This window comes from Monodelphis domestica, chromosome 8, assembly GCF_027887165.1.
Source record: "Monodelphis domestica isolate mMonDom1 chromosome 8, mMonDom1.pri, whole genome shotgun sequence".
NCBI lineage: Eukaryota > Metazoa > Chordata > Mammalia > Didelphimorphia > Didelphidae > Monodelphis > Monodelphis domestica.
Genome location: NC_077234.1, coordinates 49220275 through 49364453, shown reverse-complemented (window position 1 = coordinate 49364453; position 144179 = coordinate 49220275). Strand labels below are relative to the sequence as shown.

The 144179-nt window shown below is 39.3% G+C and overlaps 1 protein-coding gene and 1 long non-coding RNA gene across 2 annotated transcripts; one reads left to right on the top strand and one right to left on the bottom strand.

Moving 5' to 3' along the window:
• Positions 1–62634: 62634 nt before the first annotated feature.
• Positions 62635–96037, bottom strand: LOC103098757 (uncharacterized). The gene is made up of 2 exons (XR_471939.2): positions 95906–96037; positions 62635–65234 (listed from the first exon to the last, which is right to left on the bottom strand). It is a non-coding gene; the product is annotated as an uncharacterized LOC103098757 (long non-coding RNA).
• Positions 96038–96092: 55 nt separating this feature from the next.
• On the top strand, positions 96093–143194 carry GYG1 (glycogenin 1). The gene is made up of 7 exons (XM_007502067.3): positions 96093–96231; positions 100435–100570; positions 105635–105809; positions 106368–106530; positions 127142–127268; positions 139143–139362; positions 142309–143194. Exons 1-7 carry the CDS (start codon positions 96225–96227, stop codon positions 142480–142482), a joined length of 1002 nt encoding a protein of 333 aa, XP_007502129.2. The 5' UTR covers positions 96093–96224; the 3' UTR covers positions 142483–143194.
• Positions 143195–144179: the final 985 nt, after the last annotated feature.

The following is a 144179-nucleotide window of genomic DNA, read 5'->3' as shown; positions in this document are numbered from 1 at the left end:
CAACAACATCACAAATTTTCTTAAATCAGGATTCCCTGTGGGTGATATAAGTAACAGAGGTCCCCAAAGAACACAGGTAGAAATAGGTAGATGTGGGAATTTGATGCTTATGGATAAGAATATCTCTCATTCAGTAAGCATGAATATTTATGCACTTTCCATTCATTTCAATAAGGATTTATTAAGTGAAAACTATATACCATGGATGGAGGATATAAAGAAGAGAAATACCCTCTAAAGGCTTTTATGTATAAATATAAATACATATAAATAAATATATATAAACATATAATATAGAAATGAATTCATATATATAGAAAAATATATATATGGAAACATAGTTATATGGAAATGTAGAAGAGATCCTTTCTTAGTAGGTATCTTCAGAAGAGGATTTTCCCAGGATGACACAGTGGGCTTCTTCTCAGCATTTCCTCTCAGCACCTTAGCAGGGACTTTTTGAGTAAGTCTATAACTGTGCCTATACGAAAAGCGAAGACAGAGGCTCAAGATGGCGGCTTGAGCCATGACCTGCAATTGAGAGTTTCCTCTGGAAAATCTACATCTTATTGTATTGAATAGAAATAGGAAGACTTGAGTTTGAGTTCTATCTATGAGGAATAAGGATATAGGTCTTACTACATAAAGAATCGTTCTATTCAATTCCCAGCTACAGTCCTTCCCAAGATAGAAACCTCTTTGTGGCTGGACTCTGTCTCCTCTCTTTTTGGTCTCCCAAATATAGAAGACAGAAAAGAAAACCAAGTGAGAAAGGCTTTTAATAGACCTCCCTCTCTCTCACTGACACAGAAGCTATATCCAAACAGGGAAAACTTCCAAAGGTAATAGAGATAGCTCCAGGTTTCTGAGTAAACCCTAAAAAAATGCTAATCTTTCCCAAGTTGGCCAATTGAAATCAGTCTGCTTTTATGGTGTGAGATTTAAAATGGTCGAGGTCTTAAACTGTAGTGATTAAAATAGTGGAAGATATAAATTGTGATAGATATAAGAGAGGGTGAGTAAATTTGACCACAGAAATATGTTTCACTACAGTGTCTTGGGTTTTAAAATCAAATATAAGGTGGTCGCCAGGGAAATATTCCCAATTATTCAAATACCCAAGTCAATTGGGTTTTATAGAGATTTTAATTAACAATACAATGAGTAATCAAAGAAAGAGAGAGAGAGAGAGTAAGAAAGGAATAAGTATGAAGGGCCTCAAGCCAATATGGCCTAGACCTGAGTCTTAAAAAAGAAATCAGTCAGTTTTTTAACACTCACCACAAGGTCTGACTAAACAAGGATACTAGTGACACCAGGCCAGCATCCTTCCTCAAAGAGTCTTCCAGCCAGAGATTGTTTCAAAGGGCCTCTCTCAAGAGCCTCCAGAGCTCCTACCCCAGAGGGACAGAGCCCCTCAGAAGAGCTCCTCAAGGAGCTCTCCTTCAGAATGAGATTTCCTCCAAGAGCACTTCTCCTCAAAGAGATCTCTCTCCAAGGAAAGAGCCCTCAAGCATCAGTCCTCAAGGAAATAAGTCTCTCAGAATGAGATCCTCCAGAATGAGAATCAAAAATCAAGATCCTTTAATGAGATCCAAGCTCTTATTTTTAAGGGCAAAATCTCCTCTGTCACCTCCCCTAAGTCCTTACATCCACCAATCACTGTAGATGTTTCTAAAGGACCGCCCATTTTGAATTCACAGCTGAGTAGTTTTAATCTCTTTAGTAAGTCAGGAAAAAAAATGCTGCTGTGTAGACAAATTTCATTAGAAAAAAACCTCTGAATAAGTTATCACCCTTTTAGGTTTAAGTAGTTTACAAGTTGCCCCACCTTTATAGGTACTTAGTATCCCATTGTATCAATTCTAAAACAGTCATGACTCAAAGAACTTCCTGTCCCTTCCATAAGCATGGATCAAAGTACTTTCACTGTTTAGCAAGCCGTTTTCTGTCCTAAAGCAGTCTTAAGTAGGGTGGAGCAGGGACACTCCCATAGCTAGGAGCCCCCACAATCAAGTAGAGTTCTCACCATCTGCTAGGGAATTTTTTTAAGTAGAAGATTCCCCAATGGGGGAAACCCCTAACATTCATAAGTCTGAGAAATTTTGAGGTTTACAATGGATATACCCAATCTCCTAGGTTGTGGCTATGCTTGTAGTTTCATTTCTCAGAACCAGAACAGAACTAAGACATAAGAATGCTGGTAAGACAGAAGTACATGTCTCCTTTTACATGTGGAGAGGGTTGCACCCATAGTTTGTACACCATTTTATTCCCAGTCGTGAGATTAGAAGCCTCAATCACAGTTTATCATAGTTTCCTCAAACACTCTCTACCATTTTATCCCAAGGTTTTTTGTTGTTTCTGTTCAGTCAGTTAAGTCACATCTGACTGTGTATTTTCCTGACAAAGGCACTGGAATGGCTTGTCATTTCCTTCTCCAACTCCTTTTAGAGATGAAGAACTAAAGCAAATGGGGTTAAGTGACTTGTCCAGGGTCACCCAGCTAATAAGCGTCTGAAGCCTGATTTGAACACAAAAACATGAGCCCTCCTGACTCCCTGCCTGGGTAGTTAGTTGGTGCAGTAAATAGAGTCTATCTACTAAGGTTTTCCCAAGGTCCCTTTTCCACTAAGTTAAATGTTTCCTTTAAATTAGTATTAATGCAGCTAGCTGAGGACAGAGGACATACAGCCTCCACTTTAAGCTAACAGATTGGCATTCTTATCAATGCATTTTTTCCTAGGGATTTCTTTAGCATAAATTGGTTAGAGTTCAATCACCCCTGATCAGGAAAAAAGGAGTGATTGCATTGAGACATTTGCTTCAAAAGATCCTAAGTGATTCACAAAACCTCAGAGAGAAAGAAGGAACCACCAGGATGCTGCTGTGGTCCATGCTGCCTCTGGGATCTGTTTGGGGCATTGTTAGATTTATGGTTTGACTGAATATTTAATTGGTAATCAGGGACTTAATTTCTAAATCCCAAAATGAATTACTAAAGTAAAATGGAATTCATGGTAGTTTATTTTACAATAGAGGGAAGATATTAAGGAAGAGAGAAAAGGAGGGAGAGAGAGAGAGAGAGAGAGAGAGAGAGAGAGAGAGAGAGAGAGAGAGAGAGAGAGAGAGAGAGAGAGAGAGAGAGAGAGAGAGAGAGAGAGAGAGAGAGAGAGAGAGAGAGAGAGAGAGAGAGAGAGCTTCCTCTGAACCAGGTAGAAATTCTATGGCACCAGTCAGGGGAAAGGAGTTTCAAGATGATGGGTCTTTCTCAGAGGTTCACACCTCCAGAAAGGACAAGATAGGAAGTCAGCCTTTACACTCACCACCTTGTCAGTTCAATCAGCAGATTCTTTTATCAGCCTCAACTCCAGCAGGCTTCACTTCAAGTGTCTGTCTTCACTCCAAGTACAAGTGGCTATATCCTTCTGTCTTCCTCAAGTGTCTGTCTTCACTATTTAAAGACCTTTTTCTCTTGTGTAACTTCTACTAAATTTTACATATACCAATTACAGCCGACATTCCTCTCCAGGACTGCCCACTCTTTCACACATGGGTCACAGACCCCCCACTCAATGATGAAATGAATGTTCACACCTTTTTGTGATTAAAATCCAAAATGGGTAGATCTACTTTAAGTATTGTGTTTACACTTTGAGGATTAAAATCTAAAAATAGACAGGGGATTACAATTTAATCTTCACAATCAAGGAAGAGCTAAGTACCTTCATTGTTACAATCAGGAGAGAGCCAAATATAATCTTCACAGTATGGTGGTTACTCCTTCAGCAAATAGACACACTAAAAATTTTGAGACCCATTTAAGGATCCTGAGGTTCCTCATTCCAGATCCTAAGTAGACAGGCACCTGTCTTTCTGAAGGAGGCAGGTTTCAGGTACAAGGAAAGGGGAAGGGAATAAAAATTTATATAACACCTACTATGTTCCAGCAATTGCACTTAAGAGCTTTTTCACAAAAGTCTCATTTGAGTTGATGTACAAAAACCATGAGATAAAAATACAAATGAACTTCCTCCAAATGTGACCGAGATATCCTAGGTAATGCCTGTCAAAGAGAATAGTACATTTTTGGTCTTTTTTTCCCCTCTTAAATACTATTATATCTCATGATTAGGATGTCTAACCATTTTTCTATAATGAATCATAATAATGTCTTAGAAATTTCAGTGGCGTATAGGTGACTGTCAGAATCTCCTTCAATGGAGTTTTTTGGAAACTACTGTGCATTTGCCTGTCACAGAATCCATTACAACAGGACAGATCTCAGCCCTGCCTGAGTCAGTGAGCTTTCTGAAGGTGATAATTTTGTCATAAAAATGTGCTCTCACATGAACTTAGCATAAAAGGTCTCCGTCCAGAAAGTAGGCATCGAAATGGAGACATTATCATTCGAGCTGCTTTTTGCGCACTTATCATTCAATCACAAGCCCTAAGTTCACTGGTGTCAAAAGAGGTTCAGCCAGAAAAAAAATGTAAAACAATTTCTGAAATACGCTAAGAAAATCTGACACCTTAACATGCTCCAAATGAACCATTATTGGTGCTGGGTCTTTAGAGTATACCAAGGATATCTCTCCCATTGAAGCAATAAGCTTTACAAATGATTTATTCATCAAACCAAAGAGACAAATTACAAAAGAAAAAATTCACAAGGTATTCTCTGCAAACAACAAGCACTAATACAACTTATTAGAAAGCTTTACCTCCGACAGCCTCCCATATACCAGGAGTGTTCAACCCCCCACCTCCTCACCCCAAAAAAGCCTGCCTTGCAAAGCTTATATTGTTAGCTAGAGGCTGGATAACCCTCTGGTTGTCAGGTATGTTGCAGTAGAGATTCCTACATGGATGGAGTTGGATTTGATGGATGCTTAGGTTCTTACAACTTCTAAAAATCTAGGATTTTGTGAGCTGAGGAGTTCAATGAGGGGAAAGGATAATAATGAGGAGGAGGGTAGAAATATTAGGTGAAATTGGTCATTAGGGGTCTTGGAATAGGGAAAAGAGGAAGTTCTAGGAAAAGTACTGGGGTTTGAAAACTGTAAGTACCATAATCATACATTCTCAGATTCACAGGAATTCATTATCTCTCACCTTTGTGGATTTCAAGACCAGTTGTGGTATTGGTTCCTGAACCTGGTTCTGTTTAACATCATATTGACCAGAGGGTGGAAAAATAAATAACAGAAATGCAACAAGTTCTCTTATCTGGAAACAGAAGTCATTATATAATTATAAATTTATATAATTTTTTAAAGTATTATCTGTGACTAAAAGATTACCATTGATCGTTCAGGGTAAGAAATCTATCCCTGAGAACAATCTTCTTCTTGACTAATTGGAGTGAATGTCCCAGAGAGGAAGATATCTGAAATTACCTTGTCCAATTTCCACTCTCTTGGCCCTGGTCACCACTGAATAGTCTCTAGAGACAGTCTACTCACCTTGACTCTCTTTATATAGCATGAAAGACCTTGGTTTCCCTTAGTTCACACACATGAAGATTTAACATTGCAGTGCAGTAGAGAAAGTCATGAAATTTCCCATTGAATTGGAGTCCACCTTGAAATTCCAGCGTTGTACTTACCTTGGGGAAAGTTACTTCATCTTTTCAGGCTTCAGTTCCCTTATCCAGAAAATGAAGGAGTATGACTACACTATCATAGATGGAGATCGTCTCTAAGGTTTCTGTGACCTCTATTGTTATATATTTCTGTGCCCTATTTCAGGGGTAAGAGTTAATTGAGTCGATCAATCCATGGCCGCACCTCCCTTTGCAGACTTATCTTTTATCAAGTTGAGACCATATCATGATTGAATTGTTGAATCAGAGATATGAATCTGGTTTAAAAAAAAAAAAAAGCTTAGACATCAGAACTGAACAGCAACATGGAAAATTCATAAATTTGATCCTAGCTGAAATAGATTCCATGTAGCTGTTGTTCAGACATTCAATTGTGCCAGACTCTTTGTGACCCCATAAACCATAGACTGCACTATGGCATTCATATCCTCCACAATCTCCCAAAGTCTGTCTAAGCTCTTGTTCATTGTTTCCATTGCTATCTCATCCTCTGTTGTCCCTATCTCCATTTGCTTTAGATCTTTCCCAATATCAGAGGTCTTTTTTCCCAATGAGTCCTCTCTTCTGATTGTGTATCCAAAGTATTTAAGCTTCAGCTTCAGTATTTGACCTTCCCATAGTCCAGATTAAATTCTTAAAATATGGACTGATTTGAGAGTCCAAAGAACTCTCAAAAGTCTTCTTCAGTACCATAATTTCAAAGCATCAGTTCTGTGGCACTCAGCTTTCCTTACAAATCAACTCTCCCAGCCATACATTATTACTGAAAAATCATAGCTTTGTCTACAAGGACCTTTGTCAGAAGTTGATGTCGATGCTCTTTGGAATGCTGTCCAGATTTGCCATGGTTTTCCTTCCAAGGAGCAGGCAGCTTTTTATTTCATGACTACAATCACCATCTACAGTCATCTTTAAGAACAAGAATATACAAACTGGAAGCTTCCATTTCTTCTTCCTCTATTTGCTAGGAAATGGATGGGACCAGTTGTCACGACCTTAGTTTTGTTTTTGTTTTTTTTGCTGGGCTTTAAACCAGTTTCAACACTCTTTGCTTTCACCCTCATAAATGGACTTCTCAATTATTCTTCACTTTCTGTCTTCAGAATGGTGTAATTTACATATCTGGTCTTATTGACATATCTCCTCCCTACTTGAATTTCAGCTTTTGATTTGCTCAACCTGGCATTTTGCCCATATACTCTGCATATAAATTAGATAAATAAAGGGACAATATACAGCTTTGTGTACTCCTTTCCTAATCTTAAATCAGATATTTGTTCCAAGTTCAATTCTAATTGTTGCATCTTGACTCATATACAGGCTCCTCTGGAGATCTGGTGCTCTCCTCTCTTGGAGGACTTGCCACATTTCCAAGGCTTTTTGAGAAGGTAGTCAATGAAGCAAAAGGAGATATTTCTGGGACTCCCTTTCTTTCTCTATAATCCAGTAAATGTTGACAATTTGGTCTTTAGTTCCTCTAGCCTGCATTTCTATTAATTCTCAGTTCACTTATTGCTGAAGCCTAGCTTATAGAATCTTAATCTAAGCTTGCTGACATATGAGATGAGGGCAATTGTTCAGTGATTGAAACATTCCTTGGCATTGCCCTTCTTTAGGATTGGCACATCCATCAACTGATTGCTTCTGATCCAGTGACCATGGTTGAGTTTTCTGGAATTCCATCACCATTGCTAGCTTTATTGGTAGCAATGCTTCCTCATCCATCCCCACTTGATTTCATTCTTCAGGACTTTGGACTCTAGATCAGTAACCACCCCATCTTGATTGAGGCAAAGCTCTGTCTATGGTTCTTCAAGCACTGTATCTACCAGGTCCAATCCCTTAAATCTATTCATCACTTCCACTTGATATTCATAAGGGATGTTATGATATAGGTCCTAACTATGCAATCTGATGCTTTTCCCTACTTTCTCCAATTTAAGTCTGAATTTTGCAATAAGAAGTTCATGATGTGGGCCAGTCAGTGCCAGGTTTTCACTTTCTCCATCTTTGTGGCTACAAATGATGTCATCAATCTGAAAATTTTCAATTTTGACTATCTGGTGAGTACTATGTGTAGAGCTACCTTTTGGGGTGTTGAAAGACTGTTTCCTGTGATCAGTAAGTAATTTTGACAAAATTCTATTAGTTTCTGCCCTTCATTTGTACTCTAAGACCAAATTTGTCTATTGTTCCAATTATCTTTTATTCAAAGCTTTATCTTCTATCTTAGAATCAACATTGTATGTTAGTTCCAAGGCAGAAGAGTGGTAGGGGCTAGGCAATGGGAATTAAATGAATTGCCCAAGGTCACACTGCTAGGAAGTTTCTGAGGTCAGATTTGAACCCAAGATCTCTAGTCTCTAGGACTGGCTTTCAATCCACCAAACCCTGCCCCTTCTAATAATTGTCTTTTGATTTACTGCTTTAGCATTGTAATCCCCTATGAGGAATGTGATTTTTTTTTATGTTATTTCTAAAAGATGTTGTGGGTCTTCATAAAACTGAGCAACCTTGGTCTCTTCAGCATCAGGAACTGGAGCATAGATTTGTATTATTGGGGTGTTGAATGGTTTACCTTGGATTTAAACAGACTCTGCTCTTTTCTTTTTGAGATTATGACCAGTACAGCTTTTCTCACCTTTTATTCTTTACTAAGAAGGTTATTCCATTTCTTCAAAGGGATTCTTGCCCTTGGTAGAATATGTAATGATTCCTTGAATTAAATTCACCCATTCCCATCCATTTAAGTTTATTGGCACTTGAGATATCAATGTTTAAACTTTCTATCTATTTGACCACATCCTGCTTTCTTCAGTTCATAGACCTGGCATTCCAGATTCCTATATAGTATTGATCTTCACAGCATCAGACTTTCCTTTCATCATCAGACACACCTACAACTGAACTTCCTTCAGGTTTACCCAGCCACGTCATTATTTCTGGAGCTACTTGTCATTGTCCTCTGCTGTTCCCTAGTAGGACGTTGGATGCCTTCCCATACTATTGGGGGCGGGGGGTTCTTGGCAAAGATGCTGGAGACATTTGCCATTAACTTCTCCAGTGGATCACCTTTCATCAGAGGTACCCAAATACTTAACCTGCCGGGCCAGAAATGAATGTTGCATCAAAAGACAATTCAGGAATCTACTTAAAGCAAGATCAAACTTATAAAGTTTCTATAACTTCTGCCTGTAGTCATTGGACAGCACAGTATAAAGAGCACAGCAGCTTGAGTAAGAAGATAAGAATTCAAATCCAGCCACAGACACTAACTAGCTCTGTAACCCTGGGTAAATCACTTAATCTCAATCTGTCTAAGTTTCCTTATCAACAAAATAAATATAACAACACTGAATTTCCAAAGTTACTGCAAGGAACAAATGAGAAAATATTTGTAAAGTCCTTTGTAAACTTTAAATCACTATATAAATGCTTGCTATTATTATTACTTTAACTCAATCAGTCAATAAGCATTTACTGAATATTTACTATGTGCCTAATGTGTGTTTTGGGAATTTGTACCCCAGGGACCTCATTTCCCATCATGCTTTGCTTTTCCTGTGGTTCCCTTTTCTTGTGTCCCTGTATTATATCCTGGCATGGATTGGCCTATACATTTTCTGATCCCATGCTGGGAGGAGCTTTTTGTTTAGGGCTTTGACTTAAGTGTATGAGGCTACTAGGGCTCTGGCTCTTTCCTCTGCTCACACCCCTTTCTCTCTTACATTTTTGGCGACCACGAAGAGACTTGAACCCACTAGAAAAGTCCTTCTTTGAAATCTTATCAAAGGGAATGACTCTGGGCTCTTAAAGTATTTGCCACCAGAGCACCAGCTTTTACAGGACCCATCAAACTTATAAAATCACAGAATTTTGGAGCTAAAAGGAATCCAGTGGCCATACAGCCCATACCATACCAAAAAAAACAAAGAAAGAAAAAGAAATTATCCTAACTATAGGATATCTGTCAAGGAGTCATTTAACAGCTAAGTGGTACAGTGGATAGAGTGTTGGGTACAGAGTTGAGAGGTCCTGAATTCAAATCCAGACTCAGATACTTAATAGTTGGGTGACTCTGGGCTGATTTTCTCAGTTTCCTTATTGGTAAAATGAGCTAGAGAAGGAAATGACAAGCCATGCCAGTGCTTTGCCCAGAAAACCCTAAGTGGGGTCATTAAGAGTTAGCTCAGTGGATTGAGAGCCAGGCCTAGAGACAGGAGATCCTAGGTTCAAATCTGGCCTCAGACACTTCCCAGCTATGTGACCCTGGGCAAGTCACTTGGCCCCCATTGCCTAGCCCTTACCACTCTTCTGCCTTGCAGCCAATACACAGTATTGACTCCAAAACAGAAGGTGAGGGTTTTTTTAAAAAAAGAGTTAGATGCAACTGAAAATAACTAAACAAAACTCATTTAACCTTTGCAGAAGTTCTAATGAAAAGGATCCATTTTGGCAACCCAATACTCTTTAGCATGACTCTAATTTTTAGGGAGTTTTTCTTGAATAGTAAATCTAAATATTCTTCTACATTTCCCAACCATTATTGTTCTGTGGCCCTCCAGAACATGAGTAATTTCCCTCCTACTTTCCAGCCACATGACCAAATAGAAAACCCTTTAATTATAGATTCATTGGTAATGGGTGATACTATGTCATCTGAGCGATAACCTAGCAAAATTCAAGGAGCTTCCATCAATGAAAGGTTAGACCCAGAGAAAGGGACATATTTTGCCTCAGCCAATGGGTCCACTAAAAGAAACTGGATAGAGCATTGGGCCCAAAGTAAAAAAGACATGAGTTCAAATCCAGTCTCAGAAATGTAATAGCTATGAGAACACACAAATGATTTATCCAGTCTCTGCTTTGGTTTCCCCAAATGTAAAATAAAATCAACATCAAATGAGATAATATTTGTAAAGTGCTTAACATAGTTCTTGGCACATAGTAAATGCTTAATAAATTCTTATTTCCTTCCTTCTTTCATTCCTGAGACTTAAAGGTGTTTCAATATGTATCCAAGGAGGCAGGCCTCCCACTAATGAAATCACAAATCCTTGAAATAAGCACCGGCTGAGAAAACAAAAATATTTCCTACACTAAGTCTACACTAAACTAACCCATTTTCATCTGGTCCTAGTCCCTGGATTGGGTATTAAACCGAGGATAAAAAATGAAATAAAAATAAAAATAAACAAGAAAAAGACAGTTTGATGAGGTTTCCTTGTGGTTAGCATGAATTTTGTATTTTAAATGTAATTCAACAGGCATTTAAGTGTAGTGCTCAACAACAGCATCTCAGCACCGATAGCTTATCAAAAGCTCTCAGCAAATGCTGAAAATACAGCAATAAAAACTTATTCCAGGCTGCAACTAGAAATACGAAGTTAGAAGTGATGAAGTCATTATCATCTTCTAGATTAAAAACACTTAGTCTCAATAACAACTCATACTCAGCACAGAGTAACAGCTTCAGTCTATCAGAGTAAATATTTTATGTGCCAAAATATGTTGAATACACAAGCTGTACCAAATTATGTGTTTAATTAGATGCATTTCATCAGATGCCTTTATACTTGGGGGAAGTGCTCAATGTGACATTTTTTCCAACTATTCTTTAGAAAGTGAACAGATTATTCACTGAAAACACTGCATTTAGAAAACAAGATGTCAATTCTGTCTTCAAAATCCACCGGTTCGAATCTCAACATTTCACCCTTAGTCTTCCTATTCAAACCAACACATACAAAGAGAAGATCTTGTTCAGTTTAAGTGGGAAAGAAACAGAATATCGTTGCAGGTGTCAGAAATTGTAAGATACATAGTTTTGACTATGATACTCGCAAAGGTTCTTGGCACATTTTTCCAAAGATCTGAAAGTCTTGGAAGACTTTCAAAAGGCTTCCAGTGAATACAATGAAATGTGTCCTGCAAGAGAACTGATCCCACGCCTTGGTCCTAGAGGAAAAATGATTGAGATGCACTTTTTTCCTTTGGAACTATTGACAGTCTGTCATGTGCAGTCCATTGGTTTCTTAGGGAGTATACGATATTGGGGGGAGGAATAACAAAAAAAATCAGCGTGGTATAAAGGACAACATTTGATAAAACTTTAAGAAAATGAGAAAACTGGTCTCGTCACTGATATCCAGAGATAGCCCTCTTAATCTGAACTCTACATCTTTTATCATGAAACTCTCTCAGGTAGAAATGCCCTCTTAGCAACTCCAGAAATCCAAATCCTAGCTTTTCTTCAGGACCCAGTTCAAATCCCACCTCTTCCAAAAGATGCTACAACCCACACTGGCTTTCTCCTTCTCAGAACTGCTTTTACCCATCTTGCATCTTCCTTGTCTGGACACATAATGAGACAGTGAGGTGGGACGGTAACTAAAGCAGTAATTGTTGCTAGTTAGTCATCGCCAGTCATTGTGCTTCATGATCCCATTTGGGGTTTTCTTGGAAGAAATACTGGACTGGTTTGCCATTTCCTTTTTCAGCTCATTTGACAGATAAGGAAACAGGAGGCAGAGTTAAGTAACTTCTCCCCACATAGCTGTGTCTGAAAATGGATTTGAACTCATAAAGATGAGTCTTTCTGAGTCCATACCTGGCACTCTATCTACAGCAACACCTAGACGTCCCCAATTAACTTGCCCAAAATCACAATTAGTGTCTGAGGCTGGATTTGAACTCAGATCTTCTTGACTCCAAACCTAGCATTCTACTCACTGCACCACTGAGTTTAAACCCAGTCTCAGATACTGACTAGATATGTGAACCTCTTAGCCCCAATTTGCTTCAGTTTTCTCATCTGTAAAATGGAGATGATAATAATAACGCCTACTTCCTAGGCTTGTTGTAAAGATGAAATGAGCTACATTTACTAAATGCTTTCCAAGCATCAAAGCACTATAGGAATGAGAGCTGCTATTAATAATAATTCTTAACTCTTTGATTACAGTCTTGCCCCCTCACAAGTTCCTAGAGGGCAGCGTCTGTGTCTTCTGCTTTATAACTCCAAGTCACCTGTTTGCCTGCTCCTGCACATCTAGCACAAGTCTGTGTATTCTATTTTACATGCTCTTATAGAAGTCAACAGATCTGGAATTCTGCCTGCGATGGTGTCTCTAGTCTTGTGGAATTGCCAGGATCTGGTCCTCGGTTTTACAGGCTTTGATATTCACTTTATCAGTTTGCTCAAGTTCTAAACATTTGCCAGCACACCAAAGGAGATGCTAACCAAACAAACTCAGAGGAAACTCAAATAAATCAAAATATCCATTAATAAATATATAATAAAGGAATATTTTCCAGTGTCTAGAATGTGTGTTTCCTCTATGGCGCAGTTCATTTGTGTCTTTAAGCTATCATAGTATCCAAGAGAAGCAAACAATAGCATCAAATCCTGCAGAGAGGTCAAGAAGGATGAAGATGGATTAGGAAAGGGAACAAACATTTCTTTAGTTCCTTCTATATGCCAGATGCTCTGTTGAATACTTTACAAATATCTCATTTGAGCCTCACAACAATCCTGGGAGGTAGGTGCTATTATTATAAATATTTTATAGTTGATGAAACTGAGGCAGAAGTTAAATAACTTGCCCAAGGTCACACAGTTAGGAACTATCTGTGGCTGACTTTGAATTTAGGTCTTCCTGACTCCAAGCACAGTGTTCTATCTACTGTATTAACTATTAGGATTTTTTGGTTGGTTGGTTGGTTTTTTAAGAAATCACTGATAACTGGAGTGAGCAATTTCAGTTGAACAATATGTTTGGAAATAGTTTGCAAAGGGTTTAGAAAAAAGGAAAGGAAAGGAAATAGAGGCACTAAATAACTGAGTAGATGACTTTCTCTAGGAATTTAGGCATGGGGGAAAGAGAGTTATCAGCTAATAGTGTGTATGGTAGAATCAAATGAAGGTTTTAAAGGGTGGGAGATACATGGATGGGCACATTGCAATCAATAGAGAAGGAATCAGTAAACAGTGAGAAACTGAAGATGAGAGACAGAGAAGAGAAGAGAAGAGAAGAGAAGAGAAGAGAAGAGAAGAGAAGAGAAGAGAAGAGAAGAGAAGAGAAGAGAAGAGAAGAGAAGAGAAGAGAAGAGAAGAGAAGAGAAGAGAAGAGAAGAGAAGAGAAGAGAAGAGAAGAGAAGAGAAGAGAAGAGAAGAGAAGAGAAGAGAAGAGAAGAGAAGAGAAGAGAAGAGAAGGACAGGACAGGACAGGACAGGACAGGACAGGACAGGACAGGACAGGACAGGAGAGGACAGGACAGGACAGGAGAGGAGAGGAGAAGACAGGAGAGGACAGGAGAGGACAGGAGAGGACAGAAGAGGAGAGGACAGGAGAGGACAGGAGAGGAGAGGACAGGAGAGGACAGGACAGGAGAGGAGAGGACGGGACAGGACAGGAGAGGAGAGGACAGGAGAGGACAGGACAGGAGAGGAGAGGACGGGACAGGACAGGACAGGAGAGGAGAGGAGAGGAGAGATGGGTATGGGTAACTTGATGGAGAAGAAGGAAGGGAAAGGAATTAAGAGGGCATGTTGAGGTATTTGTCTACTCTTTATCCAAGACTAGAGGGAAGAAGGAATTATTATCCCACAAGAGTATGATGAGACCAACTTAGTCTAGCCTCTTCATTTTAAAGATAAAGAAACTAAGATCCAGAGAGATTAAATAAGCAACTGAAAATCAAATAATGTGTTACTGGGAGATCCAGAACTGGCTCATGTCACCCAATTCTTAACCCAGTGTTCTTCATACCATGCTATGCTATTATCCAAATGTGCCAACTTCTTTTTCAGAAGGTTTTGGGATGACCAATCAATCCAAGAATATCCTTCAAGAGGTATTTTGTATTTTATTATATTGATGTGTTATTTGGAATATGATTTTATTTGTTGTTCAGTCATTCAAGTCATGTTCAACTCTTCCTGACCCCCATGGGCCATAGCTATAAATAGGTTTTTCTTGGCAAAGATACTGGAGAGTGGTTTATCATTTACTTTTCCACTGAATCACTGGATCATTTTGTCAGGCAATCAGAGGCTAGATGACTTGCCCAGGATCACACAGAAGGAAGTGCCTGTGACAGAATTTGAACTCACGTTTTCCTAACTCCAGACCCAGCACTCTATCCACCAAACCACCTAGTTGTTTTCCATTAGAATTGTAGTAAATTAATGACACCTTAGAGGAGTGTTTCCTTATTTATTTAAAACTGGGTAGACTCTTAGAAATCCTCTAGTCCATACCCTTCATTTAATAGATGAAGAAAATGGAGCCCACAGAGATTAATGGCTTACCTACTGTCACATTAGTAGTAGAAAGAAGCATCAAGATTCAAACTCAAGTCCTCTAATCCCAAATCTAGGGCTCTTTCCTCTAGTGCATTTTACCATTCTCTGTTCAATCACAATATAGAGTTTATGGTGCTGGCAATCTAGGTTCTGCAGATACCACCAAGGTGTAAAAACATCAGACTTAGGTCTAGTAATATATGACCATCCAAGGACTAATCTAGTGAAATTCACACAGTCTCATCACCTTAAAATGATGAATTTTGTTCAATTATTTTTCAGTCATCTCTAATTCCTTGTGACCCCATTTAGCAATTTCTTGGCAAAGATACTTGCATGCTTTATCGTTTCCTTATCCAGCTCAATTTACAGATGAGGAAACTGAGGCAAAGAGGGTGAAATGGGCTTCCCAGGGTCACACAGCTAATAAGTGCTCGAGGCCAGATTTGGGTTCAAGTAGTCGAGTCTTCCTGACTCCATATCTGGCATTCTAACCACTCCACCACTTATTTGATGAATTTTGAGGCCACCTCAATTTACAAAACTATGACATGGAGGAATCACATAGATGATTTGATGTGTTAAAAGAGTTAACCTAAAAAGATTTTTAGATTTCCTCTCCAAAACACTCACCAAGTATTCAGCTGGATTTTGTTTGAAGACCTCTAATGAGAAGAAATCTATTATTTCCTAAAGCTTTCCAGATGTTAGAATAATTCTAATTATTAAGACATAGAAATTTGCCTCTGCAAATTTATGAGGCTGCTAGGAGACACAGTGCATACACCTCTGGACTAGGAATCAATAACAGTCCATTTCAAATCCCAAATCCAACCTCAGACACTTGCTCTGTGACCCTGGGCAAGTCATTTAACCTCTACCTCAATTTCTTCATCTGTAAAATGGGGACAATCCTAGTACCTGCTTCACAGAATTATTATAAGGATTAAGTGGGATGATAGTAGAAAAGCATTTTGGGAACCTTGAAGCACTCTATAAATGCTAGCTGTCATTATTGCAATTTCCTCTTCAAGCTCCTAATTCTTCATCTAAGACCAAAAATAACAAGTCTAACCCCTTTTCTAGCATCACAGCCTTTCAAAGATTTGAAGACATTTGCCATGTTTCTCTTGACTATTCTCTCCTCCAGAGTATATATCTTCAGTTCCTTTAGCTAACACTCAAGCTTTTCCTAATCTCCCCTCTGATTCATAGAATCCCTTGCTTCTTTCAAAGCTCTGCTCAAGCAACACCTCCTCCAGGAAGCCTATCTGGAACCCTCCGGTTACTAATACAGTCTAGACCTCAGAGATTTTGGAGAACCAAAGGTCAAAAACACCTAGACTAAAGCATAGCTGTGCTTGCAATATCCAAATTTTCTAAAGCTTCTGGAGTGTTTTTCCTTGAGAGGAGACTTCAACCAAGTAGCCATATGATGAACTAGAGAAGTGTACTGGACTGCAATGACCTCCAAGTTCTTCCTGCTGTGCTAGCAGGGAATAGCTGATGGGTTACTGCCCCCTGGAACCAAAAACAGGAAAAATGAGCAGAGCTGAGAAGTCATGGCAAAGCACAGATGGAGGCAGAGAAAGCAAAAGCCAAGAGTAGACATGGGTTTGGGCATGGACTAGGAGACCGAGCTGCCAGCTAGCAAGGGAGAAAAGAATGGAAGCCCAATCTACATATCCTTTCCTCTTTCCAAGAATTGAACACTGGGAAAATGTCCATTCAGGATTTAAATCCCAGTCCAGACTTTCAACTCATCACACTGGCTGGGAGGAGAGAGGAGACGGAAAGACAAGCCCAGCTGCAAGTCCTATCAAAGCCTTCTAGCGTCATCATGGATGTCTTGTCTTCCCCAATTAGAACGTCAAAGGCTGTCTGTCTTGTATCCTCAGAACTTAGCACAATTTAATCAGTGCTCTATCATACATTCATCCATTAATTTGTAACCTGAACATTTATCCACATATTTGATATTGTATATAAATTACTTGACCATCAACACTGATTTTGTCTAAGCCTCCCTCTAAATTACAGTGTGACATGAAAATGGATACACAGCCAATGATAGAAAAGATTTCTCCGGGAGGTGGGGGAGAAGCAAGAAACAAACCAAGAAGAGAAAATATGTCGACATTTTTGGTAATCTTCAATATATCCCAAAGCACGCACATTAGACTACCTTTGAATCCAGACAGTTTAAGAAGGAGACAAGCTTATGACCTAAATGGAGGGGAATATGGTTTTAATGCAGCGCACTTGTTGGTACTTCTGGCATCTAGACTTTCCTGGAACTACACATCTCTCTGAAAAATCTCTACATCCCATTCTTATTCTTATTATTATTATAGTGACTTCCTATTAGAAATTAGAAATTCTTTTGTATGCATATATAATTATATATGTACTCAAAATATATGGTATATTTGTGTTTTATGTGTATTTAGAATGTATGTAGATGTACATATATGTGTATTTTTACATATTTGCAAATTTTATATACATATATACATTTACATATGTTTTATGACCATATGCCTATACAACACATTTCAATGTTGCTTTTTCACATCCAAGGAGCAAGGAGAGGTATCATTTCAGATCTTTTCTTTTTTAGATCAAGCTTGATGGTTAAAATTTAACAGCAATGAGTTTTGATTGTTTCATCATTGTTCTTTCTATTTACATTGGGGTCATAGAATATATATAGTTTTTGCAGTTATGTTTAACTTCACTTTGTATCAGTCCTTATAAGACTTTCTACCCTTTCATTCATCATGTTCACCACTTTTCATAGCATAGTAATATGCCATGTACGAAATTGCATTCGTGTACTATAATTTATTTAGCCATTCTATTAGCGACAGGGATTTTAATGGAAGAGAGAGAGAGAGAGAGAGAGAGAGAGAGAGAGAGAGAGAGAGAGAGAGAGAGAGAGAGAGAGAGAGAGAGAGAAAGGAAAGAAGAAAGGAAGAAAGGAAGGAAGGAAGGAAGGAAGGAAGGAAGGAAGGAAGGAAGGAAGGAAGGAAGGAAGGAAGGAAGGAAGGAAGGAAGGAAGGAAGGAAGGAAGGAAGGAAGGAAGGAAGGAAGGAAGGAAGGAAGGAAGGAAGGAAGGAAGGAAGGAAGGAAGGAAGGAAGGAAGGAAGGAAGGAAGGAAGGAAGGAAGGAAGGAAGGAAGGAAGGAAGGAGAAGGAGGAGGAGGAGGAGGAGGAGGAGGAGGAGGAGGAGGAGGAGAAGGAGAAGGAGAAGGAGAAGGAGAAGGAGAAGGAGAAGGAGAAGGAGAAGGAGAAGGAGAAGGAGAAGGAGAAGGAGAAGGAGAAGGAGAAGGAGAAGGAGCAGGAGCAGGAGCAGGAGCAAGAGCAGGAGGAGGAGGAGGAGGAGGAGGAGGAGGAGGAGGAGGAGGAGGAGGAGGAGGAGGAGGAGGAGAAGGAGGAGGAGGAGGAGGAGGAGGAGGAGGAGAAGGGAGGGAGGGAGGGAAAGAGAGAAGGAGGAAGAGAGGAAAGGATTCAACACAACCAACCAATACATTAACACCATCTGAGAATATTCCATCCCCATAATCTCTCGTCTCTACAATGAAGAGAGAGGTAAGTCTTCTCAAATCTCTCTGGAGTTACACTTGTCTGTTATGAGGTATTGTGATCTTTTTTTGCTATTTGGTGGCTTACTTGCTAGTTGATAAATAGTATAACTCATAAGAGCTGTTTTAAGTATGAATTTTGGCTCTTTTTTTAAGCAAACATTTCAGGAAAATCTTTCTTCCTCTTTTTGAATTGCTAAATAATTAGAACTCCAGTAGAGAGGGACTCTTACTGAATTCTCTCTCTCTCTGTCTTATAATGCTTGGGTGTTTATGATCCTAGATGATGCTGACAGGAGCTGATGGGATGGGACATCTGTGGCAGGTCTAAATCTCATAGTAATATAGAAAATATGGATGCTACCATTGTTTCCCAGACCTTCATTCTCAATTGCTATTTGTTGCCAGCTTATAAAATTCTCTTTCCACCAGCCTCCAGAAGCAAATACTGATTTGTTTCCTAATTCCTTCTCTGCCAACTCTTCATTTGATAGCATGCCACTGCTCAAGTAGTTGTGTTGTCAAGGAGCCAGTGCTTCTGATGTAGACCAGAGAGGAACAGAAACTTTGAAATGCAAACACAGAAGATGAGAAAAACCTAGAAGGGTAGGAATACATGGAATGAATTCCATCATGACAAAGTGCTTCCATTCTAATAGAGAGGAAAAAGTCAAGTGTTCCATCAGAATCCCACTTCTTCTGAGGGTCACAGAGGGAGTTCAGCTAGGATCCAAACACAGGACTGGGTATATGTTCTGTTAGGTTGAAGACGGGGAAAAAAATGGAGTCAAAAAGGGAAATATAATAGGGATTGATGAAGGAAGAGAAGGAGCTTAACTACTTTAATAACCCCTTTCTTCCATCTTAGAATCAATATTTTGTATTGGTGCCAAAGCAGAAGAAAGGTAAGGGCTAGGCAATAAAGGTTATGTGACTTGCTCAAGGTCACAGATCTAAGAGTGTCTGAGTCCAGATTTGAACCCAGGAACTCCCATCTGCCTAGCTATCAATCCACTGAGCCACTCTGCTGCTCCCAAACTTAACTGTTTCATATAATTTTAGCCTGATAATAAAGAAGAATTTTTAAAAGGGCTGGGAAGAGCCAGCAGCTCATGAACTTTGCTCATATCTGAACTGTACAAAGGAGGTCTGAAAACAGAGATATACTCTTTTTTTTTTACAAGAATTGTAATTTCTCTAGTCTAAGGAATTTCTCATAATAGAAAACATTTACTCCAATGCAGATGCTCGAACTTTGGAACTGGATTTCTTCATCATTAGATTTAGGTCTTTTGATCATCATGTTAGTTTATGCTAGTTTATGATAAACATTCCTCTTGTCTCCTCATTTTAATCTCTGAATTAACTATTCCTCAAATGGGAAAGTAGCAGGGGATTTGGAGTTGAGAAACTGGGGGACCCTGAACCCCAGAACCTTTGGAGGTTCTGTTGAGAGATGTCTACTAGGCTACATGACACATGTACATCTACATGCTACTAGACTACATATGTCACAGGATTCTAGCTAGGAGACATATAAATCCAAACCCAAAGCATGACATTTATCCCAAAGCATAATTTATTCTTTGGCTATGAAAAAAAGAAAGTATTAAAACCAGAAAGCAGTTGCCAGTATTCTGAGAAAACAACGATCAGGATTTCTTTCTTTCCTATGCAAGCACTCAGTAGCACTACATGTGTGTGGAGATCAAATTTAATCTAGCAACCTAATTTAGAATTGCTCATACATTCATTGGGAAGAAATACTTTCCTGCTTCCAGCACAACTTGATTCTTGATGAATTGTGTTTCTGGGGTCTGAAATCCAGCCTAGCTGAGCTGGGAAAAGCTCGTCCCCAGAAGGCTGGCTACCAGGTGATGAATTTTTCAGTCATGGCAACTCATAAAGATAATCCATTAAGGTATTGAGGACCCATGAAGGGAAAGCCTAGAATGATAAATTCACTTATGCTTGAGATTTTAAAGTATTTTATTAGAAAATGAAGACTATTTTTATTCCACTAAAAAAATAAAATACTTTAAATGTCATAAGGAACAACAAAGATATAGACTATTATTTCATCGATTTCATTCATAGGGAACTCTTGGAAGAGAAAATCCTTCTAGCAATGCCTCTGAGACTTCTCACAAGCACTCACAGTCTTCAAGAGCTTCCCAAAGCACAGATACAATAAGTTATATGCCCAGGCTCACACAGTCAGAAGCAGAGCAAGAATCTAAATCTTCCCTTTTGCCTCAGTTTCCTCATCTGTAAAATGGGAATAACAGCACCTACCTCCCAGGGTTGTTGTGAAAATCAAATAAGATCATACATGGAAAGCACTTAGAACAATGCCTGGCACATATTAGGTGTTATATGTGTTAGCTCTTGTTATTATTCCTATTATCATTATTATTATTATTATTCCTAGTTTCTAGGCTAACTTTCTGTCCACTGGATAATAATAGAAACTATTGCTTGGCCCCAAAATAGTTAAGTTTAGTGGAATAATGAACTCAGTGCAATAAAACATAAACCTACATGGTAAGAAGACAAACTAGACAATATCTTTGCACATGACCTGTCAGCATTTCTATTAATAATGGAATACATCAATCATTCAATATATATTTAATAAACACCTACCATATGCAAAATATTTTACTACATACTTGAGAAAAGAGAAAATATAATAAAATTAAGTCCTTGTCCTGTCCTCAAGATTCTTATCATCTTGTTTGTATTAATCATCCTATTATTCGTCTCGAAAGTCATTGCTCCCATTTTTTTTCAGATGCACCAGTATTCCTAAGAAATAAATAAATTTTGGGCACATTAAATAAAAGCGTCAATTACCCACTGACGTATTTCTTCCAAAATATTTGTTGAAAAAGTGATAAATCTGTATCTTTGCTCCCAGGTGTGATTGACCTGAGTGTAGCAGTAACAAGAGGACATAGCCCAGGAGCTCCTGCCATCTAGTGGCAATCATACGATTTAAGACTAGGATTTTTTAAGTACCAGCAGGAAGGACTTAAGTTCTTAGGAAAACATTCTTGACCCTTTTCTTGTGTGGTAGATAATAGAGCATCACACAAATAACTTTAGAGCTAAAAGGAGCCCTCCAAAATAATGAAGGGCTCTCAAGCACTGTCTGCTCAATAAAGTTGCAGAGCATCAAAGTAATCCAGTAGAAAGAACTCTTTCTATAAATAATCAGAAGACTTGAATTTGAATGTCAGCTCTGCTCCTTAGAACCTGTGTGGCATTGGACAAATCATTCAATGTCTGTTTCCTTGTCTGTAAAACAAGAAATTTAAAAAGTGATATTTAATTCCTTTCCAACTCTATATCAATGAGCTAGAGGAAAACTGAACAGTTTTCTTAATTATCCATAATCAATCAATGAGCATTTATTAATTGCTTACTACTATGTGTCAGATACTATGCTAAGTATTGAAGATGCCCATAAAAATAAAAAAGAAAACCTACCTTCAGGGACTTATGTTCTAATACAACAAAATGTACATTTATAAGTATATACAAGATACCTATAGAGAAGCTACCCTTAGAAGGAAAGATATTTCCAGTCTTTGGGTCCATTAAAGGGACCAGTAAAGATTTGCAAAAAGTGGCATTTTAGCTGAGTCTGGAAACAAAAAAGGTATTCTGAGAGTGAAAGAAGAAGAGGAAGAATAGTCCATGTACAGAGGACAGCCAAGAGAAAAGCACAGAGACAGGAAATGGAGCATCGCGTATAAGGAAAGACAGCAAGTCATTCAATATGGCTGGCTGGACCAAAGAGTATATGGAGTGCAATAATGTACAACAAGACAAGGGATCAGATTGGTAAGAATTTTAAATGTCTAACAGAGAAGTTTACATTTGATCATGAATATCATGAACATGAAGACTACATTTACATTTGATCCAAGAGGTGATGCTAATAAGAGTTAGTACTTATTTTAAACTAACAAAGCTCTTTCTACATATTACCTCATGTGAGGGAGGTGCCATTATTACTTACACTTTACAGATGAGGAAACTGAGGCTATAAAATTAAGTAACTTGCTTAGAATCACACAACCAGTAAATGTCTATGACAAGATTTAAGCACTAATTCTTCTTGTCTCCAAGTCCATCTATTCAATATGCCAAGAAGTAACTATGAGTTGAGTAAAAGAGGTGACATGGTCAGATCTATGAATCAGGAAAATCTTCATAGAAGTTGTGTGAAGGATGGATTGAAGTGGATATCTGAAATTAAAATGGATTTTAGAAGGGTTTTGTTGTTGCTATTGTTGTTGAGTTATTTTTCATTCATATACAACTTTGTGACACCATTTGGATTTTCTTGGCAAAGAGACTGGATTGGTTTCCCATTCCTTCTCCAACTTTACAGATGAGGAACTAAGGCCAACAAGGTTAAATGACTTGCCCAAGATCACACAACTAGTAAATGTCTGAGGCCAGATATGAACTCAGGGAGATGAGTCTATCTAATGCATCACCTAGCCACCTACCCAGATATTTGATATGAGAATATTTTTAGTTACCATGGCTAATCTTTTAAACAATTTGATGTTTTGTAATGTAAGAAAATTATAATAATTATCTGCCACTAAGTAACAGGAGCAGGAAAAGTAAAATTTCTATCTAGTCTGTGATATTGTCCATCTCCAAAAAAAAATAAAATTTCCATGTTATCAGTTGAATTGTAGCTTATTTTCTTCAAGAATATCTTTTTTTCATGGAAATAATTACAAAACCATTCTATATGCTCAACTTTTTAACAGTTATAAATGGGTTTTGGAGAATCCTCAAGTAATTGGTTCCATGAAATGACAAATTGCTCCTTGTTTTGGTAAATCTTCCAGGTTTTATTCAAAAATATATATTCATGAAATTCAGCACCATGATATAGGATTGGCAGTTTACCTACCATCATATGTAGACCAAATATTTTGTGTGCATATCCATCTAGTAGGCATGATTGTGGTATAGTTCTGGCAGTGAGTAGGGAGCAAAATGTTTAACTAAGGAGGACAATTAGTCACTCCCTCTCCATTGGCATCCTTTTGCTCTTACTCCAACCCTCCAGGCTATGTCACCACCCCCTCAACTTTGTCCCTCAAGATGAGTTTCCTTTATGAATTTATTCAGAGGTAAAGAAGAAAACTCCCTAAGAAGTCACCTAATTTTCATTGACCTCTCTACCAGGCTGTGTCCAGGTTCAGATCCACTTGTTCTCTGTTTTCAAGAAGCTATATAAATTTTTTTGACTCTAGTCCCTAGCTAGTATTCTCAGAAATTAGAAGAGAATTTCCCTATGTGTATATGTGGACAATAATAGCCTTCTCTTCAGTTTCCTTTTAACCAATGAAATACAAAAAGACCATCAATACATTAATTAACACCAGTGATATATTAGTTAATTACAGTCATTTATTACTAAAAGCTTTTAGAAACTAAGTATACAGAAATCTTAAAAATAGACTTTAAAGAGACGGAGATGAGTTTTAGAATGGACATATGATCTTTCAGATGAAGAAAGGGAACAGAATCACTCTCTTAAAGAGGATCCTCTGGCAAATTCAGGAAGCAGGATTTGCCTAGATATTCCTCTTGGTCCTAGTTTCCATACTAGTTCCATCACTATAGTTATGCACTCAATTCCATGACAACTGCTTTTTTTGGTTCACGTTGGTCTTAGTTTCTTTATCCTCCAATCAGTCTCCAATGATGGTGTCTGGTGTCTGCTTTCATTTGTGTCTTTGCCTTCACTGACAATGGCAGAAGCCCAAGCATACCACAGTGCAGTGGTAGCAGCTGGCAATTTTACCTCATCACTGATATTGTCCATATTCTAAAACTTTCTAACATCATCAACCTAGAAGAGCATCCCCTGCACTTCCTCCCTTCATTAGGAATGGGAGGGGCTAAGCTTTGAGTCATGGTCTTGGGACTCTCCAAAGACTTAAGTAGATAAGTGCTGGTAAATTTCCAGTTGTGTACTTACCCAATTGTTGGATTGTTTTATGATGAGAGTATGTAGTATACTCATGTAGTATATTAAAAAGCTGACTTCAAAGCAAGGAAAACTTTGGTTCAAGTCAGAAATATACTGGCTATGGGACTCTGGGCAAGTCATCTAATTTCTCTGTGTTCTAGGTAACTCCAAGACAATAAGTTGAAGAAAAGGTACCAATCTGCATTGGGAGCTTCTTCACCTTAGAGTTCTCTACATTAATGAATCCCAGGTCCAGTGCCTCTCATGATTTCCTTCCTGTTGGTTGAATACTCTATCCATCAACCCAACAGTAATAACAGGACCAAAGTCAATGATTTGTTCCTGAAATTAATTATTCAGTCAGTCAGCCACCAAACATTTATTAAGTATGTACCAGGTATTGTACTAAATGTTAATGGCATAAAGGCAAAAACAAACAAAAACTGTCTGTTCTCAAGGTTCTCCCAGTGGAATGGAGGAGATATCATGAAAATAACTATATACAAACAAAAAAATTCAAGATAAATTGGTCAGGATGCATTAAAATGCATTTTTTTAAAACACTACATTCACTATATGCCAAGCATTTGGATTACAATTGAGGAAGTTCACATTCTAATTTGGGGAGAGGACAGATAGAAAAGGATTCAATTAAAAGTCAGATGGAACTTCTAGAGCAATTGGGAGCAAGGAGTATATCCATTCTCTTCTTGGCCCAGTGAATGGGGAGAAATAAAAGTGGTCACCACTGGAAAACATGGCTAGAAATGGAATGTTAGATTTCAGAAAAGTTTTTCTATTGATTGAAAATTTCAATGATATAGAATTAAGTGCAGTGAGTTTTGTTGATAGATCATCTGAATTAGAATGGCCTGGAGGGCTGAGGTGGGGAGGAGGTAGTAACTCAGAATGATCATAGTGGATAACCAGAATGGAAGAGTAACTCTAAGAGGAGGTAGACAAGTGAGTCAGCCTCTACAGGATTTCTTTTGGAGAGCAAGTATCTCAGGTTTAAAGGATAAGGAGAAGACTAACCTGCCCTTCCCCTAAGAGCTAATCCTTTCAGAGCAGTTTTAGGGATTGGAAGAGGACAGTAGAGTTCACTCCATGAATATGGATTGCTAGCTCAGTCAGCTAGACAGATATCAATGGTTGACACAAGTTAAGGAGGCAAGGAGTACTTACTGTCCATCTAGTGGTCCAGGTCACACAGGAAACACAAGACAGAGGAACTCTAAAGGGAGAAAGGAAACACTCTAAGCACAGCAGTGTACACCCAAAAGATATAAAATTATGATTACAGATGAAGATATTAAGGCCATGGGACTTGATATGGAACAATTCAAATTCTGTTTCTGATGATTACTCCTTAAGTAGTAAATTCCCTGTTCCATGAATTTTTACCACCTGTCCCTCCCCCTAATGGAGTTCTGTCCCTGTTTATATCTGCCTCCTGATTTCCTTGAATCTCTAGCTAAAATTCCACCTTCTAGAAGAAAGCTTTCAAAATTCCCTTTAATGCTAGTCTCTTTCCTTATTTTACTGCTGCCAATTTATCCTGAATGTATATTTCCTATGCATAGTTATTCCCTCCATTAGACTATGAGCTCCTGGAGTTCAGGGACTATTTTTCTGTCTTTCTTTTGTCTCTAACACTTAGTACAATCCCTGGCACATATTGGACCCTTAATAAATGCTTAATGATTTGACTTGTATGAATCTGAGGAAACAACTTAAACTCCTTATAGCCTCAGTTTCTCTCTGTAAAACAAGGAAGTTGTACTAGAGGGGCTCTGGGATTCCTTCCAGCTCTAGATCAATGACTCTTTGATACCATGATCAACCAATCAACAGATGATGTAGGAGAGAATACAATTTTACAAAAATGAAAATGTGATTATTCATTTATTCACTCCTTTTTGTTCCATATGGTTTAATTATCCTATTTTTCCTAGGATTGAGGAAAAGACTAGACTAGGAATATCTTCTAGTTTTACAACATTTTGTGGTCTAGGAACACACATAAAGTTTAATTCTGCTTTAATGTTTATCTTTGTTTTTCAAGTCAGAAAAAATATTGAAAAGGGTAGATAATTACTTCATCACAAGGAAATAGGAAAATAATTGTTTATCTCAGTCCACAAATGACTGTAGTTATGATCTGAACATTAAATATTCTTTTACCTTCGAGCTTTGGGATGGCAATAGATGTGATGTTCACTTCCTTAAATCCCCAAGAAAGCCAACCTATAAAGAAACTGTACTAATCATCTAATTTTTAGATGAAAGTGTTTTACAAATATGTTGGAGAGGGAGGGAAGGAGCTCATCTTTGGGGATGGGGGAAGAAAGTCACAGTACTGTAGATAAAGGAGATTTCCTTTTCTAATGACCAGAGGTGGATTTCTTTCCAAGACAAACATTTTCAAGCCAAAACATTTCCCAGAACAATAAAATTTACATACACATATGTGAACATATACATACACACCTTTCTCTTTAGGTATTTCTTCTGAAATTATTTTAGAAATGATGTGTAGCTGCAGTAGAATATTTCTGAGTATTTTTAGTGAGAGTGAGCTGAATGGACATTTTATAGATCTTCTGTATGTGTTGTTCTCCCATAACAGAATGTGACCACCCTCAGAGCAGGGACTGTCTTACCTTTTTTTTTAACTTCTTCAGAACTTATCATGGTACTTTGCATACAGTAATCATCTAATAAAGGCCTTATTTATTTATTCCTGGACCATTAGAATGCCACATCCTGAAAGGCAGGAAGAGTTTGATTGTTTTTGCATCCTCAGAACCTTAGCATAGTGCCCAGGACATAGTAAAGGCTTAATCAAAGTTTTTTAATTGATTGATTCTAGAGTAAACTAAAATATAAAGAACATATTGAAATTTACTATTTCACGCCATTTTCCCTAGGATCTCAATGAAGATTTCAAATTTTTCCCTATAAATATTTCTTCAAGTATTTTTCCCAGTTTTATGTCTTCACTAAAGCAATCATGCCTACCAAACACTTTCCAAAGATTTGGTGATCTTGACTATAAACTCATACTTGATGGATCTCCTCAAACAAAAAAGTGATGATTGACTAAAAATATAATAAGATTCTTTTTCTTCTTCTGTTACATAGAGTACTTTCATTCTTCTCAAGAAAGAGAGAGGAAGGATTTCTTTCAGTTGAATTAATTTGCAATCTTGTGTGATGTCTATTGGGATTCCCTGCCAGAGGCTTACCTACAATGTGATGAATTCCTGAAAAGAAATGACTCTCCAGCGAACAGCACTGACATTTTTTTTTCAAGAAGTAAAAGACTGATGGCCACCAACAGTTGTCATTAACCTCCCCATACTTCAAGATGGTAACACAAAGTCTCTTATGGAATCATAGATAGCTTTTTTTTTCTATTTGCAGTCTTTTCTGCCCAATTTTATTTCTATTTTCACATGGCAGTGGGAGAAGTGCTTTTTTCCATCTTCTTTATTAGAAAGTTGTTTAGGAAGACTGATCCATCGGTTGCCTATTTGTTCTGCCAAGTATCTATTAGACATTTGACCAAACTTGGACTTTGTCCATTTTATACATACTCTACCTAATCCAAAAACCCAAATTCCAGATCTGCTTGTGCAAAATGGGGAGAGAGGATGAAATTAAAGGATACAGTAAAGATAGTTGGGAGAAGATGGAGTGAGAAAAGAAGAAAGAAGGATAAGGAAAAGAAGGAAGAGAGAAGAAAGCAAAAGGGAGAACAAAAGAAAGATAATGGATGCCAGGACAACCAATCCAATAGGGCTCAAGGCAACCTTACCATTGGAGTCCTAGACACCTCAACTATAGGGCCATAGATTTAGAATTGGAAAGGAGACTCAGAGGCTTATAGTGTGGTCCCACTTCTCCATTTTATAATGAAGAACCTGAGACCATCAAATTAAGCATTTTGCTCAAATGTCACACTGGCATTAAGTAGACGTCCTTCTATAACTCTGAGTCAGGAAGGAAGTAACTCTAACTAAGCAAGTCCTCTGAGTTTTTGCCACCTTTCCATAAATGGAAGAAACCTAGAACAAGAAAAGGCTGATTTCTACTATAGTTAGCAGTACTTAGCAATAGGTACATAGATCCATGAATGGTACCCCTTCCCTTTTGTCTTTTATTCTTTCATTTCTATCATTTAATTCCCCATTTTATATTTAAAATACTATTAGCTATAATGCAAATTCCAACAACAGGGAAATGGGTTCGAGTCAAGAACACATATGATAACCAGTGGAATCATGCGTCGGCTATGGGAGAGGGAAAGGCCAGGGGGGGGGAGGGGAGGAAAAGAAAATGATCTTTGTTTCCAGTGAATAATGTATGAAAACGACCAAATAAAATAATGTTTAAAAAAAAAGAAAAAGAAAAAAAATACTATTAGCCACTTATCCCTATTGAGTGGATAATGTTAGCCAGTTGAATTGAAGTAAAGAAAGATATGTCTAGGTAGAAATAAGAAATATATCCCACTTGAGAGTAAGCCAAAGACAGGGGGCAAAGATACTGATTCCACTGGAGATCACAAATACACCAAAGGCTATTTACAGTGGCCCTACTAAGTCAAATCACATTGATTTGCAGAAGTGATTTTGAGGAGAGAAAAATGAATCTTCTAAAGTAAGTCAAAGGCTCTCTTTTATGAGCTATCTTCCTCCATTAGAATGTAAGCTCTTTAAGGATGAGTATCGTCTTGTTTGTATCTGTGTCATCAACACTTAGCCCAGTGCTGGCCCATTGCAAGCATTTAATAAATGCCTTTTCTCATATCTATCCCTCTATCAAAAAGTCCCCAGATATTGTAGAATATATTTGCAAGGCAACTAGATCCAGAATCAAGATCCAAAATCAATCTTTTGCCATTATATTTACTATTTACTTTGGCAACTGTTTCATGTCTCCTTTCTCTGTTATCAGCAGTAGTTAGAACATGAGGTATCAACCTCCATCAACAGCCTCCAGCTTAACTATAGGTAAGGATTTACCTAAAAAGGCACATGCATGACTTGCTTCATTCTATGGTGATCTTTGGGTTAACAGTAGAATTTTATCAATTATTTTTACTTTTTAAAAAACAGAGAAATTGTATTCCAGGTGTTTAGCTGGCCACCAATGTTGTGATTAATGTTGTGTTGTTGTTGTGATTAAATGTCAGATAAACCCAGAGGACCTGAGTGCTTCAAATCATTGTGACCATATCTTTAACATAACAAACATCCTTCCACAATTACCAAGGCCCAGGGAGGCCAGAAAGGGAGCAAAATTGGAGATAAAATGGCTGTGAAGGAGTTATTCTTCACACACACAAACACTCACAGGAGGAGAGACAGAGACAGAGAGAGACAGAAACAGAGAGAGAGAGACAGAGATGAGACAGAGAGAGACAGAAACAGAGAGAGAGAGACAGAGACAGAGAGAGACAGAGACAGAGAGACAGAGACAGAGAGACAGAGAAACAGAGACAGAGACAGAGAGAGACAGAGAGAGAGAAAGAGAGAGAGACAGAGAGAAACAGAGAGAGAGAGAGACAGAGACAGAGACAGAGAGACAGAGAGAAACAGAGACAGAGACAGAGAGAGACAGAGACAGAGAGACAGAGACAGAGACAGAGACAGAGAGACAGAGAGAAACAGAGACAGAGACAGAGAGAGACAGAGGCAGAGAGACAGAGACAGAGAGACAGAGACAGAGACAGAGACAGAGACAGACAGAGACAGAGAGAGAGACTCATAATATATGAGCAAGAGAAAAAGAAAAAGAAAGTACAGTAAATTGAACATTATCACCATCAGACAAAGCAGTAAGTGAAAGGCATAGAGGTGGAAAGGGAGAGAACTCAGCTGTACTTACACCCAAGGATATAGACCAATCCAAAATTTTATAAACCATAGTAGTTTGATTTACATACTTGGTATCAATCAACTAGGAAGTATTTTATTAAGCAACAAGTACTCCTTTGTGTTTTTTGCATATCTATGAGATGCAAAATACAATTAGGATCTGAAGGTTTGAAAATGGCTATCACAATGGGGGCACCAAAGTGGTTCAGTGGATTGAGAGCCAAGCCTAGAGATGGGAGGTCCTGGGTTCGCACACTTCCTAGCTCTGTGACCCTGGGCAAGTCCCTTAACCCCCATTGCCTAGCCCTTGTCACTCTTCTGTCTTGGAACCAAGGCACAGTCATGGTTTTAATATTTAAAAAAAGAAAATGGTTATCACACAGAAAGGTGCATTGTGAGTATGAACCAGCTATAACATATAACCAAAGAATAATTTCCAGGAATCTTAGGCTTTAAGAAGAAGAGGGAGAAAAGAATTATGTCAAAGGGCCCAGAATATCCAGCCCTGTTACCCTCTTCTTAATCCACAAAAAATCCCAGTCCCTAAAATTATGAATGATACCCATTCTTTATTCTTTCATTGGTATCATTTAATTCCCCCTTTTATATTAAAAAAAAAAGGTGTTATTTTTTCAATTCCTCCTGTAGTTAAATCAACCACTCTGGAATCTTTCCCATTCATATCTATGACTTTCTGAAAATCATTGATCTTTAATCCTTCACTGACCATTCTAATTGTGCTTCTAAACTTTCCCCCCCCCCAATATAGCAATGTTTTCTGGTTCAATAAAATAGCTTTTTCTAACTTTTAGGGGTCACTAAGAGTTTCAAGGGGATTTCCAGAAGTTCTTGAAATTTATTTCAGGAAACACTATCCAAATTCATTTGAATTTGACTTTCAGTCAAATAAATGTTCCCTTTTCTCCTCACTAAGAGTACACATTAGTTGAATTATACCTTTTGAACCAGGTCAGCATACTTTAAAATCAAAAATGACTTTCTCTTAGTGTAAGATGTCCAAAACAACATTTCTTTCCAAGAGATTCTCTCTAGGATTATTTGTTTAATATTTTATATTTCTGATTAAATCAGCCTTGGAAAATCACAAATGTTGAGATTTAGACCCCTGAAAGTAGCTGTGTATATTCATGACAGCTTTACTCTGTGCTCTTCTCACTCATTCCCATGAACCCACTCACGCTTGCTATCTTCTTGACTACTCTGAAAATCTGCTCTCTGGAAAGGGGTCTTATCAATTACTTTACACTAAAGTGATAATGACTGATTGTGTGGCCTCTCCAGGGGTATTTGTATTTAAAACAAAGAACTGGAAACCAAAGGAATAAAACTCTGAGAGAAACCAAACAGAGGAGTGTGGTTTGGTGAGGAGAACCTTCTCAATCCTCCTTGAAATTAGGCAAAATCAGCAGCTCCCTGGTTCATTTACTCAAAAAGCCTGCCATGATTCTTGAATTTCCCATTTGGTTTTCAGACTGCCTGAGAAGTAACAGAGTACTATGCAAACTAAAATACCATTAAAGCATTATTTTAACTTCTTAGAACTCCATTTGGGGATTTTGAGTTAGTCAAAGGAAAGTCTGTACATAAATTCTCCAATTCTTCTCAAACATTCTTCATCTTCAAGATTTCTTCCTTATAGCTTGAAGACCATTGTCTCTAAAAGTCTCCCCACTTCAGACCTTATGTCATATGGCCAATGTAGTCTTCCCCAACATGGCATGCTAATTTGATTGATGATTCTGGTTTAATGATAGGCACTGGACCTGGGATTCATTAATGGAGAGAACTCTAAGGTGAAGAAACTCCCAGTGAGCTACATATTGTTCTGTTACAAACTAGGATTCAACAATATTTTTAATGAAAAAACAATCTTAGAAATTATTTAATCCAGTGGAGAGGCAATCTAGCATAGTAGGTAGAGTCCTGAACATAGATAGCATCAAGGAGACTTGAATTCAAATCAAATGTCAAATACTAGAGACCAGTTTTATGACTATGGGCAAGTCACTTAAATTCATTGAGCCTCATCTGTAACATAATTATAATAATAATTCACATTTATATAGTACTTTGTTCTTTCAAACTATTTTAATTCACTTGAGCCTCTTAACAATCCTTTGAGGTTGGCACTTGCCCCCATTTTAAAATGAGGAAATATTCAGGGAGTAAGTGGTTTGCCCAGGATCTCACAGCTAGTCAGTGGCTGAGGTAGGATTTTGGTAAGGCTGGACTCAAGAAGAATGGGGTTCAAATCTTACCTCTGAAAATCAATACCCACATGATCTTGGGCAAGTGACTTAATTTCTTGTCCTCAGTTTTTCCTCTTCTATAAAATGTAGCAGTTGAACCAAATAATATGTAGGGTCCTTTCCAGCTCAAGATCCTTAATTCTAAAAAATTAAAAGATTTAAAAAAATATCCTTGATTCTACAGTCCCAATTCTAAGCTGAACACTCTGCCCCCTTCACTACCTTACCTCTTTACCTTTAGCACCTGCCTCAATGGGTTATTTCAAGGCTCAAATGACATAACATCTATAAAGTGTTGTAGAAATGGTCAATTATTATTATTTATCATTAATAAGTTCTTACAGAGCTAACAAATGGCAGAATCAGAAGTAGGACCCCCTTTTTCCTTGTCCTGGGCTATTTGTGTTTCTACCATGCCCTATCACAATATTAGACAGCCAGAAGGGGTTCATAGAATAATATAGCTAAAATTTATAATAGGGCTTTATAATTTTCAAAGCTTTATTTAGGTTATTTCTTTTGACCTTTGCAACAGTCTTGTGATTTAAATGCCATTATTTTCCCCATTTTACAGATGTGGAGATTGAGGTAGAGTACAATTAAGTGATTTGCTCAGAGTCATATAATTAATGAGTGACTGAGGTTGGATTAAAATTCAGATCTTCCTGACTCCAAACCCTGAACTCTATCCACTGTACCAGCTGCAGAGAAAGAAAAAGAGGCAGACAGACAAACAGACAGAGACAGAGAGAAACAGAGAGACAGAGACAGAGAGGAGAGACAGGGAGAGAGAGACAGGGAGAGAGAGAGAACTCATAATATCCCTCAGGCAAGGGGTGAGGGGCAAGTAAATACAAGAAACAACATCAGGAGAGTTTTAAGAACTAGAAATCTCCTATTCATATTCAGAAGAATTTTCCTTAAAAAGCTCATAGAGCTCTGTAAGTTCTTATTAGATTTTTAGCTCTATATATAGACCCTAACAAAGAAAAAGAAGAAAAAACTCATCTGTACAAAAATATTTACAATAGCTCTTGTTAAAGTAGCAAAAAATTGGAAACTGAGGGAATGCCCATCCATTGGGGAATGGCTGAACATGTAGTATCTGAAAAGTGCCATAATATTATTGTGCTGTAAGAAATGATGAAGGGGATGCTTTCAGAAAAAGACAGACAGGGAAGACTTGTATGAACTGATGCCAAATGAAGTGAGCAGAACCAGTGAACAATTTACACATCAAATTGTAAATAATCAATTGTGCAAGACTTAGCAACTCTGAAAAATACAATAATCTATGACATTTCTAAAGGACACTTGACGAAAATGCTATCTGCCTCCAGAGAAAGAACGATTGGATGTTGAGTGAAACTTTTTGTTTCTTTTTAACATGGCAAATATAGAAATGTTTTACATGACTACATTTATATAGTGGATATTGTTTTTCTTGCCTTCTAAATGGGAAAGGGAAGGGTAGAGAGAGGATGAGAATTTCGAACTGAAAACAAAGTAAAATTGAATAATTATTTTTCAAAAGCCCACAGAGAAACCAAATATTATTATAAGAGAATTGGATTTTTTCCAGATGAGTTCCTTTACCATTGCCTGTCTTTAGATAATAAGTATGCTTCTTCTAAGGAGGACAACCGTACTATAAGGTTACAGTAACTTCCTTTTGCCCACAATATCAAATATAAATTCTTCAGATAGTCTTCTAAGTCCTTCCTATCAAATGTCCATCTCCAAAATTTCGCCAACCTAATCTCTTGTTACTTTCAAACTCTCTCTCCCTTCCTCTCCCTCCCCCTCTCTCTCTGTCTCTGTGTCTCTGTGTCTCTGTGTCTCTGTCTCTGTGTCTCTCTCCCCCCTCTTCTCTTCTCTGTCTCTGTCTGTCTGTCTGCCTGTCTGTCTGTCTGTGTGCCTCTCTCTCTCTCTCTCTCTCTCTCTCTCTCTCTCTCTCTCTCTCTCTCTCTCTCTCTCTCCCATGAAAAGCCAGCTCCCAAACGCCTTCTTTAACCTTTCTGACCCCTAACCCCAGGAGTCCCTGTCCCTCCCTCTCCTGACATATGAACTGATAAGGACCCCAGCCCAGGAATACCTGTCACACACCTCTTCCAGGAACTGATAATGATCCTAACTGATAAGGACCCCAGCCCTAGGAGTTCCTGTTCACTTCCCCCATCCCAGGAATTCCTCTGCACTCCCTCTACCACAAAAGTGTATAAAAAGCCTGCAAGTCCCAGACTCGGGGCCAGCCATTTTTAGTTCTGTGCCCAAACTGCAGTTTGCTAATAAACTCCCTCTTGTGTGTTACATTGTTGGTCTTGGTTTCATACTTGGGATCATAACCAGGTACTTCACCCACCCCAGATGTCCATGATTCATGCCTTTTCTCCTGCCTTTATGCCCTCCCCAGTCATACCTACAATCCATAGTTTCTATTTTCTTCAGAACCTGGCTCTAAATTCACTTCCTGTTGGCAGCTTCCCCTAACTGATTCTACTCCATTGCTTTACCTCCCAAAGGTGAGAATAATCCATTAGATTTTAAGTTCCTTAAGGTTAGGGACTATCTTTTGCCTGTCTTTGTATCCCCAGCTCTTAGCACAGTGCCTTGCTCATAGTGGGCACATGAAGAATGTTATTTCTTTTGTTTTTAAGAATGTTATTTCATTGATTAAAAAGGATAATTTTTTTTCTATAGGATCATATCTTTCTGTATTCTCCAACATCTCCCTAACAATGGCAACAATTGCCTTTCTGATCTGTATCTAAACCTGGTATCCTTTGTTTACCATGGTTTACATTATTCATGATCAGTGAGCACTTAAAAACCTATGTTGTGCCAATCTTTATCCTTTTTTAGGGCATAGTTCTATTATTCAGCACACAAAAGTATCTCACTGGCTTTCTCAGAAATATTCCTTCATGGGGTGATAGTTAATTTTCTGCACCCCCCCCCCAATAGTTCAAAGAGGATGAAGCACTCTGTTGTGAATTTGTACCAGCACACATCAGCCATATGGCTGTCTGAGTGACAGAGTTCCTAGGAAACCAAACCATCCATGGCTCAGGAATTCTTCACTATGGATTCTAAAGAGCTGAGATAATGGGTGGGCAGTTAGTGATGACTTCAGCATACCTCTGATGTCTGCTGTCCTCTAATTAAGGGAAAGCATAGAGTGAAACCGCTCTACCAGTTGATGCATGGGAGAGGAGTCTGCCTTCCAAACCTTTGAGGGTATGATGAGTGGTTGGCTTGTAGGGGTCTAATTAATGTGGTCTACTCCATTCCTGCAATGGACCTTAGCATCCGAATCAAAGACTCTCCTCTCTCTCTAGTTAAAAGGCTCATCACCCCTTGCCAGAACTATGGAAATAGCCTCTTAATCAGCTTCCCAATTTTCAGTTTTCTCCCTTCTTTAATGTACATTCCCATAGTTAGTACTTGATAAATTCTTGTTAAATTGTTGAATAGATTGTTTTCATGTATGTGCATAGGTTGGACATGGGTTACCATCATAATATGGTAAACAATGAGCACATAGCTACCATAATCATCTTGTTAAGACACAAGTCTGACCATGTCCCTCCCTTCCTCAAGAATCTCCAAGGACTCCCCATTGCCTCTAGGATAAAGTACAAGCTGATTCATTTCTCATTTAAAGACTTGTGTCATCTCACTCTAGCTCCTTGTGGTAGTAGTGAAGGGAACACTTTGTTTTTTCTTTCTTAACATGAGTAATACCATTGTATAATAAGGTTCCATTTACATGTAAACAAGAAATTATGGCTAATCCCTATGATTTGCCTTTCTTTACCCCAGATTTTGTTCAAACCCAGTCAAAAAACAATCAGCTCTATCTCAGCCCCCAAATCTAACAAGAGAGTAACAGATTAGGAAATCTTGTCCCTTATTCTGAAACATAATAAACTGCCCCAAAGGCCAATAGCTGACTGGTTGTAAATCCAGCAAAACTGTTTTCTGTATACTTAAAATAATTTGGCAGGCAAATCACTTAGAAACCCCCTGACTTAGAGTCTCCCTTGTCTGAGTTTGCAACAAGAGATAATATAATGGTTGTTTTTGTTGTGGTGGTGGTTGTTTTTTGTTTTTTGCTGAATTGTACTGTAAGTTGTAAACCATATGTTTTCTTTCTATGATTCTATCTGTCTGAACGTTTTTTGTCTTTCTCCCATTGTGTATTCTGAGTCCAATCAAAATGGCTACATATCATTTCCCAAATTTAGCATTGGCGTTTCAGGGTCTTTCCATCGACTATTCGGCAGGCTTAGACCATACTCTCTCCTCACATCCTCTTATTAGAACTCTGAGCTGCCTTCGGTATAGGAAATCTTCCATGATTGCTTAATTATAAAAATTCTCTCTCTCTCTTGAAATAATTTTAATTCATTTTTCTATTTACAAGACTATTCCCTTGTAGAATGTTAAGTTCCTTGAAGGCAGAGGTTTCTGTTGACTTTTTCTTATGTATGTCTAGTTCTTACCTAGTTCAAAGCCTTACACATAGTAAGTATTTTATAAAATCTCATTAAATTGTTGAATGGATTGTTTTCATGTATGTGCATAGGTTTTGCATGTGTTATTATCACCATTTATGGTAACAATGAACATTTTTTAAATGAAAGGTGACCCCAAACAACATAATTTCACAACAATGTAGTTAATATATCATAATCAAACCCAATTAATGAGCCAAGAAGGAAGACAGAGAGTGAAGGAAAAAAGTAAGGTTTTGTTCAAGCCCAGTTCCCTATTGGGAAAGAAGAAGGAAGGAAGGAAGGAAGGAAGGAAGGAAGGAAGGAAGGAAGGAAGGAAGGAAGGAAGGAAGGAAGGAAGGAAGGAAGGAAGGAAGGAAGGAAGGAAGGAAGGAAGGAAGGAAGGAAGGAAGGAAGGAAGGAAGGAAGGAAGGAAGGAAGGAAGGAAGGAAGGAAGGAAGGAAGGAAGGAAGGAAGGAAGGGAGGGAGGGAGGGAGGAAGGGAGGGAGGGAGGGAGGGAGGGAGGGAGGGAGGGAGGGAGGGAGGAAGGGAGGAAGGGAGGAAGGGAGGGAGGACAATCAATCAAAATAAGTTCTCACAACAGTAACATCTTTGTAACATATTCTAAGAACATTGCCTAGTGATTTATGTAGGATTAAACAAAAATAGAACTTGAACCCAGGTATTCCTGATCCCTAGTCCAGATCTCAATTCAATTTGATACACTGCCTCCATTAAAATGGAAAGAAAGAAAAAACTAAATTAATGGATAATTGTAATGACCAAGACTGACCCAAGAAAAGAGATGAGAAAATGTACTCCCTTCCCTTCTTTGAATAGGCGGGGGAGTCTGTACATAGAATCTTGCATATACTATGTTATATGGTTGATGTATTTAGCTGGTTCTCTTGAATTTTCTTTTTCTCTTTTTTATTCTTTGCTAAGGGACTGGTTCATTGGGTAGGAGATGGAAAAGGGAACCCTTCAGAAATTAAGGATCAAAAAAAGATTTTTAACCACTGGGAATATATTTTTAATAATTGATTTTCAATTTTCAAAGCAATTCAAATGAATACAGAGAGCAAGAAATAGTGAGGATGAAGACAAATGGTAGAAAATGAATACCAGCTTGCCCAGATTTTTTGTTAATACTAACTTCCAAAGTGTGGGTGGGATTTTAGTGAACTGAAGAGAATGTGTTGTTTCCTCATAATGATTTTAAATGGAAATTAAATTCAATCACAAATAAAAGTAAATTGTAGACAGTAGAGTGAACAAATCTCTTTCGCTCCTATTCATGGTGATTACCAATTTAGCAGCTACTCACTCATTCGCCAGCAACAATTTTTTCTGCCTCTCTTGAAGCCCTAAATGATAGCAAAATTGTCCACACATCAAGAATGTGGTGCGAAACAGGAAAGGCAGAGAGAGTTTACCTCCTTTGCTGGTTTTTTCTTTCTTTTTCACTGTTTTCTTCTCCAATAAGATGAAAAATAAATAAAAATAATTCATGGTAGTATAATATAACATAATAAACAGCATAAGATATAATGTAACATAGTATTGAAAAATAATAATTTCTGGCATGCATATAATGCTTAGAGGTTTACAAAACACTATAAATTATATTATCTCATTTCATCTTCCCAACAACCCTGTGATATAAGTACTATTAGCAGCCCCATTTTACAGATGAACAGTGGCCCGATCATATCCACAGTGCTGTTGCCATGCACAGAATCTCCCTTCCTGAGAATGAGTGGTCCTACGTTGAATGAGCTGCCACTCAGGTACTAGTTTCCCTTTTCAATGAAGCTTTTCAAGCAAAGGTTGGATGACAGCCTGTTGGAAGATGATATTTTAGTAATTCATGGTGCAGTGGATGGAGTCAGATCCCCATAGTTCTACTCACTACTCCAGTAACCCTGATCAAATTCTGCACTTGACTTTTCCTGGCCCATTTTCCTCTTCTATAGAATGATGGGTTTAGACCAGATCATCTCTGAAGTCCCTTTTCAGATCTAACTGGTCGTCAAAGTGGTCTCCAAGATGCCTTGCAACTCTAAGATTTGGAGACTGAAATTAGAGAGCCTTGGTTCCTATCTCACCTCCAATGATTTTTACCCTTCTGACATTGGACAAGTTACTTAATCTCCATGAGCCTCTGTCTCCTCATCTTGGAGTAAATGACCTCTAAATCTATGAGATTATGAGATGACTTCTGAAATCTCTTCTAGTTCAAGATCTAGGACCTATGAATCTGGAACATGTTTCAGCTAAGCTTTTTTTAAGAGATAAGAACATATGTATTAGCTAAATGGTGAACTACTTAACCAGAATCTGAAATCACTCAGGATAAATCTCTGCTATTGTTCTATGAGATTATATAGGAGTTGTTTATATAGGAGATTTTCCAATAAATATGCTGAGATGAACAAGACAAAAATCAGATGTCTATAATTTGGTCCGGATTGTTACTCCCAGACTTAGAACAGAACCCAACACTGGTCTGATTTAGTGAACGGTTTCAGCAGAGAAAAATCCATCCTTTGATGATGAAGCTCCCTAAACATACTGAGATCAGCTGCCAGATAGGGCCCATAGAGTCATTCCATCATCATGCCAGAATTAGGAGCCTTTCCAACTTGGTTGAACCTTCTGGAGCTGGAACTCCATTGACATGGCTTTGGAAATCCAAAGATCAAACTCTTGGACAAGTTGATGCATCAGAGGAAGAAGTTGGCACTTCGGTGGAAGACAGAAGCATTTTATATTTCTTATTCAATCAAATTCCAGGCAAGGTCTTCTGAGTTGCTTTCTAAGAAACCCCAGACTGTGTGGATGCTACAGTGACAGTGTAAAATGGAGAGTGAAGCAGTGGGAATTAGACTAATATACTTCTAGCCAATCTGGATACTACCAGACTCCAAAACTCACATTCCTCCACAATTAGAAGGCAACATCCTGATTTATCCAGATTATAACTTTAATGTCAAACCTTTCTTTGCCTGTGAAGATAGACTTGCTGTCTTCAGTGTGTCATCCTCTTTCAATGCCCTCCTCAATACCATTTTCCCTTTGCCAAGTCAGATCACCATCTCTCCTTTTGTTGACAGCTGGGAGATGCGGACCAGGAAAGAATGGAAAGGAATGGGAGAGAGGACTCTGGGGAAAGGAGGCTTGGAAGATGAGGAGACAATGTAAATATGGCATCTGGAAGCTGATAGGTGCATCTTGAAGACATTACCTATAATCACAGGATCTGCACGGGCGTCTGAAAATGCATTTATCCATGTGATCACACGAAGAGGCTGGTCCCTGTGTCACATAAGCAAATGGCACACTTGGAAGAGGCTGCTGCCCGTGCACATGGATACTGAAGAAGGCAAGAAAAGACCACAGGAGTGGTTGCAGAATGGATATAAGTGCCAGGGAGACCAAATACCCCATAGCCTTTTATGGCTTGTATGGCAAAAAGCCATACAGAGGCTTTTTAGAAAGTACAGGTGGGGACATTTTCTTCTTCATGTTTATGTAACCAAAGCAATAAATATTTGATAGCTGTGGTTCTATTTATAAAGTGATGATCTCTGAATACTTTAACTGGACCAAGAATGACACCTAGTGGATGAGCTTTGCAGAGACACATTTTTTTAATGTAGAAGAGAAAAAACATTAAATAAATAACAAAAAAAACCATCAATATTTTTATAGGATTTTAAAGCATCACCAAAGGAAAAAAAAAGATGTCACTCCTTGCAAAATGCAGATCAAAGCATACTATTTTTCACTTTATTTTCTAGTTATTAGTTTTCACTTTAGTTTATCTGGGTTTTTATTTTGGTGTTTTGCTTTTATATGAGTATAGAATATATGGAAATATACTTTGAATGATACACATATTACCCAGATCAAATCGCTTACTATCGCTGGAAAGGGAGGGAGGGAGACAATTTGGATTTTATAACTTCAGAAAACTTATGTGGAAAACTGGTATTACATGTGAGTGGTAAAATAAAATATTTTTCTTTTTTTAAAAAAGGCACTCCTTGAAATCCTTCACAAGAGATGTAGTTATTCAACAATTGACAAGGCATCAATAGAAAAGAGAAAAAAATAAAGTGATACAAGAATTCACCAACAAAGGCAAGTATAGGAATGAAGAAAATGAGTGATTAGCAAAGAGTCATGGGTTGTTATTGTTGTTGTTTATTTCACTTAAATATATTTAATTTCTCAGGCATGATCCCTTAAAAATGGCTATAAAAATAGAGTCTGGGTGACCATGAGGTCCACGGTGAACTCAGGACACTAGTGAGATATCCAGATGTTGATCTCTCACAGGAAAATGGAAATAGGGACTGGGGTTCTAGGGGGAGATCAAGAGTCTGGATCAAGATTTGAGAATCATCTGAATAGAAGTGATTTATGAGATTCCTAAAGGACAGCGTTGTAAAGAAAGCTGAGGAAATGCTATGGGAAACACCTACATCTATAGGGTAGGAGGAGGAAAAGAAATTAGCTTGGAATGGAATACTTAAGGTAAGAGGAGACCCACTCTAGGGAAATGTCAATAAATTTATATGTGTGTGTGTATCTATATGTGTGTGTGTGTGTGTGTGTGTGTGTGTGTGTGTGTAGTGCAAGATACTAAGCTAGTCCCTAAAGATATAATCATAATAACAACGACTCCAAGCCCAGCATTTTATCACTCCACCTAATTTTTAAAATTAAAAATTATGCAGTCCCTTCCCTAAAAGGAGATTATGATGTGTATATAGATAAATGAAGAAGACACTAAGATGGGGACATAAACACTTAAGAAGGGAGAAAACATTAAGGGGAGTAGGGAAGAGAGGTGATGACCAAAGAAGGCTTTAAAATACAATGGAGGAACTAACCAATGAAGTCTGTCTTCAAATCCTGCACAGACATTGTCTTCCCATTGTCAATCCATTGTCAATCCCAATTGTCAATGAAAAATAAACACAAAAAGTGTTTTATACAAGAATTATGAGATCTTTAAATCTCATTTTAGGAAGTTTTTATTTCAACCTTTAGACCAGTGGTTCTCCAATGTTTTGGTCTCAGAACTACTTGACACTCTTAAAAATTATTGAGGGAGGACATAACTGAAGAAGAACTACTACCTTGTGTGGCGAAGGTTGGAGGAAAATCCTTAGTTTTGGCCTTGGATGTGTCTATCCAAATTGAATTAGGGAAAATAGGAAGTTTAACAGAAAACTAAGAGTACAGGAACCAAAAAAAAAAGGTTAGGGACACCTATAATACACTTAATGCTGGAAAAAACATATATTTCAGTATTACTAATTTTACTCATCAACATGGATAGAGCATAGATACAGATTTCAATTATGGAACTAGATATGCTATAGACAAATGTTGTACCAGGTATAGTCCCTATGATACTGTATCTTATAGCTGAGGTGGATTAAATCTCCTCCAAAGCAGAAACTTTTTATCCCTTTAAATCAAGGATTCTTAACTTGGATCATATTAATTTTTTCTGTAATATTTTGACAACTGACATATTAAATAACTAGTTCCCTTTATATTACTGTGTATATAATTTTAATCAAAATAAAATGTTATTCTAAGAAGGAAGGCATAGACTTCACTAGCTAGCTAAAGGGGTCCATGATATCAGAAGAGATTAAAAACCCCCATTCATTAAAATAAGCCATCCAGAGCCTGCTGGACTTCAAATGGGACAAGGTATCTGGACCTGCTCTATCCATTGTATAAAAGGTATTTACAGGATGCTTCCTATAACAGACTCCTATAAAACATGGACCAGGATCCTAGGATGGCTTAGACACAATTTCTTATTTATTCTTCCATTGAGAAAATACAAAGATAACCAATGACACTAGATGCTCCACCGTATGACTGAATTCACAGGTCCAGACTCTAGTCAGACCTATGTCTCTCACTCACTACAATCGAGCTTCGGTCTTTAACACCAAACTGTATTCTCTGGTAAGGTCCCCCAAGGCTCTTCTGAAAAAGTGACTGCCTAGTGCTCAAATCCTCCATGGTCCAATTAACCAACTCTTGTTTTATCTCATCATGTCTCCATTGGAGCCTCCTGTCTCTACCTCCTCCTGGCCATGATCATCACAGAGACAAATGTTAAAAGGAATCATTTTTCATTTTCAACTTTTAATGAAATTGAAATTTCATTAAATTGAAAATAAAACATTTCATTTCATTTCAAAAAAATTTCATTAAATTGAAAATAAAACACAATTGTTATAAAAATAATAATTATTTAACATTGGAGGGAAAGAACTTTTGTTTGTGTGAATTATATGTATCAATATCGGAAATTGAAACACTTAAATATCATGATGAAAATAGTTTTCGTCTCACAGATTCTTGGGGCCTTGTAGGAGTCCTTAGACTAGAGCTTTCTTAAAGTGGAATGTGCTGCTTCACTAGGGGATTTCAAAGGAATGATCCATACCTGGTATATTATAATGGGGATTTTTTTAGGTATTTGATTGAATCAATGGACTCCCAAAGTCCTTTCCAACTTTGTAAAATATCAATCATTTAATTTTAAAAATTATTGAGTGACACATGTAAAACCCAGTAGAATTGCTCATTGGCTATGGGAGGGGGTTAGGAGGAGGGGAGGGAAAGAACATGATTCATGTAGCCATGGGAAAATACTCTTAATTAATTAAATAAAATTTTTCGATTAAAAATAAAATGTTTCAAATTAAAAAAAATTATTGAGGACTCCCTTCCCAAAAAAGCTTTTGTTTATATGAATCATATCTATCAATATTTGCTTTATTATCAATTAAAACATTTAAGTATAATATCGTTTTGAGCCCACAAACCCCCTGAAAGGTTGTTAGGGGCTCCCAGGTGTCCTTGGATCACGCGTTGAGAACCACTACTATAGATAATAGGGATGCACTGGGTGGTTTTGAACATGGTTCAGCCAATTATTTCTGCAGCTGTGTGTTTAATGAATCTCTACAAACCTGCATTAGGTAGTACAGTTAATATTCTCATCTTATAGGTGAAGAAACTGAGGCTCAAAAATTACTTTCCTATTATCACACAATAAAAAGTTACTTTTCCTATTATCTCACAATAAAAGTTATAGAAGGACAAGGTTGAAAAGGACTCTTAGAGGCCATTGAGTTCAACCAATAAAAGAATAGCCATTATAACACACCAGATATGGGTCATCCATTTGTTGTTTGAAGCCCTCTAGTGAAGCAACACATTCCACTTTAGCTCTAATTATTAAGAAATTATACATGAAATCTGGTTTTAATATGCCTCTTTTACAACTTCCACTCACTGTTCCTCAAAGGGTTGTCTTGGGGTTGGGAATGGGGGTAAACAGGCTAGGATTATATCGATCCACTCCCTTAAATATTATTGGTCTAAAAGAAACAATTTCATGCTTTCTCTCTTTTAATGATCTCCATTTATCTTGTATATAGCTAGTTTGTACATAATTGTTTGCATCTTGTCCCCATTATAAGCTCTTTCAGAACAGGGACTCTCTTTTGCCTTTCTTTGACTAGTTCTCTTATGGCTCCAAGAAACTGTAGCATGCCCAGCAGCCATATCCCAGTAAAACCGTCTCAGCAGACGGGTTAAACCAGATTAAGCAGAATCATTAAACTTCAAAGTCATTGGCTGGTCAAGATGAATGTTTACCCCAAGCATGTGAAGACTTCCCCTGGCAGAAAGGGCAAATGACAACAATTTGTTCCAACAGCCATGAAGATGGCTAAAGCAGGCACTGGGGAGCACTTAGAGCTTGGTCAGACAGTGGAGATGCCAAGGTCATCCACAGCATCCCAGACCATCAGCATTTCTCTTGATTTTTGTCTTGCTACTGGACTTCAATGGTTCTGGAAGAGAGAGAGTGAGCCTGCATAGATTACAAAATGTCAGAAAACTATTATTGAAAATTGTACCAACATGGGGAAAAAAAATTTAAGAGAGAAAAAGAGAGAGAGAGGCTGACAACTTTGTACAGCTCTGCCTCACTTAAATTCAATTCATTAGCAAGTCAAGACATAACCCCACAGTGTCATTCGTCCTCTTCAAATTGAAGGATGGACCATCTCCAACACCTAGCACAAGTGCAAGGCATATAATAGGTGTTTAATAAATGCTTATTGATTGACTTCACCTTTCCCTCTAAAACAAGGTTTTTGCACTTGAGGTCTCACAAATTGTCTTTTTAATATTCTGATAGCTGTATTTTATTATAATTATCTTCCTTTGTGGTCTTGTTTTTATTTTATGCAATTGAAAATATTATTCTAAGAAGTGCCTAACTTCCTCAGTCTGCCAAATAAAGGTCATAAGATAAAAATAGCTTAAGTGCCTGTGCTCTAAATCCAGCTCTAAGTAAAATGATGAAAGTCAGAGGAATTTGTCAATTGAAATTCCTGCCTCTCTATCCTTTACCATTTTTCCTCTGGTGATAACCACTATCCTTCCACCCTGTATAAATTATCCCAAGGATTCCAGTGTTTCCCATCTTCCAACCAATAGCTACTTTCCTTCATTTACACTGAGATCATAGCATATTCTCATTCCTGTCAGATGTATTTGTATTTTAATAGGAATCAAAATCTAAACTAGAGCAATTGTGGGGTTAGGAAGGAGGGCGTTTCAAGTATCCCCAAATGGAACCCCAAAACAGCCCAGATTCCTTTGGATCCTACATTTAGTCCAGATCACTTATACTAGGCTCATTATGGGGTGGTTCAAGGAATTATCTGAATCCGGCTTGAGTCCCAAGCACTCCAAGCTCTATCAACAGACTAGAAACTATAAATCAAAGAGTCAAGCTTTTCACTGACTGTCCCACATTCCTGAAATGCTCTCCCTATTCATGTCAGACTTTTGACTTCTCTGGCTTCCTTCCAGGCCACTCAAATCCCACCTTCTGCAAAGAGCCTTTCTCAGTCCTTAATGCTAATGCCTTCTCTCTGTCATTATCACCAATTTATCCTTGTGCATTCTATCTCCATGAGACTGTGAGCTCTCTGAGGGCAGCCAACTATCGTTCCCCTTTCTTTGAGTCTACAGGATTTAGCAAAACAGTACCTGGAACCTAAGAAGGAGGTAATAAATATTTCCTGATTTGACCTCACCAGACCACTCTACTATTGCCCTAGTCTAGGGCTGTTTTGTGGAGTCTTCAGCTGTTTCATTATTTTGCACACAGTTACACAGAGCCAACACAAAAAAGAGCCAATCAGATTAAGATCTTTTTGTTTTCTACATACATGACCTACCTTAGTCCATCAATGTTCCTCCAGGATCACCCCATATTTAGGCTGGGATGAAGAAATTTCTTCCAACATCCTTCAAAAAGGGGCCGCTAGGTAGCACCATGGATAGAGTGCCAAGCCTGGAGTTGGCAGGACTCAGGTTCAAATTTGACCTCAGACACTTTCTAGTTGTCTGACCCTGAGCAAGTCACTTAACCTAGATTGCCTGGCACTTGCCATTCTTGTCTTTGAACTAAGATAAATGTGTTTTTTTTTTAATCCTTCACATCCATGATCACTAGTCCCAGAGCCATACAAGTGTCCCTGGAGCACCTATAATCCTGATGGATGTATCAACCACAGTGGTAAGAAAACAAAATATGTGGTCATTTTTGCCCTGTATTTCTATAATTCCCATCTACCATAGACCCCTCATTTTGTCTCATCTGTTTCTTGGCCAAGTTGCATAGTTAAAACTCAGTGTTGAGGAAAGTAAGATCTAGGGTTTCAATTCTAGGAGAGCTTTGCCTTCTTCTACAGCCATAGATGGTTGCCATTATCAAAGGAGTTACAAAGAGTCAGGTACAACTAAAAAAAATGATATTAAACTGCATAAAAATATATCATGTATAACTTGATTTGCTCATAACATAACATAAGCTATAGTCATCATTTGTCATTGTCATTTTTAGTCTTTGTGACACATCTTTTGAGGTTTTCTTGGCAGAGATACTAGAATGGTTTGCTATTTCCTTCTCCAGTTCATTTGAAAGATAAGGAAACTAAGGCAAACATGGTTAAATGACTTGCCTAAGATCACACAGCTTGTAAATGTCTAAGGCCAAATTTGAACTCAAGAAGATGAATCTTCCTAACTCCAGTTGGGGCACTCTATCCATTGTGCCATCTAGCTGCCCAAATACACTGTAGGAGATGTAAAAGTTATGGGTCAGCAGTAGAAAAAATCAAGAAATGGTTGCTTTAAGAAGGATAGAAAAGTGTAAGTAAGAAAGGCAGTCTGCTAAAATCCAATAAAGGGAAATTCAAGAAATGATGATATGCTGTGATGTATGGGGAAAGTGAACCTCCCCCTGCTTTGATCTCTATTCCTTTCCATTGAAGTCTCTTTCTGAAGTTATAGAGGCTAGGGAGGAACTCTGGGTAGGAAATTGAAGACATGGAGCACATGTGGGGACATTTTAATGAAATTTAGAGATTCCTATCTATTGGCTTTTTCCTTCTTCAAGACATTTCTGAGGTCTTCTGTCCATATCTACACTCTCTAAAGGAAGTCTTGAACCTCATCCTGTAGAGAGAAAAATCACTAGACCTAACTGAAGTCAAAGGATCTGAGTTTGCCTCCTGATTTTACCATTTATATGTAAAATCTTTGGAAAATCACTTAAAAATTGGGCCCCAGTTTCCTTCTCCATAAAGTGAGGAGATTCGAGTCGAGAGCCCACAAGTTTTCTTCCTGTCAAATATAACTGAAACCAGACTCATCACAGGAAGAAGCAATGTGAAATAGGAAAAAGAGCAATGGATTTGCTGACTTGACTCCTTTTCTACCTGTGTGAACCTGGGCAAGGTTCTTCCTCTTTCTGGCCCTCAGATTTCTCTTGTGTAAAATGAGGCAATCTCACCAGATGATCTCAAGGATTCCTTCCCTTCCTACAGTCTACTGTCCCATAATCCAATTAGATATTTGAACAATCATAAGATCCCAAGTGATTACTTGTTCTTCCTTGCACATGGATGACCTTCCATCTCCCAGCCTGGTGCTTTTCACTGGCTGCTCCCCATGCCCAGGATGATCTATCTCTTGGTGTCCCTGGTCAAAAGGCAGCTCAAATCCCACCTTCTACAAGAAGCCTTTCTGCTCTCCCTAATCTTACAGAAATTAACTTTCACTTAGATATGCCCATAATTATTTGCATGTTTCTCCCTCTATTCAAATGGCAGCTCCTTGAAGACAAGGATCATGATTTTTGCCTTCCTTCGGATGCCCCATGCTTAGCATAATGGCTGCCTGGCACATAGAAAACCCACAAAAGCTTGTTGGCTCTTTGGCCAAAGGACAGTCCAAGTAAATGAAGGAAGGAGGAGGAAACAGCAGAGGGCACTCATGCTACAACTTCAATACACCTGGCTATAGATTCAAAGAGTTTGCCCCTTGGTGAACCCAATGGAGAAGGAATTACATTCTTTCCTAGGTAGCTCACAACTATCTCAGCCAAGCAGCAAGGAAAGGAGAAAACATCCAGGGTGGGGGAAAAATATTTGAGAAGAAATGCCAGAGGCAATGACCATGCTCTCTTTTCAACTAAGGCCTCCAAACTTACAGAGCTAGCTGCTCCTTTGAGACTTCTCAAAAAGAGATGCCCAAAAAGATGCCCCTGCACCAAAATGGACATGGTAACAGTTTTGATGAAGGTAATTATGGAGAAGGAAAAGGAAGGAGAGGAAGAAGAGGAAGAAAAAGGAGGAAGGAAGAAGAGGAAAAAGAGAAAGGACTCAGTGCAAGTGGACAAGGCTTCAGATGTAGCATCAAGAAAAATCTAGGTCTGAATTGTTGCCTCTGACCCTTTGTGACCATAAGCAAATCATTTAGCTGTTCCTCAATTTCCCTAGTTACAAAATGGGATGGATTGGAAGGACTTACCTCCCAAGCTCGTTGGAAAAATAAATGTGCAAAGACTATTTTGTAAAACTTTAAACTCCATCTTTCCTAATGTAAGCTTCTCAAATCTGACCTCAGACAGTTCTTAGCTGTATGACCCTGGGCAAGTCACTTATCCCCCATTGTCTAGCCTCTTACCGCTGATCTTCTACCTTGGAATCAATTGATTCCAAGACTGGAGGTAAGGGTTTAAAAAAATAATAATATAAGCTCTTAGAATGCAGGGACCATTTTGTCTTTTTATGTTCAGCATCTTGGCATGGTGCCTGGCATATTGTAATTTTTTCAGTCATGCCCGACTCTTCATGATTCCATTTGGAGTTTTCTTGGCAGATATTGGAGTGGTTTATCATTTCCTTTTCCAGCTCATTTTACAGATGAGGAAATGGAGGCTGAGAAAGGTTAATTATTTGCTCAGGGTCACACAGCTAGGAAGTATCTGAGGTAAGTTTGAACTCAGGAAGATGTCTTCCTTTATTTATACCTGGCATTCTGTCCACTGTACCGCCTAGCTGATATATTGTAGGTACTTAATAAATGCTTGCCCGGGTAGATTACCAGTGATTGCTCACCTGGGGTAGGATGGTACCAAATGATTTTGCTCAATGCTCTCTCAAATGCATCTGTCCTTTTTAAGGGTGAGGAGGCTTAAGGCCTCTAGAAACATAGTTGCTTGAGTCTTAAAAATCCTAATGGGGGGGGGGGGCAGCTGGGTGGCTCAGTGGATTGAGAGTCAGACCCAGAGATGGGAGGTCCTGGGTTCAAATCTGGCCTTGGACACTTCCCAGCTGGGTGATCCTGGGTAAGTCACTTGACCCCCATTGCCTAGCCCTTACCACTCTTCTGCCTTGGAACCAATACACAATATTGATTCTAAGATGGAAGGTAAGGGGTTAAAAAAATCCTAATTTGTCTTACTCTCTTCCTCCTGAAGAAGAATCACTGATAATTACTGGACAGACAAAAAAGTTATTTTTTTTTCTTTCCCTTTTCAACATACTGTAACAATCCATCCCACATACAACCTTCCTCCCCTTCTCAATGTACTATACTAACATATTTTCCTTCTCAAACCACTGTAACAATAGACTATGCAGAGCCAGTCCAAGGCCAGCAAGGTAGATACATTGAGGTACAAGTTGTGCCCCAGTCTTTCTTCCAAAGTACTGCACTGTGGGAAACAGACACCCTGCACCTCCAAAGGCAATTGTCCAGTCATGCAGTCATGCCCTACTCTTTGTGACCCCATTTAAGATTTTCTTGGCAAAGATACTGGAAGGGGTTTGCCATTCCTTCTCCAATGAATGAAGGTAAACTGCAACACCTTGGCATGATGACTGACATATAGCCATTTTAGAGGTTAAGTGACTTGCCCAAGGTCACATAGTTAGTGAACATCTGAGGCCAGATTTGAACCCAGGTCTTCCTGACCTCAAATCCAGCAGTCTATGAACTAAGCCACTTCAAAGGCAAACTCCATTAGAAAAGATTTTATTGATGTGTAAGTTTATGGGCAAATTGAATCATTTCCAGCTTTATCTATTTGGAGAGACCCAAACTCAGATATAAGTCCTCCTTCCCATAACTATTCCCAGATTCTTAAAAGCTCTCATTATAATTCTAATACCCCATGATGTTCGCAGACCTGTGACCTCATCAATGCAGGTGAGTAAAGATGCAGTCCATCATTCTCTTTGCTTTATAAGTTAATGGTCAAAAATATAGTCAACAACCTGCCTACCAGGAATTAGCCTTTCTGACTTTATCAGGACTAGACTGGGACAGTAGTCATGCAATCCATCGCCAAGTCCCCCTGCTTTGCCTTCAGAAATTAAGGGTCTCTTCCAAGCCACAGTGTGGCACTAAATTTGGATCAGGGACCCCATTAGCCCATCCATTGTAATTTCTGGATATGTCCTGCCCTGGTCTCTTCTCCAAAGCAATGGGCTTCTCAAAGCCATGTACCATTTAAGACTTCCTTCACGTAAGGCCCCCAGATGCACCCTTAGCCTGTAATTGATTAATGGACCTGCACCCATGAAAGGTAGCTGCCATTCATTGTCTGGGAAGCTGACTCAGTCTTAAAAATGGTGAGATGGGAATCCCGGAATCTCAGACGGGGACAGTCCTAGGCTAAAGGCACATCTGGGACAGAGAGAGACTCTCCTCCTGCCTTCTCCCCTTCGGAATCCTTCTGTTCAACACTTTGCCACTGCTTCTGCCCACTCACAAACTTGAGAGGCTCAAATTAGAGCATTGTTTCTAGTTCTGGGTTCTAAAATTAAGAAGAGATCTAGAGGACTTAAGTCAGTTCATAGAAAAGCCACAGAAAGTGATTAGAAAGGTTGAAAAATAAGCTCTTGGAGAAAGGTTAAAGGAACTAAGATAATTCAGCCTAGAGAAGAGAAGGTTAAGGGGGTCACTTTATAATGGCTTTATATGCACAATATGTAATGGGCTCTTAGGCATCACGGGATGATAATGAGCTGTTCCCTATAGAGAACAGAACAAGACAAATGGGTCCAAATGCAGCATGGGGGAATTCCTGTAAAAGCAAGGAAGAATTTTCTGCCAGTATAGGCTGTTAACAGTAAAGAAATGAGGCACTGAAAGGGAGTGTTGAATTCCTCCAAAAAAAGTTTTTTGGTTGTTTGGGTTTTTTTTTTTAAGGATAATAGAATTTTAGGGAAGGACTTTAGAGAAGGAATTCAAAAAGAAGGGGACTGGGGCAGTTAAGTGGCTGCATGGATAGAACGCCAACCCTGGAGATGGGAGGTCCTGGGTTCAAATGTGGCCTCAGATTCTTCCTAGCTATGTGACCCTGGATATATCATTTAACCCCAATTGCCTAGCCCTTGTCACTCTTCTGATTTGGAACTGATCATTAGTATTCTAAGACAGAAAGTAAGGGTTTTAAAAAAAAGGAAGGGGCTTCAGAGCCCATCTAATTCAATCCCAGCATTTTACAGATTGGGAAAATGAGTCACAGAAAGGAGAAGAGACTCAAATTTTTGCATGGACAGACAGTAAATAACAGGGCTAGTATTTGAAATCGAGGTCTTTTGAATCCAAAGCTAGCCCTTTCTTATCTTGAATTATTGCAAAGTCACACTGCTTGAAGTGTACTTCCAGTTTCATAGTACTATTTAACAAGGCTGGGATTTTTCAGTTAGACAGGATGATGTAGTGAGGGCAGAAGTTTAAGAACTGTAGATTGGGGAGGACAGAGGAAACCCACCAAATTGGGTAAGGGCAGATTGGGTTCAACATAATACTGGCAGTGATGAAATACCTAAATGAGAATGTCAGAGGGTCTGTGGAAAGACAAAGTTTACTCATCTTGACTTGATAGAACCATGAATTTGTTCAAATGGTCAAGAATATGGTTTCAAACTAAAATTAAAAATCACTATTCGAATCCACGTTTGCAGAGATCTGGGTAGGGGGTCAAAAACAGAAAGGTGCTATTTACAAAAGTATTTTAGCAGCTCTTTTTTGATAGCAAAAACAAAAACAAAAAAGAAGAAAGAACAGTACAAGTACATCCTTTGTGCAAACTGGTACAAGAAAAATCAATTACACAGAATTCAAGAAAACTTGGAACAACTAGTAGGAATTGCAATAGATCAAAGTGAACTGAACCAAGAAAATAACTCACAGTGACTAAAACAAGGTGAAAGAAAGCAACATGAAGGTTAGCAGCCTTCTGAGGGATACTAGGTACAATTCTGACTCAGGAGGAATGAAGGGGGCACAAAGCAGAGGCTGTCAGCCAGCTACAAACTCAAAGTGAGTCCCACGTTTTCAGATGTGGTCGTTGTGCTGGTCTGTATGTTTTGCTTAACTATGTCTTTGTTACAAGGGAGCTTTCTGACATGGGATAGAAAAGACCTTTAAGACGTAGGGTGGGAGAGAGGGAGATTCTTGGGAAGTTTAATATAGCAAACAAATAAATAATTTTAGAGGATATTTATTTTTTAAAATGGACAATAAGAGGCAGTGTTGTATAGTGGAAAGACTGCTGATTTTAAAGGTAGAGAACAAGGGTTCAAATCCCATGTTATTTCCTGTTTTCTGTCCTCTGAACCTCAGTTTCTTCACGTGTAAAAGAAGGTTGGACTAACTGGCTTGCACAAATCTATTCTATATCTAAAACTATAAACCTAAGAGTCAGTTTGACTCTCTGGGCCTTAGTGTTTTAACCTGTAAAGTGGGGATAACAATATATGTATTACTTAATCATGATATGTTCTGAAGATCAAATAATAGCCTATAATGACACTATTTTAATCATAGTGATTATATTATATATACAAAAAAGATATATATGAGATAAATTACTATATGTCAGGCACCATCCTAAATGCTAGAAATATGAATATAACTCTCCCTATCTAAAAAGTGGAACAGTTGGGGGATTCAGTGCATAGAGCGCCCAGCTTGAAATCAGGAAGACCTGAGTTCAAATCAAACCTCAGACATTTAATACCTAGAGAAGTATCTTTGCCAAGAAAAAACCAATATTATATATAGATAAATAATATATTTTATATAAGTGAATACATACATACACAATGTCCCAAAAAAAATTTTTGTTGTGAAAAGCTTTAATCTGCACTAAAATTTGTTGGACCTTCTGTATATGATTCTTAGAGTACTCTCACTCATCACTTTGGTGTAAAGGTCCAAGTACCAGACTAACTCAATTTCAGATTATTCATCACCCAAAATTGAGATTTAACAACTAAAGGGGTAGCAATATGCAGCTGTTGTGTGAATATCTACAATTTCATGGCTACTTTAAGTATGGTTGTTATTTTACCAGAAAACTGTTGGAAATTCTCTTGGAGGACTATAACAATTTCTCTTTCTCTCCTTCTTCCTTCCTTTGTTCATTCCTTCCCTTCCTTCTTTTTTCTTCCTTTCTTTTATTTACCTCTCCCCTTCCTCGTCTTTCTTTTTATTCCTTTTTTCTTTCTTTTATTCTTTTTTCTTTCTTTTCCTTCCTTTCTTCCTTCCTTCCTTCTTTCCTTTCTTCTTCCTTCCCTTTTTCTCTTTCTTTTTCCTTCCTTTTTTCTTGCTTTTCTTATTTCTTTTTCTTCTTTCCTTCCTTTTTTTTTCACATAGGGCAAGGGACTTCGATCTGCATAGGGTACCTCTCGCAAAGTAAGGAAGTCTTCTACCTATGAAAAGCTGCTCCTTTTCAACAAGTTGCTGCCTAGAGAGTGCCAAGGGCACTGACAGGATGGCTTGCCTAGAGCACATATGTAGCCAGTATATAGCATAGATAGGAACAGAACTCTGGTCTTCCTGTCTGGGGAACCAGCTCCTTATCTATTATACCAAGCTGCCACTCATAAATCTTGCTTTTTATAAAGGTCAGGAGCTCATCATCTCTTAAACTTTGCTCAGTAACCTGATATCGTGAGACTTTATCTCTGGGGCTGACCTGAAGCAACACTGAGCAGAATATGGATTGAGATCCTGGCTCTGTTACAGATGGATCCTGCCTGCTTAGCTGCTGCTTTTGTCTGCCTCCCATCTTGGGACATTATCATAATTCTCAGTTGACATGAGTTCTCTTCCAGCTATTTGGAATAAAGAAGACAATAACTTGTTCTTCCTCACTGGGCTCCAGGCAGAACAATAAATCTAAGCCTCCTCTAAGGAGGTGGCTTTCTCTTCTTAAAATCCCAGAAGGCTGTGCCTCAAACGTCCCCTGGAAAGGAAGACAATCTGCTGGGCCTTACAGCTTGGAATGCTGAAGGCAAGATGTTGCTTCCAGTCATCAGGACAACTGAGGAGCAGACATAACAAGAAGGAGCACAAATAGGAGTTATAACCTGAATAAATCAGAAGCAGCACAGAACTTAAAGATGTCTTTTCTGAATGATCTGGTCTCTTCTTTTATTTGTCTCTATATATCTGGTAGGCAAAAAGCAGAACCTCTTGGCTCTTTTCTCTCCTCTTCTCTTTTCTCTTGGAAGATGGAGAGACCTGGATATTCACTCTCTCAGGGTAAATATCCCAGAGAGGTAGGGGAAGGAAGACTTCCCAAGGGATCCAGCAATAACAGATATTAAGGCAGCATGCCCTTGTTAGTACTTAGTCAGTGCATCAATGTGCATTTATTAGACACCGGCTATGTTCCAGACACTCTGCTAAGGATTAGAGTTACAAAGAAAATCAAAAGGCAGATCCTGCTCTCAAGGAGCTCAATCTAACTTGGGGGGGAGGGGAGGTAAGGGATGGCATCCATATGCAAAAAACTATGTACAAAAAAAAAAGATGTATACAAGAAAAATTGGTACTGCCCTAAGAGCTGGATATAAAAATAGAACTCTCCCTCCCTAGAAAATAGGACCACTGGGTGGTTCAGTGGAGAGCCTGGGTTCTAAAGTCAGGAAGACCTGGGTTCAAATGTGACCTCAGACACTTACTTATGTGAGCTTGGGCAAGCCATTTACCCATATTTGCTTCAGTTCCCTCAGCAGTAAAATGAGCTGGAGAAAGAAATACCAAACCACTCCAGTATCTTTACCAAGAAAATTCCAGATGAGGTCATAACAGTTGGAAATGATTGAAAAAATGACTAAATAATACCTAGAAAGCAAGAAGCAACCAGCAGTCTCTGATTCTGTCTCTGTCTCTGTCTCTGTCTGTCTGTCTCTCTCTCTCTCTCCATATTTTTACTAGAAGTTGGGAAGTCAGTGTGACCCAGATCCAGAATTAGAGAAGGGAATTAGCATTTTTACAGTGCTTACTACATGCCAAGCTAAGCATGTTTTACAAGTAGTATCTCATTTGATCCTTTCAACAATCTTGGGAGATACATACTATTGTTATCTCCATTTTACAAATGAGAAAACTGAGGCAGATTAAGGTTAAGTGACTTGCCCATAGTCTCAGGGGCTGGTGTCTAATGTCAGATTTGACGCTGGGTCTTCCTGACTCCATTCACCTTACTGCCAGCTGCTTCTGCAATAGGGTAAAGTATCCAGGACTTTGACTCAAGGTGAAAAATGTAGAGGACATCACCATCTTGGTAGTACTTCTTCCCCTACCTGCTCTATCCTCTGGAAACCATTACAAACTTGTTCCCCTGCCCACCCATGTGTGTTTCTTCCCCTGCCTGACCTGCCACTACTCTCCTCCACAGTACCCTCTCCTTATCCGTATCTTCTCAAAAGCAACAGCATGTTGATTCTCTTCAATAGCAATATTTTTAGCTGGGTAGAAATCATAAGTTTTCTCTCTACCCCAAACCTCCAGAGGAACTTACTACAATTTAGATGGATAGACAGGTAGATAGAACTGCACACGGGGGGGGGGGGGGGGGGGGGGAGAGAGAGAGAGAGAGAGAGAGAGAGAGAGAGAGAGAGAGAGAGAGAGAGAGAGAGAGAGAGAGAGAGAGAGAGAGAGAGAGAGAGAGAGAGAGAGAGAGAGAGAGAGAGAGAGAGAGAGAGAGAGAGAGAGAGAGAGAGAGAGAGAGAGAGAGACACCTCCCAGAAAGGAGCTTCCTACTAATTCAAATCAGCTCCTGTTCTGCAAACTGAGATTAAGGGGTTTCCTTAGGGGTCACACAACCAATAGATGCCAGAAATTCCACTTGATGCAGGTTTTCTTGACTCCAAGGCCATCTCTCTAGGCTCTCTTAGGCTCCCTCTCCTGATATTTATTAACTAAGTTCTTACTGATTAAACACATGGGAGAAATCCTCTTTCCCTCCCACTAACCCCCTGAATTGAGCTACTTACCCTTCTGACTCAATTCACTACTTCCTACACCTGAGGGACTTCTCTCAAGCCTTTGCTGGTAGACACTCCCCCACTCTTCCTTCACCCTAGATTTCCCTCAACCATCTCTCCACTGAAGGGGACACAGGTTTTCAACTTCCCTCCTTTTGGGTACCAGCACACCACCTTGCCTTAGATTTCCCAAAGCATCTTACTGTTATGAGTTCTAAGAAAATAGCCAGTAAAATTTGTGGTATAGGGGTTAATACATTGAGTCTTGGAATCAGAGAGACCTGGGTCAAATATTGCCTGGAATGCCCTTCTGCTGTGTGACTAGAGCAAAGTCACTTAATTTCCCAGTGTCTCCAATTGAATTGTGGAAAAAGATAACAAAAAAGGGAATCTTTAAGCCTTAGAAATCTAGAGGAGTTCATATAGGGCTAATGTAGAATCCATATGTTTGTTCCCTAATTCCCCACTCTCTTATTCTTATCTGATCTGCACAAAGCTTCCCATTTCTTTTGATTTCTTTCTCTCTGGATTCCTCCCCTTCTTTTTGTAAAGGAAACAGAATCAAATCCTCCCAAGGTTTCAAGGTATGCATTAAAAGACCCCCTGAGGTTTTCCAGAACCCATCAAAGATTCATTCACATCTCAGAGGATACTCCAGATAAATTCTTAAACTTTTATGTGTGCTGGTCCCTTTGGGCAATTGGAGAAAGCCTCTGGATGTCTCAGGATAATGTTTTTAATCCTCAAATCAAATACATGGGATTATGAAGGAAACCAATTATACTGAAATATTTTTAAATTTTTTTAAAGAACTCTAGTGACCACAGGTTAAGAATTTCTGTTTCTAGACTTTGAGCCTTTATCTTAGCTTCTTTCTTGTTGTTTCAAGGGTAATGGTCATCTACATCATTTTCTTCATACCCTCCATCCTTCTAATTGCTAACCCCTGGCCTGGAGCATAGTCAAACTCCTTTACAATTAGGGTCAACACCTGTTAGGGATTTATCTCTACAGCCCCAGGAAAGGGTGGGAGGGACCTGCCCATTCCAGAAATGACCTTTGGACCAGAAACTGTGCCCCACATTACTTGAGGTATGACAAGATTGTCTAGCAGTCACTAAAGAACTCTGGGAGCATTTTTCTATCCCAAGTTTGGGGCAATAGGACCAAAGGAGTCAGTTTGGAGTTTGTGGAATATTCTATTTGTTGAACCTAAAACCTATTCATGAATTGATGATTCCACCAAAACCCTTTAATAGAATCATATTCTAATAATTTCTAGCTGGTAGATAAAGTATTTATTAAGCACTTGCTACGTGCCAGGCGGTAATTATCTTCTTTGCAGTCCACTGGGTCACTGGCATCCCTTGCCTACCAGCAGCCTTAAAGAAAGTACTTTATCATAGGCATGCTATTTTAATTGTATGAGTCTAAAAATGGGAATTATTTATGCCAAGAAAAGTTTGAGCCCTAATTAAAAAATGGAAAAAGAATCCCATAAAAGTGTCCTTTTGGAAAACTAAAACTAAATAAATATTCACAAGAAGAAACAGTATAGTATTGTGGGAATTGTGTTCTACTTGGAGTCAGAAGACCTGGTTTTGAATTCCACCACTGACACTTAACCACTTGACCTTCTTGGGAAGTTCCTAGCTTCATGACTCTGGGCAGATCACTTAGTGTGCCTCAGTTTCCTCATCTGTAAAATGAGCTAGAGAAGCAAATGGCAAACCACTTCAATATTTACTTTAATATCTTTGCCAAGAAAATCCCAAATAGGGTAATGTGATATGGAAATCACTTTAAAAGACTGATATATATTAATTTAAGGTCGCCAAGGAATTCAGCTATGTGATTCCTAAATGAAAACTCAAGTCAGCTGTCAACCCTTTTATGGTGTTTTAATTACACACAGGAGGAAGAAAAGTATTAGAGGGGGAGAGAGAGAGAAGGAAAAGAGAGAGAAGGAAATAGGGCTTAAATACCCACTCTGCTTAGGCTGAGCCAAAGGCCCAAGGCCCTGGATAGCCGAGGCAAAAATATGTGGATTCCTTAGCCTCCCTAAGCCTCATTGTCCAGCACATCCAAAAACTGAACTCATTATCTTTCTCCCAAAATCCTCCTCTCCTCCTACTTTTCCTCTGACTGCTGAGGGCACTGTAAAAATTAAAATTATATCTCATAATAAAAATATCATATTTTAGGAGGTTTATTAAACGATCATTAGAAGTCAAGGAATAAAGAGGATACAAAATAAAAATCACGCGTCCATGGCTGAGTTAGCCATTTCAAAATCCCCACCCTACCACCATCACTGCTGGTTACAAAACAAAAGAGGAGCAGGACTGCCCGCTGGATATCTATTCCCTGTCTACGGGAAGTAAGTAATGACAAGAAGTCAGTGGGCTCTAGGGAAATGTAGTTCCCCTTTAGGGTAACAGATTTTCAATTATTCAGCACCACCATCTTCTCAGTCACCCAGTCCAGCCCCTGGACCTGTGCCATCTTTAACTCCTCACCATCTCTCACCTGCCATATTTGATCTCTAGCCAAGACATCTTGGTTCACCTCTGCCATATCTTTGAATGTGCCCCTTCTCTCCTCTAATACTGTCCCCACTCTGGTGCAAACCCTCCTTATCTCCCACCTCAACTATTTTCATAGCTTTTTGTGGTGTGGTTGACCTTGAGTCTCTCCCAATTCTAGTCTGTCCTCCCCTCAGCTGTCAAAATTATCTTTCTGAAGCAGGTCTAACCATGCCACCCCATACTCAATAAACTCAGTTGGTTCCCTATCACCTCTAGGATCAAATATAATCTGTTTGGTATTCAAAGCCTTTCAAAACCTGCCCTTACCTTTCCAGTCTTCTTATAGCTTACTCATGTACACATTCTCTGCAATCCAATGATCTTGGCCTCCTTGCCATTCCTCAGACAGAATACTTCAACTCTCAACTCCAGGCATTTTTGCTCATTTTTCCTAAGCCTGGAATGATGCCTACTCTTTCCTCTTAAATTCCCTGGTTTCCTTCAATTCCCAGCTAAAATATCACTTTCTGCTAGAAGCTTCTCTGAATCCTTCATAATTCTAGTGCCTCCCCTCTGTTGATTAATTCTAATTTTTATCTTGTTTATACATATCTGTTTTCATGTTGTCTCCCCCATTAAACTATGGGCTTCTCTGGGGCAAGAGTGGTCTTTTATCTTTCTTTGGAGTCCTTGCACTTAGCACAGTCACTGATGCATAACAGGTGCTTAACCCACTGATTTTCTTCATCTTTAAAAAAAGGGAAGACTAATTTTTTGTTTTTGTCATTGAAATGTAAGAGTTGAATATTAATACATTTCAGTTTAGTTCTGTAATGTAAGGAATTTTTAAAAAAAAATTAAAAGATGGACTGGAGCTTTTTCCTTGTGAATAGAAAAAAAAAGTACTCTGTACTCCAATTTAGAGAAAAGTTGTTAGAAAATCTGATGGTCTTGGATAATGTGAATTGCTGCTGTTATTATTAGAGAACTATTTGGTTCATAATAGTCAAGTGACTTCAATTTCTTCCAACCACCATTTCTTCATCAGAAAAAAAAAATGTGTGTTAAAATACCTGCACAGATAGTCCAAAAAGTACTATAGAATTATGAATTATTAATAGAAGAGTCTGAGGAAGAATTTCAACAAGATAGGTATATTCTTTATGGATATTCGTGTAAGGTCATAGATAAGAACTGCACAGCTTGAGAAGGAATAGAAAGGATGTCAACATCATCAACCCTTTATCAGAGAATGGAAACCATTGAGATCATAGTCTGGTCCTAGTAAAATAATTCTTCACCCAACAAAGAGCTCTGTGTATAATGTGTGTTGGAAAAATGTTTTCTGAATGAATGTTACTTGGCCTCTTAATTTGCCAAAAAGAAAGAAAATAAAGACATGTATGTACTATGGTAATTATAACCTCATAATCAGCCTTGCCTATGAGCAAAAGCATAAAGTACTGATAAGCCTGCGTGCCTGGAAAATCTTGAGTGGGTATCACTTGATTTGTGAAAAGCTGATGACAATGTACTCAAATACCAAGGTATACAATCTTTCCCAAAGACAAACATGAGGCCATAATGAGTTGCTGACAATCTTGCCCACTCGGCTAGTTTTTCTTTTTCCAAAGATCATGCCTTTATTCTCTAAGAACAGTAAGATATACTCATCTTCACTTAATCTGGGAAAAATGGCGCAATCTAAAATTGACTACGCCAACCAAGATCATAAATATACTCTTGATGGCACAAGGGATGGTTCTTTGAAAATGTAAAGTACATCAGGAATTGTTGATCCTTTCCCACTTCCCTTACACAAACAGTCAACATTGGGATCTGACAACCTCTCCTGTCTCACCCCCTACTACTCAGCCCTTTGCAATCTGGATTCCATCCACCCAGCACTCTAATGAAATTCCCTTTTCGGGAAGACAGGGCATGACATTCTTTTTTGCAGTCTCCATGTTCCTTGACATTTCTGCAGCATTGGACAACGTGCTTGATATTGCCTCAGATCCGGATTGCTGTGACACTGAATGCTTGTGATTCACTTCCTCTCTCTGTGATCACTTTTTTCTCTCTTTTGCTAACTTTGCTGACTTCTGTCTCCTTTGCTTTCTCCTCCGCCCCATCTCAAATGTGAATACTGCTCCCCTAAACCACCCTCTTAATAAGACTTTGTCCTCAACCCCTCTTCTCTTTTTCTAATTAAAGTGCTTTTGTATGAACAGAAATCTATTTTCTCTTCCTTCTCTCTATTCCATTTAAAAAAAAGAAAGAAAAAGAAAAACAAATTCATTGTAACAAATAGGTCTTAGTATCTTGGTAAATTAAGAGTTGCAGTGGATGTCAAGGCATGAGAAACAGAAGTTCAGTCCCATTTTTGATACTTTTTTTTTGGTTCGGCTATTCAGTAACATTCAGCTCTTTGTGACCCTTTGGATCATACTATTCATGGTGTTTTCTTGCCAAAGATCCTAGAAGAGTTTGCCATTCCCTTCTCCAGTGGATTAAGGTAAACAAAGGTTAAATGACTTGCCCAAGATCATATATGAATTATTACACACACATCACCCAACTTCTCTAAACCATAGTTTCCTCATCTAGGAAATGGGTATAATATCTGTAGAACCTACTCTATTGTTAAAAGTCAAAGAAGATAATATAGAACAAATCAGAAAATGCTACATAAACGTCAACCGTTCTAATTTCATCTCCAGAATGTAGCATAGTCTTGCACATAGTCAGTGTTTAATAAATGTGCATTGAAAAAATTTTAACTTTCTAGATATATCCTATGGAAATTAAAGATCATGGAATTTTATGATAACTTGAGATAATTCTGTTCTAGTCTATAACCCTTTACTATTTCTCTAACATTAAATTAGATCCCCAAATCTTTCTTTGAACCAAAGTAAGTCCATTCATTGCAACTGTAATAGCTATTTGTGTTAAAAATTGGACTCATAAATAGAATGGTTATTTCCTCCTAGTAGAAGAACAAAATACATTCCTAACCTCTGCTCACATAGGATGGTAAGCAACTCAGTTCAAATAGAATTTCTGAATTATGTCATGCCCCCACTAAGTGCTTACTACCCATTAATATATTTTCTCTTTTTAAGTGGACTATTAAGTCTATTAACATTTAATGAAACAATTTTAACTTTATCCTCAAAGAAATTCCACATTCTATGGGTGCCTTTCCATCAACTCTCTAAAGGCAAATGGAAACAAATTTAAAAGAAAAACAGCTCTGACACTTTATTGCTTCACCAAGTGGCAAAGATTTCTGCAAAACATATAACATTCAAAATTCCCACTTAAAAACAATTGTGCTTATTCTTTCCGATGGGCAATCGATCTGATCTGGCAGGCATTTCATTAAGCCCATTACCAAACATCACAACCTAGCAATGATTAGGTATTAATAATGTGGTTAATATCCATCCCAGTCTCTTCTTGAAATGTAAGTTTTTCAAATACATTAAATCTCTAATTTCATAAATTACACAATGATGCTATGTTTTATATATGTATTTGTACACATATGTATGTGTACATATTTATTTATATAAATGATATCATCTCCCCTCCTCTGCCAATAAAATATAAGTTGGGTAGGAAGTACTTTTCTTTTTGCCTGTTTCCCCAGGGTCCTGCATTTTGCACATAGTAGGTGCTTCAAAAATACTTGCTGAATGATGAATAAATAAATCAAGGATTATCACATGTCATAAAAATTCTATAGATTGTTTTTACCCCATTGTCCCCATTATACAAGGAAACAAGCACAGGTACCGTTAGAGACAAAGACAACTATTTTAGTTCTTAGTTTCTTTGGAGGGAGGTTAAGTACAGGACATAGCAATTAAGGATAATTCACAAATTACTGCAATTTTAAAGGTCTATTCATGGATTGAGAGATTTTTATTAAGGGTAGCTCAGTGAATCAAAGAGCCAGATCAAATGATGAGAGGTCCTGGGTTCAAATGTGGCCTTAGACACATCCCAGCTGTGTGACCCTGGACAAGTCACTTAATCCCAATTGCCTAGCCCTAACCACTCTTCTGCCTTGGAACTGATACTTAGTAATGATTCTAAAACAAAATGTAAAGATTTAAAGAAAGAAAGAAATATCTTTATTAAACCTCTGTTATGGCATGTTTTCCTATGAAAATGCTTTTTTTTTCTTTTTCCCAGATATAACTTCACCATAAATAATCCACAAATAGTAATGGTCAAGAATTCAAAACTACCTACTATACTAATTATAGTAATTAGGTAAAAATCGAACAGGCACAGGAAATATATATAGAAATATGTATATATAGCAATATATATAGCATATTTATAGAAGGCATTCACTCATCATGCTTCATCCTTCCCAACCTTCAAACCCTGGGGTTTGGTGAATTTATTTTAACTTTAGGTTTACTCGTGTTCTGGCCCTCAAATCTAAATTTGATCCTTTTTGAATTCTCCCTTTCTGAAAATTATTTTGGGATTCCTTCAGGGAAAAACAAGTAACCTTTCTTTGTCCTTGTTTAACTTTTTTTAAAACCACCAATAAATAAATAAATAAATAAATGAAAGGTATGCTTGCATTCATTAATGCCCAAGATCCAACACCTTGTGCAGTACTGTCAATTTACTGACACCATCTTCTCCTCCTTAATAATTGATTCCTCTGAACTCAGCAAATAAAAAAAACTAGAGATGCTCGAATTCAGGGCCATGTCCCTAGAAATTTTATTTAAGCATCTAATGAAAAAGTCATATATATTTCTTAAACACCTGTCTTGAGAAAACATCACCCAGCAGCTGCAGGGATTTGAATACCTTTGAGGGACTCGAACATCTAAAGGCTTGAGCTGGGTCGGTGCGGTTGAGAGAAGGCACATTTGACATGGCAGTTGTGGAAGCTGTAAATGTCCCACAGTAGGAAGCTGCTTTCTATAAACTTCAAAGCAAAAGGCAGTTAATTATCGTGCTTTCAGGAGAGGTCTGGACATACTTATGACAGCTGTTAGGCGAGGACACATGGGTATCTCAACAAGGAAACATCCAACTTCCCATCGTGTCATTGTTCTGTTCCAAACACATTGGGAAGAAATGTGGAGGGCCTCAGCTTGGTTCAATTCAAATTAATCTAAGAGTTTTCCCAGATGGTTTCTGAAACACCAGCTTATTTCTCACTCTGTAGCCTGGGAATCGCTAGGACCTTTGAGCTGGAGCTCACATGCTGTTTGCATATGCTTGAGTTCCATTTTGAATGCTGCGTGAAGGATGCCCATTTGTACCTTTTGCTTCCCGTCATGACTGCCAATCCAACCTAGAGGTCTGGCAACTTGGGGGCGGGAAGAGGGAGGGAATGAAGAATGGAGTTTTCCTTCCTCCTGAGTCCCTTTGAATATGCTTGCTGCTGATTTTTATTCACAGAAAACACTGACTGCTCTTGACAGGTGGGGTAGGAGGATGTTCTCCATGGCTGATCAAATACAGTGGGTTGGGCAGCCAATCAATTTCCATTCTTGATGTGAATCCAATTCCAGCTTTATCACCAGGAATTGGTTCTAGGCTGGCCTGGTCCAGAGTTTCCCCAGTTGAACCTATCTTGCCTGTATCAGACATTTTCCCCAGACAACATAGTTCAATCATGCAGAGAAAACTCAATTCATTTAGGCTCTCACTAGCAGCAGCAGTAGCAGCAAGAGCAGCAGCAACAGTCAGAGTTGAGGCCATAGCTTGAGTCCATCAGATCTTTCCCAGGGTTTTATGACTTCTCCAGGTCTCCTGCTATCCAAGGTCCTTTCCAACATTAAAATCGATGATCCTCTACAAGAAGGAGAAAGAGTAAGAGAGGCTTAATTGGGCATGCAGAGAGAAGAGTGTCTGAACAGGGAAAGCAATCAAAAAACAAAGTTCAATGTAATTCAACAATTCTTTAATAAACCAGCTATTAGAGAAGAGGGAAGAACAGTTACTAAGACCTAAGGAGTCCTCTGGCCTCCAGCAATTAACATCCAATGAATAGATGAATGAATGAATGAATGAATGAATGAATGAGAAATATGCTTACTTTGTACCAAGCACAATGTTCAGTGCCAGGGTTGTTGTTGTTCCATCATTTTTCAGTCATATCTGACTCTTTGTGACCCCATTTGGGGTTTTCTTGGAAAAGATGCTGTCATTTCCTTCTCCAGCTCTTTTTATAGATAAGTAAACTGAGGCAGAGTAAAATGACTTGCCCATGGTCATATAGCTGGTAAGTGTCTGAGGCCATATTTGAACTCATGAAGATGAGTCTTCCTGACCCCAGGCTGGATGTTCTACCCACTGTGCCATATAGGAGGATGTTTCTCTAGGGCAACAAAGCAGTTGACCAAGAAGAGCATGGGGAGGAGCAAAAACATTTTAAACCATTTAAAGAACCAAACTGTTTGATGTGACGTAATCCAACTGCAGGCATTTTTTAAAAAATAATACATTTTCTGGCATTAAATTCTGTAAGCTAGTGAACTCATGCACTTAAAATTGAAAAGCAAAAAAACACTTGAGCAAACACCACCCCCTCCAGCCCCAGTAATTTCTGACCTCTCACTGCCCTGAGTTTCCAGCTATTCACCTCAATCAGCCACATACTGTTTCCTGACATGTCCAGAGTTCTAAATGAAGTCTTCCTGATTTCAAGCAGTTGGTAACTATCTATGAGATATGCACAATCATCTTCTGGGTGAAGCTTCAAAATCCCAAATCTGTTCCTTTTTCCTTCCTCCCCCCTCATCTCAGCTAAGTGAATCCCCTATGAGGCTTTCATTTTTCTCAAGTGTACAAAATGTTCCCACACTGCCTGGAAAAATGGGTCACATGAATGATTTTGAGGGAAATATGTTAGGAATTTTTTTCATTTTCTTTAAGCAAGTTACTGGGCAGCTGACATGTCATTGACCAGTGGGTCATCATTTTCTTCCAAAAGGCTGAGCAGGAATTGGCAATATTTTTTTTGGCCACTGCATAGCTTGAGAACGATAAAACTTTAATGTCCTTGGCTTCTTTTAATGGCTTTGCTTTCTTCCTAAGGAGTCTGAATCCCTCAGTGGAGCAGACTGGGCAAATTTCCATGATGCCAGGCAACTGATGAGAGTACTCAGGGGACAGACCATCACTGTGCCCTCTCTAGCATAGAAAAGTACAAAAGGTGCAACTCAGCCACAGCCCACTGGGCAAATGTCTGGTTGCCCACTAGGTGGTTTGACCCAGGCTTCTATATAGATTCCTGGAAGCAAGATTTAAGAGTCATTCTATTAGTTCATTGGTTTGGACCTTTGACCTCATCTGTGCAGGGGAACTCCTAGTGTGGAAACTTCCTCCACTGAGCCATATTGGCAACTTATAGTCTGAGTTGCCTTATGAAATAGAAGGTTAAGCAATTTGCCCAGGGTCACTCAGCTAGTCGACATCAGAAATAGGAGATCCTTGATCATGTTGGAAAAGATAAGTGGCAAGAGGTTGTCAGGGATGTTATCATACCTGTGAAGAGGAGAGAAGAAAGAAAGAGGAGAGGAAAGAGGTCTTCAAAGAGTGCCAGAAGGCAAGATCTGATGAAGAAAAAAATGCAATGAGAAAAACTTCATTTTCAGAAGTTTCTAACTTCTGAGAGAGGAATAAGGTGCTTATGCAATTGATTCTACAGATATATTGGTTCCATTATCAGTCATGACAAGAGTAGGTCAGGCAGAGGCAAGTGTGCCTTGAAGTAAAACAAAACAAAAAAAAAAAAAAACCCTCCTGCCTTTTCCCTACCCAAAACAGATTAAAATGTACCAAAATGAAATCTTATCATTTACCTAAGATCAAAGGAAGATTAAATACAAAAGTAATAAGGGCAGGATGTGCTTGTGTACACATGAATAAAGTTGCCCTTTCCTCTTTCCTCATACCTAACAATTCATAATCCTTCTGCCTTCCTACCAGAAGGGAAGGAAACAAAAGGACTGACCAAGAAGTAGATCACTCCTTTTGTATGTAAACTCAGTTCTGTCTCAACAGCTCATGTGTTGTCATTTCTTCCAGCTCTTCAACTGACCAGAAAGAACTTCACCACCATATAGTACCAGGCCACTGATCACTCATTTTTAATATATTTTATTTTCCCAATTAATAACAATTTCCCACATACATTTTCTGAAATTGTAAGATCCAAATTGTCTTTCCCTCTCATTTCCCTCCCCCTTCCTGAAGATGGTAAGCAATGTGATCTGGATCATACATGTATTATCATGCAAAACATGTTTCCATATTATTTATCATTATAAGAGAATACTCTCATAAAACAAAAACCACAAAATAAAAACCCAAGTAAAAGAAAGTGAAAAATCATATGCTTTGATCTGCATTTCAATTCCAACAGTTCTTTCTCAGGAGGTGGATAGCATTCTTTAACATAGGTGCTACAGAATTGTCCCAGAGCATTATATTGCTTAGAGTAGCTAAGACTTTACAATTGACCATTGTACAATATTGCTGTTACTGTGTATAGTGTTCTCCTGGTTCTGCTTATTTCACTCTGTATCAGTTCATGTAGGTCTTTCCAGCTCTTTCTAAAATCACCCTGTTCATCTTTTCTTACAGCATAACAATATTCCATCACCATAATATATAACATTATGCAGCCATTTGATGAACATCCCCTCAATTTCTAATGCTGTGCCACCACAAAGAGAGCTGCTATCAATATTTTTTACAAGTGGGTCTTTCCCTCTTCTTTTTCATCTCTTTGGGATACAGACCTAGTAGTGGTATTACTGGATCAAAGGGCATGACACAGTTTCATAGCTCTTTGTGAATAATTCCAAGTTGCCCTACAGAATGGTTGTATCAGTTCACAAGTCCACCAAATCTCCAATCACTCAGGGCCAGAACTAGGCTCACCAAGTCTCCACAAGTTGGATTGGAACCATGAAAGCAATTTCTATAAATGCTCTGTGTAACCCACTAGAAAGGGCCAATGAGAGCATGCTCCAAGGACTGAGCCCTGAGTAGCTAACCTTTATTCTAAGAAATTCAATCAATTTCATTTTTCATTATTTCCTTTGTGTGCTACTCACATCCAGTACCTTCCATCTCTCTTCTTTAAGAAAGTATTCCTGAAAAATCATAATCACCATGACAATAATTATGTAAATGAAAGGGTGCTGAAATTAAACCAAATTTGGAGTAATTAGAAAAACCATTACTGTTACTTTAGAACAAATAATGGAATATCTTCTCTGCACCCCATCCCAGAAAAAAAGAAGGAACAAGGGCAGAATATTGCATACATTTCCTAATGCAATTACTACATTAATTGTTTCTGCTTAGCTATTTGTCTTTGTAATAAGGAAAGGTTTTGTTCTGAGAATGAAGCTTGAAATCATATATCAGAAATGACTATAATGTAAAAACAAAAGGCATCAGTAAAACTTATTTTAAAATGAGATTTATAACATAAAGAACATAAAAGAGAAAGAATTTCTAATATGAGATTACTGAACAGCTTAAACCCAATTTAACAAATATATTAAGTCTTCACTAAATATGTTTGTGGTACTGTCCTTGGTACCAGGGATACAAAGAGAAGAACAAAGCACCTCCTTGCCCTCAAGGAGCTTACATTCTCATGGAGGTAGGATACAACATGTACAAATCTAAATATTGTATTAGAAAGGATACTGAGGAGATATTTCTAGTTGTAATAAATGGGATTCTCTGGCTTGACTAGAGAGATACTAGGGGAAACCTGAGGGTGTCCACAATATACACACATTTGTTTAGTAGAAAACAATACTGAGTAAAAGGTCTCAAGTAGGAGAGAACATCTGAGATATGCTTTGAAAGAAGGTAGGAATTGTAAATGGAGGTAGAGACAAGATAGGCTTGAATTCCAGACATGGAACACCATTTATGCAAGGAGAGTAAAATCCATGCAAGTGGAACAGCCAGTTAATTGTGAAGGGAACTAATGTAAAATTCATCTGTATAGGTAGGTTGGAGAGTTTGAGGTCTCTGATTTCTTGATCCTGAGCCACAAATTTCTCTTAGGCTCAGTTTTCCAATGAGGTCCCCAAATATAAAGGTATATGTTTACTTGACTTGAAGGCTCTTTTCAATATGTTTGTAGAATAGCTCTTCTTAATTCTCTTCAATAGAGCCTTATGCATTAGCTGTAATTATCTTTAAATAAGCATACATATGTTTATTCTGTACACTGTGAGGCAAGATGGCCAAATATCTTGTGAAATGTTCGTTTGTGTCTTTGACCATGTTCCAAAATTAAATCTACCCATTCTCTATTTACCAGTCTAAGGTGCACCATTACTTCATTTAGCTATATTTTTAAAATGTCCTTTTACATTTCTGTTTCTATTTCTGTTCATAGTAAGAATTTAAATATAGATGTGGTTTGGCTCCACTAGATATAGGTCAAAGTGGGTATATTCATAGGATTCTGAGCTGAAAAGGGCCTTAGAGATCATCTTTAGCCTAATATTATCATTTTATAAATGAGAAGACTGAGACCTGTGTAGGTTAAGTAATTTGTCCAAGGTCACTAAGGTGGTAAAATAAAAAGCCAAGATTCTAAGTCAGGTCTTTGGATTCCAAATTCAGTGCAACTATCATTATACCAAAACTCTCTCTCTTGTTGGTCATTGAGCATCAGTGGTTAAATTAATGCTCAACATATGATCCAAAAATTGTGATATAATGTAGGACATGGCACTAGGCATCAGGAAGACTTGGGTCCAAGTCATGCTTCTGACACAAGCTGTCAATTGGACTCTCTGGACCTAAGTTTTCCTATTCTGTGAAGTAAAGAGATTTAACTGAATGATCCTTTCAAACCTTAAGTCTATTATTCTATGGCCTCCTGACCTCTTTTCTGCTACTCTCTCACCCTTATTGTCAAAAGGGACTAAAAACGACTGAACCATTTTGTGTGTGTACTTTTCTTAGGTTGTTGTGGATAAAAAATAAATTTAATCAGCTGGTGAATGACCTTTTGGCAACAAGTCTTTTGGTCTTTACATAAGCCAGTCCTTGGAAAGCAGTGTGTAGCTCAATTTTTACAAATGTGTCTAGTATGGCAGGACCTGCCAAAGTACACATTTCATTGTAGTGTCCAAGAACCCAGTCACTTCCATGCCACAATAAGGCAACACAGAAGGATTTTTTCATAATACAAATTTTATTATATACAATTCCGACCAAATTTAAACAATTATATCACCAGTATAATATTTAGCTAGTAAAGACTTTAAGAACAAGCACTGTTTCATTTACTCTCCTTTTTTGTGTTGGTAGAGGAAGAAGAGGTTTCAAATCATGCCTCTGAAACTTTTTAAACAGATGACCCTGAGCAAATGAGTTAGCCTTTCTGTGCATCATGCAGCTTTGGTGCATGGTTTGGACTTACAATTTTGTGGGATAGGGAATTTGAAAGGTAAGGAAACTCCTGTAACAACCTAGTTTTAGATTTGCCTGGATTACTCCATGGATAAGTGACTTACCCAGGGTAACACAGCCAGTATATGTCAGAGCTAAGATTTATACCCAGGTCTTCCTAGTTTCATAGTCAGATCTTTCCATTATGTCTTATTGCCTTAGCACCTTCCTAGAACTTATTTACTAAGTTATTGATGGGTTGTTGATTTGCCTTGGTGAAGGAAGTTTCTGGTGCTAATGAAATTACAAATGTTTGGGTACCTATTGAAGACCCAGTCATTCTTATAGACGTGTTACTATAGTAGAACTTCATTTTATGCAACCAATACATTCCAAGACCCTTCACATGAGTTGAAAATTGTGCAGAATAATGAACCCCATCACTTAACTTAATCAGAATTTCTTAAAATGAAAATATCTAGGCACCTTACAGATTTCTTTAGGTGTATTTCTTTAGGTGTCTTTTAGGTGTAGTAGTGATGTACCAGCATCACTACTCTTATTATACTTTGGGGCCATTATTAATAACTAAAAATCATTAATAAAAAAAGAGATGGATTGCTATGACTCAGACATGACTTGTTACAAGCAAGAACTCCAGAAAAAGACTGATACAGGAGCAAATATTTGGTGCGAAACAATGTAATGATACTCACTAATGCTTCTCAGAGAGAATGAGCATGATTTGGTAAACTGCTGGGAGACTCTATGCTGCCTGGGAAAATGGCATGGATTTAGGATGTAATTTTATGTGGTTTTTCTGCCTTTATTTTTTTTATTGCCAGTGGCATATACCTAAATTCACTTGTGTTGAGTTTGCACAAAACAAGGTCCTACTCTGTATCTTTTTTTTTTTCCTTTAAGCCTTTTACTTTCTGTCTTAGTAATAAATCTAAGAAGGGCAAAAGCTTGGCAAATGAGGTTAAGTGACTCATCTGGAATCACATAGCTAGGAAGCAAGTAACTGAAGTCAGATTTGAGCCCAAGTCCTCTGAGCTATCTAGAACCCCCTGCCCCCCTCCACTAGAGGAAAATGGTTGATTATGTATGTTGGGTCATACCCATCTGGAATATTATGGGGTAATGCCAAACTTTGTGAAATAGAGCTCCCTTATAGAAGTCATCTCGCCCTTTTCCCAGTTGTCTACATTTTAATTATTTCAAGGTTCTTGTTTTTGCAAAAAACATTATGTGTGGCTCCACTCATATACAAAGTTTTAAAAAGATTAACATAGTATACCTTACATGGACAGAACCTGTAACAGTTAGGGTGACACAGAGGATGGAGACCTAGGTTTAAATCTTCCCTCTGATAAATATGTGATCGTAGGAAATTCATTTAACCTCTAAGTAAGGCAAGCAACTCTAAGACAGCGAGCTACAGATATTCATTGAAACTTGAAATTGCCTCAAGGGAAATTTCCTTTGCCAATAAAATCCAAGAGCTTAAATATAGTGGAGATTTAAAAATTATTTGTTAAATGGTATAGATTATGAGCTTCGCAGAGTCTTGGGATCTTGCAAATTATTTATTCTTATCCTCTGTCATCATCAAAGATAGGATGAATATAATTAGTAAAATAATCCTACTTCCCCAAGTCCACTAGCACTGTCAGGTTGTGTACCAAGAAGGTGACAATTTCTCCTCTCATATATCCATGGGTACCCTACCAAACCTGTAATTTCAAGTAATGTTACTCATGAGCCCCCACTGGTGATCAGTCAATGACCTCATTTAGCTTTTAGAAAAAGGATATAAGCTATGGTGGTAGAATAAGAACAGTTGGTACAAAATATTTCTCTCTCAAAGTGGGAAGCACTCTGTCCTATAAGAATACACAGGGCAGAGAACAAGAGTGGTCTTAAATTTAGAGAAAAATGGTAGCATGATAGCCATGTAGAGAACATGTTGTCAAGGGATAAACTAATTCCTTGTTGCAGGAATTCCTTTTTTTAAGGTCAAGGCAAGCATCCTTCTTTGATTCCCATGTCTTAAAGCATATTCCTCTCTCATGGGGCTACCCTTCTGTAGCTGTATGGCTCTATATTTGTATTTGGTTTGGGTCTATTATTCTGTACCCCAGGTTGGACACACTGTCTCTGATTAGTACCTTCTCTCAAGTGACATGCCAAGTGGAAGGGGAAGAGGGGTAGAAGAAAAACTCTCCTCCCAGTAAGAGCAAAGCCCTCCCAGAGGTTTAGCTAAAACTGTAGTCATCAACTCAAGAAATTAATCTTCCATTTCTGAGTTAAACTGAGCTCATCCACGAACAGGTTCAACAAGCAGGGCTAGTCCTCCCTGCCAATCACCATACTTTCTTTCTTGACCCAATTAAAAATAGCCACATTGAATAAAAAGATTACAGGATAGGAATCATCTTGTTTATACATTTTTAAAAAACTATATCTAGCCATTGATCAACTGATTGATTTGAATAGTGGGGAAACCTCATCTTTCCACTATTTTTATGTCCTCAGGAATGGTAATTCTAGAGCACCCCTTGACTCCATTCAGACAGTTATGTCTAACTTAAAGACATCCAGTGAGCCTAGTAAATGTTTGATAAGTGTTTGCTGAATTGAATTGTCTTGCTCTGATTAAAGCCTGCTTTCAATGCTAAGCATTTAGATTCATTGGCCACTTTTTCCAAAAACTGGAAAAAAAAGAAAGTAGAATAGTTTACAAAAGCATTAAAAATATAACTATTCCAAAGATGTGTTGTGTGTTTATATACATATGTATGTTAGTGGGCATATATAATATATATATATATATATGTGAGTGTGTGTATATATGTGTGTGTACATATACACACACATATATATATATATACATGTGTGTGGTAAGGTCCTTCTTCCATTTGCCACTAGTTTCAACCAGGAGACTATGACGAAAAGGATAGAAAATCAAGGCTGGATTTAGATTCACTCCCAAGTCTACAGTGACATTAACAAAAAAAAAAAAGGTGTCTTTTCTGGGTGTGTCCCCCTTGTGTCCATAGGAAAACATGTTTGGTCACTCATTCATCTGTGCATAATGACTCACATGGCCTCTGGTACCCACCAAGTCTGAGAGGTAATGAATATACAAGGTGGGGACTATTTATATCTCCAGACCAAAAAACTGAATCAGGGAAGCTAGGGTCAATCTGGTTTTATGGGGAGAAGGAGAAGGAAGCTTTGTGGGGCAAATATTGGTCCTTTTGTCCTAAATGTTTTCAAAATAAATGTCCTTCCCTTTGAAAAACTAATTGATGTTCATTGGAGAAATGGAACCATTGATGGTTAACAGTAGAAGAAATATATCAGAATGGGGTCTCAAGCTAATACATTAGAGAAGAGATTTTCCAACCTCTTAGATCCCTAAAGAAGCTACCTGGCCCTGATAAAGAAAGGGCAGAGTGTTTGTCATGTATGAAAGACCGAGATTTGTCAAATAAATATCCATCCAAATAAAAGAAATATTTATTTAATGTCTACTATTGAGAGAGATTTGTGCTATGAGTTATAGAGATACAAATATGAATGAGATTTGGTCCCAAGCCTCTAGCAGTAAGAAAAATAAGATATAGTGATAGTAGTTGTCTCTCGGTAACCAAGGATGACGATTGTCTTTGTACGTTTTCATCTATGATAGATAAGTATGCACAAAGATACTTGTGCGTGAAGGAGAATTAAGTGGAAAAGTCGATGCACAGAGACAGTCCCTCTCTCTCGGCGTTGGAAGCCTGGGTCCAGTGGCACGAAAAGTCGTTAGAGACTTTTCCTGGAGACTTCCTCAGCTGCATTGGGAGGTACAGAATTTTAAAACACACAGCATCAAACTCAAGTCTCATGAACCATGAACGTGACAATCAGTGCCAAAGTTATCTTCCCAACTTGGGTATCCTTTTTAGGAAGTTTGGGGATTGTTCAAACGACTAGATATCTAAGTCTCAGATGCTGTTGCCACTGAACCAGCCATTACAAAGGACAAAGTCTCAACTCCTTTGATATATCCCAAAATGGGAGAGATAAACAAGGGTAAAGGAACTGTGTGAGATAAAGCTAAAAAGGTAGATTGGAGCTAGATTGGGCAGGCTTTAGATGCCCAGCTGAAGGATTTGGACATGATCCAGCGAGCAATGTGGTATCATAGACATTTTGTAAGGAATAACGTGGCTATAGCTGTGCATTAGGATGATTGATCTGGCACAGGGAGGACTAGAGTTGATGGGAAGTGGAGTCTAGACAGGAGCCAGTGGCTAAGGTCACCAGAGGAAAATGCTAGATTGTTAGTTTGTGGGTCTTCATTTAAAGACAGTAAGTTTGGGAGCCTTGCCCCTGATGCCTCCAAATATACAGGGGGAAAGCTTGCAGGGCCTCCCCAAGGCCAAGGAAAAGACACGCTAATTCTCATCCTCCCTGGGAATAGGGATGCTGGGACAGGAAGAAGTTGCAGCTGGAATTTCCAAGTCCCTTTGGGGGATGTGTTTATGTGGTGGAGGTAGGGGGAGAAAGGGGAACGTTAGAAAGAGCTGCACAAAAGGAAGAGGAGGGATTCTAGTCCTGACGGTCAGTGCCTGGCTATCTGACCTCCAGAAAGTAACTTTCTCCCACTGGTCCTCTGTTTTCTCTGCTGAAAATTGTGGGAGTAGGACTCCAGGATGATCTCTAAGGTCAATTCCGGCTCATTGTGTATCTGGCCCTGGCTCTCTGCCTTCATCCAAGGGCAAGCAATGGAGGGCTGCATTCTTGGGCTAGAAGCAGCTGAGTCATTGACTGAGCTGAGCAGAGATCAGAGCTATAGATCCAGAAAGGGGCTGTTACCTTTCAAGGACTGTCCTAGGCTTATAACTTTCCCTTTTGCTTATTAAATCCTGGAAAGTTTTCCCCAAACAATAATCACCTGGAATCACCCAGACTGGGTAGGGTTGAGGAGGTGTGAGAACCCAAAGGGCAGAGGAGAAGCTAAGAACCTGGGCTTGTTTTCTGTAGGAAACTGGTTCTGGAAGAAAGAAGGCAGCCCTCCCAAGATACCAGCAGAGGAAGCCAGAGAGTTAAAGCCCAAGTCTTCCTGGAGGAGGAAAAATGGGGGTACAGAAATACGAGAGGCCAGAGTCAACCCATCATTATACCAGAAACTGGCTGAGTACTGGAACTGTGACCAAGAAAATCTAGGTTCAAGTCCTGCCTCACACTAGGTATATGCCTTTATATGCCTGTGGGCAAGTCGCGCCATTTGTTCACCCATAAAAATAGGAATAACAGCATTTGCCACCCAGCATTGCTGTTAGGATCAAAGATAATGTGTAAAAAGTTTCACAAACCTTAAAACACTACAAAATCTGACCATTAAGATCTGCCATTGCAATTTGGAACTATGTCCAAAGGGCGATAAAAGACTGTCTGCCCTTTGATCCAGCCATAGCACTGCTGGGCTTGTACCCCAAAGAGATAATGGACAAAAAGACTTGTACAAAAATATTCATAGCTGCGCTCTTTGTGGTGGCCAAAAATTGGAAAATGAGGGGATGCCCATCAATTGGGGAATGGCTGAACAAATTGTGGTATATGTTGGTGATGGAATACTATTGTGCTAAAAGGAATAATAAAGTGGAGAAGTTCCATGGAGACTGGAACAACCTCCAGGAAGTAATGCAGAGCGAGAGGAGCAGAACCAGGAAAACATTGTACACAGAGACTGATACATTGTGGTACAATCCAAGGTGATGGACTTCTCCATTAGTATCAATGCAATCCCTGAACAATCTGCAGGGATCTAAAAAAAAAATACTACCCACAAGCAGAGGATAAACTGTGGGAGTAAAAACACCGCTGAAAAGCAACTGCTTGACTACAGGGTTGGAGGAGATAAGACTGAGGAGAGACTCTAAATGAACACTATAATGCAAACTCCAACAACAGGGAAATGGGTTCGAGTCAAGAACACATGTGATAACCAGTGGAATCATGCGTCGGCTATGGGAGAGGGAAAGGGGGGGGGAGGGGAGGAAAAGAAAACAATCTTTGTTTCCAGTGAATAATGTATGAAAACGACCAAATAAAATAATATTAAAATTTAAAAAAAAAAAAAAGATCTGCCATTGGCAGGGCCTCTAGACATCTGAAAATATTTCTTTTTTATCTTTGTGCTCCTCATTTCTCCTGAGAGGCAGCTATCCATCATTCCCTACACGCCATTATTAGATTGTCAGCTCCTTTGAGGCCAAAGACTATCTTCTCCTCCTTTTTCTCTGACCGGTGCTTAATAGTGCCTGGCACATAGTAGGTGCTTAATGTTTATTGAATGGCTGGCCTTGAGAAAATCATAATTTTTCTGGGCTTTGATTTCCTCTTCTGTAAAATAAGGGAGTTTGTTCTATGAGTGAATAGATGAGTGAGTGAGTGAGTGAGTGAGTGAGTGACGAAACACTCACTAAGTATTGACTTTGTGCCAAGCCCTGAACCTCACTTTTTAAATCTCTTCAGGCTCTAAGTCTCCGATGCTTTTGGAGAGCAGGCATAGTACATTTTGGCAAGAGTGATAGGCCAGGAATCAGCAACATACAGGAAAAAGTCCAACAGCTTTGACATTAAAGGCTTCAAAGTGCCTATTTCATGGGGAAAGGGTAGACCAGAGCCAGCCCTCAGCAGCTCAGGAATTTTCAGGGCAAAGATTTAATCAATCAATCAAAAATTCATTAAATTGCTACTATGTGCTAAGCATTCATGCCTTAGAAATCTGCAAATGCTACAAGGTAGGGCTTGATTTATTGTGCTCTTGATGGTCTAGACTTAAGTAATGGAGAAAAAGTTAATAATGAAGATTAATAGTGTCTCCTACCTTTTCAGAGAGATGGTTGTTAAACATTTAACAGCACATCCTTGCTACAGGGCTATTTTAAGAATCAAGTAGGAGAGGTCCTGGGATCAAATGTGAACTCAGACATGTCTTACCTGTGTGACCCTGGGCAAGTGATTTAACTCCTATTGCCTAATTCTTACCACTCTTCTGCCTTGAAACCAATACACAGTGCTTGTTCCAAGACAGAAGGTAAGGGCTTAAAAAAATAACTGGGGTGATATGTGGGCTATGGAAACGCAGGTTGTTGGTACTTTCTCTTAGGTACCTATCACTTAAAGTCATGCTTCCTTATGTCAACATGGAATCTAGAAACCCCAAACTTGTAGCCTAGTAAGATCTGATGAACCCCAAGTTTTAGGATTAGCTGATAAGATGGAGACCCCAAAGCTTGTACTGGTTCCCAGTTCCCTTGAGAAAGCACTCTGCAGGGAATCTCATGCTGGTAGTTTCAGACTGAATAATGGACCCCAAGGTAAATGACAATCCCCATCAGGTGTAGTAAAGTCCAATCCAAGTGACTCTTCTTGCCTCCAGAAGCCTCTCCCACTCTATCACACCCTCCTCTTGAGGATCAAACTCATGACCTTCAGCTTACGACTTATTTGCTGCCTACTGTGCTAAAGAGTCACTTGGCCTGGGCTTAGCTTCACCTGATGGAGATTGTCTTTTACCTTGGGATCCATTATTCAGTCTGAAACTTCCAGCCTGAGATTCCCTGCAGGGTGGATTCTCCTGGGAACAGGGAACCAGGACAAGCTTTGGGGTCTCCAACTTGCAGTGTAGTCCTAAAACTTGGGTTCATCAGATCTTACTAGGCTACAAGTTTGGGGTTTTTAGATTCCATGTCGACACTCACATCTGTCTTGCTTACAGTTGCTTAAATTCACCTTCTGATAGGGCATCTGCTTTGTGTAATCTGACTCCCAACCAAACAAGATGAGGAAAGGGCAACCTGGTGCTTCCATCTGTTGCCTATAGAGGTTCTCCTGATTGGTGGAGAACTGCTAAACTGGACCGTGAACTTTCTTAAGGGAATTGTTGAGTTTGTTCCAGAGTTTCTTCAGAGAAATCTCCAGGAAAAGGAAAGAGAAGGACTCTAAATTGGCAGGAATGCATGGGAAATTTGCCCCATCATATCAAAGAATTTTCTTGGAATTCTAAAGACTGCTAGAATGGACCACCTCTGAGTGAAATAGTTCATTCTGATTTGAATTGAGGTCTTGCCTCACTTCCAGATGGAAAGCTCATTCCCTTTTATATATCTTCTTTGGCATAGTCTAATCTGTACAACTTCTCTGATTTCTGTTTGCCATTTGCTTGGATAAATAGGCTTAGATGAAATTCTCAACTTGTGATATTTTTTTAACCCTTACCTTCTAGCTTAGAATCAATACAGTGTTCCAGTTCCAAGGCAGAAGAGCAGTAAGGGCTAGACGATGGTAGGGTCAAATGACATGCCCAGGGTCACAGCTAGAAAGTATCTAAGGCCAAATTTGAACCTAAGACCTCTAGGTCTCTAGGTTTAGCTCTCAATCCACTGAGTCATTTAGTTGTCTCCTACTTGTGATATTCTTGGGTACAATCAGCACTTGGTGAGAATATAAGCTAAGGGTTATCTTCCTCTTAAGACTGACCAAGAATGGTGCTTCTTTTGTCCCAAACTTGTATCTCTACACTAGAGAGATATTTAAGGGGTGGATGTTCAATATAATTCCAGGCTGATATCATATTCCAGTCTCATGCCATAGGTTTAAAGATAGAATGATCATTTAATGCAAGCCACTCATTTGTCAAATGAGGAAAGTGAGGCCAATAAAGGTTAAATGACAGCCAAGTTCTAATGGAGAAAGGAAATAACACCCTCAGAAGCTTCTCCTAGGACTTGTCTGACCCTTCCCTTCCCAGGTAAAGTTCTGGTAGATCAGACACTGCCCTAGGCTCTGCTTCTCTCCAAAGAGATGGGCCAGGACCCAGACACCACTCATCTGCCATGTTTGTGAATTTAGACAACTCGTGGTATATATTACACACTATACTTAATATTCTGTTTTCTGTTCCCCCGGCAGTCCAAGCCCACACAGTTAAGTCAGAAGAACAGTGTCAGATCTGATGGCCCAGAAGAGTTTCCTAACCTCATTACTAGTTTTCCTCATTTGCTGTCCCAGAGAGTGCGTGTCCTTGGCTGGCACTGATGAAATAGGCCCACGAGCCAGCTGTGATATATTTGATAGGTCCAAGGAGCTTAACTACCCCGATGGCAGCTAGTAGGCCACCGGTCACTCCCACAGGCAAGCCAAGTGTTCTGTTTTTGTCAGCACTGACTTTAGCTATCTGCTGTAGAAGTTGCAAGAAGATTTTGGCAATAATCTTTTATCTCTGAAATCTTTGAGGAGACGGAAGGCTTTGGGCCACCCAATTAATCATAATTAGACTGTCCCTTTGGTCATCTCCAAATCAAGGTCAGTCCATACACAATTAAAGTTGCTAATAAACCCACTAATTTCATACTCTTGATGGTCAGAGCCTTATGGGGAAGGCCTGGACCTTTAAATCCCCATAGTAGTGCCTAATAAAAATGCCCTGTATGGAACTAAGAAACAATTGCCCATCTCCTATTTTATCTGAATTGCTCTCACCCCAGTGTTTCTCCTCCGCACTGGCCCTTGTCATCATAGCTATATCTCTACTGGCCAATTTAATTCTCTCAATCCATTACTTATGAATTTCTCTCCCATTTCTTTTGCACATTCTTGAAATATTATAGGGAAAGATGCTAGAGTCTAGGCAGAATGGTTTAAGAATTCTCCCTCCTCCACACTTATGTCCCCCAGAATTTTCTGACAGTGATCCTACTGTTTATTGCTAGGAGAGGGGAGGAAATGAAAAAAAAATCCTTCTTGAATCGTAATTATTTTTCCTAATCTTAATCAGCCTTATGTTTAGGAAGAGCCTGGAGGGGTCAATAGGAACAACTGGTCTATGAAAAGGAGCCAGAAATATGAAGGGCAAAAGAAGATAAAAGCTTGACAACTTTTATGAATATTCTTGTTTTCTGGTCCTCAACCAAATCACCTCAAATTGCCCTTCCCTTTTCCCCTTACTCTGGGAATCATAACCACTAAATGAGATTATACCACTGCTTCTGGAAAGAGTGACCCAATCCATTAATTGGTGAGACAATCTTTCAGTACCCTTCCTGGTCACCATTCCCCCGTCTGTGTTGATGCTTCCTCGTTTTTCAGCTACATGTAGTTCTTTGTGACCCCATTTGGGGGTTTCTTGGAAAAGACACTGAAGTGGTTGGCCATGTCTTTCTTCAGCTCATTTTACAAATGAAGAAACTGAGGCAAAGAGAGGTAAGTGACTTTCCCGGGGTCACACAACTACTGTCTGAGGTGGAATTTTAACTCAGGTCCTCCTAACTACAGACCCAGCACTCTATGCACTACATCACCTAACTGCTCCTTCCCAATATTTATCTCCCCATATTAGAATATAAATTCGTTGAGGTAAGGTACTGTTTTGGATTTGAGTTTGCATTTCCAATGGATTAGGAGAGTGCTTGGCCCAAAGAAGACTTTAATAAATGCTTTTCATTCATTCACTCATTTCTCCATATTGTAAGTGGTAAAAATGTCAGTTCATTTGAGTTCTACCTCTACCACATCATGACCAACCTGTCACCTCTCCATTTCCCCAATCCTAATTCATTGCCTCTTTTACTATTACTGAAAGAGCCTCCAGTTAGGTGTCTTCCATTCTCTAAATCATCTTTCATACAGCTGCCATAATAATTATCCTAACATCTAAGTCTACGATCCACCCAATTCAGAAACACATCGATAAGTCATCTCAGACCCCAAGGAATAAGAAGAATTAGTATGACTGTGCTAAAGGGAACTCATATCCTTTTAATATCTCTGAGGAACCTTTCATCAGAGACCTGAGCCTCAAGGCACAACTGAAGGAAATGGAAGGGGAATGGGGGAGAGAGGGGAGGAGAGAGGGAGGGAAGGAGGAGAGAGAGAGAGAGAGAGAGAGAGAGAGAGAGAGAGAGAGAGAGAGAGAGAGAGAGAGAGAGAGAGAGAGAGAGAGAGAGAGAGAGAGAGAGAGAGTTGGAGGGAGGGAGAGGGGAAAGGGACAGGAACAGGGACAGGGAGAGAAGATGAGGTTGAGGATGAAAGCTAAGACCTTTTCAATGCCTCTGCAGTCAAATAAAGAACTTCCCATTCACTATTTACTAGCCTTGTGATGCTGGGCAAGTCACTTAACCCTGTTCACTTTTATTTATCTATAAAATGATATAGAAAAGGAAATGGCAAACCATTTCATTGCCTTTGCCAAGAAAGCCCCAGATAAAATCTCAAAGAGTTATACATAACTGAAAAGCAACAAACAACAACAAAATTTCACTATGTAGTTAGCAGACCACAACCAGTTACAGAATGGCTGTGTCCACAGACTTTGGCGTATATCATCCTGCCTCTTCTCAGAGCAGGTTTCTCAGACTTTCTGTGAAAGGAAGTTGCATCAGCCAAGTGAACTGTTGCACTCCCAATCCCTATTACATATATTTCCACCCTAGGCAACTACAGCTACCCCAAATGACTCTTTAAGAGAAAGATGATCATCCCCAATGCTAGGACTATCCCATGTATTGCTATCCCCACTGCATCTCTGTGCTACAGCCCTCTACTCTTCAATAGACTTTTAGCTATGGCTAGTTATGGCTCCACTGGAAAACTCTTACCTCCCATCCCCTTTATCCTTGATGTAACAGGAAATTCTAGCTTTGACATTGCTAGTCAAATATAGTTTCATGTGTGTAGCTTGTCTCCTATGGTGTGGCAGAGGTAGGGAGGTATCCTCAGAGGGAAGACAGGACCAGTTTCTGAGAGTGAATGACAGATGCCAGGAGAAACTTAATGGCAACTGAGACTTCATCTGCTTCCCAGACTCTATAGACACTAGATTTAGCACAATCAAGCTATAAAATAAGTATTCCTCTGGAATATTTACTCAGGTCTCTCTTTCAGTGATGAAGTTGCAGGGGCAGACTGAAACCCAGCAAAGCTTTCTATCCTGGGGAATGACAATGATGTAAAAACTAAAGTTGGCCTTTTGCGATCTGCTTACACATAGTACTGCCAACAGGGGAGGTGCCTCAAGTTTCTAGAGTTGTTCTATACTAACCTTAAGTTAATTGCATGTATGAAGCTCCAGTTTTGAAAGGAACTGGGTATCTCTAATATCTGTTGAATTTTTGTCCCACAACTCAGAGTCAAAGTCTAAGGTAAAATGGTCTGGGAGAGGACAAGGAGGAGGATAGCCAACAATCCAAATATCATTTCAGGCTATTTGGGGAGGGTTGGAATGGCATTTAGAAAAGTTTCAATGTAAGATGTACTCAGTGACTGCTTTCATTTTAATATGTTTGTTTCTGTTTTTATCAAATTGATTAAATACTTTTATAAGGTAATCATGTTGGCAGAGTTGATTCAATGAGTCACACAGCTCACAGAGAGGAATAGAGAAGCTACAATTAGGAATGGCATGATGAGTGATTTCATTGGTGGAGACACAAGTACATGCTCATGGGCAAACACAAAACACCAAATCATTCATGCTAGGGGCAGAGCTAAAGGGACCAGCTGCCCTGAAGGCTCTAATAAAGGAGCTGGCAGCTGAGTATTATAATGGATAAAGCCCTGAACCTGGAGTCAAAAAGACTTGAATTCAAATCCAATCTCACACTCTTACTAGTTATGTAACCCTCAGCAAGTCAAATAATATCTGCCTCAGTTTCCTCTTCTGCAAAATGGGGATAATAACACTTACCTCACAAGTCATGGTGAGGATAAAATTGAGATAATATTTGTAAAGTGCTTCGCAACACTTAAAGCACTCTATAAATGCTAGCTTAAAAAAAGCCTTGGCTAATATTCTAATACATTTTGATATTGTCACCACCTGCTGAGATGAAAATTTTTTCTTCTAACACCATCATCCCAGCCCACCTAAACTCTGCCTTTCCAAAGCCCACAAGTCCTTTGTCTGTTGTAACCTCTCTTCGATGCTCAGCTCAGGTACTATCTCCTCCATGGGGCTATATAGGGTGTTCAGGGAAGATGAATACCTCTGGTGTGATGGCTTGCCCTTTCAGGACTAATTTCCTCTTTTAGTGTCCACCTGCCACTCAGTCTCATTTGTAGTTCCATGAAGCTGTGGCATGTGCAGTGAGCACACTCTGATAAACCAACCTGGCAGGTGGTGTAAACCTTGGAAGGCTGAGAGTAACCAATAGGCTCCAAAGCCCAGACCATGAGAAGACTTCACACAGTAGAAAGGGCAGGTGAAAACAATTTGTTCCAATGGTCGTGAAACTGGTCGAAGTAGGCATTATGGGGCACTTAGAGCTGGGTTAGAGATCAAAGAAGCCACGATCATCCACTACATCCCAAGACATCACTAGTCATCTTGCCTTTTATCTTGCCCCTGGCCTTCAATGACTTTAGAAGACAGTGAGGCTAATAACTTTGTATAACTCTGCCTACCTGAATTTATGCTCAAGTCAAAAGACATCATGAATTGTGGTGTCATTTTGGATTTAAATTCAAAGGACAATAACCAACCAACCTCCTCCATGAAGACTTCCCTGATGATAGCCAATTGCAAATGATCTCTATGACTCTTCATATTTCTTTTAATTCTATTCACTCTCCTTTGTCCTGTCACCAGCTTCCTTGTTTCATACATACATGGGAAGTCATATTTCTCCTTCTTTTTCATTGAGAGTGCCTTGAGGTCAGAATCTGGTTGGTTTGGTTTGGTTTTTTTTTCATCTCAGGGTCCCTACCAGCTAGCAGATGGTTTGCACATAGTGAACAGTTAATAACTGTTTGTGCAATTGAATTATGTGAGTTTGTGCTCTCCAGAACATGGTCATCTACAAATTGAAGTTGTTAATGACTGACTGGGTACTTATAGCCAGTTGAACTGGAGATGACAAAATATAGATGCAACCCTTCAGGAATTGTTTGAATCTAAATCAATAGTCATTTTTATTTGTCTAAAAATCACCCACATTTTTATTATCAAACATCTTGGGGATGCAAAAACAGAAAAAAAAAATATGATATATGATAAAATTCCTTTAGAAACAAAAGTAAACAGAACCATTTGTCCAATTAAAGGAGACACACTGGATTAATATCATTAGACCCAACAGAAATATGGAAATATCTTTAAATGCTCTAAAAACTTCCTTAAACTTTGTGTATTCATATTATTAATCTAATGTAGACAATAACATGAACAAATACATTTTTTGGTTTTTTATCAATCAATGTTTATTTGGGGGAACATGGGAATAACTTTGTTATAAAGAAACAATATTTAAAGCAGAATTCTAACAATTTCAGTGAGATGGGACTAAACATGAGCAATGATAAAGTAATATTGTATACATTTGAGTACTACCAGAAAGATAAATCTGCTTCCAAATGTCTCAGTCTTCCTGCCATGCTTTGATAATTAAATATCCATCCTTGTCAATACCAAGATCATTAAGAACAAATCATTTTTATGAGATCATCTAATCCAGAGGTTCTTAACTTTTCTTCTATCATGGATCCCTTTGAATGTCTAACAAAGCCTATTAACTCTTCAGAATACTATTTTAAATGCTTTAAGTATAATATGTAGAATTACAAAGAAAACCAATCATAGTGAAATCTGGTTATCAAAATATTTTACAAACAAGTTTATGAACCCCAGATTAAGAACCCTTTATCTAAAAGAATTTCTTCTCCTTTCCCCCATATCACTAGTTTTATAATGAAAAAAAGTGTCAGGACAAGAAAGTCTTGTCTCCCTTCCTTCCTTAGCATTACTGTATTTATTTTGGGTATATCTTGTATATTATTTTGTATACTGTGAACATGTTGTTTCTCCTAGTCAAAGATAAGCTCCTTGAGGTCAAAGATTATTACTTTTGTATTTGTATTCTCAACACAGCACAGTTCCTGATACATAGTAGATGTTATAAACACTCACTGAGCAATTCATTTGCCTAAAATATATGTTAGATTGGGGCTAAACTGGGACAAAAGCTCAGGATCCCAGCTTACTCTCTATAGGACCTGCAATTTAAAATGTTGCTGTCCCTTTAGAGAAAAGGATCAATTTGAAGTGAGCAATGTGACATAGCATGAAGAACATAAGTCTTTTTCTTTAGTTATGTTTGACTCTTCCTAACCCACTGGAGTAGTTTCTTGGCAAAAAAAAAAATTAGCTTCTCCAGCTCATTTGACATATGAGGAAACTGAGGAAAATTGGATTAAATGACTTGCCCAGGATGACACAACTAATAAGTGTCTGAGGATAGATTTGAATTCAGGAAAATGAATCTTCCTGGCTCTAAGCCCAGTGTTCTATCCACTATGTGCCACCTGTGTGTCAAAAAAAAAAAGAAGAAGAAGAAACTAGAAAGCCTCAAGTAGGCATAGTCAAGAAAGAGGACTATCTAGGAGGAAGAGCACAAGCTTTACAGTCAGAGGTTTAAGCCATAATTCAGTTACTTATTTACTACCCAGAAAACTTTGAACAAGCTACTTTGCCTCTTCAGGCCTTTTTCTTTATGTATGTAAAATGAAGAGATCTGATTAAATCTCAGGTCCTTAAGCTGGAGTTCATGAACTTGTCTTATTGTTGTTGTTTTTATATATTACCAATGGTAGTTCAATACAGTTAGCTTTCTTTGCTTTATGTATTTTGTTTTATGCATTTAAAAGCACCATGGAGTCCAATAGACTTCACCAGATTTTAAAGGGATCCATGACCAAAATAAATAAATAAATGAATGAATGAATAAATAAATAAATGAGAATCATTTAATAGATTGTCACTAGTCTTATTCAACTCAAAATCTTATGGTTTGGCTCTGAGGTTTATGAGCTGCATAACTCTGAATGAGTAATTTACCATCTTTGAGTCTCAATTTATATTATCTATAAAATGGGGGTTATACCTATGGGAAGTTCCTTTATAAAATGTTAAAAATTCTAAAGAGGGGGAAGTTGGGTGGCTCAGTGGATTGAGAGCCAAGCCCAGAGATGGGAGGTCCTGGGTTCAAATCTTACCTCAGACTACTTCCTAGTTGTATGACCCTGAGCAAGTCACTTGACCCCCATTGCCTAGCCTTTACCACTTTTCTGCCTTAGAACCAATATGCAGTACTGATACTGAGATTGAAGGTTAGGTTTTTTTGTTGTTGTTTTTTGTTTTTTAAGTGCTAAAGAAATGTGAGTACTGTGGTTCTTATTGTAAGTGGGAGAGGGAGATTGGCTGACAAACTTCAAGTCCGTGGATTATGAACAGTGTTCTATACTTCCTGAATATCCATGTAAGTCCTTCTCCTTCAAGTGAATGATGGTCCATGATGGAGGCTTCTTGCTCTCAGTTCAGAGCCAAGTATTCTGTTTCCTGTCATCTTATCATGTAGCGATAGGAAAGAGCCTTTTAACTGGCTGCCTGGAGGGAACTAAGTGTGAGCCCTAATAGGGAACATGCTTTCTTTTTTCATGGAAGTTTTTGAGGGAAGAAGAGGAAAATTTTAAGTCTCTTTATGAAGAGCCCCTCCTTCATCTGTTTGCTACATGGCATTGCTATTTTGTCTGTCTGTATTATGTTGTCTTTTTCCTGATCATGGATGAATCCATTTTGGAGATGGAACAGTTCAGGTCACAACTGTGTGAGCTTCAAAAGGATAAAAGAATGACCAGTGGTCCAGCAACTAGTCCCTAGAAGAATTGGCCAGGAGTCATTATAGCTTATCCAGGCCTGAAGAATGGCCTATATGTCCCAGCCCAGAAATGAATCAAACCAGCAGCTAAGGCACTGGGTTCTGCTAGCATGGGAGTGATTCTTCCATTATTTACATCATACCTAGAAGTGAACTTGATGGAATGAATGTTGGGTAGCTGCCACTTTGAATTCCCTCTCCCCAAGAACCAAGGTTTTGTTGTTGTTCTGCCAATTCAGTTATAACTGATTCTTTGTGACCCCATCTGGGGTTTTCGCAGCAAAGATACTAGAATAGTTTGCCATTTCCCCTCCAGCTAATTTTACAGATGAGGAGACTGAGACAACAGGGTTGAGTGACTTGCTCAAGGTTATACAGCTAGTATCTAAGGTCAAATTTGAATTCATGAAGACAAGCTTTCCTGATTCTAAGCCCAGTGCTCTTTCACTGCTCCACCTAGTTGCCCTAAGAACCAAGATACAAATATGAATTTTAGATTTCTCCACCCTACTTAGTCTAACAAAATCAGGAATGTCTTGTGAACTTTACATTACTCCACCCTACTTAGTCTAACAAAATCAGGAATGTCTACATCCATACTTAAGGATTAAGTATCTAAGAGGATGGCCTTTGATAGACATGTGCTAGCAAATGACAAATCAGATACAGCTGACATACCCCTGAGCTGTCCTAAGTCAAGTTTAAGCTACTATTGGTACAGATGAGATGCAGGAAAGTGATGTAAAACCATCTATATATTTGGCATCACTTCCTCTCTCGGGGCTCTTTCCCCAGAGAAGTGGCTCTGGCTGGTAGTGTGTTAAGTGTTCCAACACCTTGACATGGTGGCAGCTATTGTCCGGTTTGGCGGTGAGTTTTCCTTGATACTATACTGGGAGAAGCTGAGTAGCTAGTTCAGGTTCAAGCATCTTAGTTGAGCCCTCTTGAAGTTTAGGCTGATTCCTTTCTCCTTTACCTTCCAACACTATCCTCTTAAAAGCCATCAATTTGAATTCCTCATGGCACAGTCCAGGTGGGAAAAATTCTACACCTTTTCCCTCTCCCTTCTCCTTAATTTCTTTCCTCTATATGAATTAAAATCACCATAAATTTCCAGCTGACTTGGGTATTTTATTTAGGATATCCCCTGGTGACCAAAATTAGTTTAGGTCACAACCCTAAAATTATCCTTACACAAAGGATAAATTTGAGGAGGGAGAGCGAATGTTTTGTAGCAACCACTTTAAGTTTGAGTCCATTCTCCCCAGAACCAAATGGGTTGGGTATATAAAGGTTTGTACAACTGCTCTTGCTGTACTTTCTCAATAAATTTCACATTGTGAAAGTTAACTGATTTGAGTTACTATTAAGAAAGCAAATGGTTGAATTAATACTGGCGAGACAATAACTAGCATTACTGAAGGCTATTTGAGTAGAATGCACTAGAGGTGCTCAATAGCAACAATATTAAATGAAATCTGAGGGGGAAAATGGTAGCCAACCAATGCCATTAGGAGGCTGGGAGAATGAGCCCAGAGTTTATTTATCCTATATCAACAAGCAAGAGAATTCGATAATTAACTACCACATCCAAATAAATTTGGATAAATTACTAACACACTAAAAATAAAAATTCCTTTCAATCACTTTATAAAATCAGATAGACTTACATAGAAGGTCATCAGTTCTATCCCCCTAATTTTACAGATGAGAAAATGAGAGGTTAAATGATTTGCCCAGCATTGCTGTACATAGATATACAGCAAGTATCTATCGTGGTATTTAAATTAAATAAGTCCCAAGTCTAGTGCCCTATACTATTACCCTACATTGCATGAAGAACTATAGATTGCTTCAAGTATTGCTGCTAAGAAATGATTAACAAGATGATCACAAAAAAACCTGGAAAGACTTCTATGAAGTGATGCAAAGTGAAATGAATAGAACCAGGAGAATGTTGTACAAAGTAACAGCAATATTGCAAGATGATCAACTGTGAATAACTTAACTGTCAGCAATGCAAGGATCCAAGACAAGTCCAAGAGATAGATGCATGACAAAAAAAGCTATCCACCACCAGAGAAGGAATCGATGGAATCTAAATGCAGATTGAAATATATCATTTTTCACTTTCTTCCCTTCATGAATGTTTTTCTTGTATAAGTGATATGTATCTTCTTTCACAAATGACGAACATGGAAATACCTGTTGCACAATAGCACATGTATAACCTTATATCATATTACCTGTTGTCTCGGGACAAAAGAGAGGAGGCAAGGAGAGAGCATGGATCACAAAACATCAGAAAATGATTAAATATTGTATCAACATGTAGTCTGATGGGGGCATAAAAAATTTTAATTGAAAAAAGAAAATCATAACTGCTTAATATTAGTTCAAAAGAGTGATATTAAGGAATTAAAGAATCCCTAAGAACTTGATTGGTTTTGGAGCCTCTAATTAAGAATCAGGGAATCACTGTTATTTTCCCCACTCCATCCAGGATTAGCAACCCTATGATATTGCCTCCTTTTTCTGTGCCAGTTGGCTGAAATGTCCTTTCAAGTTTATCTTTTAAGTCCCTCCTTTCTCTTTTCTCCTTCTTTTCCTTTCTAGATTAATCTATCTTCAGTACTTGATTATATTCTCCACCAATCAAAACAGAAAAGGATCTGAAGTCAATTATTAACATTTTTTATTTATCACAATGTCTGGCACATGGCACAGGTTTCATAAATGTTTATTGAATTGAATTATCTGACAACTGATATAGGATGGAGACCAGACTTGTAGCTGACACAAGACAGTAGACAGAGTACATCAAAGAAACTAATTCACAAGGTTGTTGTAAGGGTCAAAGAAGATGATATATATCAAGAATTTTGCAAATTTAAAGTGCTATATCAATGTTAGCTATTATTATTTCATCATAGAGATATAATATTGTGGCATAAAAGAACTTTCTAATAAAAAAAACTCCATCTACCATTGGAACTTGGTACCTTTTTCATAACTCAATCTTAGAGAATTGCTCAGAACCACAAGACTAAGTAACTTACCATGGTGTAATAGATGCTAATATTAGGAGATTTATGGTAATAGGACAGGGACAACAGGAAGCCAGCTAGGGGCAAAGCTGAATTTTACACTCCTCCCACACACACCACTTCCTGTTCCTTCCCCAACTGATCTAAAGGCTCTTTCTCAAGAATGGTAAACTTCAAGGGGTTCCCCAATAATCAATCCCACAATTTAGATCTTTTAACTACGGGGTTTATTCTTTAAGGTAAAGGAAGTAGGGAGATGGGAGGGGGGTGAGAGGGAAATAGGTTTCCCTAATCTCCTATGATTTCCTGTTGATTGAAGATTTTCACAAGGTATTCAACTCAGGAAACAAAGTTAATTTCTCTAAAGGGAGATATTGACAGGGAAAAGGTTTGACTAAGTTTCTTCTGAGCTAGGCTTCAAAAGTCCTCTCAGCACTCAATCAGATGAACAATCCATGACTAAGAGAATTGGGTTCACCTTCCTTCCTTAACAGTCAGAGAGAAAAGACCCAGGTCCAAGCAGCTGGGCTCCTAACTGCCCCCATCCAGATTCTATTGGAATCTTGTCTCCCTCTGGTTGATTGACAGTTCATCAAAATTCCAAACTCTTGCTTTTTCTTGCAAATCCATCTTGTGTTGCAATCTCTTCCTTAAAATGGGTCTCATAACTATATGGGTCAGTAACTTGAACCCCAGTTTTCCTTGCTCCAAAGCCAATTCTCTACCCACTATGATACATGGATGATGACAATTGCTTATAGTTCCAGTTACTTGTGACACTGATGGGTGGAGGATTTCTAGTGCTCAGGAGTTCTGTGTTACAGTGGGGTGTGCCAATCAAGAATCCACATAAAGTTCAACCATCAATATTGTAAACCTCTGGGAACAGCTGCCTAAGAAATAAACTAGTCACATCAGAAATGGAGGTCAGCTGTTTATAATTTAGTGTAAATAAATTTCAGCTATATCCTCCATTATCTAATTATGGTAGGAAGATCTTTGACCCTATCAAAGGAAACTAAAACATCAGGAAGGGTCAGGGAAGTAGTCCCTGAAGGCTATAATCACCTAGCTGAGGCTTCTGATGGCTATGTGGCTGAAAAGGCCTTTGTCTCTTATCACCAGTTTCTTCAAACAGCTGAAACCCACCCAACTTTAGCACAGACCTAAGGTCAGTCTACCTTTTCTCAACATGAGCACAGACCTTTTCTAGCTTGAATTCAACCTTTTCATCTACTTTCTGCCAGCTGAACAGGAAAGTCTGAGTCTAGAGGGGAATTAGAAGCTCCTTAATTTTACTGATGAGGAAACTGAGGTCCAAAGGCTGACTTGTTTAAAGTCACACAAATTGTAAGTAGAATTAGGATTTGAACCAAAGTCCTTTGGCTACAGAACTGAAGATCTTCCCATTCTACTTATTTCACATTTCTAAAAAAGCAGTTTCTTCATCTGCAAAATGATGGGGCTGGATTAAATAGATGGTCCCTTTATGATTCTATTACCAGGCAATCAATCAACAAACATTAAGTACCTACTAAATGCAACTGTGCTAACAGTATCGGATATTAAGGAGTTGACATTCTATGGGGGAACGACATATACATATATAGAAATAGATGAAATCAACATATGATATAAAATACAAAACAGAAACTAAGTGATGGAACAGGTTCAGGAAGATAGAGCATCTGGGGAATAGAAAAGGTGGTTTGGATGAAGTCTTTTTTCCAGCTCAATAATAAATTTTACCACTTATATAAAAAATTATTTTTACTATTCATTTTCTAAAATTTTGAGAACCAAATTCTCTCCCTTCTTCTCACTGCCTCCTCCATGATTTTGTAACCAATTTAATATTGGTTATACATGTGTGATTATTCAAAATACATTTCCATATGTTTTGTCATGTTGTGAAGAAGGCATATCAAAAAAGGAAGAAAATAAGATGAAAACTAGTATGCTTCAATCTATTAATCCAACTCTACTTTTTTTTTCTCTAGGAAGTGGAGAGCATTTTCATCATGAGTCCTTTGGAGTTGTCTTGGATCACTATATTGTTGAGAATAACAAAGTCATTCACAGTTAAGCATCTCACAGTATTACTGTTACAGTGTACAATGTTCTGATTTTGCTCACTTCACTTTGCTTCAGTTCATATAAGTCTTTCCAGGATTTTCTGGAATCATCCTTTTATTTATTAAGGCATAATAATATTCCATTCCAGGCATATGTCACAATATGTTCAGTCACTCCCAAATTGATGGACATCCCCTCAATTTCCAATGAAAAAGAGCTGCCATAAATATTTTCATCTAACTAGGTTCTTCTCCTTTCCCTGTACATTTTTCTTTTGATTCTTTGAGATAAATCTTAAAGGAGAGGAGGGATTACAAATGATCACTTGATTCCACCTCCTATCTATCATATAAGAAGCCCTTGAGGCAGCTCCATGGCTACCTAGAGACATATTAGAGACACCTAAGAGGCAGGCCTAGAGAGAGGAGATCCTGAGTTCAAATCTGCCCTGAGACACTTCCTAGCTCTTTGACCCTGAGTGAGTCACTTAACTCCAATTGCTTTGCTCTTACCATTCTTCTGCCTTGGAACTAATATTTAGTATTGATTCTAAAACAAAAGCTAAGGGTTAAAAAAAAAAGCATTCCTTCCACAGAACCCTAAAGAATGGTCATAAAGTCCTTGCTTGAACAATTTTACTGCTAGCAATTCAAAACAGTTCATTATAGTTTTGGACCCTATTGCTATAACTCTTAAACATTTTTCTTTCATATCAAGCCAAAATCTGCCTCCCCATAATATTGAGCAAGAATAAGCCTTCTTTCTGTCTCACATGCCAGACCTTCAAATATTTGACTACAGCTCTCAGGTCTTCTCCCACTCTGTCTTCACCCCATCCAAATTTCATTATAGAATGGGTCTTCCAGACCTTTCACCATCCCTCTGAAACACATTTCCCAATTTGTCAATGTCTCTCTTAGGATGTGGGGCTGAGTCAAATGCAATTTTCCATATGTTACAAACTATAATGAGAATCAAGGATCATCTTCCTTGATCTGGATGATATTATATACTACCATGCTTCCATAATGGATAGCATTTGCTTGTGGGAATGATGCCTGTGGAATATCAACTTTAATGTTTATTAGTTTTGCTGAACCTTCCCCCCCTCTATTTTAATTCTTTGTTATAAGGGATGACTATATTAGGAAATAAATCATATAAAAATCAATAAAAATTAATTTTATTTTTAATATTTTGGTTTTTCCAAATTATATGTAAAAATAATTTTTAACATTCATTTTTTAAAATTTTGAGTTCCATATTCTCTCCCTCCTCATCCTCTTTCTTTCACTCTTTCCCACTCTTTCCCCCTTACCCTTCCCTCTCTGCCTAAGAAATTAAGCAATCTGATATAGATTTTATATGTACAATCATGTAAAAACATTTTTCCATATTAAAATTTTTAATTTTTAAAAAAGACCACATTAGCTTTGTCAAAAGTCAGACCTTAACATTACAGAACCATGGAATTTTAGAACTTAGAGGGACTTTAGTGTCCACTTATCACAACTCATGCCTCCAGCTCATGGAAACCCAACCCTCCTGAAGCACTTTGTTCTACTCTTGGGTAGTGCTAATCTATGTCATATTTAGCTGTCAAAATATTCCTAAAACAGAAGTCAATATCAGTGTTATGCTCAATAAACTCCATGGGCTCCCTATTTTTACTCCTACACCTACCTTTTTTTGTGTCATGGATTGCTTTTGCAGCTGGGCAAAACCAATAGACCCTTTCTCAGAATAATGTTGGATTATTTTTTAGCATTGTAATATAATATTTTATTTTTTCAATTACCTGTAATAACAATTTTTAACTTTGTTTTCTAAAATTTCAAGTTCCCAATTCTTTACTTCCCTTCCTTTCTCCCTCTTCCCTGAGATTGTAAGTAATTTGATCTAAGTGGTATATGTGTGAATATGCAAAACATATCTCCATATTGGTCATGCTGTGGAAGAAGGTTCCTATCACACAGAACCTGCACCAAGGAAATAAAGTGAAAAATGCTTTGATCGGCATTCATATTCCATCAGTTCCTTCTCTGGAGGTGAATAGCATTATTCATCATGAGCCCTTTAGAATTGTCTTGGATTACTGTATTGCTGAAACTAGCCAAGTCATTGACAGTTGATCATCCTACAGTATTGCTGTTATTGAATACAATGCTCTCCTAGTTCTGCTTACTTTACCATGCATCAGTTCATGTAAGTCTTTCCAGGTTTTTCTGAAATCATCCTGCTCCTTCATTTCTTATGGCATAATAGTATCCCAATTACAATCAAATACCACAACTTGTTCGACCATTCTCCAGTGGCTGGACATCTTTATTCTTTGCCCCTATGGTGTTATAAAATGCACAAAATAAGATAAATAGGAAAAGATTCTCCAACTTAAAAAGACAAAGTCATAGACCTCAGTTTTAGAACTCCTGCTCTGGATCAAACAAAAACTCCCCTTGATTCAATGGTACGTTTTGGTGAGGCTAAAACAAAATGAAACCACTCCCTCTCGTTAAGGAAGTCGCAGTATAGTGGGAAGACTGTCAATTTGGCGTCTGAGGACACCGGTTCAAGTTCCTTCTGCCACTTAACACTTTGTGAACACTGTGTGAATCTGCCAATGAGGAGGTTGTACAAAAAGGCACTTGATCTCTAAAGAATTACAAGGCACAACCTGTCTTGGAGAAAGGATACTGAAATATATTTGTGTTTGCAGTAATTTAACTGTTTTTCTTTGTTATAAAAGAGGACTGGAGAGGGAAAACGCGAATGGTGTCACACAGGCAACCATAAAACTTTTTTTTTCCCCAAAAACAGTCCCCTTCTCTCCCACCCACCCACCCAAATGGCGGAGTTGGACTAAATGGTCTCTGCAATCCTTTTCAGCCCAAAATTTGTGGTCCTATGGACCCTTCGTTTTCCTGTACGAGAGACTCGAGAGAGCTAAAAATCACGAGGAATGTGGAGGTGGTGTGAAGAGGGAGGAAGGACTTGCTGAAAAATGGGAATCCTCTGGGATTCAGCTGGTGTCCTTACCCCCTGGCCCACAAAGTCCTCTAGAATCCCAGCAATGTAAGGGAAGCAGCTGCTGTCGAGCTGAAGGAAGTAATGAGCCGGTGCCCTGCCTACCCTCCCCCTTCCTCAGCCTTGCACAAGCTCAAGACGCCTGGTTTCCCCACCTGGAACCTGGGGGAGGGGGTGAATGCCTGACAAGCAGGACGCTCCTTGTCGGTGGGCAAGGAGCAGTTCTCACCTAGCCTGGAGAACTGCACGCCCAAGTCATTTGCCACACGCCGCCCAGAGGGGACTCAGGGAGACGTTCTGGTCAAACCCCACCCGGGCTGGCTGCTGTGGTCAGCTGGAGCAGCCTGACTGGCGATCCAGGGGCAGGAAGGATGCCGAGCTGAAAGCCAGCGTACGTGCTCCACGTGACCGTGTCGTATAAGAGCTTGCTGCCGGGTCCGCTCTCTTCCAGCTGCTCCTCTCGGGTGCCCCCTCGCCCGGCCCCTGGGCTCCCTGCGCTCTAGAACGACCGAGTCACCGCCTTCTCAGCAACCTTGACTGCCGACACCATGACAGGTACGAGCCAGGCCAGCCCGGGCGGGGCCAACTAGGTCTAGCTCCAGGTCTCTCCAGGCTCCCTGGGAGCCTGACTGGGAAGTGAAGCTGCATCGACTCCCTCAGTTCCTCCTGTCCTTCCTCCCTTCCTTCTCTCTCTCCTCCCCCTCCAGGCCTTTCGTTTTCTATTTCACTCTCCCAAGGTGTTGCTCTTGGTGAGCTTGCTGGGAGTGCGGTAGCCCCTGCGGGGGTGCGTTGCTTGGAAAGGTTAGTGTAGGAACTTGGGGTGTGCTTGGAGACCCCCTAGACTGTTCTGCTTGGTGCGTCACCCTCCCTCCTAGGGACGATTGGAGGAGGCTTTCGTGGTTGGCTTTGCCGCGTTCCTAGCCAGGTGTCAGCACACCTTGGCGATCCCGTTCCCCACCCCTAGCCCAGCGAGGGGCTGACCTTCCTCATTCCCTCCCTTCCTCCTCCGCGGGATCACCCCACTGCCTTCCCCAGTGCGTCCTCGCCAACCCCCCTTCCCTTTTAAAGGACTGACAGCTGCCGCAGCTGCTGCTGGGGTGGGGGTGGGGAGTAGCCTTCCCCCTACCTCAACCCCATCATCCTCTTCTCCTGTCAGCGACCTGTTCTCTGCGGAATCCCCAGGAGCCTCTCCCCACTCTCCACCCGGGGCCCCGCGGAAAGGAACGAAACAAGTTGCTCTGCTGGAAGGAGGCCCCGGGTGCGGTTCTACCCAGGCGGCCAGGCATTGCATCGCCCTTGGTCCAAGCCTATTTTTAGGCCAGCCCTGTTGGGCTGCGGGGAACCGGGGCAACCCGCGGGGGCACGAGGTGTCTGGCTGCTAGTCTGCCCGCTGGGAGCAGGTCCCAGGGACTTGGGACTCCCGCTGACCTGACTCGGATCCAGGCGCTCTTGCTTTTCAGAATCCCACTTGTTGCAATTAGGGTCGGGCAAGAGGCTGCGTCTGCTCAGAGGTGTTCAAGGACTGGATGAGTGAGTGGAGAAATGCAGCAGATGTGGCCTACAACCCAATTTTGCCCCTGACTGAGAGTGGTCAGAAATGAGACAGCACCGCACTCCCCAGGATGGTGGGGACCCCTCCTACACCGCAGGGGTCCATTAACTGGGTTGTTGTTTTTTTAATATCGTAATGATAGTATTTCAGTAGATTGGTTTCCTTTGTAATCCTGTGCATTTTATACATTTGAAAACATTACCTGAAAAGAAGTCCACAGGCTTCACCAGATTGTCAAAGGATCCGCGATTCACAAAAAGGTGATGCCACAGCAATGGCATTCCCTCTCCAAACCCCATCTCGAGTAAAATGAGAGGCGGGAGCCTACCTCCTGACTCGGCTATTTGCTCCTGTAATGGTAGACAAGTCACTTGATTTGTCTAGGCCAACAGTCCTTGGTCTGTAAAATAAAAGCACTGGAAGACTCCACGATCCTTAAGACTCCTTCTGGCTCTAAATCCGATGATCAGTCACGGCCCATTCATCCCATCACTTTCTGCCCCAAATTGTTATAAACCAGAGGCTCTCTGTCCTCCTCCTCCTGGTAATCCTTTCTGCAATCTTTGAATAGCATTTACCAGGTTGACATCTCCGTGTAACAACCAATTAACAAGTCTCCCATGCTAGAACATTCAGCTGCTTCCTGGGGATTCTCCAGTGTTTACTTGTTGGTTATTTCAAGGGGACATTTAACAACAGAGACTAGTACACAGCTCCTGGGAAGAGACCAGTCCCTTAAACTCTGTGACTCCCCATGAACTTCCCGGGACCACCAAAAGCTAATAAGCTTCCTAAGTAGACCAATCCCCTAAACTCCGACTCACCATAAACTTCATGGATCCACCCAAATGGGTAGAGTTCAAAAAAGCTGACAAGCCACATAGAAGAACCCTTTGATCCTGCAGATTTTGCAGCTGAGGCTAGGTTTCTCAAAGATACTTCAATATTCTTTAAAAACAAGAATCAGCAATTCTAAGAGGATGGGAAGAAGGGAGGGAACTGTCTATAATTCGTAGATTTTTAAAACTAGAGCTGGTTTTACTGGTAGAAGGACCCATAGAGTTCCTTAATTTCTTGGAGGATTGAGGGGAAGATAAGCGACTTACCCAGTCAGACAGCCTCTATGAATTTGAGAAAGGGCTTTTTGAGTCTTTGACTTTGACTATGTAACCACTACTCCACTCTACCTTTCAGGGATCAAAAGAAAACAAGGCAAAACAATGAAATAGTACTCGGCTTAGCATTTTCTGGCCAGAAGTACAAGAGATAGAGATAAACGAATAACAGATCATCTACTCCACCCTTCTGTTTTACAGATGAAGAAACTAGAAGCCAGAGAATTAGGTGATTTGTCCAGGGTTACAAGTAAGGCAAAGAGCTAGAGTATCAACCTACCTCTTTATTCCTCATTCCACAGACTTTCCATCATAGCCCTTGATAATCTGTTTAGGGAACTGCTATTCTTCTTGTGTTCCTTCTAGTTCTCCCTTTGCCCTCTTTTCCATAGTTTTATAATTATCTTAACTCTCAGGGTTGAAAACTATTTAAAGGGATGTAAGGAATCCTAAGACTTCCTGACCCAACCATACCTAGCTCATTAGCCTTGAGTAGGCTCTCTATTTTGTTTAAATACCTAGGCTGCTGGTGAATTAGCTTCCTGCATCTCCCTGAAAGGTACTGGCCAGTTTAACATTAAAAAGGTGACAGACTCCAAAGAGACTTTAGGATATGAAGGTGGTGTTAGCCACCTAGTTGAAGTCTGTCCCCCTGGAGGAACTTTGATGGGTCTCTAGGCTTCAGTTTCTCCACAGGTGGGGGTTGGAGAGAAAGATATTCCTTGGATGTTCTTGCTCCCATTTTAGCAGCTAAGTAGATAGCAGGCAGCTTCCTGCAATCTTTCCAAACTTACTAGGAATTGTATAAGGCCACCTGCTTCTATAAAAACAGATTAGGGAATTTCCCTTTAGGATCATTTTTTGGGAGGGATAATAGTTCAATTTATTTTTGAATAGTTTAAAGAAAATCATTTTAGGTGTGTCAGGAGAGGTGTGTTATAGGATACTTGGAAGCAGTTTCCTCAGGAAGGGCAGCATAAAGTGATCAACCTAAGCTCAAATTCTGCCTCCAACACTGACCTGAGCTGTGTGATTCGAGACAAGATATTTAACCCCTCTGAGCCTCAGTTTTCACATCTGAAAAGTGAACGGGGTAGACTAATTGGCCTCTTAGATCCCTTTTAAATTAAATATATGATCCACCTGTCTTGTTTTACAAATGAGGCAGCTGAGGCCCAGAGAGATTAGGAAACTTGTTCTAGCATCTCAAAGAGAGTAACAAAGCCAATATTTGGCCCTGGGTCCTCTGTCTGTGAATACAGTGCAATTTTCCCCATACATAGTTCATCCTGCTTATTTCCGAGGCTCTACAAACTCTTCAGCATAGAGTTTTCAGCATAGAGTTGGCTATGTGCCCATGAATTCAACAAAAGGCGATAAATCAGATTAAAGGCTCAACTTCTATTCTCAGATCATCTAGATGCTGGTTGGCAGTTGTATTCAGACGTGACTTTTCATCTGTTTGAAGCCATCTTGTTAGGGAAACTCAATGAACATGCTATTTGAGCACTTCATTTCTTTTAATTAATTTACAGATGTTGACATTCCCCCTGGTGTTGAGCCAGTATTATTTTTCCTGGGGCTTTCTTGTGTGATGTGATGCAGTAGGAGAAGGGCTGGATTTGGAATTCGAGTTCAAATCCAGGACTTGCCATTTTCATTCTGCGTGACCTTGAACAGATTATGAAACCTCACCAGGCCTCAGTTTTCTCATCAATAAAATGAGAGTTTTACTAAATGGCCAAGGATAGGGGGGACACCTTAAGTTTCATATATTTTCACTGTTCAGTCTCCCTGTTAAGCATGCCTCAGACTCTTCTGCTAAATGCACTTGGCCTCTTTGCCCAGAAGCAAATGTGATCTCAGATGTGCAGCTTTTACTGCATGACTTTAAAAGAAAATAGTTTTATGTTGGTTCCAGGGATCTTCCCTGCATTTTGGTCCTCCCGGAAGGTATACTTGGTCTCAGCCAAAAAACCCAAGAGAAGTGAGAACCAAGAACTGTCCCAAGAAGTGAACGGATTATTCTGTCTTGCTTTTTCTCTGATTCTGGGATTCTGTAATCAATGTCATCTCTCTTTTTGCATTAAGATCAGTCCTTTGTGACATTGTCAACAAATGATTCCTATGCCAAAGGAGCCTTGGTGCTCGGCTCCTCCCTGAAACAACACAGAACAACGAAGAGGTTAACTGTACTGATAACTCCGCAAGTCTCAGAACCTATGAGGTAAGACATTCCTTCTATTTGTGATGTCCTCTCTGGTTAAATTTCTGGTCTCTTTGGCGTGCAGCCCAGCTCCTGTTCAGGAACAAACTAGTCAGTGCCTAGAAACTTTGTCTCGTCTTCTGGATGAGACAACCTGTTATGGATGGGGAATTCAGGAAGATCTAAGTTCAAATCCTACCTGTAACACATCCCAAATGTCACCTCATCTTTTTGAGCCTCAATGTTGCAGTTATTTAGTCATTTTCAGTCATGTCTGACTCTTTGTGACTCCATATAGGGTTTTCTTGGCAAAGATCCTGGAGTGGTTTGCCATTTCCTCCTCCAGTTCATTTTATAGGTGAAGAGAATGAAGCAAACAGGGTTAAGTGACTTGTCCAGGGACACACAACTAGTAAGTGTCTAAGGCCAGCTTTGAACTCAGGAAGACAAGTCTTCCTGACTCTAGCCTGGGCACTCTGTCTATTGCTCCATCTAGCCTCCCAGATGTACTTGTCTATAAAATGTATCTAATAACTCTCTAGTACTTATACTTATAGGGTTTATAGAGCTATTGTGAGTCTCAGATGAGATGAAATATATATATATATATATGTATACATATATATATAGTACTTGGAAAATGTTAAGGGACTATATAAGGGCTCATTATTCACTTAACCTACATTTATTTATTTATTAGTATTAGAAAGGATTTTGTAACCAAGGCTCATTTTGCTAGATTACTTTCAGAGAAGCAGACTACAAGTCTACTTCTTCCTCCTCACTCCCATTCTTATCCTACAGTGTTTATTCTTTCTGGTTATGAAAAAAAGACAAAACTATGAGCAACATTCCTAAATAAATCATTCTTAAGAGAGGAACAAGAGAGAATCATTCCAAAGAAACTATTCCCCATGTTTTGTCCGTGTTCTTAAGCCAGTTAGCCCCTAGTCACCTAGGCTTTCTGGTAATTACTTTTAATACTTTCAAACTCCCACCTCTACAGCTTTACAGAGTCACACTTTACTTGCTATCCCAAAATGCAATGCCTGGAATAAGTTGCTTTTCCCCCCATTTCAAGTGACAGTAACACAAAACTAGGACATTACTCCTGAGCAGTAGGAATGGCACTTTGGACCATTGGAAAGACTATGGAGACCTCTAATTTCTATCACCATTATTTGGATCACCCTATTCTTAAATGCCCTGTATTTGTTTGGTTCTGGGCTAGAAGTTTGCCAATGGCTGAGTTCTCCTTTCCCTCAGACACCCAGAGGCCACTAGCTGCCCTGTAGACCTGGTTAGTTTCACCTTGATTTAGCTTCATTTAAGATAGAAATATCTAAATTTGGATCCTTTGGGTTTAATATAAGTTTTTTAAATGTTGGACCTTACCATAGGAGCTCTGTATTGGATTTATTTGCACTCAGCCCCGCCACCCCTGCAAATTGAATGGGTCCTGTTGTGAAATTTCAGAGGTTAACTCTGTGCCAAGAGTGCCTGAAAAGAGGACATTCTCTTTCACACTGGCACCTCTGTTCCTGGGGGTCAGGAAGGTTTGATTCCAGAGAGGAGGCTTCCTACTGGGGAGTCTATTAATGAAATAGTATGTAAGGAACTAGCATGACTAAGATTGGGGCTTCTTGTTTGGGGGTTTGTTTTTTGCTAATTTACTGGATGAAATGGAAAATGCTTCTTTCTTCCATCTTTGGGAATCATTTTGACATTTACTGTGGTCCAGGAAGGTAATAGGGTGGCCTGGAAAGAGTCTTGGAAAGGCAGTCCAGAAGCCTCAGTTCTGGTCCCAATTCAGCCACAAACTAAGTGGTTCTATTATCCTGGGCAAGTCATTTGCCTTCTGAGTCTTCCTTTCCTCCTCCCTGAAGTAAGGAAGCCTACCTCTCCTAAAAGATTTCTAACATCTTTCCATGATTATTTAGGACAACCCATACCTGATAGGCTGATAGGTGGTAAAGTGGATGGAGTACTAGGTCTAAAATCAGTAAGACTCATCTTCCTGAGTTCAAATCTGAAGGCTGTGTGACCCTGGATAAGTCACTTAACCATTTTGATTCAGTTTTCTCATCTATCAAATGAGAAGATTGAATTCAGTGGCCTCTGAGGTCCCTGCTAACTCTAAATCTGATACTCATACATCCTGGGAGTGGCTAGGTGGATAGTGAATAGTGGATAGAGAGCCATGTTTGAGGAAGACTCATTTCTGAGGTCAAATCCAGCCTCAGATGCTTACTAGCCATGTGACCCTGAGCAAGTCACTTAACTCTGTTGACCTCAGTTTACTTATCTGTCAAATGTACTAGAGAAGGAAATGGCAAACCACTCTAGAATCTTTGCCAAGAAAACCTCAAAGATTATAAAGAATCAGACAGGACTGAGATGACCAAATAACAACAATAGTGTCTTGAAACAGCCCATTTGACTTATGCATAGCTCTTGTTTTTTCCCTGACATCAAGCCTATATTTTTTTAACCCTTAACTTTAGTCTTAGAATCTATACTGTGTACTGGTTTTAAGGCAGAAGAGCAATAAGGGCTAAGCGATGGTGATTAAAAGACTTGCCCAAGATCACACAGCTAGGAAGTGTCTGAGGCCTCAGATTTGAACCCAGGATCTCTAGACCTGAATCAGTCCATTGAGCCACCTGGCTGTTCCCCATTCTATATTTTTAAAAGTATCTTATTTAATTACTAAATCTATTTTTTAATTCTTCTCTTACCTGGGTAGAAAAGAAAAGAAATAGAAGAAAAAATAAGCCTTGATTTTCTTCTTAATGCTCCTAGTTCTGCCCTCTGGAACTAAAAAAACAAATCTAAGCCCTTCTCCAAATGGTGGACCTTCACGCATTTGAAAATAGCTACCATGTGTCCTCTGAGTCTTCTCTTCCGACTCCGTTAATTCTTTGAATCATGTAGATATTGGGATCTTTTTAGGTTTGATTTTTATATGGTTGGTTCTGACTTGTGTCTTTTTATTAGTATGAGGAATGTCTGGTATAGAAATTCCTGCTAGGGAAGTGGATAGCTTAATTAGGCCACAAGGTCCCCAGGGCACTGAGTAGTTAAGAAACTTGCCCAAGGTCACACAATGAGTAGAACAGCAATTCAAGATTTTCTGACTCCAAGGCTGGCCCATGGAATTGTTACTGGTTTTCTGTTTGTGGGATTTACAGTCACTTGTCCCTCTCAAGAACTTCTTATGGTGTTAAACTTCTATTGGTTAAGTTTTTCTGCCCATTCCTGATATCCTTAGATCAAAAGGAGTAATCCCTACAATGCCTGGGAGAGTGCCAGCAGAAATTAGGAGATTTGGTTGTTAAATGATTGTTGCAGTGAGCTGAATAATTCACAATCAGACAGCACCAAAAAATGAGGGCAATAACTTGGCTTTGCTGACCTAGATTTCAGGTGATACACACATATGTCTAGTGTTCATGTGACTTCTAATAATGGGGGAGAGGGGAGGATACGATTCTCTATAACTCATCTCATAGAGAATAAGTGAGTGGTAGAAGGGTCTCTGATTTCAGCAGTGGGAAATTCCTGGTCCAAGTACCTCTCTCTGATTTAATAGGTTGGTCATGTGTTCATTAAGTATATACTCTTCATAAGGTGCTGGGAATGGATTCGAAGAAATGGAGGGACAGTTAGGTGGATAGAATGCCAAGCTTAAAGTCGAGAGGACCTGAGTTCAAATATGGCCTCATATATTTTCTAGCCGTGTGACTCCCCACAGGTCACTAACCATTTGTTTAGCCCTTGCCGTTCTGTCTTAGAATTATTCTTATGACAGAAAGTAAAAGTTTAAAAAAAAGGCAATGATGGAATGATCCCCGCCCTCAAAGAGCTTGAATTCTACTGGGGGAGAATATTACATGTACACAATTAGGCATATATAAAATTGTAGGGATAAGAACGAGACTTAATTTCCTGGGGATAGGGAGGCTCTGCTAGCAACTTTTTGATAATGTACTCTTTTGAAGTAGCCTAGAACACGGAGAAATTGTGGGACTTATCTAGGATCACATAGCCAGTATGTGGCTGAGGAATGCTAGCTGTCATACTCACACATGAATAATAATGTCAGGAAGAACATTAACAACTGGGAGGGGAAGTGTGAGGAAAGTCCTTGGGAAGAAGGTGATGGGCTGAGCTGTGAAAAGAGCTTCCTAGACATGGAACACACTGTAATGAGTGGTTGGGTTTTTTCCTTCTCTCTGATAAGCAGATTAGCAAGCATTATCTTCTAAGGTAATACAATGTTCTCTAGAAGAATGAAAACCAAATGTTGTGTAATGATCTATGTAAGAATGAAAACCAAAAAAACAAAAAAATAGCATTTTTTACAGAGATGTACCCATTTAGATAATAAATCATAAGGGTTTTTTAAACCCTTACCTTCTTTCTTAGAATCAATGCTGTATATTGGTTCCAAGTTAGAAGAATGGTTAGGGCTAGGCAATGGGGGTTAAGTAACTTGCCCAGAATCACTCACCTAGGAAAGTGTCTGTGAATAATCATTCTTGCAAGTGATTTTTTTGGTCTGCAAATCAGCATGGTAACTAATATATTAGAAATAAGGAGTAATACCACGTTACAGTAGCCCATAATAAAGCTGGATGTTGGATGGGTGAGAGAAGAGAAAGATAGTGGCCACACCTTCATTATGAACTTCCACAAAATAGCGATTCACAGGAAGCAGTTACAATGTGTTTGAGAGGCACAGTTTGTCCTCCAGTATCACAGGCTGGGTGGCATAATGGGGGAAAGATTATCAGAGTAACCACCTGGTACAGGATAAGGAAAGTAACCACCCTGGGTCACGGTGGAGCTGTTAGCACTGATTTGTTGGTTTTCTAAAGCTGAATTTTATTTATTTTTGTTGAAATTTTTATTTTATTTTTCATTTAAAAATTACTAATCCTTTGTTTTCACATTCACTTTATTTTGAACATGTCCCTTCCCCATCTCCTGCCCAACAAGCCATTCTTTGTAAAGAAAGGAAGAAAAAGAGGGAGAAAGCAGGTTAGCAAAATCAACTTACCCAACGGGACTTTATTTTAACAGGAAAGTTTTAGAGAAGATTTTCGATGAAGTCATCATGGTCGACATCTTGGACAGCAAGGATTCGGCTCATCTAACCTTAATGAAAAGACCTGAACTGGGTGTCACATTAACCAAACTCCACTGCTGGTCACTAATTCAGTATTCAAAATGTGTGTTCATGGATGCAGATACTCTGGTAAGTCCAAATGCCCACAGTTGCTAAAAAGCCTCTGGAGAGTTACTGAGACCTGTTGAGTGTTTCCCAAGAATGCAGCCAAGACCAACAGTAAAGGGTGATTAGAGCATCAATGTCAAAAAAGGCAGAGGACAAAAGAGACAGCTTCTAACCAGGAAGTCTTAATCAGAAAAGTATGCAAGGAGCTGGCAGACTAGACTAAGGTTGGGGCTTCTTGTTTGGGGCTTGTTTTTGCTTATTTTCTGGATGAACTGGAAATGCTTCTTTCTCTCAACTTTGGGAATCCATGCAGGAAGGTAATGGGAGCAGACCAGAACAAGGTGTCTTCAACTTCTAATGTACAAATAAAACCAATGCAAAAAAGGTTTTATTTTTTCCCTTTGACTCCAGGGAGGAAGGAATTTACTAAGGAAAAAATTTCCCTTTTTATTGCAGAAATTGTCTCTCTCTATTGCAAACTGGGCCTTTGAACAAGTGCCATCTCAAAGCTAAGGGTGGAAGGGAGTGGATGTTGTCAGGGAAACTTTCTATCAATTTCCTGTTTTCCTTTTTAATTAGGTACTGACAAATATTGATGAGCTTTTTGAGAGAGAAGAGCTATCAGCAGCACCAGACCCAGGGTGGCCAGACTGTTTCAATTCTGGAGTCTTTGTTTATCGACCTTCCATTGAAACATATAATCAGCTGTTGCATATGGCTTCTGAACAAGGCAGCTTTGATGGTAAGTATCCTGTTTGTTGGGCATCTAATAAGCCATCCTTACAAATTCTAGGGGAAATCCTTACTGACAACTTAATGATGTGATGATTTTTTGAAAGAAAAGCAATCAAACCTCAAATCCAGTTTAATATTGAAAAGGCTTCCCCCCCTTATTGTGTGTTTTGTCTACATACCCATTAATACAGAAATGTCTTGGTTTTCCTTTGCTTGTTCAATTAGAGTAGAGAGCACAAGCTCTCCATTTTGAATAGCTTTCATTTTATCTAAATTCAGTCCAAAAGCAATTGATTCTCAAGGATCTGGATATCCATTTCCACAAATTGAACAGAAGCAGCCAGTGTTGATTAAGGCATGTCTTTTCCAATACAGAATATTTCGAATTTAAGAGAAAATGTGTCCTCCATGAAGGAGGATAGGAACTGGATCTATGATTTCGGTGGCATAAAGAAACTTCTAGGTGACAAAACTCTCATCAATCAGGTCAGCACCTACCTTGAACACAGGCTTCTTTTTGATCTCAGGGATGGCTCTCTGTCTGCTCTATCACACTCTCACGAAAATTCAAAGCAATTTTGGTAAATTGACTTCAGACTTTAAAAGGTGGAGTTGGGAAGAAATCAAAGATCTGTATGAATATTTTTTGCCCACTACCATTTTCAGTGAACCTGTTATCTGGGTATGGTGAAGGTCAATCTCTGTTACCAAATAGAAAAATGACTGTGGAACCATCCAATATTCTGAGCAGCTATGTGTCCAAAGGCACTGCACCTGGGTAGGATTTCCTATCCTTTTATTGGAGGATTCTGCCAATGGAACCAATGGATAGGCTGGCTGCCTTTCTGAAGTTACCCAAACATGACATCTGGATGAGCCATTCAGAATTGTTAGTAACTGCCAGAGGTGGTACTATTTCTCTCTCTCTAAAAATCTTCCAGACAGTGACTCAATATCAAAGGTTATAACATGACAGTTGAAGTACAAGCAGACTGCGGTTTGATGCCAGAAAGGCTGAATTTAATATAATCAGTAAGTTTTCAACTCAAATTCCTATCCCTCCTTCTGCCACCTCCTCCCACACCAGCTGTCTTTCTGTCTTGAGCTTTAATCTAAGGCCTGCTATAATCAGAAGTACAGCATAGCAGACCTGGGGAAGAGATATCAGATGCCAGTTAGACTAATCCATACCCGAAAAACAATGCCCTCTGTAACATCCTCAGTAAGGAAACATCTGACCAAACTTTGCATGAAGACTTCCAGTGAAGGGAAATCCACAACCTCCCATGGAAATCCATTCCACTTTGAGATAACCCTTTTGGTACTTGTTCAATCACTTTAGTCATGTCCAGTTCTTCATGATCCTTTTTTGGGGGGGTTGGCAAAGATGCTAGAGTGGTTTGCCATCTCCTTCTCCAACTCCTTTTACAAATAAGGAAACCAAGGCTAAAAGGACTAAGTAACCTGCTTAGTGTCACACAGCTCATAAATGTCTAAGGCCAGATTTGAACTCAATTCTGGACTTTGGGGTCAGTGCTCTGTCCACTGAGCTACCTAGCTGCCCTTGGGATAACCCTAACTCTGAGGAAATTTTCACTAATATGAAATCCAAATTTGACTCTTTATAGTATCTACATTATTCTTAGTTACGCCCCTCCTCAAGCATCCATCACCCCACCCAAATACAGCAGCCTTATCTTTGTCTCTTTCATTTTAAATGTATATTTGTGGAATATTGTGCCAAGCAGTGATTCATCTCTCTTTTTTCTATGCTTGCCTTCACTGCCCTTGTCTAGTCTTTAATGGCTCTTGGCTGGATTATTGCTGTTGCCAACAATATACTGGAGGTTGATTCCTTTTCCTTTTCCTGTCAAGGAGAAGAGTTTTGCCTTTTTGTTTTTGGAGATATTTATGGAGTAGTATCTATTCAGGAGGTGTAGCTTTCTACGTAGCCCCTTCTGAATCACTTCAATCCTAGCATATCTCCTCTATTTGACAGCTTGCTCACAAAAAAAAAAAGAAAAAAGGAGCCAAGATCTTCTATGGGGTTGAAGTTGGAGTTCCCTGAAGTATGTAGGTATATTCAGAGTCTGTTTCCTGAAATAAAGTGGCTTTATAAAAGAATTAAATGAGAAATTAAGATAATGTGTCAAGTGGTTGGCATTGGTTATGATTAATATAAACCAGGTAAGACTGAAAGCCATGGACCCTTAGGAGAAGACCCAAAAGAGAAAGAATTGTAGTTTAACTGGATATAATCAAGGAAGCCAGAGGCAGAGACAACCAGAAAAAGTACTAGGGAAGCCCACTGACTCCCAGCTCTGGACACTAGGGTATTAAGATTAAAATTAGTTTCTCTGCTAAAAGTATTATATTTTTAGCAGTGTATTAAAGATTAAGAAATAAAGAAAATACAAAATAAGAAAAGCACATGTCTAGGCACAGAGGCCATTCACAGCCACTTACTCTGCATCTTGAGAGATGCTTGTGTCTAGAAGCCGAAGCAGAGAGAGAGCCAAAGTAGATGGAGAGTCAGCTTAAATACAATTTCTGCTCTCAGCCCAGGTGGGAATTCAGGTGGGATTATAGCGAATTCTGGGAGCTACCAAAGACTTCTGGGAATTGAAGTCCAGGGTTCAAATGTCCATTTTTACAAGGGCCAGGATGGATATCTCTATAATAGGGCATCCTATCAACTCACTACCATTAGGGCTGAAACTAAGACTTCCACAGCAGGGCAAGGAAGTGAAAGTGAAGGCATGAACAGAAAAGTCCTAGTAGGAAAGGGAGAGTCCATGACAGTCAATCCACAAGAGATGTTGCCAGGACTTAATGCTTTCACAAGGGCTCCTGAATCCATGCCTGGGGGCAACTCAGTAAGTTCTAGGGTCAAATAGGTCTTTCCCCCTTTTTTGGATCTCTTTGGGATACAGACCTAGTAGAGGTATTACTGGAATAAGAATTTGCATAGTTTTAGAGCCCTTTGGGCTTGAATGGATCAGATCACAATTCCAACAAGCAATGCACACTTTTTTTTCCCTGAACATCAACATTTTTAGAAAATTTCAATTAGATAATAGAATTATGTGCCCAATATTCCTTAAGCCTCTTTGAGAAGCCCTCAAGCATATGTCTACCCCAGCAAAACTTCACAGTAGACAAAAGCTAATCAGTATCACTCAAATTTTAAAGGCTAGCTGTCTCGAATCAATTCTGTTTGTAATATTTATTGATGACTTTTTATATAGACAAAAGTTCCAGAATTTTCTAAGCACTTTGAAACCCTTTAAAGTATTTGCTCTATATATGTGACCTACTATTACTTCTGGAAAGTGTAGGCTTTATGTTTGAGCAAAATAAACTGTTATTAATTTGTCATTTCCCGAATATGTAACAGTTTTGTTCTGCCTAGAATTTTTAAATTGGCATAAAGCCCTTACCTTTTAGGTGTAATGCCTCAGGCAGTAGGGCATAAGGTTTTGTGAGTCCTCTTTTAACATTTTGGTTCTGTTTCATAAAGATGCCTAGCTTACATTGCCCATAGTTGGCTACCTTGTTTTATTTTGTTTTGACCTGCATTATTATTAAATTCCTCCGCCAAAACTCTGATCCCTGAGTCTGGGAGGGATTAAGGCAGCCCCTGATTTAAAGTCTCTAGGTCTGGTAGGATCTGCCAAACTAGAAGTAGAGGCCTAGTGAGGGAGGGACTTGGTGTCTGTTTATTCTAAGATCCAGCCCAGCGAAGTGAGCCCACACTTGGCTGCCAAGCACTGAGTTGTCTGTGGGGACCTCAGTTAACTCTTTGGATAAATAATCTTAGTGGCTTTCAGTGAAGCTCAACCAGAATGGCACATGTCCTTGGTTAACATCCTATAATGATTGTTTGAAGGAACTAGGTACAGTTAAAGAGAAGGGAAGACTCAAGTGGGACATGCATTCAAGAGGAGGACAGAATACATTTGTTTGTTGCCAAAGGGAAGGTCTAAGAACAATGGATAACTCTTTAATGTTCTAGATTTTCATCTGATTCCAGGGAAAAAGTAACTTCTGATTTACTGAGTGGATAGAAAAGGGAGTTCTTTTTTCAGTTACATATTAGACTAGTTGGCTGTACTGTACCTTCCAACTCTGAAATTTTGTCATCTACTGAGCCCCTACACTTGTGTCTTTATCAGTAGGAGTGCTGAAACCAGGAATTCCTTGGATTATTTTCTGAAATCATTCTTTTTAGTAGTAAAGGAAAGAGTTGCAGTCATTTGTGGGTCCCCACCTCTTCTGTAAAATGGTCTACTAAGACATCATTGTTCAGATCCTTACATTTAATTCATTATTTGCAGGCATTTTTCCTTTCTATAAACTAAGATCATATGCCAAAACATTTCCCAATAACCGTATTTGCTCTTTTATGGAACTCAAGAAAAGAATTACATCAATATTTGTCTATCCATAGCCTAGGATGCTGGTTCCATATCACAAACCCACAGTAAACTTGTAAGCAGTAGGCTTATCTTCAAACATTTTTTTTTTCTATTTGGATTGGAATTCAAAGAGGGAACTGCTTTGCAGATGAGTATGTAAGACATGACCCCATTAGCTTGTCAGCTTTGGTCAACCTCTTGAATTCATTGAAGAAATGAAGTTTTGATGGTGTCCATTGATACTCCACAGAGGATGATGACAGTCAAGCATTTGCAACTCACATATTTATAACCTCTCTAATGCAAAAGAATGTAGTCTCCCCTATATTGTTGTCTCCACTTTACTGGCATGGTTTTTAATCAGACTAATAATCTAGATATAGTAAAAGAAATTAAGTATTTGACTTATCTGGTGGCAGTGGTTTGTTTGTTCATTTTTTCACCAGCAAAAATCTAATTAGGAAAACTGAAAGTAATAAATACTTAAATACCTTCCCCCCACCCCCAGTCTCCTTATTGGTAACACCTTCCCTTTATTGATTATCTCTGAGTTGTCCTGTATATACATATTCATCCATAGTCATCTCTTCCCCTTTTCCATCAGAACCTCTTGAAAGCAGGGGCACTCTTTTGCTCTTCATCATTTCCCCAGAATTTAGCACAATATTTGGCATGTCGGTGGCAATTAATACTTGTTGACTGACCGACTTTGGGAAGATGTTCTACCTGCGTTCACAGGTTGTCTTAACCCAGATCATACCATAAGAGCTACACATTTTCCAGTCCTTAGTCATAGCACCTTCCTTCTGAGACTGCCCCCCTCCTCCATTTATTCTGTGTGTATCTTGTTTGTACATAAGTGTTTGCTTGTTGTCCCTCTCTTAATTAAACAGTGAACTCTTTGAGAGTAAAACCCATTTATTGCATTTCCCCAGCCTTCGCACAGTCTTTGGCACATGGAAGACATTTGATAAATGCTAGGTGACTGGCACATTGGCCCATGCTCATGCAGGTAATCCTTCACTTTTAAATTTGCGGATTTGACCTGTGATTTTATTGGGGATTTTCTGATAAGGAAACTAATGCAGATTGTCCCAGTGCTCTGAAGCAGATAGACTTAAAGAGTTGCCTGGAGTTCTAATGAAGTTAATTAAATGCTGGACCACCCAGACAGTCTATCTATGATAAAATAAAAAAAAAAGTGAGGCTCAGATTAAGATTTTTCTGACCAACTGTTGGTAGGTCATAGGGTAGGGGACAGAGAGAATCCAGTGACAGGTCCTTGACCACATCTTCTAAGAGCAAAAGACAGGACTAGCATACGTAAGCAAGAGATCTTAAAAGAAAACCCAGGGGGCACCTGGCTGGCTTAGTGGATTGAGAGCCAGGCCTAGAGATGAGAGGTCCTAGGTTCAAATTTGGCCTCAAACACTTCCTAGCTATGTGGCCCTTGGCATGTCACTTAATCCCCATTGCCTAGCCCTTACTGCTCTTCTTAGTATTGATTCCAAGATGGAAGGTAAGGGCTTTAAAAAAAAAAGAAAAAAAACCAAGGCAGTACAGATCCAATAAATAGCCAGACTCTTTGGCCAGTAATTTGGCCAGTAATCTAAGTAGAGAAAAAATATAATTAAGTTAAGTAACTCTGATCCCTGGCAATTTGACTGTTGAGCCAAATGATCTCCATTTCCCCCTTCAAAGAGAAAAGCTGTTGAAAACCAGGGCTCCTTCCTGGCATATTATTTTCTCCTACCATCTTTTGGTGATTCTGTATATTAATTTGTCAAAAGTGCCTTGATTCTTGACCCATCTGCCTTCTCCTGGACAGTCTCAGGCTCTACATAGGAGACAGGGAAAGACAGATGTAATGCCTTATTCCTGGTTCTGATTTTGTGTGTAAAGGAGACATTTCTCCATGATCCCATCTTGGGTCTCCCCCAAATCTCTGTAGGATTAAAAACATGCTTCTGTTTGTAATACAATTTATGAAAGAGGAGTTTAGTCACTCATAAGGACAATAATAGAAGCTAGAATCTCCATAGCACCCTAGGTTGGCAAAGAGCTTTGTATAATGTTCTCATAACCCTATGAGGTAGACAATGTTGCTATCATATCCATTTCATAGATGAAGAAACTGAGCCTGAAAGGAAGGAAAGAAATAAGAATTTATTAAGCGCCTTTTATGTGCCAGGCATTGTGCCCAGTGTTTTACAAATATATCATTTGATCATCACAAAAACCTGAAAAATAGGTGTATTATTATCCCTATTTTATATATTATATACTATCCCTACTTTATATATATGATATATCTAATACATCTAGTGATATTATTACCATCTCTATTATATGTCATCTATAATAATATATTATTGTCCCTATTTTACAAATGAGGAGACTGAGGCAAATTGTAGTTATACAACTAGTAAGTTTCCTAGGTAGCATTCAAGTTGATGTTTGCCTGACTTCCAACTTCAACACAGTCCCCTGTACCACCTGGCTACCTAAGAAAAGGGATCCTCATGCCAGGGATGCCATCATCAATGATTTGGCTCCTGCAGGTCCAGTACTGTGATAGGTCCTGTGTGGGTCCCATGAAGAAGCATTTGAAGACATGACTCAAGAGGAGCATACTATACTTGGGAGGATAAGAGCAGCACTTCTGTTGTGTAGAAAATGGTGGAATGGACTGTTGGAATGAGGAATAAAGAGAAAGATAGCAGGGTAGACCAGAATACTTGGAGAAAATTTTGTAGAGCAGCTGACCTTGAAAGACTGATTGGAATTGGAAAGTGAAGAGAAGAGGATATTTCTGTAAAGTATGTCACCACAGTATGAGGAGGAGGAACAGAGGAGGCTGGGGCGGGAACTAGAAAGGAAGCTTGGGGGCCATCAAGTCCAAATCTCTCATTTTACAGATGAGGAAGATGAGTCCCAGAGACCTTAAGCAATTTACCTAAGATCATGCAGGTAATAAATAGAAGGAGAATTTTAATTCAGGCCTTCTCACCACAGACCACAAACTCTTTCTACTCTAAAAAGATGACTATGACACTTCTAAGTGATCTCTAGTGAGATCAGCCACATAAGGGGCTTGGTTTTTTTTTTCTTTTTTTTTTAAGGGGTCTGGTTTGAAAGTAGCAGGAAATAAGATTGACTCACACTTCCCTTCTCTGGGGAAAGGTTTGGGCTGGGGTTTAGATACGATAGCAGAAGGTCCTGTGTATTTTCAGTCCTAACAGCCTTTTTTTCATAACCTCAGTGCTTAGCACGTTGCTGTTGTTGTTCAGTTGTGTCCCACTCTTCATGACCTGATCTAGGCTTGGCAGATCTTGGCAAAGATCCTGGAGTGGTTTGCCATTTCCTTCTCTGGCTCATTTTTACATATGAGAACTCAGGCAAATAGGGTAAAGTGACTTACTCAGGGTCTCACAGTAAGTGTCTGAGACTGAATTTGAACTCACGAAGGTGAGTCTTCCTGACCCAGGCTCAGTATTCTATTTATTGTGCCACCTAGCTACCCCCTGGCAAATAATAGGTGCTTAATAAATATTAATTGACTGATTGAATCTTGGCAATCTGTTCTACTTGGTGCCTTTTCTTTGTTACAAGAAGCTGTTCAATAGGGAATGGAGTGAAAAGATGTTGTATATATTGAGAAATGGCTGATTTTTAAAAAATCATCATGAAGGAGAATGTGCCTGCAAACTAGAGTCCAGCAAACTTGACTGTGATACCTGCCAAAATGCTAAGGCAACTAACTTCTTAAAAATAATTGGGGGGGTGCAATGGGGATATGATTGTGGTTTTGATGGTAAAAGGTTATTCTATTGCAAATATGAATAATATGGAAATAGGCTTTGAACAATGATACATGTATAACCTAGAGGAATTGCTCATCAGTTTCTGGAGTGGGGAGAAAGGAGAGGAGGGAAAAAGCATGAAACCATGGGAAAATATTCTAAATGAATTAATTAATTTTTTTAATTAAAAAATAATAATAATTGGGGGGTCAACTGGGTGGCTCAGTGGATTGAGATCCAGGCCTAGAGACAAGAGGTCCTGAGTTCAAACACTTCCTATCTGGGTGACCCTGGGCAAGTCATTTAACCCCCATTGTCTAGCCCTGACCACTCTTCTACCTTGAAACCAATATACAATATTGATTCTAAGACAGAAGGTGAGGGTTTAAAAATATTAATAATACTGATAATAATTGGTGAACATCTAGGAAAGGCAGCAGTGATCACATAGGGCCAACCTAGTTTCTGGGGCAGGCTATTCCAGACTGACTTTATATCCTTTTTGGGTAGGGGAAATCCAGTTTACCTAGCTTGTGGCAAAACTGTTTGGAAATTATTTTTGTGTTATTGTTGTTGATTTATTTTGGTAGTGTCCAACTCTTCATGACCCCATTTTAGAGTTTCCAAGGCAAAGATATTGGAGTGGTTTTGCCAGTCTCTCTCGAGTTCATTTTACAGATAAGAAACTGAGACAAGCAGGATGAAGTGACTTGCTCAGGGTCACGTAGAAAGTAAGCATCTCAGGTCAGGTTTGAACTCACAAAGATGAATCTTCCTGACACCAAGCCCAGTGCCATAGCCACTGTACCACCTAGTTGCTCCTCTTCTCACATAAAAGAGAGAGAGAGATTTTTGGACAGGGCAATAGTATAATTAAATAGATTCTGACTTTTGATGTTAGAACCCAGAAGTCTGATGATCTGATTCTGTCAGCTTGGCAGGTGGTCTCCAATGGAGAGGTCCCAGTGATCAGCACGTGGCTCCCTGGAGTTTAATTTTTATTTTTTTAATCAATGGCATGGGTAAGGCATAGTGTTGTACTCATCAAATGGCATAAACCTGGGAGAGATAGCTAACACATTGGCTGACAAAATCAAGCACTGAAAAAGGTCTCAATGGACTAGAGCACTGGGAGAATCCAGTAAGATTAAATTTAATAGGGATAAATGTCCAGATTTACACTTGCCTTCAAAAAATGGACTTCCCAGACACAAAGTGGGAAGGCGTGGTTAGATAGCGGTTTGTCTTTCTGAAAGGTCCGGGGTTTTAGCAGGCTTAAATATGTCAACAGTGCGATATGGCAGCCAACAAGGCTAATGGGATTTGGGGCTGCATTATGAGAGAAGCGTGTCTTCTAGGAATAAAGAGATAATAGTCCGATGTGCCCTGGTCAGAAGATAAGCATGATAATAACTACATCTAAATCAAGACTTTGGGTTTGCAAATTTCTTTTGCATATATGACCTCATTTGATCAGATCATGTCTAGCTCAGTCCAGGCAGCAGCGTTTAGGAAGGTCACTGGATAAGTCCAAGAGTGTCCCAAGGAGGGGGGTCGGCAGGGTTAAGGGCTTCAAATTCATGCCATATGAGGATTAGATGAAGGAACTAGGGGACGTCCAGCCCAGAAAAGAAAAGACCAATTGAGGGCATGATATCTCTCTACAAGTATTTGAGCGGCTGTCATGTGGAAAAAAGGATTAGACATGTTCTTTTTGGCCCCAGAGGGCACATCTAAAAGCATGGGTAGGAGTCATAAGGAGATAAATTAGACTTGATGTCGGGAAAAACTTCCTAATGATTCGGGCTGTCCCAAAGTGGAATGATTTGCCCCCAGAAGAAGTTGTGGTTTTCTCCTTCATTGAAGGTCTCTGGTCTAAGGCTAGATTAACCACTTTCTGGCGGTGTTTCTGTTGGGATTCTTTTCTAGGCATGGATTGCATACACTGATTGCAGTGCCCCCTACCCCCCTTTCTGAAATTCTGTTTCTCTGAGAATTCAACCTTGAGCGGAGTTTAATGCTGTCCAATTTGCGTGTGTATTTTATTTTTTTAAACCCTTACCTTTTGTCTTAGAATCAATTCCAGGTATTGGTTCCAAGGTAGAAGAGTAATAAGGGCTAGGCATGGGGGTTAAGTGACTTGCCCAGGATCACACAAATAGTAAGACTGAGACCACATTAGAACCCAGGACATCCCATCTGCAGCTCTGGCTCTCAATCCACTAAGCCACCTAGCTGCCTCCTCTCTGATTTCTTGTAAACATGGCATGCTAGCAGTAAGAGGTGACTTGGAAGGGGGAAAAATGTCATCTGAGGCTTCTAATTTGAAGTAGCTTCATTTAAAAAAAAGGTATTTCTTTATGTTAACTACATCCTAAGCCTACCAATGACTCCACAACCTTAGGCAGTGTAAAATGTAAGAAAGTAGGGCAGCGAGGTGGCTCGGTGAACTGAGAGACCTAGAGACAGGAGGTCCTGGGTTCAAACACTTCCTAACTGGGTGACCCTGGACAAGTCACTTAACGCCCATTGCCTAGCCCTTACTGCTCTTTTGTCTTGGAACTAATACACTGTATTGATTCTAAGCTGGAAGATAAGGATTTAGAAAGTAGACAGAAAAAAGAATGTAAGAAAGTGAGCTAACAGCAGGGCATTATTTTCATTCTTCTTCACAATGACCCAGAGGCAGTGCCCCTTCTCTTCTTGCAGCATATCAGCTGGTTGCACACATTGTGGTGACCATATTGAAACATTGCAGATTCACTGGCCTCCTGTGCCTAAATAAGGCGAGAAGATGGACTAAGCTTTCCTAGGACGGGTTTAAACCACAAAAACGAGTTTATAGCCTAAATTTCGATTCATCAAAAAGTTCATCCTCTCCCTGCCAACATTCTTGTGCCCTGTTTAATGGAACTGAAATCCTAGCAGACTTCTCTGCAAATGGGACTGAAGTGGGTTAGATTCCTCCCCGTGAAAAGAGAGGAGCTTGCCAGGAGGACAGGCAGGCAGAGGGCTGTTTGCCTCACTGAAATGGAATGATCACAGAGAAGATTTTATCTTCCCCTGTGATTGTTTTCATTGTGTCAGGATGGATCTCTCCTTCTCTGATGTCTAAGTGCAGCTGCTGGAATTGTGTTAGAATGTTCTGCATACATCCCTCCGGTCAATCAGGCAGCAAGCATGTCCCAGCATTCCCTAGCAGTTACTTCATTGCTGGTGCAGCCACAAAGGCTCTTCTCCCTCTCTCCATTCCCCTCCCCCCCAAAAGCATATAGATATGCAAACACATACATATGTCCTCTACTAGGTCCTGGCTGTGTAAAGGGAACCCATAGAATATTTGTTGGAAATTCCACCCAAGAGAGAATCATACTCTGGCTCTTTCTTGCCTTCAGGTTTCCTATTCCAACCAATATCATTTTTTCCAGTGTAGTACTGTGTCCCTTGCCTTTGTAACTAGCAGACATTGAGGGGATCATTGACTTAGAACTAAAAGGAAGTGCAGATGCCCACTCCAACCACCACTCACTTTTTTCATTTCACTTTATTTTTTCAAAGAACAAGCATCTATTTTCTCTCCCTCCTTTCCTCCCTCCCTCATAGAAAAATGCATGCTCACACAAACCAAATTCCCACATTGCCCATGTCTAAAAATGGACATCTCCTTCTCTATCTTGAATCTGTCACTTCTCGGTCAGGAGCCCCACACATTTTACAGATAAACTTAAGTTAATTGACTTGCCTAAAGTGACAGAAATAGGATGGGAACCTAGATCTTCTGATCCCTTCCACAGTGCCACATTCAGAGGCTCTAGTAACAAAACAAGGGTGAGGAGAGTGTCTATGGCCTTTGCCAGGTCTGTATGGGTTCTTTTCTATAGAATATCTCATATAAACAAATTACCAGGAATTTTTCCTCAAAATGAAGAATGTTTGTTTATTTAAACCAGAATTTTCTTGGCACCTGAGAGACTCAGATGTATGTCAATCAAACAATAAAATAGCTATTAAGTTCCTACTATGTGCCAAGCAACTAGGTGGTAGAGGGTAAAGGAGTAATGAGATTAGAGTTAGGAAGACCAGAATTCAAATCTAGTCTCAGATACTTGCTAGCAGTATGACCCTGAGCAAGTCACTTAACTCCTATTTGCCTCAATTTCTCATTTGTAAAATGGGGATGTACTGGAGCAGGAAATGGCAAACCATTCCAGTATCTTTACCTAGAAAACTTCATTGACTTTGTCAACATAGAGCCAGACACTACTGAACAACAAAAATGTGCCAGGCCCTATACTAAGCACTAGGAGGGTGCAAATGAAGACCAAAGATGGCCCCTGCCCTCAAGGATCTCACAGTTTAATGGAGGAGACCACATACAAACAAGTAGGGACAAAGACGCTATATTTAGGGTAAATGGGAACTAATCAACAGAATGGAGGCACCTGAATGCTGTGGGGGTGGGGGTGGGAGGGGGAGTGTCAAGGAAGGCTTCCAGGAGAAAGCAGGATTTTTAGATGGGGCTTAAAGGAAATCAGGGAAGCCAAGAGCCAGAGATGAAAAGGGAGAACATTCCGAGCATGATGGAACAGCCAAAGATAATGCCTGGAGTCAGAGGCAGAATGTTTTGTTCAAGGAACTACAAGAACCCAGTATTACTGGATCATGGAGTGTGTTGGGGACATAAGCTGTGAGAAGCCTGGAAAGGTAGGGGCAGGACACAGGTCGTGAAAGGCTTTGAATGCCAAATGGAATTTTCTGTTTGATCCTAGAGGCAATGGCGTTTGTTGAGCAGGGGGGCTGACTTGGCCAGACCTCTGATTTTGGAAGATGATTTGCCAGCTACAGGGATCACATAGAGCTACAAGATGGGCTGGAGTGAGGGAGAACCTTGTGGCAGGCAGACCTACCAGCAGGAGATTCCAATAGTATAGCGTGTGTCGGGAGAGAAAGGAACATGCTCGAGAGATGCTAGGAGGGTAGAATGGACAGGGCTTGGCAACAGACTGAATTTATGGCATTAGAGCAAGTGAGGAATTGAGGATGACACTAAGGATATGAGCCTGTAGGACTGGGAAGAGAGTGCACCCTCAATAGTAATAGGGTGGTTAGAAAGAGGGGAGCATTTGGGGTGAAGGAGGAAATACTCAATATTTAAAGAAAATGACAGTGGTAAACCATTGCCCATTTGAGAGAAAGTCTTGGTGATGGGATTTAAAGAAGTTTCCAAGAGATCTAACAATTTTAAAATTCCTTTTTGGGGGGTAAATAAATTTTAACAAATTTGCCCTAGAAATGCAAACTCCTAGGAATAGTTATATCAACTATTTTGCCATCTTTCCTAAAAATAACAACCACCACCACCACTGGCATTTAGGAAGGGTGTCCAAAAGTGGTGGTACATTTTTAAACTAGTAAACCTTTAGGATGCAAGGCCCCTTTTGTATACTCTCTAGTGTTGTGAAGTTTCCAAAGTGCTTTATGAATCTCACATGAGCCTCACAAACAGCCCTGTGGAATCAACATGATACCTATTACTATTGCTTTTCACTTGAGGAAATAGACTCCAAAATATGTTGTCACTTGTGAAATTCGGGTCTTTCTGATTCCCAGACCAGCCCTCACTCCTCTGAGTTGCTCTTTTCTATCAATCAGTCTACCCTCCACTCTTGACTTGTCCTTGCCCAGAAAGCAGAGAAAAATCACCCAAGTAGGTGATGTGAAATCCAGGATTTTTTTTCTCAAACAAAGCCACTAGCTCACCTCACATCCTTCTGTCAAGGCCAATTAGTGTCTGAAGACCAAAACACATTCTTTAGAAGAGGGAGAAAGAGTTGGGACAAAGCCTCACATTCTTCTGAATGGTTACACACAAATGCCCTTGAGAGCAACTCAAAGGGCTGGAAACCGGGACCTTGGCAGCTCCTCATCTTTCTCCATCCTCTTCCCTCCAGCACTGGAAAAAGTACTATGGAGTTTAAATTTATAAAGAAACTTTAAAGCTGTTTTTTTCTGATTGTTGACAGTGTGGGGCTTGGTGTATGTATAGATATGTGTGTGTGTGTATTTGTACAGTGTATCTGTGAGTGTCTGTGTATATATACATATATATTTATAAAATGATTCATTACCTAATAGTTCTTTATAAATATAATCATTCACTGTAAATATGATTTGTTCTAAATATAACATGAATTACAATGTATGTTTATTATATTATTTTATATCATTATCATATATATTTATTATATAATTATAACTATAATAAATATATTTCATTATCTAATGAAAGCTACATGTATAATATAACTCAGCTATACCATATGTATAATATGTGTATAATATACATAATATTACATGTATAGCATAATGCATTATATCATCAAGATATAATACAAAATGTCATTACCATAATTAAAGGCAACGTGGCAAACCAGATGGGCTGGCTTCAGAGGTCACAAGATCAGTTTAGGTCCTACCTTTGGCAAATCTTATGTGTACAATCAAGGTTACCTTGTTTCTCTGAGCAGCAGATAACTCTCTAAAACAGAACTTAATTGGGGGTCCCCCAACTTGCTTTTTAAAATATTTTGATGAATGCATTTCAACTTAATTGGTTTCCTTTTGTATTTTATTTTATGCATTTAAAAACTTTGTTTTGAGATGGGGCTCATAGGCTTCCTGAGACTTCCAAAGGGATCTGTGGCACAAAAAAAAAAGGCAAAGAACACCTCTTCTAAGACTGTTACAGATGAGGTGCTGAGATGCCTCACTGAGGGGCATTTCCACACTGGGAATGCCCCACAGGTCCTGGGATTGCACCTCCTCTCCCTCCCACAATGATTTTTATTCCACAGGAGGAAAGGAGTCAGTGTTTAAGAAGTGATGGCATACCAGTGAATTTAACTGTACAAACTCTACTAGAGGGGAAAATAGGAGTCAGAGACCTCCTAACTGGGACCTAAAAGAGAAAACACCTGATTGATATGAAACAGAGGAATGTGACAGTTTGGGCAAAAAAAGTAATTCTGAAAGACCAGATCTCATAACCCTTTAAGTGTGTGATCTTCTGTGAACTTCCTACATTTTGTCTGCTGATCTTTAATGAAATGGATCAGATCCCTCCCATGCCTTTCATTAGTGTGAGTTCCACCACCCTGGACTTAGGCTGGAAGATGCTAAAGGCAGAAATTGTACATTCTACAAGTTCCACTGAAGTGTAAACCACCCAATACTTTTTGGGTGAGTCACAATTAGAAAGGTTCACTGCTTTCCTCTACACTTTTCGAGGAGAAATGATAAGAATTCATGTTGTTGTTCACTTGTTTTCAGTTGTGTCTGACTTTTTCTGATCCCATTTTGAGATTTTTTTGACAAAGATACTGGATTGGTTTGCCAGTTCCTTCTCCAGCTCATTTTATAGAAGAGGAAACTGAGGCAAACAGGGTTCAGTGATTTATCCAGGATCTCACAGCTAGTAAGTATCTGAGGCTGGATTTGAATTCATGAAAATGAATCTTCCCAATTCCAAGCCCAGCATTCTATCTACTGTACCACTCACTTAGCAACCTATCAAGAATGAATATTTCTTTTTAATCACCCAGACAGTAACAAGATCCTGGATTTAGAAGGGACCTCAGAATCCATCTAGTCCAGTCTCCTCCTTTTATATATATATGAGGAAGCTCGACTCCCAGGGAGATCAAGATGGGATTTGAACCAGGTCTTCTGACTTCAGAAACAGTGCTCTTTCCACTGTCCCACATTGATTGCCTGACAAATTCTTGAAGCTCCAAATAATAAGGAAATAACAAAAGTAACTTGTTTTTATAAAACACTTAGAGGTTTGCAATATAATTTCCCCACAACAACTCTATGAGGTAGACAGGGAAAATATTTACTATCCCTATTTAATAGATAAGGAAAGGAAGGCTCTGAGAAGTTGGAATTTAAAGTTGGATCTTAGATAAGTAGCCTGATACTACAGACTAGTTTCTGGAGGTTTTTAAGGAAGTAGAAGGACAAATTATAGGAAGTTTTCAAATTTCATATTCATCCTCAGTCTCAAACTTAGATCTGATATTTAGTGTAAGTCATACGATACATTAGCATGTCATCTTATAATTGCCTCTTCTATTTCTTTAGAGTAAGTTTTATTGATACCTTTTATTTTTTACATCACATTCACTTCTGGAAGTACCCCCTTTCCTCCTCCCAATCTCCCCACCCTACTCCATGCATCCTCTTTTAGGAATGCAGATATAGCACCCTCCCTGAAAAGGATCCCAAAGTCCATCTGGATAGGAAACAGGGCTGGGTGCTTTTAAACAGGTGGTAGATGAGACAAGTCCTCCAGTTTGTGGCATCACTGCCAGCCAGCTAGAAGAGGACACACATGTTGGAAAAGTACATAAATTAAAAGTGGATAATTACCCAACAACTCCATTTCTGCCTTGGAAAGTGGGCACCATTGTTGCCAGCTATCCAACAGTATCTCCATAGTTGCTAGTTTCCCACCCTGCTCAGCACCTCGAGGATGCTATGCTGTTCTGTGACTAATTACTATATCTGAGCAGCCAAGTGGAAGGATGAGAAACTCTTGGAGCTGCCTCTGTTTTCAAAACAGGTGCCCTCTGGTCCACCTGCTTCAGACACACCCTCAGACCTGGCAGGATCAGAGCAATTATGCTATCTGGAATTGTATGCATTAAAATGATTGGGATTAGAACTGCCTGAGCTTGTCAGATTAAATAAAGCTGCTAGACTGAAAGATACGTGGTCACTGGTGTATAGTTCCTAGGGCTTCAGTCATGAAAGCAAAAAGCATGTTGATAATTAGAACCAGAGAGTGGCCCGGGGCACTTTGTCTTAGCGAGAGGACTTGAACTCAGTACTTCTTGGCTCCAAGGTAAGTTCTCTCTTCCCTACTTCATTCTCTCCCTCTCTCTTTTCTCCTCCTTTTTCTCCCTCTCTCCTCCCTCTTAGTCTCCTGTTTTCTCTCCTCCTCCCTCTCTCAATTTCTCTCTTTTCCCTGTCTTGTCCCTTCTCCTCCCTCTCTCTTTCCCCATCTTCCTCTCTTTCTCTTCCCTTTTCTTTCCTACTCCTTTCAATATTATTTTAAATCATTCCAATTCAGCACAAGATACAGAAAAAGCAACATCTAGCCTTTAAAAATTAACTGATTAAAGATGAAAATGTGCTTGAACTCAAAAAAAACAATATATAATAATGAAAAGTGTATGAATTCAAAATATTTACTGGCATGTCTGTTATCAATCTGAATTAAAGAAAATTATCAGTGTAGCAATAAGAAAGGATCTTGGACTAAGGCAAGGAGATTGCAGTGTGATGTTCCCACACAGCACTGAATGCAGAGGTTCCCATGAAGAACAGAGGAGACAGGATTTAAATAAACAGAGAGGGAGTCCCATGGAAAACTTAACCCCTTGAAGCTGTAACATAAATTGGTTTGTATAACAACCAAAAGTCCAAAGAGAAAGGATTGGGAGACTCCAGACATTTGTTGTTAGTTTCTTTCTTCTCCTTCTCTACCTCCTTCTTCCTTCTTTTTAACTGGTTTCAAATGAACTCTTTTCTGATTCTGATCATCCTCAGATTCTGAGATCTGAGCAAGATCAGCAGGTCGTAGTCATTGGCATTTAACATCTGTAATCACTCGTAATTTTACAAAGTCAGAGGCATGTCTGTGGGAAGCAAAGAATGGCCCTTTTGGGGCTAAAATTGCTAAGGATGTAAAAAGGTTGCTAGTTTCCCAGAACTTCTATAGCTCTGTGGGGAGGAGGGAAGTAGTTTGTCTCCTGAGCTTCTCATTTTACCTGTCCCTGTGTTCATGGCTCTCAGATTAGCTACTGCCTTATTCTCTACCCTTGTGGAATTGTATGCATCTCAGAATTATTTTATCAGGTGAATGAATGAATACAGCATATAATAAGCCCTTAGGAAATGCTTTCTGCATACATTAAGCAGAGGAGGAATCTTGGTGAAAGCCCAATGGCCAGGGATCTCAAGATCATGCCTGGTGGAAGTCAGTTGAAGGAACTGGAGATGTTTAGCTCAGAGAAAAAGAAAAATTAAAAGGGGCATGATTGAGGGAAGGGCTGTCAGGTTTGTTTGGCTTATTCCATTTGGTCCCAGAAGACACAACCAAGAAACACTGGTGAGTGGATGCTTTAGGTATTTTGTCAGTTTAAAAAAATCTAACAATTAAAGCTGTCCAAAAGTGGAAAGAGTTGCTTTGGGAGGTATTGAGCTCCCCATCCCTGAAAGTCTTTATCAAAGGCAAAATGATCCCATTAAGTATGTTGTCCAGGAGATTTTTTTACTAGATATGGGCTGGTCTGTGAGACTACTTCCAACATTAAGATTCCATGATTCTGTCATACAATTAAGAAAAGGACTTGGGAGTTCTTGTTTCTGAATTATATTTTACATTTTAGCAGAAATTCTTTTTTTAAAGTTATTTCTATCTTTTGTTTTTATATCACCTTCATTTCAAACACATTCCACTTCCTTTCCTCTTCCTACTACCCTGCCCCACCCAGAAAATTATCTTGTATAACAAAGAATTAAAAAAATAGGGTTGTTAAGGGAGGGAGTTCAAAGTCCTGTCTCCCATCTTTGCAAAGGAAGGGGAGGAAGTATCTCCTCATCTCTTCTTCAAGGCCAGGTATGGATTTTATAATTGCATAGTATTCAGTGCTATTTTTTTCTTTCCACTTTTATTGTTGTCATGTGTATTATTTTCCTGATTCCTGCTCACTTTATTTTCCATCAATTCATATGTCATTCCAAGCTTCTGAGGTTTTTCTTCTGGCATAGTAATGTTTCTTTAAATTCATGTATACAATTTGTTTCTCCACCCCAATTGATGATCTACTTTGTTTCCAGTTATGTGCTACTGAAAAAAATAGTAGCTGATTTTCAATCTTTTGCCTCAGATGCCTTAGTACAAGAGTCTCAGCCATTGTATTAGATTAGTCTTATTTTTCACTAGTGCCATCCCTTCCTACTTCTTTCAAAACTTTTTCTTGCTTTTTGGTTTGAATACTCTGAATTACAAATTTCCATCCATTTGTCTAAAACCTTAGATTTTGTTCTTTTGTCCTATGAACTTAGTTGAGGATAATATATTCTATTCTCTGTACATACTATGTCCAAAAAGGATGCCTCTGGTGTTTTCAGGGTATCTATTGACCCTAATGGTAGTGGAACAGAGACAATTATCCCTAGTTGATAGACTCCAAACCCTGATCTCCAGATCTCTTATCCAAACTGAAAAACAGATTCCCAATTGGATTTCTTTTTTAATAATATTTTATTCCCCCTCCCCCCATCATATGCCCAATCAAAATTCTAACAATCTTTTCAAGCATGGGAAAAGCCATGTGGTGGTGATGGAGCAGATTGAATTTAGGATTTGTTTGGGGGAAAAGCTGGGGCTTAAAAGTTTTAGGGAAAGAACTGCCTACATGCAGCCTGCTTGCTCTGACTTCTTTCTTCCTATCCCCAGGGCCCAAGCTGCTGCCTGTTCTTGTTTTTAGAAAGGGGGAACAATGATCTCTGGTCTGTCGCTAGCTCAACATGCTTTCCTTTGCAACCTGTCATATTTCTAATCAGGAAAAAATTTGTATAGATGAGATCGAGAGGTTGTTTTGCCTGTTCATATATTTATGGTTTGATTTGCAAATTTTAGAAGATTTAAAGGATTAGCTCCAAATCTCATATCTCTTCTTCCACTTGCTAACCTTGAGGAAGTCTTGCTTTTCTTCTTAAGACCTCAGTTTCCTCATCTGTAAAATGAAGGGGTTAGACTAAGTGATCTCTGAGATGCTTTCCATCTACAATCTGATCCTGTGAAACAATAAAACTGCCAGAGAGAGCACGCACATTTTCTGTTCTAGTAAGGGATTAAGAACCAGACTCCCTTCAACTAAGAGTCAAAAACATACTAGACTTATATGCACTGGCTGTGCATCCAGTGATCAGCGTTGGCCAATTTATATTTGTTTTGTGATTTAGTACTAAGCTTTACTGGCTGGGTTAGAAATTTTAGCAAGCTTAGGCAAGAGGAATGAATTGCCTACATCATTTGGAATTCTAGAGGACTGGGTTGTTTCTTGGTGAGTCCATACAGTGTACACAGCACCCAAACAGGAAAAACCATTTCATTGCCTCTCTTTCTTAATTTCTCTTTATTATCCTCCCTGGCTGAATAAGACAAGACGTATTTCATTAAATGCCTTGAATGAGTGCATCTCAGAGTTGGTTAATTCCCAATGAAATTACATGCTATTGGTGAGCAATCAGAATTTTCCGTAATGTAGCTAAAAACTTGTCCCTAAAATCTATTCATGTTCATTCTTTCTACTTTCCCTTTCAGGTGGGGACCAGGGTTTGCTGAACACCTTCTTTAGCAGTTGGGCAACAACAGATATCCGAAAGCACCTGCCATTTATTTATAACCTAAGCAGCATTTCTATATATTCCTACCTCCCAGCATTTAAAGCGTAAGTAGAAACTAAGTCCCAGCTTTTGCTCAGTGTGGGGATGGTGGGGGCTCCAAGAGAGGGTTACAATTAAGCTTGTACAAGCTTAGTGTATGTAAGGGGGTGAGGATGGATGTTTTCAGAAAGTCTTCATAGACACCAAAACACATTTAGTCCCATGTTAATCTGTAGTCTTGTTGCCACTTGATCACTTACTTTGGGAATAGGTAAGACTTCTTATGAAGAGATTCTTCACCAAAAAAGTGAGAAAAAAACAACAATAAAGTGGAGCATAGCATTACCAGATCTCAAGCAGTGTCAGTTAGCAGTAATCCTTATAACTATTTGTGATGATGTTTATTTGTGATGTTTAAAAAATAGGAAAGTAAATCAATAGAACAGAAAAGACGTTAGCCAATATAATAATCTATTGGTCTCTAAGCCCCCAAACACAAAGTAATGAGGGAAAGGCTCAGTATTCTATAAGAACCACTAGGAAAACTAGAAGGCACCATTTTCCAGATGCCACAAGAGGTTCCCTGCAGGTAAAAGGGGTGACTAGACCTTCTGTATTTCTAGTTTTGGTCCCAGAGTTGATTCCTCTCCTAACTCAATTTCCTCATCTGCAAAAAGGACATAACAATAGCACTTATTTTCCAGCTCTTGTGAAGCTCTTGTGAAGATCAAATGAGATATCATATGTAAAGGACTCTATAAACCTTAAACCACTTTATAAGTGCTAAATAATGTTTGTTATTATAATTATTATGCCCTTAGGAGCATAGACCCCATCACTAGTACCAGCCACTCGAGTTGGTTCCACCAGTCTTGAACCAGTGGGGTAAACTCTGACATTACTGTCTTTTATGTAAACCCACCAGCACCTTTGTCCATTCTCATACAACAACACAAAGTATATGGGCTTCTAACAAAATTGCTCCTCAGATACAGTAGATGGTAGCATAGAATAACTCTTTTTTTTTCTTTTCATCTAAGCAAGTATCTCTGGTCCACATTCCATTGAGAAGGGCTTTCATTGGCAGCATCTATGCTTCCACCAAACAAAGCGCTGATTTTCTCTTACATATTGTTGTTCAAATGTTCAGTTGTATCTGACTCTTCATGACTCCAAGTACATTGCCATTTCTTTCTCCAGTGAATTAGGGCACACAGAGGTTAACTGACTTGTCCAGGGTCACACAGTTAGTGAGAGTCTGAGGTTGAATTTAAAGTCAGATCTTCTTTATTCCAGACCCAGTATTCTATCTACTAAGCCACCTACCTGCCTACATTTTCTTATATTCCTTCTCCTAGACTCTTCTATGTATTGTTTTTGGGTGTCAACTAATTTCTCTAGCCAGAAATAATGTGCTACAATAGAATAAGTGTAGACAGTGGAACTTTCTTGGGGCACAAAATGTATGAAATGTTTCATCTCTCACCCTTGTTGTTATGGCTTTTGCCCTTCTGCCTGACCTTAAATGCTGACTTCCATCTCCAGTTACAAAGCCTCATCAGCATCCCTCAGATCAAGATTATGGATTTCTGATCATGTTCCTTCTTAGTTCTACAAAATAGAGGGAGTGACCATTGATTAACTTGGCTGATGGTTCTCTCATTTGTTTTCTACTTGAAGTCATGTGGTCTTATGGAAAAGAAAACTTAAGTTGAGGTCGGAAGATCTGGGCTCCAAACCTGGCTTTGCCCATTACTCATGAGCAGCTTCACCCCGTACAAGTAGCTTCTTCTCAGCATCTCATGTCTTTACTCCCAGAATGAGGGAATGAACTAAATGATTTTTAAGGTTCTTTCTAGCTCTAAAATCATATAATTATATTTAACTCTTCCTTTCTGCACGTAAGCAAACAATAAATTCTCAAACAGGAGCAGACAATGAATACATCTAAGGAGCCTGATTTACTCAAAGAAATCTGTGTCTCAAAGTCCACAGACCACCTTTGCTTGGACCTCATGCTTTTAATCCTGGGCTGACTTTATTCTACATTGTCTTCTCCTTACAGTACTCCCATGAGTCCAGACACCCTGGTCTCCTGTCCCGTTTAAATTTACTTAATTCTGAAGTTCCTTTTGCATATAAAGTCAGTCTTATATGTATCAGAGGATCGTATATTAAAAGCTGGAAAGGTTATCAGAGACCACCAAGACTCACTGCTCAAAAGAGTTTTCACACTGGAGTCGATTCCCATATTCAAATTCTGCCTCTGAACCTGTGATATCTTGACAAATCAGTTTCATCATCATAAGATCAGGACGTTGGAGCTGATGACTTCTGAGGCTCCCTTCCAGCTTTAGATCTATGACCAGGAAGATAGTCCCAGAGAAAATAAGGATTTGCCCCATGTCACCCCAATAGGCAGTGAGGTGGCACATAGAGCACCAAACCAGGTGTCAGAAAGATTCATCTTCCCGAGTTCAAAACTGACCCTGACTAGCTGTATAACCCTGAACAAGTCACTTTACACCACCTGCCTCAGTTTCCTCATCTGTAAAATGAATTGGAGAAGGAAATGGCAAACCATTTCAGTATCATTGCCAAGAAACCCCAAATGGGGTCATAAATGGGGGCATAACTCAAACAATTTAACAACACACAAAGAGCAAGTAGTGGATATGAGATTTGAACCCAGGTCCTCTGGTTCCACTGTCTACACTTATTCTATTGTAGCACATTATTTCTGGCTAGAGAAATTAGTTGACACCCAAAAACAATACATAGAATAGCAAGAAACATTCTTTCAATTCTGTGGTGGAAGACGGAGATAGTAATACATCAATATAGCTTTTATAACATCTATGAAAACAACAAGAGCAATAGTAGAGATATGTTGTAAAAATCCCCAGGGCTTCTTGACTCTTCTAACAGGTTGTGGCTCAGGGAAAAACTGGTAGCCTGCTGAGTTATTTTCTTCATTCCATCAAAATATAATTTGTTTGTAACCCAGAGAATCCCCTTACCTTCATGCCCCCCTGTCTGTAATTCTCCCAAGGGAAGTGAAACCAGTTTGTTCTGGCTCTTCCACATTCCATGTGGTAAAGTCAGGGCCAGCTTATGTTAGAAAATTGTATTGCCAGGAAATTTTATTCTCCATAGCCTCTAGATATTTATTTTCTGATCATTGAGGTTGTATATGTTCCAGAAAAGGCTTAACATTTCTTTTGGATAGTAACCTAACCCAAAGGGGACCCAGGGGTGCTGATTCTCCAGCCTTTCCTAGGGTACATAAATGCCAGTGTCTTACCTCTTATTATACAATAAGTCTAGAATGTTTTCTCCCCCTTCTTAGCTCAAGATAGAATCTAAACTACCTTATCATTTCTCTAGATCAGAAGTTCTTAACCCTGAGATCAACAAACTGCACCATAGTGTCCTTAAATAGATTTCACGGAGCTCATGAATTTGGATGAGGCAAAACAAAATGACATTTTTATTTTCACTAACCTCTAACTGAAATAGAACATTTTCTTCAGTGAATGTCAGCACAGGCCACAAGTGCTATTAGGCTTCACCAGACTGCCAAAAATTGGTCTATGACAACCAAAAAAGAAGTTAAGAACTCTTGTGCTAGTTTACTATTGTACAGAATGTAATGTCACTTGATAATTCAGAACATCCAGGCTGGCTCTGCCCAAACCAAGCTAGACTATAATAATGAGATCCTCGAGCCCAGTGCAAAAAGAAACTTTAGGTTCACATTTGAAAATGACTCCATCTTATTCGAGCATTCAAAATATCCTTTTACAAAGATGAACTAAAATGATTCCAAATTCTAGAACTCATCAAAAAAATCAAATTATCACTGGTTCACCATAACATTAAAATCACTGTTAACAGTCAAAATCATCATATACTACTATCTATGACAATATTAAAATCTAAATTTTTTAAAAGTAAAATTTAGTAAACAAGTAATCAGTGTTGATGATTTAAAACAGCCGGAGGAGAATTCACCTGAGCAACAAAAATTAGTGACTTTTCTTTGTTGGTGGGCATCGTTTCATTTTAGTCTGTTCTCCCAGTGTCTAGCATCTTGCCTGGCACATATATACTTAATTAATGTGGTACTGATCTGTGATTTCATGGGTGCAAGGAGCTTTCTCAATCCAGATCTGAAATCTTGGTTTCCTTCATAGGATCAAGATGGGCATCATTCAGAACATTTCCTCCACTTGTGCAGATCCCTATCTGTGGCTTTTTCTCCTGTCGGATTTTCATCTTGTATTTTTTTTTCTATAAATCTTCCTTGGAGAAGCTCTTTACAATACTTTTGTTGTATCCTTTAATTTCTCATGGAGCAGAGATTAGCCATTTGGTTCATCCTTCTCTTGTTCTTCCCAATCTCATTCTACTGCCAGTGTCCCTTTGTCCAGTCATATGCATCCCCAGTGATGACCTTTACACCATTTTTTCATGCAAGTCATGGCTGGCAACCTGCCAGAGTGTGCTTATGCTCCTTTCTGTTGTCCTTTACATTAATTTTAATTCTTCTAATTGTTCCATGGTTTGTGTGGCATCACCAAGTCAATGTGAGTTAAAAAGGTATAAGTCTACTCTCGGACCCTGGGCAAGTCATTTATTTAACCCTGTTTGCCTAGCTCTTGCACTTGTCTTAATATTTATTACTAAGATAGAAGGTATTTAAACTCTTCAGAAGTTTATATTTTGGAAATTCCAAGACATTGTTTTCATTTTACCATGTGGATTAACTTGAACCTTGGTTCAAAGATGGTAATCCTGCCACATGTTTATATCATTAGTGCTTCTATCTCTGAAGTTTTTTCACCTGTATCCCTTTGTATATAGAATGTGGCATAAATGTTAAAAGGTGTGTTTGACCGGTTTTTAAAAAATTGCTTTTCAGTTGTTGTTGTTGTCATTCAACCATTTCAGACTCTTCAAGACCCTATTTGGGGTTTTCTTGGCAAAGATTCTAGACTGGTTTGCCATTTCCTTCTCCAGCTCATTTGATAAATGAGGAAACTGAGGCCAAAAGAGTTAAGTGACTTGTCCAGGGTTATGTAGCTAAGTACCTGAGGCCTGATTTGAACTCAGGAAGATGAGTCTTACTGATTCCAAACCCAGCACTTCATCTCTTGTGCCACTTAGCTGCCCTATGGCACTAGTGGTTGTACCAAAAGATTAAAGGATCATGGATTCTATGGTAAAAGCCAGGCAAAATCTAAACCCCCTTTTTTGCAGATGAGGAAACTGAGGCCCAATAAATTTAAATGGTTTGCTCATGGTCACTTAGCTAATAAGTGATACAGGTGGGTCTTGAACTCATGTCTCTTGCCTATGATATCCATAAATTCTGTCATATTATTCTTTTTCCCTATAATCGGAAGTCCTAAGTCCAAATCTGGCCATAGACTCTGGACAAGTCATTTAATCACTGCCTGCCTCAGTTTCCTCAATTGTAAAATAAGGAATTCATAATAGCATCCGCCTTCCGGGGTTGTTATAACAATCAAATGAGACAGTATTTGTAAATCAAAGTGCTTAATAATTGTTTGCTCTCTGGTCAGCCCTTGCTCTTTATTCTCCCCTGTGACACTGTCATTCAATCATCTGTCATGGACCAGATTCTATGCTAAGGGTTGGGGATACAATGACAACAACAGTAAAACAATTCCTTCCTCCAAGAGCTTAAATGTGGGGGAAGAACATGCAGAGAGATAAGTAGATACAAGATGTGCAGAATGAAAACTGAAGACTTTGGAGTGTAGGGAAAAGCTTTCATTAAATCATTAGCCATCCCTGGCTTTCCTCTAATTAACTTCATGCCCATCCTTGCCCCTATGACTGAGGACACAAACAATCTAATAGCCCCACTCGAGTTTCCTTTGCGTGGCTATGTAACAGTCCATCTAGGACTGTGTTTGAGGAACAACCAACTAACGATTGAATGTCTGTCGCTTGGATATCTGGAGTCCTGATGTCTACTCCAGGGCTTTGGCAATCGGGGACAGAGAAATCTAGGTCATCCTGCCCCCATGTGCAAGCATATTCCCTCTGCTCGCAAATACTGGTGGGCATGGAATTCAGAGGTGCCTGCCATCATCATCCAGATTCCAAAGAAATCCTTTCTCTTTCCTCCACTATTTCTTATTCGCTTCCAGTTTTAAACAGTCCTGCATTCAAATCCAGCTCTGATCTTCCGCAGTGGTTAACTAGGAGAGTCATCCATTAAATTCTATCTGCTCTTTGGGTGACTCCAGGTTGCTCAAGGATTACTCGGACAGCTAAGCTAAGCAGGATTGTCACTGGCTTCCACTCAAGCTCTGTCTTGTGATCTGGACGTCCCTTTTCAGATTCCGTTTGTTTTAAAATTAGAACATTTATTTTAAGAAATACATGCAAGCCGAGACAAATCCTTAACACTGAGTCAGAGGAGATGGCCATGGGCAATTTAAACGCTATTGTGATGTCTGCCCAATTCTTGTTCTTCCCCCAGCCCCAACACCCCCAACTGTTGAGTCTCATAAATTCTTTGATGAGTCAGTAGCTCTCCTTGCTAGCCTTGTTTCTAAACTGAGGTCACTTGAATTTTCTTATCTCATGACATCCACATTTCTCCCCTTCCTCTGGCCTCAATGGACTATGAAACCAAAGGTTTTACTTCTACCAGAGTAATGCAAATTCTTCCCCTTTCAGAATGTGGAGTTCGAATGTATGCCTTTTGAGGGCAGAAAACACATTGCTGCATCTGTTTCACAGTTAGCTTAGATGACACAGTGAATAGAACCTGGGGTCTAGAGTGAGGAAGACTTGAGTTCAAAGGCTTCAGACACTTCATAGTTGTGTGACCTTGGGCAAGTCACTTAACCCATGACTCAGTTTCCTCATGTAAAATGAGGATTGTAATAGCATCTACCTCCCAGGGTTGTCCCAATGATTAAAATGAGTACATATTTGTAAAGCACATTCCTGGCACATATTAGATACTTAATGAATGTTTCCTTCTGTGCCCATCCAACACACGCAGTAGGTACTTTGTTTGCTTGCCATGTTTTATTAGATTTAGTGGATGATTGTTGTTGTTCAGTTGTTTCAGACTCTGTGACCCCACTGGAGGTTTTCTTGGCAAAGATACTGGAGTGGTTTGCTATTTCCTTCTCCAGCAAATTTTATAGATGAAGAAACTGAGGCAAATAAGGTTAAATGACTTGCTCAGGAAGATGAGCCTTCCTGTCTCCATATCTAGTGCTCTATCCACTGTGCCACTTAGCTGCCCTTTTAGTGGGTAAGATATAAACTGAAAAATAGATAAGATTGTATTGACCTTTATTGGACTTATAACCTCTGAGTATAGTTTGGTTTTGTTTTTTAAAACCTTACCTTCCATCTTAGAATCAATATTGTGTATTGGTTCCAAGGCAGAAGAGCAATAAGGGCTAGGCAGTTGGAATTAAGTGATTTGTCCAGGGTTACATAGCTAGGAATTATCTAAAGTCACATTTGAACCCAGCACCTCCCATCTCCAAGTCTGACTCTCAAGGCGTTAAGCCATCTAGTTGCTCCTTGCAAACACTTTTCTTTTTCCTGCTTGTCTCATCATCCCTCTTTGGTATGATTTCTCTAAATGAGCCTGTTTCCTCATCTATAAAGTAGGAATTTATAAACATTTATCATACACTTAAGGGGACAAACAATGTGGGGAAGCCAGAGAACACTCAGAACTTTCCAACTAGATTTCTTCTATAAAAAGTCACTTCAACTGACCTTTGAAGGCAGAGGCTGAGAAGAAAGGAAGAGCATCCAGGGTTTGCTGGAGTGGGGGCTTGGAAATCACCAGACATTTGTGAGAAAAAGGGCTTTGGATGCCTTAGAGCACTTGGTAGGATAGTTTATTAACCGTCACCATTATGGAGGACATCCTCTCCTTTCTCTGAGGCACTTACCTCTTCTCAAGGACCATTTCTACTCAGAGAAGACTCAGGGTTTTTTTTTTCTCTTAGCTTTTCTGCTTAGGTTCCTTTTCAATGCTTTAAGGAGTTTTGCTATTTGTGAATTATGAGGAAATAAACCAGCCTTTAAAATAATGAGACAAAGTTTTAGGAAACACAGAGGCTAGGCTAACCTTGTTCTTCTCTTCCAATGTAGCAGAGGGAAGCCTTGATTTGTCATCTCCCTTTAATTCTCTCTATTTCCTGATGGACAGCTCCCCATCAAGGTCCTTTCTCACATCTTTCCCCTGCAATCCTCCCCATTACTCAGGTTCAAATTGCGATGAGTAAGACCCACATGGGCACTCAGAGAGGAACAATAGGTGTTACTAGGCCCATGGGGCCAACCAAGAAGGATTCATTTTCCTCTCTGAAGAAATAGAAGGCAGATCAATGCCCCTTCTAAGAATCCTCCTCTGTCCTCCAGGAAGGTCACTTAGGTTGAATTCTCTCTAAAAAGCAAGATAGAAAACACTTTCAAATAAACCACGTGGGGCTCCACATTGAGAAATGCAAGATAATTTCCCATCTAGATCACAAAAATTTTGGTTTTCTGCAGAAATCTCTCTCAGAACAAGCTGGTACAACATCTCCCACCCATCCCCTTTATTGTAAACCAGTGATAGAAGATCAAAAACTAATGATCACGTTGCATTGTGTCCCACTGGAGTGAAATCATGGTAGGAAAGAATACTGGGAGCTCTCTGGCTGTCTGTGAGGGCAGAGGGTACCCACTTTGGCAGACTACCATGATGTTACATTTCCAAACTGCCAAGTTGCATATTGGCCACATCCTTCTCAAATACAGTCATACGTAAGTATTGTTGAGTTTGAGTTACTACCACTACCACCACTACCACTGTTACTCCATATAGCCATCTCACTATGATTTATGGACTGCTTTAAGGTTTACAAAGTACTTTACAAATATTGTCATTTTTTTAAAAATCCTCGTAACAACCCTGGAAGGTAGGTGCTGTTATTATCCCCATTTTACAGTTGAAGAAAGTGAGATAGATGCAGGTAAAATGACTTGTCCAGTCTTATATCTAAGGAAGTGTCTGAGGCAGGATTGAATTTGGGGCTTCCTAGTATGTGTTTCAAATGAGTTGCATGATGAGCCAGATTCAAGGTGGCACATTCACTTAAGAGTGATGTCTGTTCCCATTGTTGCCTTCTATGTTTCCATCAAGCTGCTAGTGCCATGCCAACCCCAATCCCCCAAATTCACGTTGCACTTATTTTATACGTGCTGTCTCCCACAATAGAATTCAAGTTTCTTGAGAGCAGGAATTTTCATTTTGGGCATTGAGTCAGTGGCGCCTGGCATGTAGTAGGCAATTTCATAAATTCTTGATTGTTTGAGATTGATTCTTTGGATTTATTCTGGCCCTTCTTTCAAAATCAGGAGTTCTTAGTCTAGGATATAGGCATGGAGGATAGATTTTTAGGGATCCAGGAACTTGGATAGGAAAAGGAAATTACATTATTTCATAGGATCAATCATATGCTTTGATGGGGATATGATTGGGGATTTGATGTTAAAAGGTCACTCGATTGCAAATATGAATAACATGGAAATAGATTTTGAACAATGATACATGGATAACCCAGTAGAACTGTTTGAAGGCTCAGAGAGGGGGGAAGAAATAGTGCAGGGGCAGGGAATGGGGATCATGAATCATGGAACCATGGGAAAATATTCTAAATAAATTTTCAAAAATTTTAAATAAAAAAAGAAATAACATTATTTTTATTAACATTTAACTGAAGCTTAGCATTTCTTCCAATTAGGAATATAGTCAACAAACATTTTTCTGGGAGGAGGTTCCTTGGCTTCAGACTGCCAGGGGGATCCAAGGGGAAAAGCAAAGAACATTTGCTCTAGGATAATTTCACATTCTTCCATCATGTAGCCCAGGTTCCAGTTTCACAGGACCATGTGTTGATCTCCAAACATACCATTTCACCTCCAGGCTTTGGGCCATTGCTTTTATTTGGAATGCTCTCCTTCCTCACCTCTGTTATTTTGGAATCCTTTGTTCCTCTCCTCAGAGTTCATCTTAGGTGCTACCTCTTACATGAGACCTTTCTTGAACCCACCAATCATTGGGTATTTTCCCTACCATCCCTTTGGGAGTATTTTGTATATAGTGTCTATTTACCTGTTTGCCCTTGTTGTATTAGAGCTCCTTTAAGGGAGGAAATGTTTCATTTTTGTCTTTGTATACTCAGCATATTAGAAGCATTTAAGAAATGTTTAGTGAATTAGAATAGGGAGAAAACCCAGTTGGCTCTTTGAGCTAGAAGGGAGCTTTAGAGATCCTTTAGAATCCCTTCACTTTACTAGACAGCTGAGAAAACTGGGACACAGAAATTAAATGAGTTGCCTTAGGTCACACAGTGAGTTCATGGAAGAGTAAGAACTTTCCTAAAGGTTCAGTATGGCTCAGTATTCCATATAAGCACTTTGTCCATCACAGGGAGACAGACAAAGATTTGTTAAAAGTACAGAGTATTGAGATAATGGCATTCATGGGCTTCCAGGAGAGGCCAAGAACTAGGATATGTGTGTGTGTGTGTGTGTGTGTGTGTGTGTGTGTGTGTGTGTGTGTAAAGAGATATGCATAAATGGATGGAGGGATGGAGAGAGGGATGTGTTGATAGATAGCTAGATAAATAAGTGGATAGATTGATGAATGGAGATGAATAGATGAATGGATGATAGATGAAAAGATGGATTGATAGAGAAAGACAAATATGTAGATATAGATGTTTGTATTGATAGATAAAAATAAGGACTGATGAATAGATAGAGGGGATGGATAGATGAATAGATAGATAGATAAAGCATTTATTAAGCACTTACACTATACCAGTAACTGTGCTAAGCACTGAGCATACAAATACAATAATGAAGATCATTTCTACTCTTGAAAAGCTTACATTCTAATAGAGAAAGACAAAATATAGAGGAACCTGGAAAGCTGCTAAGGGTGGGGATGGAGTAAGGGAAAAAGAGAAAGGTAGAGGATTGGAAAATTAGTTGAATGGGAAGTGAGGTGAGCAGGGCTGGATCCCTGCATGCTATGGTGAATTCTAGCCAAGAACTTGCCAATCAGTCAGCAAGCAGTTAATAAGTCCTGTTCTGTGCCAGGCATTGTGCTAAGTGCTGGGAATACAAAGAAAGATAATGAGCAAAGTAAGACCCTCAAGGTGGAAGCATCTCAAGGTGGACAAAGCCTGGAAAACTAGTTGAGCTGAGAGAATAGTTAAAATAGGGAGGAGTCTATGAATACTCTAGAGGAATGTAGAGAAGTCAAATCTCTAGTACGCAGTCATCAATGTTTAACTAATTCATGCCTATTAATTAATGTTTATTGAAAATGTGGTACCTGTAAAAGTGGGTCAGCAAGGAAAAAAAAAGAGTGGGCCAGCTGGCACACTGGGTTTGACCATCATTTATAGATGAAAAGCCATTTGTTCCCTTTTCTGGTTTTATGCTCCTTTCTGTCCCAGGCAAGCGTTTCTCATCAGAAAGAGGCACTCCTTCTGGGCAATGGTATGGTAGATGTTGATGACAGCAGGTTAGACCATTGAATAGACTGTGGTGATTTACTGCCTCCCACAGGTGCCGGGTAAAAAGCTACCTACAGCCCTTTGCTTTTCTTCCAGAAGCCCCTTCCAAATTCTTCTTGCTCTGGGAGCCAATGACCCCAACTCCATGATGTTCTTAGCTTCTGAAAAAAAAGGACCACCAAGTGACAAACCCATTATTTCCCAATGGTAGAGAAAAGATACTTCCATTACATCCTGTCTCAAAGTCACTATCTTTGTTGGCCTCTTCAGCAGGAAGTTCTATTGGGGCCAAAAAGCCAGTTTTCCAGTTGACCCTGGGAATAACTTCTAGTGTGTCTGTTCATTTGTCAGGTTTGGAGCAAATGCAAAAGTCGTGCATTTTCTGGGACGAGTCAAACCGTGGAACTATACCTACGACCCCAGAACGAAAAGCGTCAGGAGCGACATTCATGACCCCACTGTGGTCAACCCACAGTTCCTCACCATGTGGTGGGACATCTTCAGCACCAGCATTTTGCCTTTACTCCAGCAGTTTGGAGTCGTTAAAGACACCTTCACAACCCTTAACGCGGTAGGGTTTGTTTTTTCTTTCTTGAGTGACAATGTAGCTTCTAACCTGGTTTGAAATCGGGGGAAAGAAATGAAAACAAAAAGAAAACCACCTAATTTAATTAAAACCATCAATTTAGTATCGAAGAATTAAGGCAAAATTGAATGAGTAAGGAAAGTCATTAGTAGGTCCATTTGCTTATTGAGCCTGCACACTGTTGTCTTTGTACTTGGGGACCTGTTGAATAACACAGAGAAATTAAGGGAGCAGACCTGGCTTCTGAATAACAGGGGAGACAGGACAAACATACATAAGATCAAAAAGACAGGCAAAGGAACAGGGTGGGAAATGTATGCATAGAGACTTTGTTCTGTCTGAATGGCAGGAGACAGAGGTTTCATCCAGGAAAGAGTGGATACATCTCACCAAATCAGCTGGGCACAGCAGAAGGGCATTGCTAGGTGGATTCTGAAGTAAATGGGGCCAGCTGAGTTTATCTGAAAAGCTTTAATAAAAGTGGATCATTTCTAGCAAAATTAAAGAGGGAAAAGGATGTTGTTTTGATGGAAAGAAAATTGAGGGGAAATTTGGCTTATTGCAGCCTTGAATAGACAAGGGCTGGAGAAGCAGGTGTAGCTAGAGCAGAAAATGAAAACCAGGGTGGAAGAAATACCCAGTAATAATAACCAATAATAACTTTATAATAACCAATGCTCTGTGCTAATAGGAGATCTCGAGTAAGATGGTGCTTTTTTTAATGGCACAGCCATTTAATGTCATATCACAATGATGAGTGCTCTAACCTGTTGCAAGTTTTAGAAATCACAACTATCCAAGCATCCTTTGGCTAATAATTTTCCATTTGTATAAGTGACTAAGATGTTTGCAGTGAGTTCGCTGCATGAACATAATAACATGGCAAATGTTTCCTTGGTATTTGGTAACCATAACATTGTCTAACCATTAGGCGAGAGCTATTGAAAGGAATCAGCTTAGAGAGAAGTGAGACCATTTTTTTAAAATGAATAACTCTACCTTACATGCAGTTCTGTCTGTGATCTAGGCAATTTTAGGTTCCCTTTAAAGTTCTAGGATGAAGACTGAGTGAAATGTGAGATGATAGCTAGGAAAGGAAAAACAAGAACAATTGAGGGAATTATAGTCACAGATTATGAGGTCACCTGCCATCCTATCCTTACCTTCTGATGCTTGCCTTCTTTCTTTTGACCATCTCTGTGTTCCCAAACTACAGTTAGAAAAATCGTAGGCAAAACTTAAAGAAGTAGCAGTTGTGCTACTCATTTGGCTACTCTTGTGAGGGTTTGAAAAAAGGGAGTGTGCAGCATATCTAAAAAATTCTTATATTGTCCAAGCCTCGGTTTTTAAAAATCTGTTAAATGCAAAGATTAGACTAGATGACCTCTAAGTTTCCTTCCAGCCTTAATATTCATTCAGCAACTCTGTACTTCTAGAAATGGGCTCTCTTAAAGCCAAAGAATTCAGCATGGGTCCAACTTTTTTTTTTTTGCTTTTAAATGTCATTTTAAAGGTAAAACTGGAGCAGCTCTGTGGCCTTGGGCACAGAAACTCTAGCCATACCTACGAGTAGAAAAAGTAGGCTCTGAAGGCAGAATAAGGCTAGGAACTATGGAAGGGAGAGCAAACAACTAGTCTTAAGAGGATAACTCAATGGCTCAATCTCTATTAAAAAAATAACTAAGAGAGTGAGGTAAGAGCATGTGTGAGAGTTTAGCATGTGGCAGTTGGTCAAGGTCCCCTCCAGCTCTAGATCCATGTGGACAGGGGTCTCAGCTATAATAGTATGGTGCTAGAATGTATATCTCCAAGGATCGAAGGGCTACTGAGTTGTAGGGTACTGGCCAAAATGAAATTGTGGGTGTCAAGTAATCATGACAGGTGAAATGGTTCTTTCGTGCTACTATTTGTGGAGGGAAGAATGATGACTCTGTCACTCAGCCACTTTCCTTTTCTTCTATGAAGATCACTAATAAATTCTCAATTCACAATGAAAGCATTTTAACATGAATTTCAAGAGAGCCCTTTCAAACAAGTATGGTGGAGTGGCAAAGAGCGTAGGAGATTAGGAGTTGGAGAACTTGGGTCTAAACCCCAGCTCTCTCATTTTGTAACCATGGACAAGTCACTTCTCCAGATGTCTTCTCTCTCTCATGGGAGGATTGGACCAGACAATCTCTTAAGTCTCACTTTGAAGTTAGGAAGCAAGATCCTTGCTGATATCTGCTGGATAAAATGGGTTTCAATGAATAATAAATAGGATTGCTCTCCACCATTTATCCAGAGCCTTTTAGGATCTCTGGCCCCAAAGTCAGCTAAAGATGGGAGCTAAGACTCGTAGTGATTAAGCAGACTGAACTGACCCAAAACTGAAGGGCCACCTGAGGGGCTTCTCCCTCTTCCATGAGCTTAGTCAGTTTTGGCTTCCAAACTTGTATAGATTTGCCACTGGTTTTGTATTAAAGCTGAATGTCTGCGGGGTCCTTTAGTTTAAGTTCTCCACCTTTCCAAGCCCGTGCGGATAAAGAGCGTAGAATGAGACATGCTTTCCCTTATCCATCTTACCCTCTCTGATGAACTGTTTGCAGCTTTCGGGTTTGGCCTATACTCTGGCTTTCTCTTGTGGCTTCTGTAGAAAGGTATGCAGAACTTAAACCTAACCCTAATTCCCGTGCCTTTCTGATGTTTTTCACTGAGAACGGTGTTCATTTTGCTAGGAAAATCATATGACCTTTAATGTTGTTTCTTGCTTTATTTATGTTTCTTTTCTGGGTTTCTTTTCCTTTTTCTCTTTGGTTCTGTTTTGTTTCTTTGCATGATAATTCACCCCAGCTTCTCCTCCCTTCCATTTACTGCATTCTTTAGAGACTTTTTTTTTTCAAAGAGTGATTTCCAGCTCTCACCGAGTCCTTGATTATGTCCTTCTTCTAGGAGGAAGTCACAGATGCAATCTCACATATGTCCATTGGGAACCTCAGCCCTCCACCTCAACCGTTTGTGTCATCAGATGAACGCAAAGAGCGGTGGGAGCAAGGCCAGGCTGATTACATGGGAGCAGATTCCTTTGACAATATCAAGAGGAAACTGGACACTTATCTCCAGTAAAAACACCCTCTTTTCCCTGTGCAAACAAACACCGGCTACACAGGACTGGTTCCAGATAACTTAGCATCTAGAAGAGTGTTTAAGTATGGTCCGTTACAGTTGCTAGTGGCTTTGACTCAAGCTCCTCATTTGAAGGTTTATAGTTCTAAAGGGGAAAACTGGACAAAAGTCAAGAAGTAAAAAGCTCATTTTCTGGTCAAATAATTGCGGAGTGTCTCCTCACACGATCATTCAGAGGAAATTTAAGAAATTTTTCTATTTAATGCCAATTACCAATAGATATCATGAGAGGGAATGAAGCCATTAAACTAAGCCTCAGCTCCTCAAGCCTGAAGAGGTGGGCTCTGATCAGTTCCCCTTTTATCTTTATAAAGATAAATGGGAATGGTGCCAATATTTGCCTTGATGTCTTTCTTGTAGTAGATATTTCAAGATCGATCCAAGACTTTCCTAGTGGTCCCAATTCTTCATTTATGGAAAAACAATGTAACACTGTCAAATTGAGTCACAAATGTCATAACTGCTATCACACAGGGTGGCATCCTTTTTCTCTCTCTCTAAGAAACGGAAGATTTTTTTCTTTACCAGTTTTCTTTGTACAGTAAGGTAGCATGCTAGAAGGCAGGTCTATGTGTTTTGGGGATGAGAGTGGGTTTTCCGAATGCTTACCTCCAGTGGCACTATGTAAAAAAAATAAACACTTAACGGTGAATTTTTGGTTGTTTCTTTTGATTAAGAACTTATTTCCTTGAAGAAAATTGGGTCTGACTTCCATTGGAAATTCTTAAAATCTCTCCTCCCTCCCCAGATATCAGTAACTTAAAATGGCCCCAAAGTCCCAAAGTTCATTGATGTTAAGTTGTAATGTCTATCGGTGGAGTAGAGGGAGCATCCGCACCAATGAAATCGGAGCTCCTTAACTTCTGAGACATACACACACACACACACACACACACACACATTATATATGTAAATTGGCATTTTGAAGAGGAAAGTAAGGTTGAGAAAGTTCCAGAAGACAAAGCTCCTTTGTAAATACCTGGGGGAAAAAGCCATAGTTGATAACTAACTAGTGTCCTTCTTGAAAACAAGATAAGATCTGGTGAGTATAAAGAAAATAACTATAATTCACCCTGACATCTCAGCTCTTGACACACTCTTAGAAAATTTACAGCGAAGTCACTTCGAAGTGGGAATCCTGACTATTAGAAACTGTGATCATTTAGCACCAATATATGGAAAACAACAGTATTCCCCCCCCCCCCCCCCCAAACAGTCCTAGGCTGGCATGGAATGAAAGGTTTTCCCATTAAATTCATTGATGTTTCTAAGTTGGGAATGGTTCCTAAGCCCTGACAAGAGAGGACTGCCTCCCCAAAGTGCTCTTGGAAGATTGAAATGTCCCTCAACCATTAGAGGAGGGCACAAAAGGGCACTGAAGGACAACAATAGCCTAAAAGGCCTGAGCGGTCAACTTGGTCCATAAGCTAAGCACACCATACCAATAATATTAGCCAGTGTTTAAATAGTGTACAGAGTGTGGCCACTTTCTTCATATATCATCTCATTTGGCCCTCTCAACACAACAGTGTTCGTTGCTATTATTATCCCCATCTTGCAGAGAGAAAAGTGAGCCTGAGAAGTTAAGTGAATGGCGTGGGATACAGTTAGCCAAGTTCCTGAGGCAAGATTTACAA

Bases quoted from the DNA above. Each gene is read 5' to 3' on its own strand.
- GYG1 (XM_007502067.3), top strand. The intron at 105,810-106,367 runs GTAAGTCCAAAT...CTTTTTAATTAG, and splicing joins TCATGGATGCAGATACTCTG to GTACTGACAAATATTGATGA. The intron at 139,363-142,308 runs GTAGGGTTTGTT...TCCTTCTTCTAG, and splicing joins CCTTCACAACCCTTAACGCG to GAGGAAGTCACAGATGCAAT.